The sequence below is a fragment of the Muscardinus avellanarius genome (genome assembly GCF_963383645.1).
Source record: "Muscardinus avellanarius genome assembly, chromosome: 15".
Taxonomy (NCBI): domain Eukaryota; kingdom Metazoa; phylum Chordata; class Mammalia; order Rodentia; family Gliridae; genus Muscardinus; species Muscardinus avellanarius.
This window is the reverse complement of record NC_137801.1, coordinates 65,337,509-65,481,687: the sequence shown is the minus strand read 5'-3', so window position 1 is coordinate 65,481,687 and position 144,179 is coordinate 65,337,509. Positions and strand designations below refer to the sequence as shown.

At 45.2% G+C, this 144,179-nt stretch overlaps 1 protein-coding gene across 1 annotated transcript; it reads left to right on the top strand.

The window, feature by feature from the left end:
- Positions 1-26,984: 26,984 nt before the first annotated feature.
- TGFA (transforming growth factor alpha) lies at positions 26,985-133,293 on the top strand (the record flags this gene model as incomplete). The annotated part of the gene is made up of 6 exons (XM_080711388.1): positions 26,985-27,024; positions 67,807-67,860; positions 118,937-119,054; positions 129,473-129,622; positions 132,307-132,416; positions 133,037-133,293. 6 exons carry the CDS (start codon positions 26,985-26,987, stop codon positions 133,291-133,293), a joined length of 729 nt encoding a protein of 242 aa, XP_080567514.1.
- Positions 133,294-144,179: the final 10,886 nt, after the last annotated feature.

Below are 144,179 nucleotides of genomic sequence, written 5' to 3'. Positions count from 1 at the left end.
TTGTGCAGGTTTATAGAAGTGAAGCCCGAGCAAGGGCTGAAGGGCATGAGCAGGCCAGGCCGGCGGCTGGCATTGGCAGAACACAGTGTGGCTGTGATATTCTGAGAGAATCACCTACGGGAAAACCAGTGGCCTCAGAGCTCAGTGTGTGGGCAATGTGAGTGATGGGCAGAAGGCTGGGGAAAGGAGAAAGGGAGGGAGAGGCAAGGTGGTGCTTGCTGGGTGAGAGCGCTTAGCAGGGCCCCTAGGCGCCCATCGCCACATGCTCCCTGTGACCATTAAAAACATCAAACTAGCCGGGTGTGGTGGCTAACGCTTGTAATCCCAGCATTCGGGAGGCTGAGACCGGAGGATTCACGGACAACCTCAGCTACTTAGTGAGGCCCTCTGCAACTCAGTGAGACCCGGTTTCAAAATAAAGAATAAAAAATAGGGCAGGGGGTGTAGCTCGGAGGTCAAGTGCCCCTGGGTTCCACCCCCAGACCCACAAAAAATAATAAATAAATAAACATCAAACTACCTGTGCCCTCCCAGGGTTTCTAATGACTGTCTTGTGGCTTCTCTTTAGACATGTCTAAAGATGCGCATAAAGTCTGGAAGTTCCCAAGAAGCCCCAGTTCTGTCTTTGATGGGAGTTTTTTGATTCCCATGAAAAATGCTACATCCACTGATCACAGGAAGGGGGTTACAAACTGTGCTTCCTGTCCAACTTTTATAGTTTGGAGATAGAGCCATCTGAAGATTGTAAACATTTGCTTGAAATCTGGTAGAAACAAATATATGTTGGTGGGGGCAACATAGATGTATAATATACACTCATACATATATGTGTTATGTGTATATACACACATATATATTTCCTTTCGTTGGCATAAATGCAGAGATAGATAGGGAAAGGATTGTTTCGTTTTCAAACTACATTAGGATAAAGGCCAATTTTATGCAGTTGAATCAAGATGCTTTATTTGGGAAGCAGCAGAATGAAGGATTCTAGGATACGAAGAAAGACTTCATGTGGGGACGCACTGGGCTGGGGAGGGTTCCTGGGTGCACCCATGTTCTACCACAGCACCTGTAAGCATCAGCTCCCAAACTGGGAAGTGATCTCATAATTTAAAGTGTCAACCACCTCTCTCTCTCTCTCTCTCTCTCTTTCTGTGTTTTGGAAAGCTGAATTTTCATTGCTGTCCTCTTTCAAGTTGGCTTCCAGCCTTAACAACATCCCAGAATGCTTATAAAGAATGCTACATTTGTCTATTAATTCATTTACAGTGTTACCTACATAGTAGCATCAGGGTTCCCTCAGCTGATATGGTATTTTTGTTTTGATCACAGGGCAACAGTATCCGTCACCCCAGCAGGAGGCAGGGCTAAGGGCAGAGTACAACCCTGACAGAGTACAACCCTGCATGTGCTCCTGTGATGGAATGAACACGGCCACAGCTGCGGATGAGATAACAGGAGTTGAGGTATCTTGCTATCATCTCCTTGAGAAATACCTTAGAGTGAAAGAGACTGGTCTGCTTAAACTAGATTTGTATTTCTCCCAGAAGTCATGGGTTCGGTAGCATTTATTACCTCAGAAGTCCTGGCACCCAATTCCTTACCCCCAGCCCAACCTGCACCCGCCATGTCCACATGCATAGCGAGATGGAAGGAGATAATGTGATCGAGTTGAGTGTTTGGTTTCAGGTGTTCACCTTTAAATAAAATGTAGACTCCAGAGTGCACAGGTTGGTAAGTCAAAGCAAGTTTGTGTAACTGTATCTTGTCATGAGGTTACAAATGGAAGACAAGGACCATGACTATCTCAGTTGGGTTGCACTACTCCCATGAACATAGCAAATGCAGCCAAATCGGAGGAGACTGGAATGTAGGCTTCTTCATGACCCAGTTGGATACTCAGGAGAAGTGGTTGACAAAGTAGTTAGTTTGAAACAACAGGATAGCTGGGTGTGGTGGGCGCACGCTTGTAATCCCAGCATTCAGGAGGCTGAGACTGGAAGATCGCGGTTCGCGGACAGCCTCAGCTACTTAGTGAGGCCCTCTGCAACTTAGTGGGATCCTGTTTTAAAATAAAGAATAAAAAAAAAATAGGGCAGGGGTGGATCTCAGAGGTGGAATGCCCCTGAGTTCCATCCCCAGACCCATACACAATAAAAGAAGTAGAATGCTCCTGCATTCTTCAATCTCAGAGAGAGAGAGAGAGAAAGAGAGAGAGAAGAAGAAGAAGAAGAAGAAGAAGAAGAAGGAGGAGGAGGAGGAGGAGGAGGAGGAGGAGGAGGAGGAGGAGGAGGAGGAGGAGAAGGAGAAAGAGGGAGAGAGGGAGGGAGAGAGTTTTGAAAAGAAAAATACTAAAGGTGTATTCAGAGACTATTTAGAACAGGGCAGAACAAGTTGAAGCTCTCTCAGTGTAAATAAATTCAGTCCATGTTCTACTAGAAATAAAACCAATAAACTGTGCATATAAAAATTTGCTTGACTGCAACAGAACGTAAAGAAGAAATGAACACAGCCAGTGACTATATTGAAAACATCATCAGCTTCACTAGCTCACAATGCAAATTCACCTTAGCCACATAGAGTGCCACTCGGAAGATAGAAAACGTTTACTTAAGTTTCCAGTGTCAGCGTGACCTCCAAGCCTGCCAAATTGTCTTTCGGGTCACTCTTAATTGCAAGCAGTGTTTGAGTTCAGGAAACCCTAGTCTGTTCCTTAATGCATGAACCTGGCATTATAATCCAGAGGCAGCAAGGCCGAGGCTGGAGACACCCCCAGGCTGGGCCGTCCTAACCACCATAGCCCACGGCAGGGCCTCTGACCCTCACCTTGACCCTTGTGGTTTTTGTTGTTTGGTTTTTGTTCTTTCATTTTTTTGTTTTGATTTTTCTTTAAAAGGAAGAGGCCTGAAACCAGCCCGGAAGCAATATTAGAATCCATGAATAGTATTAAAGTTTTTACTTTATTTCTTTGAGCCCAGATCCTGCATATGAATGACTTCTTCGAATGTTGTTCTTGATGATACCGCTTTAGCAAAAAACTGATCAGCAAAGCACTCATCTCACTTTAGTTGAAACCTAGATACAGATGCGCATGCACACGGTTAGCAGGTTGTGGTTGGAGTGATCTGTTACTTACAGCTAGCTGTGTGGTTGAAATGACCTCATCCTGAAGCTTCAATTACAGAGCTGACCATCCCTCCTCTCCCGCCGGCTTTCTGCACCCGTAGGACAAAATCCCTGCGCGTGAAGCCGAGAATCCTGTTTGATGAAGGTTCATGATGTAGACCTCCAGTCCACACTGGCACACCCAGCTCCTTGCTTGGCACCTTTTCTTAGAAATCTGCTAACTTAGCCATATTCCTTTCATTTTTTCCTGTGTCAGTAAGTGACATTTCCAACCTCCAACTGCTCAGACCAAAATTCTTTCTCTCTCATACAGCCGGCAGCCCATCCTGCCATCTCTATCATCCTGATGTATCCAGAATTCAACCCCTCCGTGATCACCAGCTCTATCAGTATTACCCTATGCCAGGTAACCGTCTCCTCCCACCTGGATCATTGCTGTGGCTTCTGCCTGGATATCCCTGTGTCCGTTACTGTGTCCTGCATTCTATTCTCAATGCCCCAGACAGAATGACCTTTTTCAACTATAATCAGGTCATGACATTTTTCTCCCTGAATCCCATCATCTCACTTGGATAGAAAGCACAGTCCCAATAGTAGCCCAGAGGGCCCTTCTCCACTGCTGCCTTCTGCTCCAGGGTCTGGGGTATGAATTCCAGATTTCCCAGCTGCTTGTACCCAGCCATGCCCCTGGGACGCAGTCTGGCCCAGGAGAGGTCTCCTGGTGTCTCCAGGCCCCCTTCTTACCCATTTCCCTGTCCTGGTATAAAAAGGATTCCTAGAAATATAGCAGACATTCTAGAAATTGTGAAATCAAAAATTTTAAATGTGAAACAGACACGTGTGTTAACTCACGCTTGTAATCCCACCATTTGGGAGGCTGAGACAGGAGGATTGTGGTTCGCAGACAGCCTCAGCTACTTAGGCCCTTTGCAACTCAGTGAGACCCTGTTTCAAAATAAAGAATAAAAAAATAGGGCTGGGGTGTAGCTTGGAGGTAGGATTTATATTGATATAAATAAATATTTATATTAATAAATCTAATTAATATTAATAAATAATTGACATTAATAAATAATATGTTAATATAAGTAGATAAGTAAAATGTGAAACACAGAGAATTAAAAGTGAAAAAGGGACCTGGCACACTAGTGACATCGTGGGTGGCGACAGCAGCCTGATCTGCCAACCTCTTGCTGCTTGCCACGTGAGCAAATGAAATTCACTGAATAGTACAACTGTCAAGAGGGTTTCTACTGCCAACCACCAAAAGCCTTCTGAAATTCCACAAATACATACACAGAACAGGTCAGCTAATCCCGGCTTTCTTGGGACTTGCTTGGTTTAAGCCCTTGAAGTCCTACTTTTTGGGCATTTGTTATTTGTAGGCAAAGCAGGAGGGATTGTGGCCATGGACCAGCACAGCATACCCTCAGAGACAAACGCCAGGGCTGCTCCTGCAGGCAGGCAGGCTGCCTTGAACAGGCACTGGTTTCTTTGGAGATTCACCTGTGTCATTGTGAAACATTGCCTCTACTGTTCCTAAGTCAAAGTGGTATGGTAGGTGACGCTGTGCAAGACAACTGTCACTGCGGAAAAAATGAGCTGAATGCTAGGCCCTGGTGCAGGACGCTGGTGCGCACAGAGATCTAAGCTTTAAACATCCACTGTGCTTGACTCCTTAAAATTGCTCCCAATAAAATTTGATTATGGTTTTTCCTGGAAGCAAGAGTCATATTCTACATTCAGAACGAAGAGCCAAGGATCTGGATTATATGAAACCCAAGCCAACTTTAAAGTATCATCGCTCTGTGTAGATACTGAAGACTGCAAGACAGAAATCAATGTAACGGGCATGATCCTCAGAGAAGAGGGTGTGATAGTGAAAAATTCTGAAAATATTAGTAGGGTATTCTGAGGATATTTGATACCTGGAGCAGACTAAAAAAAAAACACTCTCTGGTGTGCAATGAAATTATTTTTAGTAATAATCAAATTATAATTACAAAAAAGACAATAAAAATGTTCTTAGATTGAACTATCTATATAAAGATCATACTAGTAAAGTTACTTAAGATAAAATGTAATATAATGAAAAATAAATTAGTGCGTTTTCTAATAACATATTTTTATAGAAAAGAAAAAAATATATTTTTATTTGACACAAAATGGAATTACAAAACAATAATAATAATAGTTTATAGTCTTACTACTTGTGCAGATTTGTCACTGCCCTCATTAAAAATGATCTTTTCACATGCTCATGTTCATTGCATCCAGATTTATGGCCAGATTTATCACTCTGCCTTTGTTCATAGTTGAAAAAAGAACACATTTGATTAATTTTAATTTTAGACATTTTTGTCACCTGAAGCTCCAGACACACAGTTAGGAAAGTCTAAATAACAAAGATGGATTTGGTAGCAACTGTAATTTTAGAAACAAACATGCTGTCACTGAAATATCTTCCAGGAAATTCATCACAAATTTCAATCATTTTTATAAAAATGTGTGAGGTTTTTCTTCTTATGCAAAAATCATAGAAAATGGATGAATGATAGTTTCAAATTCTTGGTCATGATGTGGGCATTCAAACCCTGTCTTTTTAAGGTCTGATGGTGGTCACATGACCAAACTGAAACTAAGTTCTCAGCCTTTAGCCCTTAGATCAATTGCCTTTATTGTTTGTTGCAAATGATTTTATTTTGCTTAATTTTATTTTAAATTATTATTATTATTATTATCTTTCTACATGTTGATTAATGCTCTGCCACTGAACTACACCCTAAACCCTTAGAATAGAGGGTCTTGGGGATTGAACCCAAGGGCATTCTATCTCTGAGCTATACCCCCAGACCTATTTTATTTGTTATTTTGAAACAGAGTCTCACTAATTTGCAGAGTGCCTCACTAAGTAGCTGAGGCTGGCCATAAACCTGTGATCCTCTTGTCTCAACCTCTCAGGTACTGGGATTACAGGCATGTGCCACCATGTCCACCTGGCTACTTTTTCAATTTAGGACAGTGTAGCGCCACAGAATTGGAGACACTGAACTCTTTCAAAAGCACAACCAAGCCAGGTGTGATGACACGTGCTTGTAATCCCAGCATTTGGGAGGCCACAGACAGCCTCAGCTACTTAGTGAGGCCCTCTGTAACCATCCCCAGACCTGCAAATAAATAAATAAATAAATAAATAAATAAATAAATAAATAAATAGTACAACAAACCAAGTAATACTAAATGATTACAAACTTACTCTCCCAAAAACCTATGTAACTAAATTCATGTGTGACAGGCTGTTTACCTTGGAGGTCTCAGTTAATTTCCATAGAATGTAATTTCCCTAAGAGACAATGTTTATTGAAGGAAATGAAACAAAAGACCCGCTGATTTGAAACATATATTGTTAAAATTCAGCAAAGACTGCAACAACTGTTTAGAAGTTAGATAATTTTTTTTTTTTTTAGGAAAAAGTGTTTTAAACACTGACATTGTTTAGAATTGGTCTTTGGCCAGGCATGGTGGCTCACACTTGTAATTCCAGCATTTGGGAGGCTGAGATAGGAGGATCGCAGTTCAGGGACAGCCTCAGCTACTATTTAGTGAGGCCCTTTGCAACTCAGAGAGACCCTGTTTCAAAATTAAAAATAAAAAAAATAGGACTGGGAGTGTCTCTTGAAGGTAGAATGCCCCTGGTTTCCATCCCCAGTACTACACACACACACAAAAAAAAAAATTGGCCGTGTGTGTGCATTCTAAAGTAAGTTTATTATTAAAAAAACAACATTTTAAAAATTAGCCTTGAAATAAAGATTAGAGCTTCCCCCCTTTTCTCTCTCTCCCCCTTCCTCCCTTTCTCCCTTATTGGTCTTTTATTGGGTCATTTGTTGTATTTTCTTATTAGTTTTTTTTTACATTCTTTTACATTCTATATCCAAGTCTTTTCCAGTTATGTTCCATGAATATCTTCTCTCATTTTTCCCCTCACCCTCTTATTCTCTCTAGTATCTTTTGATAAATAGAAATAAATAAATTTATTTATTTATTTATTTTGCAGTATTGGGGATGGAACCCAAGGGCATGCCACCTCCAAGCTACACCCCCAGCCCTATTTTTTTTATTATTCTTTATTTTGAATCAGGGTCTCACTAAGTTGCAGAGGGCCTCACTGAGTATCTGAGGCTGTCTGCTAACCGTGATCCTCCTGTCTCAGCCTCCCAAATGCTGCGATTACAAGCGTGTGCCACCATACCCAGCTCAACAGAAATTCTTAATTTGAACAAAACCAATACCTATCATTATATGTACTTACATGCAATTTTACAATTATTTCTTTTGTGTCCTGATTAAAAAGCCACTGTATACTCCAGGGTCCCCATTCTGGCTACACCTGCTGTATGATAAGCCATCTCAGAACATAATAACTTAAAACAAGTCATTTTTAATATCTCATGCTTCTGTGGGCAAGCATTCAGGAAGGGCTTAGCTCTATGCTTGTGGGGTGTCTCGGACAATTGTACTTGGGTGATGGATGGGGCTGTAACATCCAGGAGCTATCACAGCTGGTGACTGGCCAAGCATTCAGTCTTCTTTTCATGTAGTCCTAGAGGCTCTTCATGTCACCTCTCCACATAGAGAGATATGTGAGCTTCCCCACAGCATACTGCCGGGCTGCTTATATGGTAGTTAAAATCTAAAAGAGTATTCTATCTAAGTATGGTGGCACACACCTGAAATACCAGTGCTTGGGAGGCTGAGACAAGAGGATTGCAGGTTTGTGGCCAGCTTCAGCAATTTAGCAAGACCTGTTTCAAAATAGAAAATAAGGCTGGAGATGTAGTTTAGAAGTAGAATGACCCTGGGCTCAATTCCTAGTAACACACACACACACACACACACACACACACACACACACACACAGAGTGAGTATCCCAGTAATACAAGTTGAAGCTACATTGTTGTTTATGACCTGCCTAGGAAGGTCATAAACACAAACCCATCTACATTTTTTTTAAGAATCAGACTCTTTTTATTAATAGGGCAATAATAGCAAAGTCACACTGTAGAAGAAAATGAGTGATTTGGACTGGAGATGAAATCCAATTTGGAGAGAATTGACATTTTAACATTATTATGTTTTAATCCATGAATATGGTATATTTCTTCATTTATTTTGGTCTTTAATGTTTTGGAGTTTTCAATGTAGAGTCTTAAAATCTTTTATTGGATTCATAAGTATTTGATTATTTTATCCTGTTGCATATAGTATTTTTTTTTTTTTGGTGGTGGTACTGGGGTTCCTGGAAGCCCTTCTACTTCCAGGCTACACTTCCAGACCTATTTTTATATTTTTATTTGGAAACAGGGTCTCCTAAGCCAGCACATGCGGCTGGCTTCGAACCTGCACGATCCTCCTGTCTCTGCCTCCCAAGCGTGGGGATTACAAGCATGCACCACCACGCCCGGCTTTTTGTTTCATTTAAAGTTATTGCTGGTACATAGAAAGTAATTAATCTCACATTCTGCATCTTTGCTAAAATCACATGTTCCTCCTCATTGCTTATACTTTCTATTTAACTTTTTTATATGTACACCCCATTTCAAACTTGCAATACAAGTTGACATGCTTAGATCCAGACTAATTTTCAGGTCCTAGCAGCATGGAGCTAACATAGATCCGTTCTACTGAGGCAGCACATTCCCCTTCCTGAATCTCTAATCGTCTGACCCACGGAGTCACCTGCAAAACTACAATTGATAGTGTGTGCTGTTATTAGGGATCTTCCTGTCCCCACCCTCGCCTGTAGTGTTTAGCTTGTAAAGGTTTCAGCTCCCAGGTTACAGTACAAAATTGCTGGTTCTCCTACCTCCCACCCTTCCTCCACATATACTCACACTTCCTGACCAGTTATTTCCTGGGAGGCGCCACTTCCAAACAGGGGTAGTATTAGCATCCCCCAAATTGGCACCTTCCTGACATAGTGGTACCTGCCCCGTGTTCTAGTTCATACAAACTTTGGATCTCTGTGTCTATAACAAAAAGCTGGGGCAACTGGCTTCCCACTGGTCTCTGTCTCAGGATGCAGAACCTGGGTAAGTCTGTACCAACCTGATGTGTCCCACCTTATCACACTTAACAGTGCCTCCAAGAGTCCGGTTAAACCATTGATTGGGGCCGGGCGTGGTAGCACACGCTTGTAATCCCCACGCTTGGGAGGCAGAGACAGAAGGATCGCGCAGGTTCGAAGCCAGCCGCGTGCTGGCTTAGGAGACCCTGTTTCCAAATAAAAAATGTAAATATAGATCTGGGAGTGTAGCCCAGAGGTAGAAGAGCTTCCAGGAACCCCAGTACCACCAATAAATAAATAAATAAATAAATAAATAAATAAATAAATAATAAATAACAAATAAATAAATAAACCATTGATTGGATCCAAGTTTTGGGTGTTGTTTTGAGTCCTTGTCTTTTTTATATATTCATAAATACCATATGAAAAGTTGATAGAAGAAAGACTGTCTGAGATACTTCTATCCAAATGGCATTTAAATCCAGAAGTCATTTATTTTGTGGCTATTATTATTATTATTATTATACTGGGGATGAAACCCATGGGCAGTCTACCTCCGAGCAACACCCCCAGCCCTATTTTTTAATTCTTTATTTTGAAACAGGGTCTCACTGAGTGGCCTCACTAAGTAGCCGAGGCTGTCCCTAAACTTGCGATCCTCCTGTCTCAGCCTCCCAGCTGGGATTATAAGCATGCGCCACCTTGCCCGGCTGGCTACTTATTTTAGAAATGTGTTAAGATCTGTTATTAGAGGAGAGGCAAAGTACCAGAAATTTGTGCTTGTTTTGGGTTGGTTAGAATGTCATAAAGAAATAGAATCCAAACACCAGGGGATGCTGTGATCTTGTCACCTAGTGAGATATCCCTGCAGGACTTGTTTCTCTACATGTATTCGGGGTCATTGCATTGGTTGATTCCAGTGTGAAGGGGCCTCCCTTCCTGTCTCTTCTCTCAACAAGTCACATTTGTTATCTTTTGGGAACGTTGCTAGTGTCTCTCTCATAGGCACCCCCCTCCCCTGTCCTGCTGGCAGATACCCACTCAGTTCATTCTCTGCAGAGTGAATGTTCCAGACTCACCTGCTGTCTTCTCGAGTCTCCTTCCTGTGTGTATTCTTGTAAAACTATTTGATCAGGCAGTTAAGTCTGGAAAATGAAAGAGAATGGAGTCACCTGGTAGAGAATGGAGTCACCTAGCAGAGAATGGAGTCACCTGGTAGAGCCACCAGAGAGGGTGAGCTCTTCATTAAGGTCCCTGACTCATGGGCCTTGGGGCTTACTCTTGGTTAAAACAACAACAACAACAAAAAAAATGCCTTTATGATTTCAGACTTGCAGGGCTGACATAGATTCCCCAAACACATGTAGGATGGTGGTGGTTCTGTGGTCTTGACCTCATTTGCTGGACCAAATCTGCAGAGAGGACCCCAAGTGACGTTCCCCTAGGGATTGTCCCCAGGTGGGAGGAGCAGGGGAGAGAAAGTGGTAGAGCCAATTTTACATTGTTTTGTATAGTATTTACTGATTCAGGAAACAAACACAAAATCCTTAATTAAATGACTTGGAAACTGAAGAAAAAAAAAACTTCCAACAAAAGGACTTGAAATTATTGGGAGATTTAAGGACTTCATTCAAAGATTACTTGTTCAGTCAATGAATATTTATTCTAGATTTTGTGCTAAACATATAAAATTCTGACAGAGAAAGGTAGACATAAAAATACAAACAACTTTCAAAGTCCTTATGTAATTGTGATTGTGGTGTGGGAATAATAGTTATGAATTCAGATGAAAGAAAAGGTCCTCTACTTTTTCCAAGGTCTAATTAAATTTAGCCTGAGAAGCCACTTTCCCAGTATGATGGAGTTCTCTCAAGGAATCACTGCCATCCTTGGGCTGATCATGTCTGGGGAAATAAAGTCAGGCCCTCTTCCTCAGACTGCATGGCTCCCACTCTGGCTGGTCTGTAGCCTGGCCCATATCCTGGTGGCCCATGCTTCAGGAGTCTCCACTCCCTCCCTTCATGTTTGGCCACAGTGGGCGTAGTGTCTGGACATCACAGCTGGCCATCTCAGGTCTTGCCACAGCAGGGAAGATGATGTGCTGTGGTCAGGCTCTCAGAACCTGCAACTTTCTCCTCTAAGCATGAACTCCATTGTTCTAACACCAACACTACCTTCCACTTCCAACCAGGAAGCCCACATCCTACTGGGGATCCTTCCTCTTAACACCCCAGGAAGCTTGCGATGCCAGGAGAGAGGTAGAAGGGCATCCATACCTACACCTTGGGATCAAACAAAACAGCCAGAGGCGGGGACAAAGGAAATATTCCTAGTGCCACCAGGGAACCCACAGGGCACCATCGGAGTTCACAGGTGACCCTGACAAAACCTGAGGAATCAAGAAGGCTGCGCAGAGGAAGTGGGGTTCAGGCTGAGTGCCGAAGGGAGAGTAGAAATTAACCAAGAAAGATCTAAATATGGTGCATGGAAGAGTGTAGGAGTGTGTATTTCTGAGAAAGTGAGAATGTGGTAAATGTGGGAAACTAATTATAAAGAAGACATCTTGACTGTGAGTATAGCTTAGTGACTTGGGCTGTCTCCATTGACTCCCATATTCTAGATGTTTCTTTGCTTCTTGGGAGTGCTAGAGACATTCCAAAGGGAACAGGTATTATTTATTAGTGCCCAGCCAAATTCTCTAAGAGCCAAGGAATTCAGAGAAGTCTTCCAAATTTGGGGGGCTTAGAATGATCTCCAGGAGTAAATCATTAAGCATGTTCCAGACTCCTCTTGGTTCTCACGATGAATTCTTTCAAATCATTCACCACCACCCTACATGTGAGAACATGTCTGGTGCGATTCCTGTGTGTGGTGATCTGTGCAGGTAGACCTCTCCCAAGGGAGGGCATGCTTGCCATTCTTGTCCTCTTAGTCACCAGCCTCTGCCCAGCTCCTCTTTAGCTTCTTTCAACTGTCATGCTGTTGAGCCATTTTTGAGAATGGTCCCGTGCTCTTCTTCCTCTTCCAAGTTTTTGTTTGTTTGTTTTGGGGTGTGTGTGTGTGTGTGTGTGTGTTTCAATACTGGGGATTGAATCCAAGGGCATTCTACCCCTGAGTTATGCCTCCAGTCCTATTGTTATTCTTTATTTTTTAAAAGGGGCTCACTAAGTTGTGGGGGGCCTCATAAGTAGCTGAGACTGGCTGTGAACCTGTGATCCTCCTGTCTCAGCCTCCCAGGTACTGGGATTACAAGCGTGCGTCACCATGCCTGGCTTGTTTTGTGTTTTTATTTGGCACTAGGGATAGAATGCAGGGGCATTCTACCTCTGAGCTACATTCCCAGCACTATTTTATTTATTTATTTATTTATTTATTTATTTAGCAGTACTAGGGGTGGAACCCAGGGGGATTTTACCTCCAAGCTACACCCCTAGCCCTGTTTTTTTCTTTATTTTGAAACAAGGTCTTACTAAGCTGTGGAGGGCCTCACTAAGTAGCTGAGGCTGGCCGAGACGCTGTGATCCTCCTGTCTCAGCCTCTCAAGTGCTGGGATTACAAGCATGTGCCACCACACCCGGCCCTAGCCCTGTTTTATTTTTGTTTTTGAAAACAGGGTCTTGCTAAGTTGCCAAGAGCCTAAGTTGACAAGGCTAGCCATGAACCTGTGATCCTCTTGTCTCAGCCTCCCAAGTACTAAGATGACAGGCATATACCACCACTCCTGGATCTTCCGAGTTTTTAAAAATAAGAAATAGGCAAAGTCAGATTTTTTTTCCACAGTCAAAACACAGAACAAATGGGAAACTTATAGTACTTAAGCTTTACAAGTTTGAGCCTTCACAAATAATGCAAACAAGTTTTACATTTTTAAAGGCCCTTCTGTGTAACTCCATCCTCTCTAACTTGGTCCATGCTCTCTCTTCATCCCCAATTATGCCAATTCCATTGTTACTTAAAAGAAAGAAGCCTTCCCACTCACTAACATAAACTACTCCTTAGCTTACTCCCTCCACTATCTAGCAAACCACAGAGGAGCTGGAGAGTAACGCTAGAAGCTCAGAACTGTGCAATTCATGGGGACCACTCAGTCCTTTCTAAGAATGTTTGCTAGTAGTTTTAGTCATTTGTGGCAATGACTTCTGCTGTGGGGAGAAGTCATTCCCTTCGTTATAGGGTAGGGAGCGCTTACAACAGCAGTCTGATCAGCTGAGATGACAAGGGGCCATCCAGAGAGGCTGGGAGGGTTTTGAGATCCGAGAGATGAGCGTCCCAGCAGGACCAGGTCTTTAGTTCTCCTTTGTCCTGGTGCTGGTGATGTCTTCTCCTGGAGAGCTGGCCCTATCGGACAGAAACGGACTTTGTGTTAGCGTGTGGCAGGTGTGATGGGAACTACAATTGTTTACTGAGCCCACTCCACACCACACCCTGGGTCAGGAGTTTGGAAGGCCGGTTTCCAATTTTTACTCTGATCTTAGACAGCTCATTTTCTCTGAGTTTCAGTTTTCACATCTATAAAGTGAGGATAACACTAGTAGCTTCTGTTCACAGGGTAGATGTGAGGACTTGATGTCCAAGTATTTGGGTTCTCTTTGTTAAGTGGTACCGGGAGAGGGAAACTTTGGTTATCTCCTTTTGTGTGAACCAACTTGTCCCATCCAGGGGAATTCCAATGTCCTGCCCAACTGGAGAAGCAGGTCACTTGGCCGACTCCTGTCTGGATGAGCAGGAGGCTGTGACAGCTGGCTGGCCAGATCTCCAGTGATATTCAAATTAAGGACTGGGCAGGCACATTTTTCTCAGATCTGGGGTACAGTTGCAGGGCATAGGTGAAGGCCATGTCAGGGCAGGAATTAGATTATGCTGAGTTATTTCCTACAGGGCTTGCCAACAGGCACCACCAAGTTTTACACAAATGCTCACATGAAAAAAAGAACTTAAAAACAGAAATCCAAGCCGGGCATGGTGGCACACACTTGTAATCTCAGTGCTTGGGAGGCTGAGACAGGAGGATCACAAGTTAGTGAGACTCTCATCAACCTAGTGAGACCCTATTTCAAAATAAAAATAAAATAGGACTGGGGTGTAGCTCAGAGGTAGAATGACCTTAGCTTCAATCCCCAGTACCACCATCCCCCCCCAAATAGAAATCCAGCAACCTGAGAGTAAGAAATAAAGTAGCAGAACACAAAAGCCCTCCCCAGGGTGTCTAGTTTCACTTGCTTTGATAGTTAGAGATACTATGGCAGTTACTTAAGAACAAGCCAACATCACACAAAGTCCCCATCCCAACAAACTGAACTTTGTCGGTCTTAGCCATACACAATCTTAGCCCCATCTTTACAAACTGGGCAACCCTGTAACTGCCTCTACCATGTGATAACAGCAGTTTAAGTCACTGCAGTGATGACAGCCACTAGGCTCTGAGTATTTCCCTATGGCGGGTTCTGACTTATAACTTTTAATTTTTTTAATTTTTAATTTTTTTTTTTTTGTGGTACTGGGGATGGAACCCAGGGGCATTCTACCTACGAGCTACACCCTCAGCCCTATTTTTTACTCTTTTATTTTGAAACAGGGTCTCACTGAGTTGCAAAAGGCCTCACTAAGTAGCTGAGGCTGGCTGCGTACCAGGATCCTCCTGTTTCAGCCTCCCAAATGCTGGGGTTACAAGTGTGTGCCTTTTTAACTCATATCATTTCATTTAATCTTCGTAGTGACTCTGCATGCTGGATATTATAATATCCCTCATTTTACAGGTAAGAAAATGGGTAATCTGAAATGTTCAGAAAGTTGTCCTTGGGCCATCCCTCGGTGCCAGAGCTAGGCTTTGAACCCTGACACCATGAAAGCCAATACGATGTGCACCATGCCACTGTGGTCTTCAAGGGCTCCTTCCCTATAGTCTCAGGCAGTCTGTCCTCGTCTTCTCTTTCTCTTTCTTCTTCTCCTCCTCTTCCTTCTCCTTCTTTTCCTCCTTTTTCTTTCTTACTGGAGCATTCTACCTCTGAAACATAACCCTAGCCCCTTTTACTTTTTACTTAGAAACAGGCCTAAGTTGCTGAGAGCTTCACCAAGTTGCAGAGGCTGGTCTTGAACTCGCACTCCTCCTGGTCAGGCAGTCCCTCAGTGTAGGACCACCTAGACTCTTATGGTTTACAGTCTATGTCTGATAAAACCTTCCTCCCTTTGTAGGTCTAGTTTACTAAGGGGTGGGGGTTGCGTATCTGAAAAGAAGGGAGTATTCCAATGCGTGGGAGGTTGGATGGAGGGGGGTATGTCCATGCTTTTGTGGGCACTTCAGCCTACAGCGAGCTTATTGCAAAAGGTCAAAGGTCACTTGGCCCAGCTGACCCAGGGACTGAGAACGCTTCATTTCCTGGAAAATGAATGGACGATTCAGGGGCCTAGTCAGTCGCTGCTCCATTAAGACATTGACCATTAAGACATAATCTAAAAAAAAAAAAAAAGATACACAAGGGAGGCTCTCTTAAATATCTAGTTTCATTGATTCTTATTCATGGAATATGCCAAAAAAAAATCTTTGACTCACTACAATATATTTATTTTTTTTAGTAAGAAACTGAAAAGAGGGATAACTCAAATGTTTTTGTTCTCTTTCTTTTTAACATTCTTAATCCAAAATCAACAGGAGAGCTCTGTTCTTTGTGTTGGACAGTGGCAGACACAGGGCCCTTGTTCAAGGAGCGAGCAGGACGGGCCCATCTCATACCCGGTGCACACTGACCGCCTGTGTCCAGGCAGGGAGGCGGCCGGCGGGCTCTGAGTCCTGCACGGCTGGGGCAGCGGCAGGGACAGCTGATGCCCAAGCAGTGTCTCCCCTGACCCCAAAAGAAGACAGAGCCTCCCAACGCTCTCTGCCTGCCACTGCCACCCACCAGCGGCCCTCGCTTCCTTTCCGGAGAACAATCAAACTACAAGAGTGAAATATATTCACTGTGAATTTTAAACATTTTTTATTGGTGAACTGTAACTGGACACGGTCGTGAGATCCACAGTGATAGCCATGCGTGCACGTGACAGTGTTTGGTCTGTTTCCTTCCATAAGCTTCCCCACGTTTCCTCTTTCCCACTCCTCCTCCCTCCCCGTATCTCTTTCCACTAGTCTACTGTTCTTTTCTTTCCTTTTTTCTCTTTTTGTGAAAAATGTAATATTTTCATAGACAAAGAATCACTCAATTTTACCACGCAGACATAAATAGAGAAACATTTTGGTACCTCTCTTTGCACCTATAATAACATATTTAGAGCCGGGCATGGTGGCGCACGCTTGTAATCCCCGCACTTGGGAGGCTGAGACAGGAGGATTGCGCGGGTTCGAAGCCAGCCTCAGCTACTTAGCGAGGCTCTCAGCAACTTAGTGAGACCCTGTTTCCAAATAAAATATATATATTTTTTAAAAAAGGTCTGGGAGGATAGCCTGGAGGTAGAAAGCCTCTGGGTTCCACCCCCAGAACCACCAAATAAATAAATAAATAAATAAATAAATATTTAGGAGGGAGGGATAACTTTGGGTTATATGGCATATTCTTCAAGGAAGTATTACAAATAATCACCACAATAGATTTCAGTTAAAGAATTAAATGCAACAGTTGTGAAGTACATATACATGGATAGTTTTGTGGGATGTTTTTGACCTGAGGTCTATCATAAGTCTACTAACGCTTTAAAATATGCTCAATTTGGTATATAGACAGAGACATGGCTATGGATATATAAACATAGATGGGACAGTTCATAGTTTTCATCAAAGTCCCCAAGACATATATGAGCCATAGAAGTGATCATTTAAGTTCATTTGGCTTGGGGGAAAATATCCAATATCGGAAACAGCATACCACACAGCTGGTAGGAATGTCTAAAGGGCTGTTTGGATGTGCGCATGTTAATATGAAGAACGTTATTGATCCTGATCTGACATAGGTATTCCTTACATCAGTGAAGTATCCTATGCCTCATTAACTAAGAACTTTTCCAGCCACTATAGAAATAATTTCACAATAGTTATTAGTTATCCTCAATGATGAAAAAATTAACACATTTTTACTTCCGTTTCCTATGTCACCACGTCCTCCCAGTTTCTATGATAATAATCTGGGTCTTTATTATTATTACTGTTTAATTCCAACTCTCTATATATTTCTTATTTTATTTATTTATTTATTTATTTATTTATTTATTTATTTTTGGTCGTACTGGGGTTCCTGGAAGCCCTTCTACCTCTGGATTACACTCCCAGACCTATTTTTACATTTTTATTTGGAAACAGGGTCTCCGGCTGGCTTTGAACCTGCGAGATCCCCCTGTCTCAGCCTCCCAAGCGTGGGGATTAAAAGCGCCACCACACCCAGCTATATATTTCTAATAATTCAAGAATTATGTCAGACACTTTGAACATGTAACTATATCACATAGAAAGAGAGTGTGATGGCTTGCTATCTCTAGTTAGTCTGGGAGGACCGTCCTGAGCCTTGCAGATCTCTGGGTCGCGCCGCAGGAGTGGAGGAGACCAGCATGGCGCTTGTAGCGGCTGGTTTCCACAGCTAAAATTTTAGATTATGTTTTCACATTAAGTTACTGGTGTTAAGAACTGGAGAATGGTATTCCAGGCCCTGAGACTTTCCGTAGCCTCGATTCTAAGCTGACATCGTGTGAGGCGGAGGAGTGCTGGGAGATGCGGGTGGTTGTTTGGGTTCCAGAAATTGTGGCCCTTCCAAGACAGGTCTGGTACCACCTGTGTTCAGAAGCTTCCAGCAACCTGTGCGGCCAGCCGGGAGCCAGCCCTGCCGTGCCTGCAGCAGGGCCAGCACCCATGTGCCCGGTGCCGCCAGCTGGCCGGCTCAGCTGTCACTGCCCACTCTGGATCAGTTGGGTATAGATGTATTTGTGAACTTAGAATAATTTATTTGGGTCAGTCCACAGAGAACTTTGTTGGAGTGATGAGTACAGGAGCCTAATTAAGAGAGATCTATTCCATTTAGGGCCCACTGGGTCACGGGAAGCTTTATTTATCATCAAGAACTTATGATACAAGGAAATAAGCTTAATAAGTTACTGATTTCTCAATAGTTGGAGTGTTGTGCTTTTTTTTTTTTTTCTTGGTGGTACTGGGGATGGAACCCTTCTACCTCTAGGCTACACTCCCAGGTATTTTTTATATTTTATTTGGAAACGGGCTTTTAAACCAGCGAGACTAGCTTTGAACCTGCGCAATGCTCCTGTCTCTGCCTCCCAAGCATGGGGGTTACAAGTGTGCGCTACCACGCCCGGCAGAGTGTTGTGCTTTTAAAACCCCAAACCAAGCCAGGCATGGTGGCGCATGATTGTAATCCCGGCATTAGGGAGGCTGAGACCATAGGATCGCAGTTCTCGGACAGCCTCAGTTACTTAGTGAGGCACGCGGTAACTTAGTGAAACCCTTTTCAAAATAAAGAATAAAGAATAAAGATAGGGTAGGGGGTGTAGCTTGGAAGTAGAATGCCCCTGGGTTCCATCACCACACCCACAAAATAAATATATAAATAGATCCCCAAACCTGAGCAGGGCGTGGTGGCACACGCTTGTAATCCCAGCATTTGGAGGCTAAGACAGAAGGATCATGGTTCACAGCCAGCCTCACCTACTTAGTGAGGCCCTTCGCAACTCAGTGAGATTCTGTTTCCAAATAATGAATAAAAATAGGGCTGGTGGTGTAGTTTGGAGGTAGAAGGCCCCTGGGTTCCATTCCCAGTACTGCAAGAAAAAACAAAACCAAAAAAACCTGCACATTGTTTCTGAAAAGCAAGCACGGGAGCATTTTAACTCTGAATGAGGCAAACCTTGTTTAGACACCATCTTTGAAGATAGGCTTCAGGGCCACTCTCAGCTCTGCCTTCGGCCTCGTCCCCAGGTGCACGTGTGTGTGTGTGTGTGTGTGTGTGTGTGTGTGTGTGTGTGTGTGTAGCTGTGTGCTCACAGGAGCGGGCTTTCTCTGCTGTAGCATCCTGAGAGCCCATGGGCACCCTTGGCCAGGACTTCCCCAGAGCACTGCTTAGAGCAGTTCCCCGAAGGCGGCCACAGGAAGGGAGAGACGCAGAACTAGAACGTCATGCCATCGGGTTTCCAGTGCGCTCTTGCAGTGAGGTCAGGCGGTGCACCTGAACCCTCCTGGAGGATCTGCTGCAACCATCATCTTTCTTCTTTCTTCATGCATTTGAAATGAGATGCAAAGACATTAGCATAGCATGTAAATATGGGCCTTTTAAAATGAAAACGTTACTGGACATGCTTTCAGCTCAGCAGCAGCTTAGCTATTTGTTCTTTTGTGTTGTCTTATCAAAGTTTAATGGAGACGCTTCGTAATTGGTGATGTGTTTGTACGTATATTGGAGTTTTAGAAAGATGGTAGTAAGTCAGTAAATTAAAAAAAAAATAAAAAGTAAGAAAGTGTGACAGGAAGCAGGTCCAGGCTGGCTCCGCAGCAATTCAATGCCAGGGCACTAGGTAGGCATCTCTCGGGTTCTTGGAACATGGATGCCACAGCTCTATATATCTTATCTCGTCCATGGGCCACCACCCCAAGGCAGGAAGAAAAGGAGGCTACCTCACTGCTTCTCTTTATTAAGAAGCAAGTACCCCCATCCCTGCAGAGCCTAACAAGACTCCCTGACGGTCCGCTGACCTGACTTAGTCATGTGCCCACCCCTACGCCAGTCATCAGCGATGGGCAAGGGATCCCTTGCCTCATCCTTCGAACCAAGGCATGCTGCCAGTGAGACAAAATTAGGATTCTGTTAGCAGGAAGGAAAATGTTTCTTTTGTTTACATAACAGGGAGTGCCATAATACACTCAAAATCTGGAATTAGGCTAAACATTAACATGTATGCGTGTGTGTGTGTGTGTGTGTGTGTGTGTGTTATACAGGGTACTGAACTCAGGGCATTCTACCTCTAAACTATACCCCCAGCCCTATTTTATTCTTTTATTTTGAAACAGGGTCTCACTGAGTTGTGGACTGCCTCACTAAGTTGCTGGGGCTGGCTGGGAACCTATAATCCTCCTGTTTCAGCCTCCTGAGTATTGGGATTCCAGGCATGTGCCACCACGCTTGGCTTTATTATTTATTTATTTATTTATTTATTTATTTATTTCATTGCAGTACTGGGGATGGAACCCAGGAGCATTCTACCTTCGAGATATACCCTCGGCCCTATTTTTTAGTCTTTATTTTGAAACAGTCTCACTGAGTTGCAAAGGGCCTCACTAAGTAGCTAAAGCTGTCCTTGAACTGCGATCCTCGCGAGGCTGGCTTTTATTTTTTATTTTGAAACAGGGTCTAAGTTGCTGATGGCCTTGCTAAGTTACCAAGAGTACTAAGTAGGCATGTCTCCGATTCTCTTGGCTTTCTCCTTGAACCTGCCTTCTTCCTGTTTCAGCCTCCCAAGTACTGGGATTGCAGGTGTGAGTCACCATGCTGGCTTGAATATTCATTTTTACTGTTTTCATTCTTCACTGACATTTCTTTTACATTACTGAATTTATTTATTGGGCTGGAACACTTTCTGTGGGCTATATTTTAGTTGGAGCAGTACCTGAATGGTTGACACTTTCATGGTTTCTTATCTGAAATAATTTGGTCAAAACAGAACTTTGCGTCACAATCATTTCTCTCAGAATCCCACGGACATTGCTTGGTTGTCTTTGGCGTTGATGTGGTGAGTGTCAATGTGATTGTTTTCCTTTGGAGGGTCCCTGATCCTTCTCTCTGCGTGGGTCCCTAAACAGAGGGTGCTTTACTAGTCTGTTGTTCAATCCTCAGCGTCTAACGCAACATCTGGAATAGAACAGGTTGCAGTGGACACGGGTGACGAAGGTAGAGGAAACCAATCACTGGAGCCCGCTGTCTGTGGCGACACCCGCGGGGAGCATCGCCTCCACCTCAAAGTGGTTCCCCTGGGTGTCGTCCGCACAGGTGCTGCCTGGGTGCTCTGTGGCCACACCCAGCCATGTTTACCCAGTGCCAAGCACCAAAGTGGAGTGCCTGCCAGGCTGGGATCCCTGCTCTGCCCACACCCCCTCCCTGGGCTTCAAGAGCAGTGTGCCCATCTCACTTTTCTGGGGTTCATTTTACCACTGGGTGCTGGAAAAGTCTCTCCCTCCAGAGGCTGTTCTTGTCTGTAAGGTGAATGAAACCTTCTCTCAAACTGGGCTCCTCTGCATGAAGTCTTACAGAAACTCCTGGATACGTCTGATGTGTGAGTGGAGTCCTTTTTTGGTTTTGAACAGGGACATCATTTCCTTGTTGTTTTCCTTCGGCTCTTCAATGGGCGTCCGGAAGGGAGGCGGGATGAGGTGTTCAGGGTAAGGGTTTGGAAGTCTGTGACAGAAGGGACATCTGTCCTTGCCCTTGCACAGGCTCCTAAGACCAGATGCTCTGCACCGTGGGAGGCACACCCACCTCCTCTGGTCACTAACCGTTCAAGTTAGGGGATGTGAGAACGACTTCTCTTTGGTCAGCTCTATTCTCTCTTCCTGAACTTCATGTTAAAAAATATTCTGAGCAGAGCTGGGAGTGGTGGCACATGCTTGTAATCCCAGCATTCGGGAGGCTGAGACCAGAGGATAGCAGTTCGCGGACAGCCTCAGCTTCTTAGTGAGGCCCTCCGCAACTTAGTGAGACCCTGTTTCAACATAAAGAATAAAAAAAAAAAAATAGGGCAGGGAATGTAGCTTGGAGGTCAAATGTCCCTGAGTTCCATCCCCAGACCCACAAAAAACAACAACAAAAAAAAAATATTCTGAGCAGGACATGATAGTACACACCTGTAATCCCAGTACTTAGGAGGCTGAGATAGGAGGATCACAGGCTTGAGGCCAGCCTCAGCAACTTAGTGAAACTCTGTTTCAAAATAAAGAATAAAAAGAGCTGGCAGAGCTGGGCATGGTGGCGCACGCTTGTAATCCCAGCATTCGGGAGGCTGAAAACTGGAGGATCGCGGTTTGCGTACAGCCTCAGCTACTTAGTGAGGCCCTCTGCAACTCAGTAAGACCCGGTTTCAAAATAAAGAATAAAAAATAGGGCAGGGGGTGTAGTTCGGAGGTCAAATGCCCCTGGGTTCCATCCCCAGACCCGCAATTAAAAAAAAAAAAAAAAGAGCTGGCTGTGTAGCTCAGAGGTAGATTGTCTGAGTTCGATCCCTAGTAACACACACACACACACACACACACACACACACACACACAGCCTTCTCTGTCTCTGGCCTCTCATTTTCCCCCTTTACTTCTTTGATTGGGGAGAATGTCTTGAGTTTATCAGGCAAGCTAGTCTATTGATGAAAATAAATGATTAAGTAAGACCCTTTGTAACTCCCTAAAGTTCTTTGGTTTCTCCTTCCTTGATTGATTGATTGATTGAGATTGATTGATTGATTCATTCATTCATTTTGGCATTGGTGATTGAACTCAGAATCCACAGGCACCTGCAGCTGGCTTGTCACTGGATCTGAGGCTGGTCTGCAGGAATTGCAGCTCCTCCGATGCTGTGACCCATGGCTGCGTACGCACAGAAATCTGGGTAAACGTGGAGCTAAACTTCGAACACCAGACCTCCACGGTTCTGAGCCACCCAGGGAAGGCTCTGGGGTTTGTGGCGCCACAAACCCGTGCACAAATGGATCAGGAAGGAGGAAGTGGCTGGTTACGGTGAAGAAGGTGCCCCTGTAAACGTGCCCTCTCTAGTATGTAGATGAAAGGAGAGGGAAGCTGACAGTGGGGTTTTACCAGCCTGGCAGAACATAACACAGATCTCTTGTTTGCACGGGCAGGACAGGCTGTACTGGCGTGTTAGAGAAAGGATTGCACCAAACTCGCAGGCAGCTGAAGCCCCTGTGTGCAAAGGCAAGCTCGGGTGTGTTCCTAGAGAGACAGTTCTGCATGCACACAGAAACGGCAGCCTCGGTGACCACTCAAGACAGGGCTAGCGTCCAGAGACGGAGCCTGACTCCCCACATAGCTTCCAGAGCTATGCTGGGATTCCAGCCCGCTCAGAGAGCAACGCATTCAGCACTGCTAAAATACAAAAATGTCACGCCATCCTTTAGGAAAAGGACTTCTTTGCTCTACGTTGTTTTTGATATTTTCCCCTCGTTCTTCTCATACCAAGAATAATAAATGAATTTACAGCTCTTGATTCTTGATTTACCTGCAAAACTCCCATCAAAAGGGAGACACGCAAGAAAAGAAACGGATGTGGAGATGATAAAATAAAGATGATGTAGGGACCTGGGAGGTCCACTGGGAGAGATTTTCTTTAATGGCTTTGTTGGTATCAAATACTGGGCTAAGCATAAAATAAATTCTTACACTTGATCCTCATGCCAACCCAATGAGTTAAGTATTATCCTTATTAGAAACGTGGAGCCGGGCGTGGTGGTGCACGCTTGTAATCCCAGCATTCGGGAGGCTGAGACAGGAGGATCGGGGTTCGCGGACAGCCTCAGCTACCTAGCGAGGCCCTCTGCAACTCAGTGAGACCCTGTTTCTAAATAAGGAATAAAAAATAGGGCTGGGGTGGAGCTCAGAGGTAGAACGCCCCTGGGTTCCATCTGCAGTACCGCAAAAAAAAAAAAAAAAGAAAGAAACGTGGAAACTGAGGCAGCAGAAAAGGAAATACATGAAACTTGGAACCTGTTCTTTTTGTTCAAGAGGAGACTCTGCTGCTTGTCTCTCTGTGAAAGTTACTAAACTCTTTCAGACCCATTGTTATCTTATAAAAGGGAGATAGGATCTATCTCCTAAGGTGCTTGTAAAAATTAAATGAGGGATATGAAATGCTGAACCCAAAGCATCGATGATTTATTTATTTTTATGATACTGGGAGTGGAACCCAGGGGCTTTTCTACCTCTGGACTACACTCCCAGACCTATTTTATACTTTATTTGGAAACAGGGCCTCACTAAGTTGCTGAGAGCCTCACTCAGTAGCTGAGGCTGGCTTCGAACCTGTGTGATCCTCCTGTCTTAGCCTCCTAAGCATGGGGATTACAAGCGTGCGCCACCACGCCTGGCTAAGCATCAATGATTTAAATATTGGACTTTGTCTTAGTTTTATGAGTAAGTGTTGAAAAAACAATTTGGTCCAGTTTATGCCCCCCCCAAATGATGTATAAATAAAAATGAAATAAACCAAAATCTAACCCCTGATTTTTCTGTTGGACAAGAATGAATTGAAAGGTTATAAAACCACAGATATGGCAGACAAATCTTGGGGAGAATTAATAATTTTCAAGCATTAGAATATAATATTTATTTATTTATTTATTTATTTATTTATTTATTTATTTATTTTTGGTGGTACTGGGGTTCTTGGAAGCCCTTCTACCTCCGGGCTACTCTCCCAGACCTATTTTTTCTTTTTGGAAACAGGGTCTCTTAAGCCAGCATGGCTGGCTTCGAACCTGCGCGATCCTCCTGTCTCTGCCTCCCAAGCGCGGGGATTACAAGCATGTGCCACCACGCCTGGCTATACTTTTATTTTTATTTTGAAACAGGGTCTCACTGAGTTGCAAAGGGCCTCACTAAGTAGCTGAGGCTGTCTGCGAACCTCCTAATGCTGGGTTTACAACTGTTGCCACCACATCCAGCTAGAATGTACTTTGAATAATTTTTTTTTCAGGTCTGAACCCCAGGGGCATTCGACCTCCAAGCTACACCCCCTGCCCTATTTTTTATTCTTCATTTTGAAACAGGGTCTCACTAAGTTGCAGAGGGCCTTACTAAGTAGCTGAGGCTGTCTGTGAACCACGATCCTCCAGTCTCAGCCTCTCGAATGCTGGGATTACAGGCATGAGCCACCATGCCCAGCTTGAGTAATTTATTTTTTATTTTTTATGTTTGGTGGTTGTAGTATTGGGGATTGAGCTTACAGGCATTCTACCTCTGAACTATTTTTTATTTTGAAACGTGGTCTCACTAAGTTGTGGAAGGCCTTGCTAAATTGCTAAGGCTGGCTGCAAACCTACGATCCTCCTGTCTCCGCCTCCCAAGTACTGAGATTACAGGTGTGGGCCACCTTTAGTTTGCAAAATGGAAAATTATCTCTTTATTAAAAAGATTTTCCAGCCCTTCAGGACACCAGGCCCCTGGCTCGATTCCACTGGTTCTTCTCCATCTGGGAATTATGTGTGGGCACTGGAGCAGAGGAGCCAAAACTCCCAGAGAGCTGGGCAGCCACTGAGCTTGACATGTTCCAGGAAGAAGCAAGGTGACAGGTCCACCTCCGGTCTAGAGCTGGGAGACTCCTGATTCCTTGCTTCCAGGAGCCAAGGCAGACTCTCTGGGGAGAGACACAGAAATCATGAGAACAGGTCAGGAATCAAGCTGAAGGAGATGGACCCCAGATGCTGTAGGGAGTCAGGAGGCACCTCTGCAGGGAACCCAGGAAAAAATGTACCCCAGAACTTATCATGAGACCCTCATGCTCCAATGCAAGTCACTAAGGGCTAAAGAACAACCAAGCGTCCTCTGACAAGTACATGAAGGGAACGGTTGACCAACACAAATTTACATCCTTCTCAAAATCTCCTTTTTTACACTTCCGACCCCAAATTGGGTACTTTCTACCCAAATGTTGAGACAAATGGCCTGGTGCCCCCTTTTTGAATCTAGGTCCCTCTTCTTCTTTGAAACAAGCTGGCAAAAGTCAACTCAGCCTCTGCCAAGCAGAAGAGCAGGAGAGTCCCTACGCCCATAACCAAGGAGAAGCTAGGCCGGAGAAGGGAGAAGACAGAGGTCAGCCTGTGAGTTCTATGACTGGTCCCTGACTCTGAGGTGTGCTGTCCTCTACGGACAGCCCCCAAGAAACCTGTGGGTCCAAATTTCTTTCCTTTGTTCCATCCACCTTCCAAATTCCAACACCAAGAACCAGCTACAAACCACAAATCCTGAAGGGGCCACTTAGGCGACTGCAGCCCAACTTCCCTCTCCCGGGTCACACTTGCTGCACGCTCCCGGGCTGATGCATCACTAGGCTCCCATTTCAGAGACAGAAATGTGTCTTCCTTTATCAGTGCCAGGTCGGGAGCGCAACGCCTCCCTCATCTTCACAGTGAGGATGGGGGCGCAGGCGAAAAACCTAGTTTCAACCAATCCTTGGTTTAATCACGGGAGGCACTCTCCTGGCGCCTGGTCTTGGCAGGCGCCGGGCCAGGCTCGCAGGTCCGGCTCCTGACTGTGTCTCTAGTCCTGGGTCGGTGAGAGGTCCCCGGCGCGGGCCTCTGCGCAGGTGACCCGGGCCTGGGCGGCTCCGCTCTGCCGCCTAGAGCCCAGAGGCCGCCACTGCGCCCAGGCGCCGGCCGGCCGATCGGCGACCGGGCACACGGGGCCGCGGGCGCAGGGCGCGGGCAGCCTGGGGGTGGCGTCTCCAGCCCGGCGCTTCCTGCCGTGCCCTTGGCCGGGGTGCCCGGCTCGCCCGGCCGGGCGCAGGGATCCCGGGGCGCCCCGCCCCGCCGCCGCGCCCCGCCCCGTCCCCACCCCCTGTGCCCTCCGGGGGGCTCCCCTCGGGGCCGGGGGTGGTCGGCGAGCCCGGGGAGGTGGCCGCAGCGGCTCCGCGTTTCCGCCCGGGGGCAGCGCTGCGGGCGAGTGCCCGCGGAGAGGCGCGCGGTCCTCCCTCCGCCCCAGCCGGGGGCCGGCCCTGCCTCGCCAGCGCCTTTTTCCCCCGCACCGCGGCGCCGCTCCGCCACTCGGGCCGCGCAGGGAGGGCAGGAGGCTGCAGCCCGCCCGCCGCCCGTACAATGGTCACCTCGGCTGGACAGCTCGCCCTGCTCGCGCTGGGTACGTACGCCCCGCGCCCCTTCCCCTGGGGGGCTCCGCGCTCGCCCGGGAGAGCGAGGGAGGCTAATGCTTTTCATGGGTGGGAGCCTGGGAGAGTCACTTAGGAATTACAAAGAGGGGCCGGGAGCACTCCGGCGCTCCCCGGGCAGGGGCCGCCCGGGCGGTGCGTGAGGACGCCCGGGGAGGGGAAGCGCAGTGTGGACGGCTTGAACTTTAATCCGCCGCGGCCGCTCACACTCATGCCCACACCCACCCGCTCACCTGGCCGCCTCCTAACCGGTCCTCGCCGGCGTCGATGGCCGCCTGGGAGCGGGGGGTGGGGGGGAGGCCGGCGTGCGAGCCCCCGGTGGCCTCTGCCGCTGCCCCTTAGCCCAGACGGACAGAAGTTCACCTTCTGCCTAGGCGCCCTCGGTCTTGCAACTTTAAGAGCTCTTGGGCTTTGGGGTAGGTTTTGGATTTTTGCGCGGATTAATCGTTCTTTTAATTAACTTCCCTGGGAGATGTGGTTTCAATGTCAGCCGAGGGCAGGAGCGAAGCCCTCGGCAGAGCGTTGCTAGCTTCCTTTGAGTTCGTTCTTGGAAAGGAACGGGGGTGGGGGAGGGGAAGCCAGACCCCCGCGCACCCCGGCGGGTCGCGCAGCGGGTGCGCTCCGCCGCCGCGAGGTTCCCCGCGTCCGTAAGTGGTCGGGGCGCAGCGTCACGTGCGGCGCAGCCGGCTCCTGCCCCTCGCGGTGCCTGGACTCTCTGGTATTGAGACAGCTGATTAGCAGCCCAGGTGTCCGGGTTCCTGCTGCAGCCTTCCGGTGGATTGTCGGTATCTCCGTCTCGCCCTGTAAAGCAAGGTGCTCTCGGTAGGGCCATTAAAGTCTGGGGAAAGCTTTGGAATCCGCCCCCCACCCGCCCGCCCCAAACGCCCAGAGCTGCAGCATCACCCAGTGCCATGTACAATTCCAGGGGGTTCAGGGACCCTCCTGCAATCCTGTCCCTGAAAAGCTGATTAAGAGTCGCAGCAGGAGACTCTAGAGGAAATTTTAGGGAGTCCGGGAAGCGGGTGAGCCAGAGTTGCATCCTCGCCTGAAGTTCACCAACAGGTGACATTATTATGGGCAGCTTTACCCCAAAACGACCTTCTGCATATATGTGTGTGGGGCTGATGATTGTTTTCATGTAAAAAAAAAAAAACTTAAAAAACAATGAAACATTACAGATACAGTGGAAGCCTCTTGGACAGATTCCCTGCCCTAGTGTTTCTTGCAAATAATAGTAGTAAGGGTGGCTAACACCGGGAAAGTGCTCAATCTGTGCCAGGCTCAGTTCTAATTTAATAACTCCTTGGGTTTTCATGCCAATTTTTTCCCATTTTATAGAGGAGGGGAGTAAAGCCCACAGTGTCCACAGTCAGTAGTTGGACCTTAAAGAGTGTGGGAGAAATATTGATATGAAAAATCACCTAGAGACAGATCTCGGGTCTGAGACTTTGCTTTAAGAAGAGATTACGCAGAACACCCTGGGCAGTTGATGTTCAATTGGTTTCCACTCAACGGCTAGGATCTCAAGGTGGTTATTCAGTGAAAATTAGAGGCACGTTTGAATCTAAGCAAATCTAAGGAAGTCTTTGAAAGTTTTCTGCCCTTAGCCCCAGCCCGGATCACAGTACACTCCTCCGTGAAGACCACATCCATCCATCACGTAATTTCGCTCTCTTGCCTAAGAGCGTTGCCTTCGGCTCCAGCTCTGTTTCCTTCCTTAAGGAAGAGATGTATAAACATAAAAGGATCAATCAATATGTAAAAGCTGGCTCATACAGTTCCCAAATGTGAGCAGTTGGAAAATGTAGGGGGGGGGGGATAAAAGCAGGAGTAATTTACACCAGTCAAGACTCTCTTTTATTTATATTTCTTTAAAGAAAATTCAGAGCTGTTCTGTGCGTTTACTAGAACTGCCTCCCACATGCATCTTTAATTTGCCACATTTCCTCCAAAGCTGCCTTCCTCTCTCGTTTTTTCTTAAATTAGCTAAAGGCAGTTCCAGGCGAATTGGGCAGTGTCCCAATCGCTGAGCAAGACCTAGAAAACCTTCTCACGGGTAGTCTTGAGAGGGAACTGGCCGTCAGGAGTCTGAGCTGATGCTTGATGACGGGGAGCCGCTGAATGCTTTGAGTGACAGAGTGGGAGACTGTTACCCACATAGCAACTTTGGAAACATCGCCCAGGTTTCCATGGTGGCTGCCCTCCCAAGTCGGGTTTCCATTGCCGGTAGACTTGGCACCTCGAGTTGTATACTACCTCCTCAGTGTCCAGGGATCAAGATGATCTTAGGCTAGGTACTTAGTTTTCTTATGCCTTGTTTTTCTCCTCTGTAAAATGGAGACGCTAAGAGGGCTAATAAATATATTTACCATACATACAATGGCACCTGGTATGTAGTAAGAGCTTAGTTAATCTTAACATCATCATCATTGTTGTTACTTGGAACCCCATAGAATTCCAGGTATCATTGCAGGTTATGTGAAGTCTGTGACCGGGAGAGTTTGTCCATTTTTACCTACCTCTCTCCCTACTCTTTACCCATCCTAAGCCAGAAAAATACCACCAAATCAATAAACCTGCCCTGGTGATTTCTGGTGAATAGTATTGAGTAGGTGACAGACTCAAGCAGGTTTAGGAAGTATTTTGAACAGATATAATGTGTGTGTGGCACTGGGGATGGGACACTTCTACCTCCGGGCTCCGTTCTACACTCCCAGACTTATTTTATTTTATTTTATTTTATTTTTTGGTGCTACTGGGGTTCCTGGAAGCCCTTCTACCTCCGGGCTACACTCTCAGACCTATTTTTACATTTTTATTTGGAAACAGGGTCTCCTAAGCCAGTGAGCTCGACTGGCTTCGAACCTGCACGATCCTCCTGTCTCTGCCTCCCAAGAGCGGGGATTACAAGCGTGCGCCACCACGCCCGGCCCCAGACCTATTTTATATTTTATTTGGAAACAGGGTCACTTGCACGATCCTCCTGTCTCCGCCTCCCAAGCGCGGAGATTACAAGCGTGTGCCACCATGCCCGGCATTGGTTAATTTTTTATGCAAAGCATTTGTATCTCATCTTTAATAATCACTTGTTTATGGAGGTGAGCACTAAGTTCCAGTTTTATCATCTGTAAACTAGGAATAATAAAACAGTAACCATGTCACAGGTTGTTGTTATAATCAAATGTGATGGTAAATGTGGAAGCCATTTATAAACTATAAAATAAAAGCTATACACAAAATAAAATTGATTTTATGATACAGAAGTGATTTTTGTTTTGTGAATTGAACCTGAGGGGAGGGGGATGTTCTACCTTTGAGCTATACCCCCAGCCCTTTTCTTGTTTCTTATTTTGAAGCAGGGTTTCAATAAGTTGCTGACACTGGCCTACAATCTGTGATTCTCTTGTCTCAGCCTCCCAAGTGCTGTGATCACAGGCATGTGTCACTGTGTGCGACAGAAATGGGGTTTATAACCCAGGTATAAACATTATTTTTCTAGCAGCACTCCTACACGAGGACTGGATGTCAACCAGAAGTATGTCATAGGATGTGACGGACGGAGGGGCAGAGGTGGAATAGGTCACCTTCCTTTTGGAAGCCAGGATTGAGGAATCATTGGGGCGACTGAAGTAAGACGTTTCTTTTCTCCATTACATGGACATGTCTTCTTTCTGAGTGGACAGTGGAAGTTTGCCTCCGACACATGTTTTCCAAACCGGGCAGTCATAATTAGGGAGTGCTCGCTCAGAACACGGGCTGTGAAGGTGTATAGGGAAGACTTCAAGACTGAATTTTCCTTATTTTCTTTTCCAAAATTTGGTTTCCTTGGGAGAAAGTGATCTTTTTGCAAAATCTCAATGTCCCCTGCAAGGGGGACTTTTCTTCTAGGAATAAATGATGCTTTATCTTACTGTTACTGTGGTAACATAGGAAAAAATAGACAATTTTTCCACTGGACCGATTTCCAAGAACCTTTTCAAAAATGTATTTTGAACAAGGTCCTAGTCTTGCTCAGCGTTGCTACTAATGAGGCCTGGATCAGCCCTAATGAGAATGGCTTGTACGCATTGAATTAGGCATGGTGTGCTTGGGTTCACACTCAAAGCTTTTAGTCTCTTCTACAGCGGTGTCCTTAAGTGAGAATCAACTGGAGGGCTGGTCAGCACAGGTTGCTGGGCCCCCACCCAGTGTTTCTGATTCCGTAGGTGGGAGAGCGTGCTTGCCCAGCAAGTTCCCAGGTGTGGCCTGTACGGCTGGTGGGAAGGAGGCGGGAGGGACACTTCCAGAACCAGCGCTCCTCAATCAACTGCTGTTGGGGAACCTTCTAGCTTAACCAATGGGTTTTTATCTAAAGTGTGATCTGACGTTTATAATGCTGCTGTGGATTTATGAGCCGTTATTAAAGGTGCTTCGAGGCCTTGTCCTGCCGACCAGGGAAGAATTAGAACTCTGGATGAGATCTCTTAATTGCTTACAATGTTCTTATACTTTATCCATGAAAGATGCGCGGTCCTGTGTTATTAAACTTCAGTTTAACAATGCTAATTGTATCATTCTTTCTTTTTTAACTCTTTTGAATTGCCCCAAATTGGCCATTGTTTTGCTGCAATTTCAGATATTTTTCATCACCTAATTTTAATGGACTTAATTCTATGCAAAAGAAATAATAGGTTTGTTATTATACATATTATACATATTCTTCCTTTTGCATAGAATTAAGTAGGATTTGAAGAGGATGGAGGGAATTTTTACAGTGGTTTGGGGTTCTGGTTTTTATTTTTATTTTATATTATTTTGGGTGTTGGAAATTGAACACAGCCCTGGGGGATAGAGCTATACACCCAGCCTTTTTTTTTATTTTGAAACAGGGTCATGCTAAGTAGCAGAGGCTGGCTTAGAACCTGCGATCCTCCTGTACTGGCATCCTCCCAAGTACTGGGATTATAGGCTTACACTGCCGTGCCCAGTTCAGGTTAGCTTTTTTATGTCCCCTATTAAATGGCAAATCTAAAAATCTTTCATAGTATCAAGAGAACCAGAAATCTAGACTACCAGAACTCTCTTGTAGGAATTCAAGCGCAAGGTACGTTCTCTTTGCACCTGCTCTTAAAAATCAAGGTCAATTATAAATTTGTTGTATTGAATATGACTTAAATAGTTGTTACTTACTGGAGCTTAGAAAGAGTTGGAAGTTTATTGGAGTTGTAGGTCTTTTTACTAGTGCTGTGTTTATCTTAAGACAGAGGAAATAACTTTCTTCGCATGGAGCCCCTCCCCTAGCCAGGTGGATTCTACTCTCTTTTGCATTTAACTTCTTGTTGTACTCTCACTGTGAAAGACTCTGTTTTCCTCACCTGAGTGAGCTCTTCAAATACTTGTGGATGGTTAGAATTTTCTTAAGAAGGGTTTGGACACAAAACTTCTTTATATAACAGACAGCCTGCTGCTGGTTGGCCTTTGTATTTATTTATTTATTTTTATTTATTTATTTATTTTTATTTGAGTCTTCCAATACATTCACTTTTCTGCCTGGGAAACCTGGTAGCAGTGTCCTGGTTCCTCCAGGTTTCGATTTGGATAAAGTTGGCTGGCGCTAGACCTCTCCTCTCTGCTACTTGAGGACTCATTCGTCTTGTCTTCATCCCTGCCTTGGGCACCTCTGAGCATGACCTCATGAGGCGTCTAGTGCAAGAGACCTCAAGTGGAGCCACCAGACACCGGACTGTGTTGTTAACATTAATCCCGAACACTCTTTATTATGGTAATCAAGGGTGGTTGCATATACAAATTCTTGCATCATCAATGCAACTGTCTTTAGAAGGTTGTTTTCTTGTGTTAAAAATAAGTATGACTTAATGCTTCTAAGTGTTAACATGTATTTTCTCTAGAATGTTTGAAAAATTAAGGAAGGCCTAAGAGAATTTTAATGACCTGCAATTCTGCCACAGAAAGATAATCATGATTACCATCTTTTTAGAAACTGATGAATGACTGGATAGGGAGATATTCTTTTAAAGTGTATATGAGCCCGGCATGGTGGTTTATGCTTGTAATCGCAATACTTAGGAGACTGAGAAGGATTGCAGGTTTGAGGCCAGCCTCAGCAACTTAGTGAGACCCTGTTTTAAAATAAAAGTAAAGAGTGGTGGTGCAAGTCAGTCGTGCAGTGCCCTTGGGTTCAATCTTGGGTGGTTCAGTACCACCCCAAACATTTATTTTTCTCATATTGATATTTTTAATAGTTCTAAGATCCATTTAGTTGATTCTCTTAGGTTTTCCAGGCAGATGGCGTGTACCTTTTAATCATGAGAATTTTGTCTCTTTCCTTTTAATATTCTTTTTTTTTTTTTTTTTTGCAGTACTTGGGTTGGAACCCAGGGGCATTCTACATCCAAGCTACACCCCATCCCTCTTTTTTATTCTTTATTTTGAAACAGGGTCTCACTGAGTTGCAAAGGGCTCACTAAGTAGTTGAGGCCATCCGAGAACCCCGATCCTGCTGTCGTAGCCTCCCAAATGCTGAGATTACAAACGTGCACCACCACGCCCCGCCTCCTTTTAATATTCTTATTTGTAATTATTTTTCTTATAGTGTGGACAAGAAATTTAAGAGCAATTTTAAGGCAGTAGATATTCTTTTATTCGTAGATTTACTGCTAATGTTCATGCATTTAACAGTTAATGAGCCTGACTTTTTGGTTTTATGTATATGTGTATATGGATACGCATTATTTTTACAATGTTAAAATATGTTTACTTATCTTGCCTGGCGTGGTGGCACAGGCTTATAATCCCTGCGCTTGAGAGGCGGAGACAGGAGGATCGCGCACATTTGAAGCCAGCCTCACTGGCTTAAGAGACCCTATTTCCAAATAAAAATATAAAAATTGGTATGGGAGTGTAGCCCGGAGGTAGAATGTTTCCAGGAACCCCAGTACCACCAAAAAAAAAAAAAAGATATCTATCTCTATCTATAGATAGAGATAGATATAGATATATACTTATCTTCATAGTTTACTAAGATTTAATATTTCATTTCATTAGTTTTTCAAGCAGAAGGAGATAATGTTCAAAATGTTTTAAAGATATTTATTGACTCAGTTATGTTAGAGCCATCTTTAAATTCTTGAAATAAGTACTTTTTGAATATGTGGTATTTTCTGTATATACTGCTAGATTTGACCCATTGTTTGGGACCTTTTTGTTTGTGCAGTGTTTGTTCTCTATTTTAGGTTTTAATGTTAGCATTATGTCAGCTTTATAAAATAAACTTTAAAATATCCCCCCCTTTTTTTACTCTGGTAATTGAAATATAAAAACCAATGGTTTTGTGGAGGCTTTAAAGAAACAACTTATAAAGCTTCAGTACCTGGACCTTTTAAAATGCTGTGTTATTCAGCTCTCTGTTGCTATGACAAAATACATGAAATAAACCTAAGCCGGGTGTGGTGGCACACACCTGTAATCCCAGCCTTTGGGAGGCCGAGACAGTAGGGTCACAGGTTCAAGGTCAACCTCAGAAACTTAGCAAGACCCTATTTCAAACTAAAAAAGGATTGAGGGTGTATCTTGGAGATAGAATGCCCTGGGGTTCAATCCCCAATACCAAAAATAATGTAAATAAACAGCCTATAGAGGAGGAAAGATTTACTTTGGTGCTCAGTTTTAGAGACCTTATTCATGATCCATTGCTTTTGGACCTGTGCAAGGCAAAAAGACATCACAGCAGGGCACACAGGGTAGTGCAAAGACACTATACTCACAGCAGTGGGGAAGCAGAGGGAGCCTGCTTTTATAACAGAGTCCCTCCTCTCAAAACCAGTAGGCCAAGGATCTAGAAATGGATGGATCCATCCACAAGACCAGAGCCCTTAGGATCCCATCGCCTCTCAATGGCCCTGGCTTTTAACACTGCTGCCTGGGCACCAAGTCTCCGACACAGGAGCCTTAGGGGACATCTCAGATCCAAAACTGTAAATGGTTGGTCCAAGTTTTCTATTTATTGACTCCGTTTTGATAATTGTAACTTTTCCTCAAAAATCTCTTCATCTTAAACTTTCTCACATTTTAGCATGGATTCATAATCTTTTAGTTTAAATTTTTCTTTTGCATCTGTGGCCCCAGTTAATGTGATTTAACAAAATAAAATCAGTACCAAACCACCCCCTCCCCAAATAAGGTTTGTTTTCCTTGATGGTGTTTAGGGTGAAAGTGATTGTAAATCATAAAACAAAATTCAGGGGAAAGTTTCACAATTCATATGGTTCCCATCGCCCTGGATAAGTAACTTTAGTTTGTTTGCATAACAAATATACCAACATTGGTATAGTAATACCAGCTCCGGTTTGGAGAGGATGTAACATTGTGAGTTTTAGCAAGTGTTGCTAAGCAGCATCCTGATTTTCTACTTAAACTTTAAAAAGCTTAGAAACCTCCCCAAATACTATGTGTCCATTTGATTGTACTGTTGCACTACCAGCGTCTGTGTGAGAGGCTTTAAAAAAAATTGTTTGATTGGTTTTATTTATTTCTTTTGCTTTTGAGATCAGTCTTTCTAGGTAAAACTATTAGATGCTTAAAGAGAGACCGTATCTGTGGCTTGGGCCCCTTTGGGCCTTTAATCAGAGTTTGAATGAGGTCAGTCAACAATCGTCCTGGTGCAGAGGACAGATGATGTGTCTTCGCTGTTCTTTCGTCATCTCTTGCCAGGTCTGAGGCATTCTCTGTGTAATTACCGTACCTCCAAGAGGCACAGGAGATTACCTGGCTAAGTGGTGCATGTAATGGGGTGGAACAAAAGCAGCAGAAGCTGATAAATGAGGGGTTTGCAATTACACACTCTGCTCCCTTCTCTCTGCCAAGCCTTGGCAACCAACAGGGAAAACACATATTTAGGAGACTTTGCTGGGTGGAGAAAAGTGCTGAAAACCTGTAACTCTGACCACGGCAGTGGCCCTAGGAATTGGCATATGGATTGTGGCAGACATGACCTGCTCATCTGATTTGTCACGAAGCTCAGCTGGAAACTCCGGGCTTGATCCCTCCTCACCTCGCAAAGGTTTTTGGGTTGTAAATAGTTTTGCATCACCGGGCCAGTTTGCATGCTGTACACACAGACAGACTGAAACAATGACAGATGTTTTTTGCACATAGCAGACTTGGGTGTTATAATTAGGGTTTCAGGGATGACTCACAGGGCCCTGAACTGGATTGAAAGCAAGCCTGGGGCCTGGGCATTTTTTAGGGATGTGAGGTCAACTTATAGACCACACAGATGAGGAATCCTTCTGGATTTGGACTCTCTGAATGAACCTCATCTGCCACCCCCTGCTCTCTAAAGAGACCCCCCAAACAAGCACATGCCTTCTGCCAGCCACAGAGCAGGCCACTCCATGTCTTTAGAACTTGCAAACATTCTGGTTGCCACCTCTCCAGATGGGCCATTCAGCTCCTTTCTCTACAAGCTTGGGTTAAGTCCCACTCATTCCTTTTCCAGAAGGAAACAGAGACCAGAATCTACAAACAAGAGAATCTAAAAAACATCCCCAAATCCAACTCACCAGAGATATTTTCTTACCAGGTTTAGCTACCGGCTATCCTGCCAGCCCTTTTTCTGGGCATAGATACAGGTATTTGTATATTCACATTTTTCCTCTTAAAATGGCATTTGGTAGATTCTGTTTTAAAATCTGCTTTTTGCCCTCTGTACCTAGGAACAATATTTTTAGGGAAAACAAATTTAAATTTATCTGTAACCTTTTTTTTTTTTTTTTTTGTAATGGAACCAGGGATGGAACCCAGGGGCATTCTACCTCCGAGCTACACCCTCAGCCCTATTTTTTATTCTTTATTTTGAAACAAGTTCTCACTAAGTTGCATATGGCCTCACTAAGTAGCCGAGGCTGACCATGAACCACAATCCTCCTGTCTCAGCCTTCCAAGTACAGAGATTACAAGCGTGCGCCACCACGCCCGGCTAACCTCTTTTTAAGGTCATAATATATTCTATTATATAGCTCTATATAGTTATAGTTATATAGTTATCTGTTCCTTATTGATGGAGATGTAGATTGCTTTAAACTTTTAAATATTCAAGCCTAAAATGAAAATTTTTGCAACTAAATCATTTCTAGCACATTGAAATAATTGTCTATGGACAAGTCCCCAGAAAATGACTAAGTCAAAAGGCTCACGCCTTTTCTTTTTAATATGCTTTGGCAACCTACTTTCCAGAAAATCTGTGCAAAAATTTTGATCACCTGTATGTGAATGCCCTTTCATCATCAAACTTGCCTATGATGAATATTATAATTTTCTAGACTGTATAAAATCACATCAGATTGTCTTAATTTATATTTCATTGGTTTTTAGTAAGATTAAGTGCTTTTTCATTTTTGAGTACTTCAGTTTATTTTTTTTTGTGAGTTACCTATTTGTGTCCTTAGACCATGTTTTTTGGATAGGTTATTCCCTTATTGATTTGTAAGCAGTTTTTAAAATATGCATCAAACCACCTTCTCATTTGCCCTTTAAATTCATATGTGCTGTGTTTGGGCTTGCAGAAGTGTGGGTTTTGGTTTTTAACTTTTTTTGTGTGTGTGGTACTGGGGTTCCTGGAAACCCTTCTACCTCCGGGTTACACTCCCAGACCGATTTTATATTTTTATTTGGAAACAGGGTCTCTTAAGCCAGCAAGGCTGGCTATGAACCAGCGCGATCCTCCTGTCTCCGCCTCCCAAGCGCGGGGACTTGATATTTTCAATGTCCCCTTCTCAAATGGAAGTACTGTGGAGAATGCCATGCCATGTGTGGAATCATAGGTCAGACCTGGCACATCTCTCTGGAACTTGAATTAATCAAAAAATCAAAAAGAAACTTAATTGTGAGTCCTAACATTGTTTTCTGTATTAAGATAAGCTTAGATATGTTCATGAATAGGATGCAAGACTAAAATATCAAAATTAATTTCTAGGATAAAACATAAGGCTCCAGATAAACTGTGATTTTTTTCCTCATTGAGTTACTATAGACTATGCTCTCAGAATCTAGAGGAATAGGCATAAAATCCCTGTCTTTGACATTTTGAGGAGTTTGGTGGAAATTTTTGGGAAATACCATCTCATATGGATGACTATTTTTTACTTAGCATAGAGCAAAACAGTGACAAAAATAACTTCATCATTCTTCTGTTTGCTTTGTATTTAATTTGTTCCCATTCTAGTTCCCTAAAGTGGATGCTTAGATTGGTTTTAGATCTTCTTTTGTGATATATTTATTTAGTGCTATACCTATCCCTCAACATATTGCCTTTGCTGCACCCTGCAAATTTCAATACGTTATATTTTCATTTATATTTAATTCAAACATCTCTAACTTCTCTTGAGATTCTTTCAGTGACCCATGCGTTATTTAGAAATCTGTTGTTTAGGGAATAGATCCACCATATGATCCAGCTCTACCACTCCTGGGTATCTTTCCAAAGGGGTTGAATTCAGAGAAATACAGCAACATATGCATACCTATGTTCATAGCAGCACAATTCGTAATAGCCAAAAATGGAACCAACCCAGACCACCATCAACAGATGAATGGATAGCAAAACTTTGGGAAATACACACAATGGAATTCTATTCAGCCATAAAGCAGAACAAAATTATATCATTTGCAAGAAGATGGAAAGTCCTGGAGAACATTATGTTAAGTGAGATCAGCCAAGCACAGAAGGAGAAGGGACATATGTTTCCTCTAATATGCCCAAACTAGGGAATACAGAGGATACCAATGGGACTCCAGATAATGGAGGGGAGATATCAGCAAAGTTTGAATGGAAAGATAGGAGAGGAGGAAGGCTGATCTTGATTAACGAGAGTCTACATCCGAATATGTGTAAAATTATGAATAAGACATGGTTAACCTGGACAACCATTGGTGGGAGGGGGGAAGGGAAAATGGGGGCGGGGGGGAGAGGGCACCAACTATAGTTTAAATGTATACCATTTATGTTCAATAAAAAAATTTGTTTAAAAAAAAGAAAAGGAAGATGGCGACGGAGGAAAGCGGCACTTACAAGTCCCGCTAACAATCCAACTCTACTACCACAAAACCAGCGCCTTTCAGAGCCAGAAAACACCACCAGCAAAGAAATAAAAACGGTAACTACAAGGGACAGAGAAAAAGGGCTGGAAAAACAAGACACCAGAAAAAAACCAGCCCGAAGTGCCGCGCCCGCGCGGCGCTGAGCGGCCAGAGCCGCAGCGCGGATTGGGGGGAGCCGCAGAGTGGAGCGGCCTGCCGCGTCGCGGAACCGCCAGAGCGGCCGGAGTGGCCAGACCCGCGGTGCAGAGCAGCCGAAGCCGCGGTTCAGAGCAGCCGAGTAGAGCGGCCAGAACAGCCAAGCGGAGTGGCCAGAACAGCCGGAGCAGCCAGAGCCGCAGCGCGGATTGCCTGGAGCGGCCGCGCGGAGTGGCCAGAGCCGCGGAGTGGAGCGGCTGGAGCAGCCGGAGCGGAGCGGCCAGAACAGCTGAGCGGAGCGGCCAGAGCAGCCAAGCAGAGCGGCCAGAACAGCCGGAGCGGAGCGGCCAGAACAGTCGGAGCAGCCAGAGCCGCGTTGCGGAACGGCCGGAGCGGCCGGAGTGGCCAGACCCGCGGTGCAGAGCAGCCAGAGCCGGGCGCAGAGCGGCCGGAGCGGAGCGGCCTACATCTCCCCTAACAGCACCAGGCTCCAGAGAGGAGGGAGACTCAAAACAGAGCTCAAATCCAGAGAGGAGGTACTTTGGCCTCGCGGCCTAGGACGCAGAAGCAGCGTCTTACTGCTGGCGGCAGTGGTGAGTTCACCGGACGGCCCTAGACCAATCCATTCAACCAGCCACCAGGAGCCTGAGAGGAGCGGTTGACAGCGAGCTGAGGTGAGCAGGTGCTGAACAGCCGGGCGGCAGTCAGCAGTTTTGTTGGTGCAGGGAACATCTAAAGCTCCCAAGGGCCGAGCACAGCACAACTGGCAGGGACTCAGAGCGGAGTTCAAAACCAGAGAAGAAATACGCCGCATCACGGCCAAGGGCGTGGCAGTGGTGCCATATTGCCAGTGGCGGCAGCAGCGAATCCACCAAGTTCACTACAGCTCCATCAGCGCACTCAATAACCGTGAGTCAAATTGTGACCCCTAGGGAAAAAATCCCAGTACTGCGCTCCCAGGGACTTGCGCAGATAGTCTCCCTGGGTCGGAGATTTTAGCAGTGCAGCCCAGGGGGGGAGTGGCAGTGGCAGAGATATCATACCATAGTCACAACTCCCCACTGGAGAACGCCCAACTTGGCACTCCCCACGGTCTAAGCAGCCTTGATTGACTCCCTGGGTCTGAGACTTTGTGATACAAACCAGTTAAGGAGTAGTGGTGACTGAGATACCACAGACACGAGATCCAGAGCATCTTAAGTGAACTCGTAGTGACTCGGGGAAGAACCCAGAGAAGGCACAAACTTCCAAAATCATGGGAAAGAGAAATAACAATGGAGCAGTGAATGCCAACAACCCCACAACATCAGAATCTGATAACACAGAAATCCAAAGATCTCTAGAAGATCAAATTAGGAAAATAACTTTAGAAATAATAGAGGACTTTCGAAAAGAATTTAGAGAGAGTCAAAAAGAGATAAAGGATGCAATTAATGAAGTAAAGGCCTCAATCCAAAGTATAAACAACAGATTAGACCACATGGAGAATAGAATCTCGCTCCTTGAAGATGATCATTCTAAAAATGAACGCATAGTTTCTAATTTAGAAAAAAAAACCCGACAGCAGGAATCTGACATTGAAGAAATATGGGCCCATTTCAAGAGAGCTAACCTAAGAATAATTGGAATAGAGGAGGGAAAAGAAGGTGAAACCAAAGGGATCAACAATCTCTTCAAGGAAGTAATAGCAGAAAATTTTCCAAACATAGAGCAAGAGGTCGATACACAGATCCAGGAAACTTATAGAACTCCCTTTAGACAGGATCAGAGAAGAGGATCCCCACGCCACATAATTGTCAAAATGACTAATGTGGAAGCCAAGGAGAGAATCTTAAAGGCAACAAAAACAAAAGGCCACGTGACATACAGAGGCAAACCAATTAGAATCACTCCAGACTTCCCAAACCAAGTTATGAAAGCCAGAAGGGCTTGGAGTAACATATTCCAAACTCTGAAAGAACACAACTTCCAGCCAAAAATTTCCTACCCAGCAAAACTATCCATCAAATTAGATGGGGAAATAAGAAGCTTCCATGACAAACAGCAACTGAAGGAATTTATGTCTTCAAAACCAGCGCTAGAGAAAATACTCAAGGAGATTAACTGCAAAGAGGAAATGGGTAATACACGCCAGAACCAAAGAAACAAGAATTCCCATCCAGCAGACAACTAAGCAAAGAAGAATAAACAGTATCTTAAACAGAAATAAGATCTTAACATGTTGGGAATTAAAAATTATCTCTCTATAATCACACTTAATGTAAACGGCCTCAACTCCCCAATAAAAAGACATAAAGTGGCAAAATGGATTAAAAGCCAGAATCCATCCATCTGCTGCTTACAAGAAACACACCTTACAAGTAAAGATAGGAACAAACTCAAGGTAAAGGGCTGGAGCAAGGTAATCCATGCTAATGGTACTCGAAGACAAGCAGGAGTAGCAACTATGATATCAGACAAGTTAGACTTCAAACCCAAACTTATTAGAAGAGACAAAGAAGGTCACATCTTACTGGTAAAAGGAATAGTCCAGCAAGAGGAAATAACAATAATCAACATCTATGCCCCAAACATAGGGGCAGCTACTTTCATAAATCAAACTCTTTGTGATATGAAGTCACACATAAATCCCAACACAATAATACTGGGAGACTTCAACACACCTCTCACAATACTAGACCGATCTTCCAGACAAAGGGTCAGTAAAGATGTCTCAGAACTAAAGAACACCATTAACCAAATGGACCTGTTGGACTCATATAGAATATTTCACCCAACTACAGCAGAGTTTACATTTTTCTCAGCTGCTCATGGAACCTTCTCCAAAATAGATCACATCCTGGGACACAAAATGAGCACTAGCAAATTTAAAAAATGTTACATACTTCCCTGTGTCATTTCAGACCATAATGGAATAAAACTAGAAATCAACTATAAGAAGACTCAGAGAAACAACATAAACATGTGGAGACTGAACACCACACTTCTGAATGAAGAATGGGTCATAGAAGATGTAAGAGGTGAAATCAAGAAATTTCTAGAAACAAATGAAAATAAAGAAACAACATATCAAAACCTCTGGGACACTTTGAAGGCAGTATTAAGAGGAAAATTTATAGCACTGAGTGCTCACATAAGAAAAACAGAAAATCTTCAAATAAATAGCCTTATGACACACCTCAAAGCCCTTGAAAAGCAGGAACAATTGAACCCCAAAGCCAGCAGAAGACGGGAAATTATTAAAATTAGAGCAGAAATTAACGAAATAGAGAATAAAAAAACAATACAGAAAATCAACAAAACTAAAAGCTGGTTTCTTGAAAAAATTAACAAGATTGATAAACCATTAGCCAACCTAACTAAAAAAAAGAGAGAATCAACCCAAATTATGAAGATAAGGGATGAAAAAGGAGACATTACTACTGACAGCGTAGAAATCCAGAGGATTATCAGAAACTACTTTGAAAAACTATACTCCAACAAAATGGAAAACCTGGAGGAAATCGACAACTTCCTAGATAAATACAACCTTCCTAAACTGAGTCAAGAAGATATAGAACACTTAAACCAACCAATAACAATTAAAGAGATTGAAACAGCAATAAAGAGCTTACCATCAAAGAAAAGCCCAGGACCAGATGGTTTCCCAAGTGAATTCTATAAAACCTTTATAGGAGAACTAATCCCAATACTACTCAAACTATTTCGGGAAATAGAAAAAACCGGGACTCTCCCAAATACATTCTATGAAGCCAACATCACACTAATACCCAAACCGAATAAAGACAGTTCAAGGAAGGAAAACTACAGGCCTATATCTCTGATGAACTTGGATGCAAAACTATTAAACAAAATACTAGCAACACGCATTCAAAACCACATCAAGAAAATCATTCACCATGACCAGGTAGGGTTCATCCCAGGGATGCAAGGCTGGTTCAATATACGAAAATCAATCCATGTAATTCATCATATAAACAGAATCAAAGACAAAAACCACATGATCATCTCAATAGATGCTGAAAAAGCATTTGATAAAATTCAACATCCATTTATGATAAAAACACTGCAGAGAATTGGAATAGAAGGAACATATCTCAACATTATTAAGGCAATCTACAATAAGCCCACTGCCAACATCATATTAAATGGGGAAAAACTTCAAGAATTCCCCCTAAAAACTGGAACGAGACAAGGATGTCCACTATCACCACTTCTCTTCAATATAGTACTAGAGACTCTAGCCAGAGCAATAAGGCAAGAAAAGGAAATCAAAGGAGTACAAATAGGAAAAGAAGAACTCAAGCTTTCACTATTTGCAGATGACATGATACTATACTTAGAAAACCCAACAAACTCAACCAAAAGGCTTATAGAACTGATCAACAAATTCAGCAAGGTATCTGGATACAAAATCAATCTTAAAAAATCAGAAGCTTTCCTGTACACCAACCATAAATCCACTGAAAAAGAAATTCAGAAAACACTTCCACTCAGGATCTCCCACAAAAAAATAAAATACCTAGGAATAAACTTGACCAAGGAGGTAAAAGATCTCTACAAAGAAAATTATAAAACACTGAAAAAAGAAATCGAAGAAGATCTTAGAAGATGGAAAGACCTTCCATGTTCATGGATTGGCAGAATAAATATTATTAAAATGGCCATACTCCCAAAACTGATCTACAGATTTAATGCAATGCCCATTAAACTACCAAGATCATTCCTCACAGACATAGAAAAATCAGTCCTTAAATTTATCTGGAATAACAAAAAGCCCAGAATAGCCAAGGTAGTTCTCAGCAACAAAAACCACGCAGGAGGAATCACAATACCTGACTTTAAACTATACTACAAAGCCATTGTAATAAAAACAGCATGGTACTGGCAAAAGAACAGATATATAGACCAATGGAGCAGAATAGAAGACCCAGAAACAAGTCCACACACTTTCAGCCAATTGATTTTTGACAAAGGGGCCAAAAACATACACTGGAAAAAAGATAGCCTCTTTAACAAATGGTGTTGGCAAAACTGGTTAACCATATGCAGAAAATTGGATGTTAATCCCACTTTTTCACCCTGTACAAAAGTCAACTCACGATGGATCAAAGACTTGGAAATTAAACCAGAGACTTTGAAGCTCCTTGAAGAGGGCATAGGTCCAACACTACAACACATAGGCACAGACAAACATTTCCTCAACAAGACCCCAAAAGCACAACAAATTAAAAGGAGAATCAATACATGGGATTGCATGAAACTGAAGAGCTTCTGTTCAGCAAAGGAAACTATCAAGATTCTCAATCGAGAGCCAACAGAATGGGAGAAGATTTTTGCCACCTACACCACTGATAGAGGACTAATATCTAGAATATACAGAGAACTCAAGAAACTCAACACTAAGAAAACAAAACATCCAATAACAAAATGGGCAAATGAACTAAATAGACACTTCACAAAAGAAGAAATTCAAATGGCCAATAAATGCATGAAAAAATGCTCAACATCACTGGCAATCAGAGAGATGCAAATCAAAACTACCCTGAGATTTCACCTAACTCCAACTAGAATGGCCATCATTCAAAACACAAACAACAACAGATGCTGGCGAGGATGTGGAGAAGTGGGAACTCTAAGACATTGTTGGTGGGATTGCAAATTAGTGCAACCACTTTGGAAAACAGTATGGAGAATCCTCAGAAGAATGGGAACAAATCTACCATTTGATCCAGCAATACCACTGTTGGGTATCTACCCAAAAGAAAAGAAACCAAACTATCAAACTAATGCATGTGTATCTATGTTCATAGCTGCACAATTCACCATAGCCAAACTATGGAACCAGCCAAGATGTCCATCAACAGATGAATGGATTACAAAACTGTGGGATATGTACACAATGGAATTTTACTCAGCCATCAAAAAAAACTCAATTACATCATTTTCAGGGAAATGGATGGAGCTGGAGGACATTATGCTAAGTGAGATTAGTCAGGCACAAAAAATAAGAAATCAGATGCTTTCCCTAATATGTGAGAGTTAGGGAGAAATGGGTCATAGGAGGAACTCTTGGAAGAGCATCAGTAACTTTTAACTCTGTTTACATTGTCTTTGGATATACAATATTTTTTTATTTTTTAAGGGAGTTTATTTACCCTTTTGTTGCCTGTGCCATTGAAATCATATCCAAGAAATCACTTCCAATTTCAATGTTGTGAGGTTTTATGACCCAGATTTTCTTCTAAAAGCTGATAGTATTAAGATTTATATTTAGGTCCTTTATCTATTTTGAGTTAATATTTGTATATGTGTTAGGTAAGGGTCCAATTTTATTATTTTTCATTTATTATTATTTTTCAACAATATTTAGTTAAAAGACTAGTATTTCCTCCACCAAAAGTTCATGGAAACCTTGTCAAAAATAACTTGACAATGTATGGAAGAATTTATCTCTAGGCTTTTATTTAGCTCCAATGGTTTATATATCTGCCTTTAGAACAGTACTACACTGTTTCAATTATTGTAGCTTTATATGGTTTGAAATCAGAAAATATACATCTTCTAGCTTTGTTCTTCTTTGAGACTGTTTTGGGTATCTAGAGCCCATATTCCATATCAGGATAGATTTTTTTTCTGAAAAATAAATAAATAAATGTATGATAGTTTCACCTAAAAAAAAAAAGAAAAAAAATATTCTCTGGTAAGAAAGAAAGCAAAAAGAAATATTAAAATATTATCTTTAAGTCATCAAAAGTTTGGTACCAGACAAATGAAACTGTTATGTGAGATTATCAATGTTAATATTGTATAAATTGCTATAATACTAGATGTCAACCACTAAGCCAAGCGTGGGAAGGAGGGATGGGGAGGGAATGGGGTGGGGATCGGGTAGGGGCTAACTGGGCGATGTGTGCATGTATGTCTACAAAAGTATCTTATTTATACCACTATGATGTATGAATACATTGCACCAATAAAAAATAAATTAAAAAAAAAAAAACAAAAAAAACAAAAAAAAAAAAAAAAAAAAAAAAAAAAAAAGAAAAGATATCTGTTGTTTAATCTCCAGTATTTGGGGGGAGTTCGAGCTATCTTTCTATTATTGATTTCTAGTTCAATTTCATTGTGTCAACAGTTAAATGATTTTTACTTTTTTAAATTTGTGAAGATGTGTTTTATGGTTCAGAGATATGTTCTACCTTGGTGAACATTCCATGGAAGCTTGAGGGGAATGTGAATTCGATGGTTGGATGACATCCTCTATAGACGTTCTTTATATCCAGTTAATTGACAGCATTGTTGAGTTCAACTGTGTCTTTACTGATTTCTGCCTGCCAGATGTGATCATTTCTGATAGGGGTGTTAAAATCTCTACCTATCAGAGAATTCATCTATTTCCCTTTGTAGTTCTATTACTTTTTTGCCTCATGGATTTCGGCCCCGTTGTTAAGAGCATGTACACATTAAGGATTGTGTGAGGTCATCATCCTTTAATGATTCAAAAGCTATGTCATAGTCTATCAGTGTCTGAAAGTCTTCACTCATAAACCATTTATTCCATGATTACCTGTGAATAGGAAGTTCCAGTAAGTTGATTGTTCCTGACTTAAACAGAACTTTTTTTTTCTTTTTGTGATACTGAGAATAGAACCCAGAGGCATTCTACCTCTGAGTTACAACCACAGCCCTAGTTTATTTAAACAGAACTCTGTTCTATTCCGACTTTCTTTGTGAAGGAAAAAGAAGAATAAAGGGCATTTCTCCAATTTCCTGGACTAATGCTCTTTTAGGGTCAAGATAGGGAGACCTTCTATTGAGGCCATGATTTCAAATAAGTTCTTTTTTGAATCTCTGTTGTGGAACCAACTAACTGACTGGTTACGCATCAGTGAACTACTTGAAAGTTAAGAGATTTACACTTAGGAAAACAACATCAATTCATTATGTAATGTGAACTTATTTTCTTGTCAAGGGCCTCTTTTCCCATACTGGGCAATGAGGAAAAATAAACATCCCAGTCCTTTCAACTAACTTGTATATTTTTAATTTCAGATAAAAGACAGGTGGTTTTCTTTTAACAGTAAGAACAGGGTATGTGAAATACCACAGCTGTCATTCCTTGTAGGATGTATCTAAGTAATCAATCTTTGTGAACCATATTTAATGTAACACTTGCTTCTCAATTTACCCAGAGTGGTTATTCTGTTTACTTAATGCCTATTATAGAGCCAATGAGATGAATCACAAAAATAATATGTCATCCCAAAGTGAGGGATGCTATTTATTTATTTAGGTTGTTTGATGGGGTGTTCACTTCAGTAGACATATGAGCATGTCAGATACTCTGCTGGATCTGGTGATATTAATGCAAAGAGACCAACCCCTTACCCTTAGCCCCTGAATTTCTCCTAGACAGAGGCAGAAGCAGACACAGTATTTTTTTTTTATGAAAGGTCATGTGATATGCAAGAGGGACCCAAAAGAAGTGGTCCTGGTATAACAGAACAAGGGTTCCTTTGGTAGATAATGCCCAACACTTAGAAAGGCATGAGCACACAGTAAGTTTCTTAAGCTTCTTGTGTGATGTGCAAATCCCTGTAACCCATATAGCAGTTTGATGTTATAGAGTGAGTATCCTAATTTCATAGATGAGGAAGCTGGGGCACAAAGATGTTAGGTAAGTTGTCCAAGTTCCCACAGCCGGTGAATGGCAGAATCAGGATTCACATCCAGGGCCCCTGCCTGCAGTCCTAGCCACCCCGCCATTCTGACTCTGTTTCGGCCTAGGAGGGCTGTGCACGCTGAGCTGTCTGGAGTTTTTCATGTGTGGGAGTGTCATTGTGTGGCAGACACAGGGCTGTATGTAATGAGGCTTGCAGACAGCCGCTCCCCTACATATTTACCATATTGAGAATAATCCCCACGCAGATCCTTGCCATGCTGTCTCAAAAGCAAAACCACTACTTCCCAATGCCATGGAATACCAGAAAGGAAGCAGCATGGTCCGAGAGCTGTTTTCCTCCTTCAGTGGAGCTCAGAGGTCAGATGGCAGATAATCACTTGGGGCCTGTTACATGACATATTTTATCGTGACCAGGGAGCTTATAATAAATTCGTTAAGGGGGAGCCCATTTGCATTTCTGCCACACATTTTTTAAAAAGGTGCTTGTTTTAATGGGTGATCTCTTCTATTGGGTCTCTCCCCTAATGGGTAAATGCCCGGAGGTCTCAGAGCATGTGACCTGCAGCCTCTGAGGCGCTCTGCGGGGGCGAGAGCCCCACCCCCACCCCCAGCCAAGGTTCACCCCAAATAACAGCGAAGACAGAGCAGTCTTTAACACTCTTAAACTTGCGCGTTTAGTTCTTCACAGCCCAACTAAAGATAGAACCGACATTAGCACATTTGTTAATACCTGCCTCACTTTTAGACTCTTGGCCCCCAACTTTAGCGATGAGATGCACCCACAGAAAGCACAGGCATTTCTCTTGACTTGATAGAGAGCAGACAAGAGCAAAAGAGCATCTGAAGTCTCACTTGTCTGTAGGAACATCGTTCTAATGGCCGTGTTTATTTTAATTGGGTCTCAGTGAGTTCCTGAGGGCTTCGCTAAGTTGCTGAGGCTGACCTTGAACCTGAGATCCTCCTGTCTCAGTCCCCCAGGTACTGGGATTACAGGCATTTGCTGCCTCAACTAGTTTAGAAGCATTTTTATATTTTTATTTTATTTTTTTAAAGGAGTTTTTAAAAAGACAGAAATACAGAAGACAGTCACAGCCCCATGCCATTCAGGAGTGCCGGGGGGGGGGGGTGTTTCAACCAAAATCACCATCAGAAGCATTTTTAATGGCATTTGTGCCTCTGAATAGATACTTCAGTATCTGATTAGAGACCAGATCCCTAAATGTTATAGAGAAGGGCCACGTGGTGGACATTCTACAAATTTTTGTTAAAGGTGTTTTATTTCTTCAGAGGAGAGCAAGAGTTGTACACATTGGCAAAGCATGTATTACACACGAGCCAGAGTGAGTTGGGTCTCTTAATAAATGAACTGAGAAATGTGGGCATTAAAAATCCGTATCTTAGTTAAAGGATCTTTTATTGGATGATCCTTTTTTAGAACAAGCACCGTCTTCCTTTCATTTGTTTGCAAATCTTAATCATTCACATTAGCTGGGTTTGGTGGCACACACTTGTAATCCCAGCATTCCGGAGGCTGAGTCAGGAGGATCCAAGTTCTCGGACAGCCTCAGCTACTTAGTGAGGCCCTTTGCAACTTATTGAGACCCTGTTTCAAAATAAAGAATAAAAAATAGGGCTGGGGGTATAGCTCAGGGATAGAATGCCCCTGGGTTCCATCCCCAGTACTGGAAAAAAAAAATCATTCACATCTCTGGTTTGCTTAAAGTAGTATGCATCTACTTCAGAGGCAAGACAAATAAACAACAAAAAAGTTGACTCTCTTTGCACAGACTCTCCTATGCACACAGCCCATTCTGCTGGTCCATGGGGGAGGAAGAGGTGATGTTCTCTGGAGCCAGAAACTCAACTGTCTCCTGGGATTTAAACACATAGACAGCTCCCTATAAAAATACTCTTGCTTTCAGAGGAGAGGGCCTCCCTATAAAAATACTCTTGCTTTCAGAGCAGAGGGCCTCCCTCCTTGTATTTCCACAGGTGTTTTACGCCTTGCATTATGGGCTCCTCGGGTCTTCCTTTGGGGTCTCTTCATCTCTGATGACCTGCTCTCTAACACTTCTTCCTTGTCTGGTTGATGCATTTAGTTGTAACATTCAGCAGGAGAGGGGTTAAGGTTTACCCTTTGGGAACAGAACAGTCCCTTTGAGTTGAAAATTTTCACTTCCTGTCATTGAACCCAAGGATGACAATCTGTGCGAAGCTAATGAATGGTTAACTAGAAAGAGCTGGGGAAATAAGCCTGACTTCGCAAGAGGAGAGGAAATCACCACCATGCCTCAGCATTCACGGAGGAGTTCCTCCCTTCCACAAGCAGGGCCAGCACTTTCTAGCTGGTTTTGGTGCCTCTGTGGGAGGAACCGCCTGCAGAGGGGGAGGATTCTGCTCCAAGTGGGGGTCTCTTCTTAGGTCAAGGATGGAGGTGGGCTGCGAGAGGACTCAGACAGCTTATCTCAGCTCCCAGCCTTGAGAATTGATCTGCATGGGGGTTATGTTTTTTTGTTTTATCCCAGAAAACAGGATCTGAACTGCATCTTCCCTTGCACCTACTTCCTTGAACAAGGCCGGCACCCACTGCCCCTGGGAATGGGGGGTCAGGCTGGCGGGGAACTGGTCCTCATGGTCGTGGTCTACTTCCTCAAGGTGGTTCTGGCTCAGCTGAGGATGCCCCTGGAGGCTGTGACATCTGACTTCACTGGGAGCAGAGCAGGAGTGGATGAGTGGCCTCCCTGTTGGGCCCTGAAGATAGTCACAAACTTTTGTAGAAAAGCATGTGTAGGCTCCCAGATCGTTAGAAATCACGAAAGCAGTCAGGGCTGTGTGGGACTGCCTAGCCAAGTGCCGCCCTTGGTTTCCTTCATCTCAGCTTCTTGCATAGATGGCTCATGCAGCGTTTTCACCTGGCTGTCTATCACCTGATGTACTGTTTTTGGAGGCTTCACAGGGAGGAATTTTCCAAAACTCTGGGGCTTCATTTATATAGAAACGTTGGGTTTGGGGAGATGGACAAATCAGTGTGAATAGCTATTGATATCCTTTCCTACTGTCTATCTTATGTTAGAGAGAAAAAGAATCCCCCAGTCATTTCATATGCATATCAACAGGTGCTTCTGGGTGACCTTTTGCTCTACTGATGATAATTCTATTTGGGTACGAGAGGTGGTGTGTGCACACATGTATGTGTTTCATCTGGAGGTTTCATTTCCTACTTGGTGGACTTTATCTCAGCTTCCCTCTCGTGCCTGTTTTTACCTACTGCAGTAATGTTCTATGGCTGACCTAATTATGTTTTTATTGATGACACATAATTTACCCCCAGAGTCTCTCTTCTCATCCACTTTTCTTTCTTCCCCTCTCTGTCTCTCATTCCCAGAACGTTATTGGCAAAAGAAGCAGATTTTTTTTTTAGCAGAAATAGTTTCATATCTGGGAAATAGTTTCCCACTATTATAAGTGGGAAATAATTTCATCTCCAGGGCCAATTTTAATCATGTGGAAGTGGCTGCTTAGAAGGAATTGGTGGGTGCCTTTAAGTTCAGTGGTAGATAATGCTGGGATTAATTAATAATGTCTGCTGTGGGTTCTGTACAGAGGTGTTGGCATGTGTGTCATCTATTTGCATTCCTGCCTGAGATGATGAGCCATTTTTCTTAAGAATGAAAAAAAAGATAGGTTTCCAAAAAGTGAAGATGTCCTTATTTATGTGGCTTCTATTTCAGGCCTTTTTATTATTATTTTTAAAAAGTGCTTGGGCGTTTAAAAGGTGGTCTGAAAACCTAATGTCATAGCCATGTAGAAGTACTACTGAACCCTTTTAGACAAGATCAGCGTCCCAGCAAGACAAGGAGGCTGTGAAGGTGTGGACCGGTATATCCTGTCATCCCTCACGACCTCCATGGCATTTTCCTCCCCTCAAAGTAAGAAGCAGGACCGAGTACAGACTATGCTGGAACACGGATCTCTGCATTGATGTTTAAATCTGCCGATCTTGGGCCCTCATTGAGTTATTAGCAGTAGTGTTCTAGTTGCCTCCTAGTTAGGAGCACAGACTTCTACCTCTTTTAGGGGGAAGAACTCCTTTCCCGAGAGGGTATGTGATCTGTCATAGTGCTGCAGCCCCGGCCTTCTCAGCATCATTATACTACATCAGTGGGGAATATCACCCAATAAGTTCTCTTCCATAGACACTGTGGGGGACATAAAGGAAAATTCTAGGCTGTGCCCTTGAGGGGGTGCTGCAGAGGCCATGCACTAGACCCCAGGAGCCACCGAGCATCATCCTGTGCCTTGGTCATAGGTCCACACTGAGCCTAGTTGCTCCACCCCTACTGGGTCCTCCCCCTCTGAGCCTGTGACACTGCAGGCCAGGCCTCGGGTGGCAGCGCCAGGCGCAGTGCTGAGCAGCATGAGGTACAAGCTTCCAGAAAGCCTTGGGCGCGGCCTTTTTTCTTGGTCTGGAGGCTAACTCGTCTGGGTGTTTTATGTGTGTCTCGAGATAAGCCTCACTTTTTCATAGACTGGGACTTCCAGTTTCTTCCCGCCTGAGGATGGCTAGGGACAAAGCCTTTGTTCAAGTTGGTAGCATCCTGAAGTATCTCAGGAGTAGTAGGCAAACTTTGGAAGGGACTGCTTTTTGCCCCTTACAGGAACTGCCTGGCAGGTGTGGCTTGAAAGGAGCTGAATTCATTCAGCAAGCATGTATTGAGAACTGTTTCTATGTGTCAGATGCTGTTCTGGACACTGAGGATACAGTGAAGCAGAAGACACTCCCGCTTGGTCCCAAGGAGGCAGAAAATAAATAAATGTAGAATCAAACATTGGTTTGTGTCTGGCAGTGCTTTGAAAAGAGAGAAAGCTGAGAGGAGTTGTGCCATTTGCTCTGGACCTTGTTCTGGGTTTTTCAGAGGAGAAAACTGGACACTTAAAAAGCCCACCATACTCTCTGGGTCCTCTTCTGTGTGAAGTGTAAGAAGGGGCAGCAAGAGGAGGGGGAAGAGGTCCAGCAGCCGTGGCTTCATCTATGACGAAGGCCCTGTCTGCTTCCCTCCTGGGATCCCCTCTCTCCTATGTAGCTGGAGAGCCAAGAAGTGGGCTTAGCCACCCTCTGCTCACTCTAGCCTTCTGCCTCAGTCCCAAGCACACTGACAACAGTTAAAAACCATGCCGATAACTTCAGCCGAGAAGGAACAGGCCTCAGGTGCATTGTTTTAGGTGAGAAATCACACCAGCAAGGCCAACTGCCCTGAAACCCGGGTACTAGATGTTCTTGGTTATCCTGACTGTGCCCTTCAGCCTCCCTATTGGAAGTCTTCTCCTCTCTCCCTTCATCCCCCTTCCTGCTTTTCCCATGGCCCATTTCTGCTGGGATTGTGGTTTTCCTCTATTCTTCTCCTCTGACAGGCTCTCAGTTTGTGAGTGAGGCTTGGGGCTCGGGGTGGCCCAGCCCAGGGAGGTTAGCCACTGGCCAAGACCGGCCATTGCTTCTCCCTGGGAGCCACCATCAGTAGACAGCTGTGGAACTCAATCTTCCGATGCAGCCCACCACAGATGAGAGGTAACTGCGCTCTTACCCACTAAGATCTTGGCCAGGTGGAGTTCTTACTGATGGCCAAGCAGGCGTCTGTCTGTCTATCTTCACACTTAGCCAAGTCAGCAGAGCAGTGGTGGCCGAGAGCCGTGGTGCCCCTGGAAGGCTCGGGGTCTGCAGCTGGGCAGCGGCTCCTCTGCATTTCCAGAAAAGCCCAACGCAAGCTGCTCTGCCTTCCTAGGAGCAAGACATTTTCCTTGAACACAGGGAGTCCATGTGACCAGATAGTCCAGAATGTGGGGAGAAATAGTTCACCTCACATTGTTGTCGCCAGCTGTTTCTGTTATTGGTTTTACACTAGTAGAGTATTGTTTAGAGCAGTTTCAAGTTTAAAGAAAAATTGAGCAGAAAAGCACCAAGTTCCCATACGCGTCCTTACCCCACCCCCACACTATTTCCCTAAATACTAACATCTTGAATTGCTGTGTTATGTTTGTTAAGCCAATACTGGCACATTATTATTATCCTAAGTTAATATTATTTAACTTAAATTTGACATCAACCAAGGTCCCTAGTTTTCATTAGGGTACACACTGTTGTTGTAGATTATATGAGTCTAGACAGATTTCTAATGACCATTACAGTCCACCATTAGAGTCATAAAAAAAAATCCCCTGCCCTTCCCACCATGGTTCCCTCCCTCTTTGACCTCCTAGGCCCCTGGCAGCACTATTCTTTTTACTATCACTACGCATTTGCCTTTTCCAGAATGTCATATTGTTGAAATCACAGCAGATTTCCTTTTCCAGATTAGCTTCTTTCCTTTCTTGGACCTTATGCATTTAAGGTTCCTGTTTCTTTTATCAGTGAATATACCACGGTTTTGTTATCTACTCCTCTACTGAGGGATGTCTTGGTTGTGTCCATCCAGATTTGGGCAATTATGACTACAGCTGCTTTTAAACATTCACATATGGGTTTTTCTATGGACATTACTTTTCATCTCTTTTGGATAAATACCAAGCACTACTGCTGGACCGTATAAGAGGATGTATAGTTTTATAAGAAACTGTCTTCTAAGATGGCACTTCATCAGTTGGTTTTGATTCCAAAGCCAACTGCTTCACTTATTCTGAATAGGAATATTCTGAGACCCTTTCCACTGTGCTCTTTTCTGGGGCTTCAGGGTGGAGTGCCACCATCTTCATCCTTCTTCCCCTGGTCCTCCCATTTTCCTGCAGCTGAGCCTTCCCAGCAGAAAACATCCTCATCCCCCACTCCTTTTCCCCTTTGGTTCCTTGCTGCGGTCCTTCCCCCAACAAAGGCCACAGTGGTAAATATGGACAGGGCAAGAGCAGGCTTGGTTGGAGCTCTCTCCACCGTCTTCCCGGAGGAGAGCTGCGGCGTCTTCCCACACATAACATATGATTGCAACTAGATTTTTCTTTTCCCTTATAATGCTTTAGGACACTACCAAAAGGCATGTGAGGTTCTCCGTCTCCAAACCGCGTGTGGACAGCATGCCTCATTCCTTACTGGTTTGTCTCCAGAGTCAACAAGCGAGACTCTTCCCCCATGACTGAGCGTCCATGGCCAGCTTTGCTGCATGTGACCTTAAGAACCCATGGTGGATGGGGAAAACTCTTCAGGGCCCTAAAATGGGGCAATGGGCCGGGAGAAAGTCGAATGTCTCACCCTGTGTTCTCTGCCTCGGGCTTCTGAGTCTCCTCGAGACCCCCAACTATAGAACTCTGGGGTGGTTTTGTTTATGGCTGGTCAGCATTGTTCTTTGATAGCTGAACCTTGTGTTGTGAATATAAATGTGTTAGGTTAGTAAAGAGACAGGCACAGATAGAGGGACATAAGGACAGAGGGAAGAACTGTCAGGGGAGCAGCGTCCCGATTAAATGAGGGCAGGGTGGGTTCCCAGGGTCCACTGAGAGCTTCCCCAGACCATTTGCAAGGCTCTCTTGGGTGGCCATGCCAGTCCATGTAACTGCCAGCCAGTTCCATTTCCCCTGAGTTTTGGGCACCTCTGCCCAGGTGCAGCTGGAGCCCAAGTGGCCTGTGCTTGAAGGGACTTTACCTGCTGGGGTCCTCGAAGTCCCAACAGGGAGCCCATCAGCATCTGAAGCAGGAGGACAGAGTCCTGCACAATAGAGAAATTTAGCATTCCTGGCCCCACCCATTAAGTACCAGGAGTGCCCCCTAGTTGTTGTAACTACTGAAAAATGACCCTGCAGCTACCCAGGTGTCCCTGGACTGGCACAGCACAGGGGCGGGGGGGGGCAAGCTCTGGGTGAGGGGTGGTCTCCCAGCCCTGCCCTACTCCCAGACCTTCAACAGCTGGGTCCTGAACTCTTCACCCAAGCCTCTGTCACCTCCTCCCTGCTCTTCTTCTCCCCCACTTCAGCTCCCTCTCATCTGAGACCCCAGGAAGAGAACTTAGACATTTTTCCAGTCTGTAGTGTAATATGGGCTGAGACGTGCCGCACTATAAGAACTCAAGGGTATTTCCCCCTAAACTCATGAAAATTTGTAGCGCTGGGGAATCATTTCCTTCTCGATTTGACCTTGCTTCTTAATCACCCACCCTTATCTGGTCAAGACAGCTCTCCTGGTGATAAGCTTTGGCACAGTCCCCTCCCCCAAGCTGTCCCCACACCCAGGCTGATACTGCGTTGATCTGAGCCTCTGCCAAGTCACACTGGTATTTATGTTGGCCCAAACTCCAAGCCTTGCAATGCCGTCTACACATTGGTTCCGGGGTGTCCTGGGTATTGTGGAGCAGTGGGAAGGGATGAGTTTGTCATTTACATGCAGGAAATGGAACAGAGTTCAGGGATCGCAGACTTTTCTCTCCTCCCACTCTTACCCTACTTCCAAGCTGCGGGCCGCGAAGGTGTCTATACAGAGCCTTGCCACGGTTCAAGGGTGCACCTCGCTTGGTTGGGGATACTCAGAGGTTGACTCTGCTAGTCTGAGGTTTATACCAGCATAACTACTGCTGGTGTGGGCCCACAGGAAAGTGAGATGCTGCCAGTGGGCTACACTAATGGAATGGGGGCTTGTGGCATCCCCGTGGACTCCTGCAGAGCTGGAATTTGGTTCTTCTCTGTTTAGCTAGTCCATGCCTCTGAGCGCCTGGGCCCTGCAGGCAGAGCCATGGGGTCTTCCCTTCGGTCCCCAGCCTTGTCTCTGGCCCACTCTCCCAGCCCTTCTCCTCCCTCCCTTCGGGACTCTGAAAGTCAAGTCTAGCTTCCAGGTCACCTGGAGGCTCAGGTCGCCGTGTCGTCGGCTGGAGCAGGTTTTCAGGGCACCTCATCTTGGCACAGCATCTCTGCCATCTTGTTGCTCAGCCATGGGAGGGCCTGCTGGTGACTCAGCAGCTGGGGAACTCCAGGCACCCCAAGAAGGTGATACTCGCCCCATTGCCCTGCAGTTCCAGGAACTTGGATGGGGGAGCCAGCAGGAACAGGCCCCGAGGAAGAGGAAGTTTGACTCAGTACCCAGCCCTGGTCCAGGCCTTTGATAAGCTTCACCTCTGTGGAAGAGACCTGCTCCCTCCTGGCCAAAAAGGGTGTGGCAAAAATCTGCCCGGGTAGGAGAGGGCACAGGGCCTTCCTCCTCCCCAGGAGTCCCGATTAGCAAATTGATTCTTAGCCAAAGTGTGTTTCCCCTCTGCTGTTGGTTCTTTATAGGAGGGTCCTCTCAGACCAGCAGGTCAGTGGGTGGCCTTGTCCTCTCAGGCTCTGAAGTGGGTAAGAGGTTGGGACAGCAGAGGAAGATGTCCTTGTAACAGTGCAAGGTGTCACGTTGCACCAGGACAGTGCCAGTCTCCTCCTGTGGGTCTCTGTGGCTTTATTGGTTGGGGGATGTAGCTTAAAAGTAGAATGTCCCTGGGTTCAATCCCCAGACACACACACACACACACACACACACACACACACACACACACACACTTTTAACTTGCCATCAAACTGCATGGTGATATTGCAGGACATTTATAATGGAGTCAATGTAATGTTTTTCAAGAAATAGATTATTTTTCATAGGAAGAGTACACTATAGAAGTTGTGTGAGAAGTCCTAGGGATTGAAGCCAGGGGTACTCTGCCACTGAGCTACATCCCCAGTCCTTTTTTCTGATTAATTTTTATCGCTGCATTATAACTATACATCATATGGGATTCACGGTGATTTGTACACACACAAAGCAGTTGAATCAATTTAATTCCCTAGTGCCTCTCCTTTTCGTCCCTTCCTTCCTTCTCCTAATTCCTTCCTCTGTTCTTCTGGGCTCTAGAGAAGGGACTTTCAGTTCCTCCCTCTTTCTTCAGCACCTAGAACAGGGTCTGCCATGTCCTAGGTGCTCAGTAATGACAGGATGAAGGTAAAGCTTCAGGCGCGCTCCATCTTCACGGAAACCAGAAGGACTATAACCTAGAGCTGCCAGAAGAAAGGAGTGTGAGAAAAGAATTCTTGGGGAGCCTCTGGTTTCCCTGGGCCCCATCTGTGCACTCACTGCTCGCCGGCACCCCCCGCTGTCCCTTCAATTGGTGACTACTTAGAGAAATTCAGTTCAACCTAACAGAGCAGAAGGAGAGACCGAAAAGATGTGAAAACTTCCAACCACAAGGCAGAGTAAAATAAGAACCGCTCTGAGGCTTTGAGAGGTGAATTTGATCCCCATGGGTCAAGAAGGGGATGTGCCAAGTCGAGAGATCAGCATTTCAAAAATAATTTTGACAGACAATAATAATTTGTGGAATACAATGTGATGCTTTGATACATGTGTCCATGGTGGCATGACCAGATGGGGGTGATTAATATATCCATCAGGTTAAACATCTGAGACCAGCATAATATTAATAGTAATAACCATCCGTAATAGCAGCTGCCATGATATTTATTATGTGTCATTCAATATACTACAGGTTTCTCATGTATTCCTCGTTTATTCTTTTACAACAATCTTGTACAGAAGATGGATACCTTCTTCTATCCTTTTATAACAAAGGAAACCAAGGCTTGGGCAGGTAAATAAAAGTTAAAGACTAGAGCCAAGATCTGAGCGGTGGGAGCCCTGGGCTTGGAGCTGGATGAGCACCGAGCTGGGTGGGGACCGCCTGGGTGCAGCAGGGGGCAGGGCAGGTCTACATGTGCCTAACTGGGGCGGCGGGGGCGGGGGGGGGGGTTAGATGGAAGTAGGATCTGAGACCAGTATGTACTTTCAATCTCTGCCTCGGCCTCTGCACTGGGCTCTGTCTCTGGACTGGCTTGTGAGCTGTGCGGAGCACATGGGGAATTGGAAGGAAAGGAGTGAGAGGGTCCAGGGAGCCCACTCTGGCAGCAGAGGAAGCTAAAAAGGCTGTTGGCAGGAGAACCAATGGAGACTCTCGTGCTGGCCCAGGGAGAGATGCCGGACATGGATAGGGTGAACATCCACAGAGGCCGGGTGTACAGGACTTGGACTGGACTGGGTCAGTGAGGGAGGAGCTGACAGTGGCCGCTGGGTCCTCAGCCCCTCCCAGAACCCAGGAGGAGAGAGAGGAGAGGAGTGTATTTTAAACATGTGGCGAGGCTCAGGCCTGGGCCGAGTGGTGGGGCTGGAGATGTTCTTGGGGTGCAGAAGTAGGGGGAGTCTCTATGGGAATTAGGAGCAGTGCAGTGCCTCGGGGGGTGGGGGTGGCAGAGGTGACGCCAGCAGCCCGCCCTGGCCTGCCTTTGTTGTAGTGTGGAAGACTTGATTTCTCTTTGATAGTATAGATACTGTTGCTCAGACATCGTGAAGGCAAGTCACCGATGTCAGATATTTTTCATTTTATTTTATTTTATTTTTTTGCAGTGCTTGGAATGGAACCCAGGGGCATTATACCTCCAAGCTACACTCCCAGTGCTATTTTTTAGCCTTTTTAAAATTTTTTTCAAACAGAGTCTTACTGAGTTGCAAAGGGCCTCGCTAAGTGGCTGAGACTGTCCGCAAACCATGATCCTTTGGTCTCAGCCTCCCAAATGCTGGGATTACAAGCGTGCGCCACCATGCCCGGCTTTGAGATTTTTTTAAAAAATTTTCTCATGAACCAGGCATGGTGGCACATGCCTGTAATTCCATTATTTGTGAGGCTGAGATAGGAGGATTGCAGGTTCAAGGTCAGCCTCAAGAACTTAGTAAGACCCTCTTTCAAAATAAAGAGTAAAAAGAGCTAGGGTTGTAGCTTGGAGGTAGAATGCCCCTGGGTTCAATCCCTAGTATTAAAAAAAATTGCTCATAGTAGGTAGATACTCAATAAATATTTTATTAATAAACATAAGTAAATAGCAGTTTTTAGAACTCCAAAAGAGCCGGGCGTGGTGGCGCACGCTTGTAATCCCCGCTCTTGGGAGGCGGAGACAGGAGGATCGCGCAGGTTCGAAGCCAGCCACGCTGGCTTAAGAGACCCTGTTTCCAAATAAAAATATAAAAAAATAGGTCTGGGAGTGTAGCCCGGGGGCAGAAGGGTTTCCAGGAACCCCAGTGCCACAAAAATTAAAAAAACAGAACCCCAAAAGGTATACTGTTCCAAGGTCATTACCCTAGAGCATCAGGGGCCTGTGCCCCTTTGTTGAAGTCCTCTTTGTGTCAGAGGGAGGGCAGGGAGGGAGGACCATGACCACCTCCTCGTCTTGAACTTCTTGGAGGTGACAATGAAACCAGCCAAGGAGAAAAACTGGGACAAAGTACCAGCACCCACCATGGCTAGCAGCACTCACAACGGCCCAAGGACTTCCCATTTCTCCATCCTGTGCAGCCCTGTGAGGGGCTGCTCTCCTCATTCTACAGATGGACACAGAGGCGCCCCAAGGTTAGATCACGTAGCCAAGCTCACACCTAAGAAGTGGCAGAGCAGGATTTGAACCCAAGTCTGGTGGCAGAGCTCCTGTCTGCCCTGCCATGTCAAACCCAAGTCAGAACTAAAAACTGGTAGTGATTTGTGGTGAGATCCCCCCTCTGCCCATTTCTCCTGCCTCCCTGATCTTGAAGGTTCATTCTGAACAATTTCATTTTTCCAATTCTGAGATATTTTTAGATGGATACAGAAAATTCCTGGGGGCTTTCAGATAATGCTGGCCTATTTTCTGTGTTAGCACAATTGCAAGGTATTGCCTGAGGCTCAGGTTTGGCTTTTCTGCTTATGGCCACACCAGGGGTCCCCTAGGAAGGGCAGCTCAGTGTCCTAAGATCATGACCCTCATTGGCTGTAACTTTTGACTGTGTTAGCAAGACAACCTGAAGTTTGCATTGAAAATGTGAAAATGGGAAGTACCCTTTAAGATCTCATAGATCTTGGGATTATTGGTATAAACACCCAAGCTAAGCCAGGTGTTGGGCACATGCCTGTAATCACAGTACTTGGGAGGCTGAGACAGGAGAATTGCAGATATGAGGACCGCCTCAGCAATCAAACAAGGCTCTCCACAAGTTAGTGAGACCCTCCTAATAAAATAGGCCTTTGGATGGAGCTCAGAGGTGGAATACCCCTGTTCAGTCCTCAGTTGCACACACACACACACACACACACACACACACACTGCCTAAACTAAGTCGGAAAACAAAGAGCATACTCTAATTGAGACAATGTACACATAGCCATCATTTGCCTCTATCCAGGTGAGAAAAAGAGGATGTCATCTTTTCTTTCTTTCTTTTTTTTTTTGCGGGCCTGAAGATGGAACCCAGGGGCATTTGACCTCCGCGCTACACCCTGCCCTATTTTTTATTCTTTATTTGGAAACAGGGTCTCACTAAGTTGCAGAGAGCCTCACTGAGTAGCTGAGGCTGTCCGCGAACCACAATCCTCCAGTCTCAGCCTCCCGAATGCTGGGATTACAAGCGTGCGCCACCACGCCCGGCTGTATGTCATCCTTTCTAGTCGACCCGTGTTCTTTGGCTGGACTTCAGGAGTACACTGAAGCAAAATGGGACCAGCTGGGCCCTGTAACACATCTGACACTTACAAACTGGGGGGCCCTGGGCAAGTTACTTAACTCCCCACACCTCCACTTTCTTACCTCTAAAGTGAAACATAATAAAAGTTGACCATCTCTAGTCCAAAAACCTAAAATCCCAAATGCTCCAAAATCTGAAACATTTTTTCCTTCTTTTTTCTTTTTTTCTTTCTGATACTGGAGATTTTATTTTATGTTGAGACAGAGTTGCCCAGGTTGGCCTTGCACTTGCCATCCCCCTGCGTCAGCCTCCTGAGTCACAGGGATTATAGGCACAACCACCATGCTGGGTAAGAACTGAAACTTTTGGAGCACTGAGATGATGTCACAAATAGATTACACACCTGACATCACACAACAGGTCGCCATCAAAAGCGGGCCTACTAGAAATACTACATATGAATTTTGTGTTTAGACTTGGGTCTTCTCAAGATATCTCAATATGCATAGACAAATACTCCAAAATCTGGGGAAAAAAATCTGAAATCCAAAATACTTTTGGTCCCCAGCATTTTGGAGGAGGGATGCTCAGCCTGTTTAGTGCCTACTTCGTGCTTCACGCGTTAAATGAGAGGATGCGGGGTTCATAGTAAGCGTTCGAGCAAATGTTGCAGCTCCTGCTCCTAATCATGACATCAGTCATAATGATAATCTCACAACTGAATGTGAGGTGAGGCCTCCAGAGACCCTTCAGGCTCCCTCTGTCCCCCTGCCCCCGGTGCAGAAATGTCTTCCTGGTTTCCTTGCATGCTGACGTAGTTACGTTTGAGAACAGGTGTCAGGACCTACCTGGTTGGTGGGGGTTTGTAACTAAGAGCTGCCCCGCCCAGCGCCACCGGATTCTTGGCCGTTTGCAGCGGGACCTGCCACCTGAAACACAGCCTAGCCTTCTCAGATGGTTTCTCCATCAGCCTCTCTTCCTGGCCCACAGGGTCCAACCTGTGTTTTGGAATAGTACTCCCAAGGCTGGGACTGAGACAGGAAGAGCCCTCTGTCCCATGGGCCCATCTGCCCTAGGTGATTCATTCCCGTGTCACATATTTCTAAACTCCTCTCCTCACCATCCCCAGAGTTTTCCTAATCCTGTCTGGCCAGTTCCTCTACAGATTCCTCTGCAGTTTTACCTGATTCCTCTGGAACCCGTGTGTGTGTGCTGGCATCACTGGGAACAGAGCCAGAAATGAGCTGCCACCTGTTCCCAGGAGAGAGAGAAAGCACGGTTGTTCCTCAGTGAGGATGCCGCGTGGCTGCGTCTGTCCCAGTCTTCCAGATGGTCCCAGGGGCTCCTGGTACCTCTGTCCACCTGCGTCTTTCATTGGCCATATCTGCACTGCAGCACACTTCCTTCTTTTTAATATATTCTTGCCCTAAAGTCAGTATTTTCACCTGGATATCAACCTCTTAGATTTTAAAACTATTGATCAAACTGTACACTGGGACAAGTTTTACTATGCAGGTAAAATCCTGCAATGTTTGCCGATGAAACTTAAGTGTTGGGATATAAATTGTAAGGGAAAAAGATGCCTTGAACCTGTATTGGCAGGACTTGGGTTCTCTGTGGCCCTGCGTTGAGATGCAGGATTCCCACCCTCTAGGTACCACCCCCCACCTCCCAAGCTGTTGCTCATGACCCCCCGCCCAAGCACAGTAGAAGAGGAAGGAGACTGGCAGCCCCTGACAGTCCTTCTGCCCTACTCTCTAGCCCAGCTGCCGCTCCTTTGCCCTGTACCACTCTTCACCCAAAGGCCTTTCCTTGCCACGTCCTGGGAGCCCAGAGTCCTGCACCCCAAGGAAACTGCTGCAACCTCCCTCCAGCCTCCCCATACCTCTCAGAGCCTCGCCCTTCACCCAGAAAGCCCGGCTTAGGAACCGAGTGCTCGTGAGACATTGAACTCTTGATAGTCTAGAGGAACCCATGATGGTCCGGTGGAGTAGGAAGGAACCTGGAAGCAAAAATTAGCTACAGCAGAGGCCAGAGCAGGACACGGTCACCTCTGCCGGGTGGCCACCAAGTGGTGGGTAGTTGAGGACAGAGGGTATCCCATACCACAGACACACTCTGGGTCCCAGACCAGAGTTGCCAGTCCCATGCAGGAGCAAACAGCTATTGTGGGGCTTCCAGCCTTGGAGACGTGGGTGCCCAGCCCCTCTCCCTGGCTCTTTCTACTGGCATATCCGGGGTGACCCAGTGCCGTGAACCCCCAGAGTTGCTGGCTGGCGGCTCTCACTGCATCGTTTCTGTTGGAAGCTTTTGTCTGAGTTCCAAAAAGCTGGATTCTAGCATGGCAACCCTTGTCCTGCCTCCAAGGCAGGCCCGGGTCCTGGCGGCTGGGGGTGGGGATCAGGTTTTCATAAAGGTTTTCTTCTGTTATGTGTGGTTTTCCCCTCAACACCACCGCCTTCTTTTTCTGTTTGAAGTTTTTGGGATTTCCCACTGTAGAGCTCTGTCAACAGAAACGGGATGCTAGCGGGAGCAGCTAAAGGACGATTCCTGCCCCAGAGGGGAGCTGGCTGGGTGGCCCCCAAGCCCGCCTTCCCTTCCTGCCAGCTGATGGCAAGCAGATTTGAAACTCGGGAGAGACCTGTGGCCGCAGCCACCAGGCCTACATCTGACTGTGTCTCCCAAAGCCACGGTCTCTTTCTAAGACCTGTGGACTCTCCTGCTCATGAGCCGTGGAGCAGGCCAAGACCACGTTTTCCTAGAGGGCTTCACATGGCCCAGCTTTCCAAACACAGCTATTCAGCCAGAGTCCTGGACACCTGGGCTTAAGTGGATCCGGCAACCCCTCAGCAGGCCTTGCTCAGAGGTGCGGAGAATTTGGTAGGAGTGGGAAAATCTCAACGGGCAATGGTTGTGGCTTCCAAAAGAGAGAACAGAAGCCTCAACTGCCATCCCATTAAATCTGTCTTTTGAGATTGTGGGAGCTGAGGGTTGGGGACTCATAGCCGATAAATGCACACCTGCCAGTGTTTCCTGGCAGGCTGTGGAGTGGTGATTAAACACTCCCTTGGGCACGACCATGGGATACACTTGAGTTTGAATTGGGCTGCAATAGCTTGGGCAAATATCTTAGTTTCTGTAAGCCTCAGTTTCCTCTGAACAACTGGGTGTTTTCACGAGCTGGACGAGGGAGCAGAGAGGCTGAAAGGTGCCGAGGTCGTGGGTTAATTATGAGAACAAGGGAAATACATGCTGGGGCCCTGGGAAGAGGGAGGCGCGGTATGCCTAGCCCAGGGCCCTTCTAGGGAGCTCACTGTGCGGTGAGAAGAAAGCAGAGGCCCTGCTCTCCTTCAGAAGCCCCCCGCTGAGGCTGTGCATGAATCAGGACCGCAGAGGGAGGGCAGGACATGGAGAAGCTCTTTTCCATAGGAACACAAAGACATAGAAGGAGCTATTCTCATATTGTTCAGATTACAAGTAAAAAGTCAGTGGCTTTCATCTGTGGGGCATGGTAGCTTTGCAAACTTTAACCAGTTCGCACAATACCTTTGTGAGTTTGGCAGCTGAGAGCTTACCAGTGAGGAGCAGAGAGGGGAAAGCCAGTGGCCCCGAGGGAGCTGGTGTCTGTGCGGCTGAGGCCCACGTGGAGCCCGGGAGCTGTGCCGCATCTACCTAGACTGACGGGGTGCAGGCATGAGGATCGTTCATTAGCTCAGGGACAGTTGGTGAAAGGCTGGTCACACTGCCCTCTGAGAGCTATGCATGGCATCTCCCCTGCCACCCTTTGACAGGATGACGGGTCACTGGCTGACTTGAGCCCAGTCAGAACGTGACTGTTCCCAGCTCATGTGTGCAGCCACCAAGACCCTTCCTGGCTGCGGCAGGAATGTCTTGCTAGAACACTTGGCGTGTGCAGTCCAGATTTACCCTTTGAAATGTGTCTCTTCCAAAATTAGAGTCTGTGGGGCCTCCAGAAAGAACTGCACAAGAAAGGCATGTGATTTTACTCATTTTTCTTTCCTAACCCCTTTGCCTCACCCAATTCCAGCCCAAATATCTGGTATAGGACTCTGTGGCAGTGTTTGGAAAGCCCAGGCCTGGCCCCAGTACTAAAAGCAACAAGAAGCACTCATGTTTCTCATTTGGAAGGCTGGAAGCACAGTTGTGAGTGGGGTGCTCTATCTGTTCCAAGCATGTTTTCCTCTGGGAGCCAGGACCCCTGTGGCCACTCTCTGAGTGAAGAGAGACAGGAGCCCGCTCTGTTGGCCTGGTGGGGGGGGTCACACTGACCCTGTGCGATGGAGGAGGAGCAGACAGGATGGTTCTTGCTTTCTGTGTTGACTTGCTGCCCCTGCCTGGGGCCCCTCTGTGTGGCCACTGGGGCATCTTTCTGCATTTCAATTTTAAGAAGCTAATTTATGCTGATTGCAGAACTCAGAAGAGGTTCCCTTTTCATTGGAATTTTACTGCTCTGTTTCCAGGAACCTCTGGCACTATAATATGAGGGCACAGAAGGTCATCTGTTGGTGGTGGTGGGGGTCACGCACAGCCCCATACTCACACTGGCTCTGAGCATGAGGTTCGGAGCTCTGCAGTTGCGGTCTTGACGTCTGTAGGGTTTCTTCTTAGGATCTGTGTCTCATGAGGGAAGTCCAGCAGTACGACAGGATGTGCGCTGAATGGCTTGGGTGTGGCTCAGTGATGAAGTGCTTGCCTCACATGCTGAGGCCCTGGGTTCAAACCCCAGCGCTGTAAACACACAGAGTCAGTTGCATTGAACGCTTCCAGCCTTGGTTCCGATGGTCCTGCCTGCAGCCATCTCCTGACCCTCTGGGTGGGTCGTTGTTCCTGATGCACTCTGCCCCTGGCCACACAAAACCCTAGGGTTAGGTGCAAGTACCCCATGACATTGTGGGGCAGAGCATGGTGACAGATGCCATCGTCTGGGCTGGCAGCTCGGGGGCATGTTCAGTGGGCAATTAAAAAGGGGCAGTGTCTCTGCTTCCCTTGCTCCAGTACCCAGTACATTCTGGCATGGAGGACACACTGCCCTGGGGCATCACCCATCCACCTTGTCCCTGGGGAGAAGAGGCACTGTCTAGACTTCCCCACCCCTGGTCACAGTGGTCTAGCTGCTGCCTGGAGGGAAAATCTGGCAGTTCCTAGGTCCCTTGTACATTTTCACACTTTGCCACTGCAGCCCCTGTGTACTTTGAGGAGCTGTAATCACCCTGCAAGTACCCTTGTGCCCAGACAAGAGGCACACACAGCAAACCCAAAGCCATGAGACACGCAGCCAAGAGGGCATTGTTAACATCGCTGCATCCTATGCTGAAAAGTGACAAAAAGCCAGGCGTGGTGGCGCATGCTTGTAATCCCCGCACTTGGGAGGCAGAGACAGGAGGATCGCGCAGGTTCGAAGCCAGCCGCGCGCGCTGGCTTAGGAGACCCTGTTTCCAAGTAAAAAAAAAATGTAAAAATAGGTCTGGGAGTGTAGCCCGGAGGTCGAAGGGCTTCCAGGAACCCCAGTACCACCAAAAAAAAAAAAAAAGAAAGAAAGAAAGAAAAAAAGAAAAGTGACAAAAAAAAGTAACATCTCTTAAATATACTTTGAGAGTGGGAAAATGTGTATAAGGTATTTTAAACAACAAAAACAGCCGGGTGTGGTGGCGCACCCTTATAATCCCAGCATTTAGGAGGTGGAGACCAGAGAATCATGGTTCATGGACAGCCTCAGCTACTTAGCGAGGCTTTTTGCAACTCAGTGAGACCCTGTTTCAAAAAATAAAGAATAATAGCCAGGCGTGGTGGCGCACGCTTGTAATCCCCGCGCTTGGGAGGCAGAGACAGGAGGATTGCACAGGTTCGAAGCCAGCTGTGCACGCTGGCTTAGGAGACCCTGTTTCCAAATAAAAATGTAAAAATAGGTCTAGGAGTGTAGCCCGGGGGTAGAAGGGCTTCCAGGAACCCCAATACCAAAAATAAATAAATAAATAAAAATAAGTAAATAAATAAAATAAAGAATAAAAAAAGGCTGGGGATGTAGCACGGAAGTAGAATGCCTCTGGGTTCTATCCCTAGTACCACCAAAAAAAAAAAAAAAAAAAAAAAAACACCTCTAGAGGTAGAAAAAGACAAAGAGGCTAGGGCAGAAAGGAAACTGGTGACATCTTAGTGTTTCCTGTGGGTGCTTTTCAAACAAGGAGTCCCATGTTTTCATTTGACTCTGAGCCTCACAAAGGAGTCCTGTATGCTCACCCCTTGGTAAAAACACCCCACCTGTCTTTGCCCTCCAGAGGGCCTGTCCCCTGGTCCCCGCTGAAGCCGCTTGCCGAGCTGAGCGACACTCACTTCTGTTTCCCTCCGCAGGGATCGTGTTGGCTGTGTGCCAAGCCCTGGAGAACAGCACGTCCCCTCTGAGCGGTGAGTCGAGTCTCTCCGGGGTGCAGATGGGTGTGGTGTGCCGAAGGTCCTGGCCACCATGGGCCTGAGCCTTCGTGGCAGAGCCTCCCTGCTGGGCTTCTGCCCACGCGCACCTGCCTGTCCCCAGTCCTCCTTGACCTCCCTTCCCCTGTCCCCGCAGGCAGAGGAGAGCCCAGGCAGCCTTCACTGCAGGAGCTGGGCCTGCTCGCTGAGCCAGCCTGCTCCTGTCTCTTTGTAGCTGTCCCCACAGCCACCACGGCCCGGTGTGCTGGAGATGGCATCTGAGAGCTCCTTTTCCAGTTCACGTAACAATGAGATTCCTGAGCCCCTTGACCCCTTCATGGTCATTTGTGCTTGGTTTTCTGGTCTATGTTTTTTGGAATGCTAGTTTCCTTTTTTTTTCATTTTAAGAAATTCTAGGTCAGCCTTTTGGGGAACTGGGGAATCGTGGGTGTCAAAGTCCTCACTGTCACAGCACGAGGCTGATTACGGCTTGTTGCTGACGGCTTTTGTTTGTGTGCGTTGATACTTTTACATGATTAGTACTGATGATTGTGATTTCTGCTTTTTCGACTCGGGTTGGGAATATGCATTTTTTCATGTTGCTGGAAAGTGCTGAAATCAATCCTTTTAAACTGTCCCAGTGTTCCCTTAAAATGTGGGATTTAATTATGCATCGCCATTGGATACTGGTGACGTCTCTAGTTTTTTACATTACGATCCTGCCTCTTCCTGCTTAGAAGCTTTTCCTTCGTTTGGATTCTTTTCTCAGGATACATCTCCAGGAACAGGAATACATATATTTATGACTTTTGATAAGAACTGTCAAATAGGTTTCCAAGTGAACCATGCTGATCTGTACCAGCAATGCGTGAGCATGTGGTTTCACTATTCCCCTGTTCACATGGGGTATGTTTCCCTGACTTCTGCTGCATCTGCTACTCAGTAGCCCCCTGCTGTGTCTCCCTAGTAACTTCAGGGAGGAAGTGTATTTCTTATGCATTCATCAGTTCTGTAACTAACTGCACAGCATCCCTAGTACCTTGCTCTCTGTCCTTTCTAGACCTTTCTTCCATACCCACTGGAGGTGATGCTGCCCATCCTACTGGGTACCACCACTTCTGTGCCCCACAGCCCTCCCTTGGCACAGTTATCTTTGATGCAGTTGAACCCCTAAGGTGTCTAAACTACTTGGTGACCCACGATTACCCAGAATATCTCTCTTCCTTTGTTGGAGCTGGAGGTGGCAGGAGGGAGTTAGTGTGTCTGTCCCAAAGCCGTGCTTCTTCTAGAGAACAGGATCAACTAGAGTTTCCATGAAACAGTTCTCTCACTTTTGAATTACCTCCCATACCACAAAGGGCTCCAGTGTGCACGTATGGGGAGATGGGAGGAGAACTTAGTGACTACTAAGCTGTTCTCAGAATCTCCCCAAAACCCTTCCTAGGATACATCTACTCCAGGTACATCTTCAGCCCCTTCTACAGATAGACCAGGTGATCTGCCCAAACACTAGAACGTATGGCTAGCACAGCGGCACTGACATTCTGATATCATTTGATAGGTTGGCACATTCCTGAATGAGAACAGTGGAGCCAGAGAGCTATAGGAATAGTCAGAGGAAGCCTGGCCATTACCCAGGAGCATCACGGAGAGGAAACCACCAATTCCATGCGCCAGTCAAGGCTGATCCCGTGTGGCTCCCTTGCACTTGGGGAGAAAATCCATGATGTTATTTCTTGACGGTTGCCCTTGGTCTTTCTTGTTGAGATTTCCTTTTATCCTGTCTCTTAGACCCCCAACTCTGGAGGATAACAGATACCAGAGGCATAGGAACCCAGACTACCATCAGCAAATGTTTCCCAGACACTTACTTTGAATGGGACAGGGGCTGGGGGTGAGGGCCCTGGTACTGGGCCCACATGGTCTCAGTCTTTTAAAGTCCCTGGGCAAACTATTCATCAGGTTTCTGTTTGGATTCGCTGCCTCGGCTGTTGGACTTAACCCAGGAATGGCCTGTTAGACCCTTCACGGGACCACTCCGGTGGATTAGTAGAGAGGACGTGCAGAGCTGTGTTGGAGGGGAGCATAAAGCTGCCTTTGGGTTCTTGGAAGTAGAAACGCCACAGTGATCAGCTGGTGATGCTGTTGTAGACCCAGGATGGGGACGTGGTAACGTCAGCCTCTGCATCACAGCTTCTGCATCTGAGGAGTCAACCAACAGCAGGCCAAACATATTGGGGGAAAATTGCATCTGTACCGAACACACACAAGCTTTTTTACTCCCTAAACAATACAGTATAACACCTATTTACGTAACATTTACATTGTGTTAGGTATTATAAATAATTCGCTAATTATTTTTAGAGTATGCAGGAGGATGTGTGTAGGCTGTATACTAACTAATACTATGCCATTTTATACAAGGAATTGAACATCTGTGGATTTTATATCTGCAGGGTTGGGGAATGTCCTAGGACCAATCCCCCAGGGACACCAAGTAATGACTATTGAATTCTCTTGGAACTAGATACTACTTTATATTCAGGTTTTAACACTCTATTAGGTAGAACCCTATACAAAGAAGCAGGGTATCTCTTCCTTCCCTCCAGGAGCCTACCCTACAAGCAAGTGGAGAACCTGGGAACAGAGCATCATAAAGATATGGTGGGCCAGGCATGGTGGCGCCTACCTGTAATCCTAATACTTGGGAGGCTGAGACAAGAGGATTTCAGGTTCCAGGACAGCCTCAGCAATGTAGTGAGAGCATCAGCATCCTAGCAAGACCCTGTTTCAAAACAAAAAATTTAAAAAAAGGGCTGGAGGTGGAGTGGGTGTAGCTCAGAGGTAGAATGTCCCTGGGTGTTCAATCCTCAGTACTACCAAAAAAATAAAAAAGCAACCTCAGCTGATCCCTTAATGCATGATTTTAGAAATAATTGCTTTGGGAGTGAAATTAATAGTCGTGTTTGAAACAGAAAAATTTTATTCAGCTGATTGTCAGTTTGTAAAATAGAGAGAAACATCAGCTGGAGGCAGGGCGAGGGTGGTAGTATCCACAACTTAGAACATCTGTCACACCCTCCCAAGGAAGGAGTTATGACCTATCTTCAAACGGCGCCTTTTAATGCCCCTTCAAAGGGACAGAATGCACCCTGGTTAAGAAGTTGTTGGGTGGCTGCTTGCTTAACCCTCAGAAATGTTGCACAGTTCCCAGGCTGCCCATCTGGTTCTCATATTTTCATGAGACTCGCTCTAATGACCAAGGGGGCGTGGCGAGGGCCTGGCTCCGGCGCCTGGGAGCCAAGGCCTCCCTCTGCCATCTCCCTCTGCTGTCTGAACTTCTCCTTTCCCTTGTCTGCATCTGATGATGCCCACCTGGAACCTGGGCCTGTTTGAGGGCTTGCTTAATTCAGTGTCTAAGAGACTTTTCAGAGATGATAAAAGAACATGGAAAAGTCACAATGGGGAGGGGGGTTATTCATGGGAAATGTCACCGTCATCTGTTTCCTTGGGAGACGATAGTGAGGTCTCAGCAGGGACCCTAGGCTTGAATATGTTGGATGGCCAGTTTAGGTTGGGGGTGCCTAGGGAAAGGAGAACAAATAATAGGGGAAAATCTTTGAAGGCTTTACTTGTTTGGAAAACAGGTAGAACGCGAGCCAGCCTGCAAACAAGGGATCTGCGCATTGCTCATCTCAGCTAACAAAAGCTTTTCAGAACTGCAGATTGCTTCCCCGTTCCTTTGTCTAGAGTTTTCCCACGTGGAGCTGAAGTCATTCTAAAATTAGAAGGCTCACGTGTTCGACCCAGGTACATGGTTCACCTGTTCCAAAGATGTGTCTGTAACACAAGAGACTTGGTGTGTCTCGGTTTGGGGATAAGCCACACACACCTGTGTGTGCTTGCTTTAGTGACTGCTGAGGGGAGCGGTAGGGTGGAATGAGATCCGTCCTTGATTCTCCGGGGTGTATCCATGTCATGCACTTCTTTTTGCAAAGGAAATTGTGCTGAGTCGTTTGCTTTTGGGGGGAGTAGGCAGAACATGGAATATGGAAAAGGAGGATTCTAAATAAAGCCCTTAAATCTTCCCGAAACCCAGTTCCTCACCAATAAAGTGAAGGAATGGGATTGAGTTAGTGCTTTCCATACTGTGAGTTTCAAAATCACCTAATTGGGGCACGACCAACTTTTTTTTTTTTAATCGAATTGCTTCGACTAGAGATATTCAGAGCGCATCACCTGGAAGAAGAGTGGTTGCTGTTTCATGATATCCTTGCTTTAGTTATTAATAGGTTCGTATATCAGCATCATTTTACTTGCATGAATTGCTTCCTTCATGCTCTTGAGATCTGATTCCTTTGTAAGTCCTTAGACACTGTGGGATAAGTGCCTTCCCCGACATGCTCGCCCGTAGCCGTTCATGGTTGTCTCGTCCATCCCTGACTTGACAGCAGTTCTTTTAATGTAACTCATCTGCATGGAGTCTTTCCAAAACACTCAACTTATAGAAACAACAGCTCTTTCCTTATGCACGGATATTTCATTAATTTACGTAATAGGTAATTAAATTACGTCAATACAGTAATGAGTATGACTGACATAAACAGGTTTGAGAACAAACACAAGTAACCTCTTAGTGAATATATATAACCCTAACTAGTAAGGAGAGAAATAGACTGGTGAGCTAGAGTAGCCAACTACCCGCATTGATCCGGGTGTATCAGCAAAAGAGCAGAGAGCATGAGATTAGGTGAGTGGGGGGCTTGTTTTGGGAGAGCCCACTTAAGAGAGCATTTACCATCTTTGAAAGAAGCAATGCATCCAGGCGAGGTGGCCATGCTTGTAATCCCAGTACTTGGGAGGCTGAGACCGGAGGATCGCAGGTTTCCTGCCAGCCTCAGAAACTTAGCGAGGCCCTCTACAGCTTAGTGAGACCCTGTTTCAAAACAATAAAATAGGGCTGGGGTTGTAGCTCAGAGGTAGAATGCCCCTGGGTTCAGTCCCCAGTACCACACACACACACACACACAAAAAAAAAAAAAAAAAAAAGAAGTTAAAAAAAAGAACAAAATACATGTGACAAAACTCATGAATTTTTAAAAATCTAGGCTTATAGAAGCCTTGCTGTTCTTCTACCATTCAGTTTTCTACATTTATTTAGCACACATTTGGCAAGAACTGCTTCAGACCGGGCATTGTGCTCTGCCCTGGAGATACACTTGATAATTAAATATGTCATTAGCGGGTCAGGGAGGAAAGCATTGATTTTGACATCTCAAAGGTAAATCATAAACATGGACAAAGCCATGACCTACCACCATGGATTTCTTTTAGGAAAAGAACTTGCACCATACTCTGAGCTGCACGCCATTCATTTTCTTTGCTCAGCTGGGTGCTGGGCTGCTTTCCATCCAGTGGGTCCCTCTATCTGTGAAGCTGTATCTCCACCAGGCACACGCGTGGTAAGAACAGAACCTGACCACACATCTGCCTGGTAAAGGGGGCTTCTTGTAAGGAGCCAGCCCTCAGAGACCCCCAGGCAGTGCTGAGCAGCCCGGTCCCAGGTGACCCCAGGGGCTTCAGCGACAGCAGATTGTAGTCACTGCTGCATAGAAAATAATTCTAATACCAATGATTTCCACCTGGAGGAGGTGAAGAGCGGTGTTTCTACTCCAGACTCTAGTCCTTTGGATTTTTCAGTCAACATAAATTTAGTTAGCATTTACTATGCTCCAGTTCCTGATCAAAATGAAGGCCCTGTTCTCTTCAGGGAAGGATATATAATACATTTTAATCTATTGAACTGGCATATTGTTGAAAATGGCAGTACTGAATGTGAGCAGGTAATGTGAGATAGTGACTTGTATTGCCAATGGGTGTGGTTACTGACTGAGCATTAATGGGGAACTTAATTGCTTATTAGTACTAAGCAAGAACTTTAACACGGTACATGTCCTATGACCCAACAATTGCACTCTTAGAGATCTATTTAAAAAATAATGTGATGTTAGTGTTATCCAATAGAGTGAAAAGGAATTGTTTTAGACGTCAGCAAAAAGGAAATAGGTATGGAAACAGGCAGATAGATGAGCTACTCGGTAGCTCGTTTAAAAATGTGTTGAGAATTGCAGCCACCCTCAGCTACTTAGTGAGGCCCTCCAAAACTTAGTAAGACCTTGTTTCAAAATAAAGAATAAAAAACAGGACTGAAAGTACAGCTTGAGGTAGAATGCCTGAGTTCAATCCCCAGTACCTCAAAAATAAAATAATGTTGATAAGCTGGGTGTGGTGGCCCATGCTTATAATCCCAGTACTCGGGAGGCTAGACAGGAGGACCACAGGTTCACAGCCAGCCTCAGCTACTTAGCAAGGCCCTTTGCAACTTAGTGAGACTGTTTCAAACTTTAAAAAATGAATAAAATGAAATAGGACTGAGGATGTAGCTCGCTCAGAGGTGGAACGCCCCTTTGTTCAATCCCCAGCACCACACATAAAATTGTATTGATTAAAAAATGTTGAATGATATGAAAAATACACGTAATATACATATAAAAAGTACATAAAATAACTCAAAGTTATAAACTTTACGAAGATGCGAAAGCATACCACACAGCATTCTGGGTTTTTGTTTGCTTGTATCAGTACAGTATTTAATAAATTATATGCAATATTTAGCATTTTATTATGAAATAGGTTTTGCATTCAATGATTTTTCTTAGTGTTCAATCCTGGAAATCACAGCCCAGTCCTCTTATCAGGTGTGATGCAAGGTGATTTCCCACACCTGACCATTTTATCACCGGGTTGCATTGACTAAAATGTTTCTTGAAGACCCAAACACATGAGGAGACATGATCAGAGGAGGTACGCTGAAGGACCTGGACTCTGCCCGCACACAGGTGCCACCCACCTGGGCTGAGCTCAGCAGGAGCGTCTTCCCTTCCCCAGGCTTGCAAAGAGTTCCTTCTTAGAGACTACTTCTCATCCTGACTTCGAGGGGCTTGGAACATGATGATCAGGCCTGTCTGGCGCAATAGGCCTGGGAAGATATTTTTGCGTTATCAAAAGCAGAAGATGTCAGATTTTTCTAAGAAATCTGCCACAAAAGAATTTTCCTGGTGTTCAGACTATGACAAGCTATGGCATGCTTTTCTACAATTCTGGCATCTTCTATAAAATTCTATGTCCAGCAGTCTTTCCAATGGATAGCCTGTTGGGTAAAAGCCAGCACAGTGAAGGGCTAGAGCCCTGAGTGCACCTGGCCTCGTGACCCCCAGGCTCTGGCTGGCATTGCGGGCAGTGTTCCAGCTTAACCTGGGCCAGTACTTCCCAGTCTTTTTCAGAATAAAGACCCCTTTTTTTTTAACACTAAGAGTGTGAAGCCCTGCAAATAATAGTTGCACCTTTAGTATTGTTATATTAAATTTATTAATATACCTAACAGCCAAACCTGCTAGAACTCAGTAACACTTTTACGTGATTTTGTGTCTTATCAATTGTAATAGGATTCACTTACTAATAATATGAACAAACACATGGGCCATTCATTATGTGCTGGACACTGATCTGTACACCATCATTTAATTCCTACAATTTAAAGAAGGTATTATTATTATTATTATTATTATTATTATTGTAGTACTAGGAATGGAACCCAGGGGGATTCTACCTCCAAGCTACACCCCCAGCCTGATTTTTTATTTTTTATTTTGAAACAAGTTGTGGAGGGCCTCACTGAGTAGCTGAGGCTGGCTGAGAATTGCAATCCTCCTGTATCAGCCTCCCAAGTACTGGGATTATAAGCATGCACCACCATGCCTGGCTAAGAAGGTACCATTATTTAACCCATCTTTTTTTTTCTTTTTTTTTTTGGGGGGGGGGGGCTGGGGATGGAACCCAGAGGCATTTGACCTCTGAGCTATAGCCCCTGTCCTATTTTTTATTCTTTAGTTTGAAACTGGGCCTGAGTTTCAGAGGGCCTCACTAAGTAGCTGAGGCTATCTGCAAACCACGATCCTCCGGTCTCAGCCTCCCAAATGCTGGGATTACAAGCGTGCACCACCACGCCCAGCTCTATAACCCAGCTTACCACTGGCAAAACTAGGGCACAGAGAAGTTAAGTAACTTGCCCAGGGCTACATAGTTAGAAGCAAAAGAGATGGAGCTGGTACACACCTGTAATTCTAGTATTTGAGAGGCTGAGAAAGGAGGATCACAGGATTGAAGCCAGCACATGGTAATGTAGAAAGATCCTGTTTCAAAATAAAATAGGGTTGGGGGATAGCTCAGAGGTAGAATGCCTCTGGATTCAATCCTCAGTAAAACACACACACACACACACACACACACACACACACATACACACACACACCAGAAGTGGGATTTGAACCTAGGTAATTAGCTGAAGAGTTTTAAGCCCTTCACTGCTTTGTTTAAAAAAAAAAAATATGCACATGTTGCCAGGCGTGATGGCGCACGCTTGTAATCCCCACGCTTGGGAGGTGGAGACAAGGATCGCGCAGGTTTGAAACCAGCCTCGCGGGCTTAAGAGACCCTGTTTCCAAATAAAAATATAAAAAATAGGTGTCTGGGAGTGTAGCCCAGAGGTAGAAGGGTTTCCAGGAACCCCAGTACTACCAAAAATAAACAAATAAATAAATAAATAAAAAATAAATAAATAAAATGCACATGTCTCATTCAGACCACAGATAGTATTAAGGGGAGATTTACAGTTCGCATTAAATGACTCAGTGACTCCCCATTTTACCCCTTCTTCAAGACATATTGGAACTTCTTTCTTGGGTTTTTAATCTTACATTCTATTAAGACTTAGCTATATATCTCTAAGTGACATGTATGTGCATGTGTATAATTAGGCACACATGCACACATGTGCCTGTCTGTGTGTGCACATGTATGTTTATCAAAAGATTTATCTAATTTTACCCTTGCTCTTATCACGAAACCGTGGAATCCTCCTTTACATGCTTATTCTTTCATTCCTCAAAAATTGCCTCAGACCGGGCGTGGTGGCGCACGCTTGTAATCCCCGCGCTTGGGAGGCTGAGACAGGAGGATTGCGCAGGTTCGAAGCCAGCCTCAGCTACTTAGTGAGGCCCTCTGCAACTCAGCGAGACTCTGTTTCAAAATAAAGAATAAAAGCCGGGTATGGTGGCGCACACTTGTAATCCCCGCGCTTGGGAGGCTGAGACAGGAGGATCGCACAGGTTCGAAGCCAGCCTCAGCTACTGAGTAAGGCTCTCAGCAACTTAGTGAGACCCTGTTTCCAAATAAAATATAAAATAAGGTCTGGGAGTATAGCCCGGAGGTAGAAAAGCCCCTGGGTTCCACCCCCAGCACCACCAAAAAACAAAAAACAAAAAACAAAAAAAACCTGCCTCAGCTGCAGTGGTGGCTTTTGTTCTGAGGGCCAGGATTCTTCTTCCCGCGTTTCTATACAGATCTGAATCTCCTTCCTGATCCACCATAATGGCTTTGTGAGGAGGTTTAGAAACACCAGGGTGACTTACAGAACAGAGTCACAGAGTCAGCGGGCCCAACAGTGTGGCCCTCCCGCTCTTGGCGCTGCCACGTCCGTCTCTGTTGTCGGGCGCCGGAGCTGGACACGCAGCAGAGGCGGCGTCTAGTCAGAGCCTCTTATGCTTTGTTTCAGTCTCACTTCTCATCGCAGGTGAGGGAGTCACACCTGTGCTTTTTAACTTTGGCTCCAAAATAAGGTGGTTCAACCATAAAAATCATAAATACTTGATAGCACTGCGGTGGAGTCCGGAATTGGGCAGCCTCGGTTCCACCCCTCACTGTGTTTCTTAGGGACCGTGACCTTGGGCTGTTATCCACTCAGTACCTCGGTTTCTCCGTCCATAAGGTAGAGAATACAGAACCTACCTCGTAAGGCGGTTCTGAGAATTAGATGAGATGATACATGCCAAGTGTTTAGCATCAGGCCAGGTGCATAGTAAATCCTATGTGTTTGTTATATAAGTATTTTCATTTAGATTTACAGAAATAATGAAAGTGAGGAAACAATAACATACCTGTAAAAGATGGTGTCTATAAAACCAAGATGGCCTGAGCCAGTTGGCAGGGATTGGACGAGAGTTTCATATCATAAGGACCTGGATGGGGTAAATCACAGAGCTTAGTGGAAGGAGCAGCCGCTGGATGTTCTAATGGGTCAGAGGCGGCCCCGCCCTGCCTCTGGGCCAGGGGTGTATGGGGCCCACTATTCTAGATGCCAAAATTGAACTTTAGTTTTAGAATCATGGTCCCAAAGCAGAGGAAACGCAATCTTCCCTGTCGGTGGTAGTGATGGGAGATGTGGGATGTTGGGGTCCAAAAAGATTCAGGGGGAACAAGAAAGATTGAAGCCCGAGGGATGCCATGCAGAAGCCGGAGGGGGGAGACAGAGGCAGGTCTCCGCTTCCACGAAGGTGCCGGGCACCGGTCACAGGCCTGAGCATCGAGGTGGAAACGGTAGGATTCCTTTGTTAAGCAGGTCACATTCTCAAACACACACTCTTTCTCTCTCTGCTGTTGGAACCACAAACAGGTCATTCGGGCTTGTGTACAGGTTCGGTGAGAGGGCGAGGGTAAATCCCTAAGGATTTATAGTGATTTGTGTGGGAAAAGTTCATCCTCGTTTTTCTTTTGATACTGATGCTGTAAGACTGGAAGTGGGAGTACAAGGTAGAAACGTAGAGAGAAAATAATTAGCTTGTTAAATGGAAAGTATACTTAATTGAGGAACTAGAGCTACTGGGATTAAATTTGTAACCATCAAGGGGACAACAGAGAAGAAACTGACATCTTTTTAAAAGAGGAAAAGATGCTTCTTTCGGAAATAGGATATTATATTTAAACAGGATATTATATGAAGAGCTCTTTGCCCCAGTTGCAGTGAACTTTTTTCTTTTTCTTTTTCTTTTTCTTTTTTTTTTTTTTTTTTCAGTACTGGGATGGAAACCAGGGGCATTCTACCTCCGAGCTATACCCCAGCCCTATTTTTTATTCTTCATTTTGAAACAGGGTCTCACTGAGTTGTAAGGGGCCTCACTAAGTAGCTGAGGCTGTCCGCAAACCGTGAACCTCCTGTCTCTGCCTCCCGGCTGCTGGATTACAAGTGAGCACCGCTACGCCCGGCTGTTTTTTCTAATATACTATTATTGGTGCATTGAACTTCTACATCACAGGGAGAGTGCTGTGGACAACCATGCACACAGCACTGGTGTGTTTCAGTCTGGATCCCACCCCACTCCTTCCCCTTCCCGTACATTGAAGTTGGTATTATAACTTTGTGTGTGTACATAGGATCATTTGAGCTGTGCCTTCATCCATGCTTCTCCCCGCACTGCCTCCCGTGAACCCCCTCCACTGCCCCACTGGAGTCTCTCCTGCTTTATCTGAAGTCCCTTTGTTTACCTGGTTTCTCTCTGGCTTAGTATTTTATGACTGAATGTGAGAGCTGGCTGCAGAGGGCTGTGCTGGGCATTGGAGCTGGACGAGGGACAGCCCTGGCCCTTGGGGTCTTTTAGGTGGTGGACAGGAGGAGTGGAGCCACAAACCATTACCTGAATTCAGTGGCTGCCACCGGAGTCAGGAGCAAGTTGGTTTTAAGATGGGCTGGATGCATTCTGTCCTCTGCCTAAGGGAACTGAGGAAGACCCCCTGGAAGAGCAATTTTTAAAAATCTAATAACATTTTTAATATTTTTAATTAACAAGTAAAAATTGGCTGAGCGTGCTGGTGCATGCTCGTAATCATAGTACTTGGGAGGCTGAGGCAGAAAGATATATTGCAGGTTCGCGGCCACCCTCAGCTACTCAGTGAGGCCCTTCACAACTTAGTGAGGCCCTGTTTCAAATTAAAGAATAAAAAATAGGGCTGGGACTGTAGCGTGGAGGTAGAATACCCCTGGATTCAATCCCCAGTACCATAAAACAAAACAAAACAAACGGAAAAGAACAAGAACATTGTATATGTTTATGATGCAAAGCGTGATGCTTTAATATATGTGTGCACTGTGGAACGGCTAACTCAAGCCAACTGACATACACATGCTTAAGACCCTCATCTCACACCTCACTAAATTAATTAAAGCCTTAAATGTAAGATCTAAAAGTCTAAAACTACTAGAAGAAAACAGAAGAAAAACTTCACAACATTGGTCCAGGCAAGTACTTTTTTTTTTTTTTTCCAAAAGCACAAGCAATGAAATTGAAGACCAAAAGGATTATATCAAACTAAAAAGCTTCTACACAGCCAAGGAAACAATCCACAGAGTGAAGAGACAACCCGCAGAATGGGAGAAAATGTTTGCAAATCGTGCACCTAATACGTGGTTACGTGGACATCTACAAAAGGGGTTTCCATGTAGGAAACTCAAATAACCGAACAGTGCAAATGTCTAGAGGGGTGGAGAGCCCATTTGGCTCAGGATTCTGCAGCCTGGAAAGGGAAGGGAAGAAGCCAAGCAGGCTTTTTCCCCACTGGTCACATTCAGGTTAAAATGATCAACTTTGGTGAAGAGCACTGGTCCTGCAGGCCCCAAAGAGTTGCTCTTGTAAAAAGTAGTCCTTACTAGCCGATGTGGTGGTGCACGCTTGTAATCCCAGCATTTAGGAGGCTGAGACAGTAGGATCGTGGTTCGTGGACAGCCTCAGCTACTTAATGAGGCCCTTTGCAACTCAGTGAGACCCTGTTTCAAAATAAAGAATAAAAAAGTTGGGCTTGGGGTGTAGCTCAGAGGTAGAATACCCCTGGGTTCCATCCCCAGTTACCACACACACACACAAAAAGTAGCCCTTACTAAGCCCAAAGAATTCTCCAAAGGTACATTTCTACCATGAATTCTTCATGTTGAATTATTTTTTTAAAACTTAGACTAAGTAGCAAAACTTTATGGAATTTGTTTATTTTTGCTATTGGAGTTGAACCCAGGGGCATTCTATCTCTGAGCTATACCTCCAGTCCTCTCTCCTTTAAATATATTTTAAATATATATATATATATATATATATATATATATATATATATATACTTTTTTTTCCAGTCCTGAGGATCAAACCCAGAGGCATTCTACCTCCAAGCTACATCCACAGCCCTATTTTTTTATTCTTTATTTTGAAACACGGTCTCACTGAATTGCAAAGGACCTCACTAAGTAGTTGAGGCTGACTTCAAACTGCGATCCTCCTGTCTACGCTTCCCAAATGCTGGGATTACAAGCATGCACCACCATGCCCAGCCTCCTTTTAAAATTTTTTATATGGGGTCTTGTTAAGTTGTAGCAAAACTTTAAGGATGACTGTATCCCCTGAACCAGGGTGTTGTTTGGGTAGAAGGCTTTGACAATACCAGTATCTGAAAAATATCAGTGAATTTCTATTGCCATTCAAAAGCTGGCATGATTAAACATCTGGCCCAGGGAGGATGGTCAGTGAATGTTTAGTTTTTTTTGTTTTTTTTTTTGTTTTTGGGGGGGTTTTTTGTGTGTGTATGTGGTACTGGGGTTCCTGGAAGCCCTTCTACCTCCGGGCTGCACTCCCAGACCTATTTTATATTTTTATTTAGAAACAGGGTCTCCTAAGCCAGCGCGCGCGGCTGGCTTCGAACCTGCGCGATCCTCCTGTCTCCGCCTCCCAAGCGCGGGGATTACAAGCGTGCGCCACCACGCCCGGCTGAATGTTTAGTTTTTAAGTTAAAGAGTTCCTGATGCCCAGGCCACTTCCATGTGTCCTCTATAAAAAGATTACATCTTGAGAAGTCTCTGGGGTCATCTGGAGTAGTGCCATCCATGCAAGGCCATCAAATGCTTGACAAGTGACTAGTCCAAATTGAGATGTATTGACAATATGCAGTATATGCCAAAATTTTTAAACTTAATATGTTAGAAAATTAATACCTTATGAATAAATGGTTTATATTGGCAATTTGTTGAAATATCATGATGTTTTACTATATTGGATTAAATAAGATATATAATTCTAATCATTCTAGTTCTCTGGGTCCGGGGATGGGGCCCAGGCATCAGCACACTCTGAATCTCTCCAGAGAACTGTAGTGTGAAGCCAGAGTTGGAAACCCCAGGTGTGGGGAGAGAGTGAGGATCGTGAACTCCTGACTCCTATACAGACCAAGTCTGGGTTTACGTAACTGTCAAAGCCAACGAATGGGAAAAGACCTGTCAACTACAGTATTGAGCAAACACCAGCCATTATGTTCTGGCAGGTGTGGACTTTCATACAGTCTGGGTCCGTGTGCACTCCTGACAGGCCTCCCACACTCACAGCCAGGGGAGGACATCAGTGTCCTCAGACGCTGCACCTACCCACTATTTTTTTTTTTTCAGTACTGGGATTGAACCCAAGGTCATTCTACTTCTGAGCTACAACCTCAGCCCTATTTTTTTATTCTTTATTTTGAAACAGGGTCTCGCTGAGTTGCAGAAAGCCTCACTAAGTAGCTGAGGCTGTCCACAAACCACTATCCTCCTGTCTCAGCCTCCCAAATGCTGGGATTATTACTTGCCCACTTTTATAGTGAGCACGTGGCTGGTTCATTCTCCCTCTCCCTGCCTCCACTTGGTGATAAAGAAGAGAAAGACTGGGAGCCTGGACCCTGGATTTCCTTGTCTTGATTTTTCTCTCCCCAGCCTATTCCCAACCCTTCGCCTAGGGCTTTCACTCTGCCTCCCGCTTGCGCAGGCCCTGTTCCACCTAAAGCCTGTGTTTCACACCTCTGGTCCCAAAAGCCCCCACGTGGCACTCCAGGCCCACGCCAGGAAAGGTGGTGAGTGCCTTGGTGCCGGGGGAGCCCCACGCCTGTCTGATGTTGGCTTGACCTGCAAAGGCAGCCCATGTTCTCAGCAAGTTAGACCATCATGGAGAGGCTGGAGAGGCAGTTGAGGTCACGCGGGCAGCACTCTCGGCCCCCCCCCTTGACAATATTCATTTCTTGTGAATTATGAGTGGAACTAAATGATTTGGGGACAAGCTCTTGGAGTGCTACTTCTATGTGAGCTAGAAGTTTTCTCCTAAGTCAGTTTTCATTGGTTACAGAAAGTACCCTATTGGCTTTCTTCCACTGGCAGAGCTAAATTTTAATACTGGACTAAGCTGCTTTTAATTATTTTTCTGTTTGTGTCTAATAATGTTCAAGGCAGAACTCTCCAAAATTACCTTATGGTAAATAAATATCATTGCCATTTAGGAAAATACATATTCGTGCATTTGTTCTGAATTGACTTTTTAAAGTGATGGAAAGGAGCCAGATGTGGTGGTGCAGTCCTGTAATCCCAGAGTTGGGAGACTGAGACAGGAGGATTGCAGGTTCTTGGCCAGCCTCAGCAAACTTAGTGAGGCTCTTAGCAAATTAGCAAGACCCTGTTTCAAAATAAAAAAATAATTAAAAATAAAAAATAGATCTGAGGAGGTAGGTCAAAGGTAGAATGCCCCTGGATTCAATCCCCAGTAACACACACACACACACACACACACACACACACACACACACACCTTATTATTTTGTGCACAGTGTTAGGTCTGATATAAATGCTGAGATTCACTTAATTGAACAGATGCTTCACAATCTTAAAATAAGCCTCCTAAGGTAAGATGTCTGGTATGCTTTGTTTGCAAACGAGATTGCTAAACACGTATGCAAGCTTCTAGTATAAATGGCAAACCCTTGCAGGATCTCCCATGTCAGTATCAAGTACAAAAAATGCCTGTGATAGGAACGTGCTCTCAGAATAAAAACCCAAGAACAAGTGCGCGCTCTCGCTCTCTCTCTCTCTCTCTCTCGCTCTCTCTCTCTCTCTCCCCCCTTCCTCCTCCCTCCCCCTTTCCCCTTCTCTGCCCTGTCTCTCCCTGCTCTCCCTGTCTCTCTCTGCCCAGAATGCTCTTTCTGCCGGTTTTTCCCTGGCTGACCCATTTGGATCTCAGAGGGGCCTCTCCATCTCAGACGAGCCCCCGTGCTCGGCAGTCTCCCGCAGTAGCTCTCCGGCACAGCTGTGTGCATTTCCTTTGTGACCCTCAGTACGGTCCGCAGTGATGTCATTCGTCTCCTTATCATTTGCCTGCTTCTCGTTACATTTAGATTCTTTGATGGCAGCAACCTTGTCTGTCTCATTTTAATGTCCAGCATGGAGCTGGTTACATAGAAGGCACTTGACATTTTGCTGAATGAGGGAAGGAAGGAAGGGAGGGAGGGAGGGAGACTGAGTACCGTCCCAAGGCCTTTACCTCAGGGAAATGAATGAATGGAACTGGAGCATATTGTGCTAAAAGAGATTAGTCAGTCACAAAAAGGAAAAAATCGGATGCTCTCCCTAATATGCGGAAGCCAGGGAGAAAATGGGTCATAGGAGGAACCCTAGATGAAGAAGGCAAAATGACCTGAGGGAAGGAGAGGAAAATTCCCTAATGTACATGATGTATGTTCACAAACATTAAAGCCAATCACTAAGCTGAACATGGGAAGGAGGAAGGGGAAAGGGGACGGGGTGAGAATTGGGGAAGGGCTAAATGAGTGATGTGTGCATGTATGCTCTACCATCTTGCACCCCATTGAGATGCATGGCTACAGTATACCAATAAAATAAAAAATTTTAAACATAACACTCTCTGTTGACGCATGGGGAACCTGCAGCCCGGGGGGTTTCAGTGACTTGCCCAAGAACGGTGTTAGTAGATGAGAGAGATAAGATGTAATCTGAGGTCTGTCTGCTCCAGACTCAAGTGTGAGGTTATGGTTCATTCTTAAGTTTTTGCTTTTTTCTATATACCCATGGATATTTTGCTAAGAAGTATTTTTGGTTGATTTTTCTGCAGCCCAATCTTTTTGTCCGTGCCTTTGAAGTAGGTCCTTTTCTCTGCCAAAGAGCTTGGTGGTAACAAGGAAGCGTCCCAATAGTAGCATATTTTGGAGGGATCTGGAGAGATCTTTCTGAGTATGAGGATTATGGATTTATAGGGAAACAATAAAATAATTGTGGCAGCAATCGTAAGGCAGGGGCAAGCTCCAAGCAACATCAGTGATGGTCAGGTGCCAGCACCTCCTTCCCCTAGTTGCAGGAACTTCAAGGTCTGTACGTGTGGGTGCAGCACAGAGCTGCAGCGTTGCTGAGGTCCTGGCAGCAGCCAGTCCACACGGTGCTCAGTATACTCACGTTGAAAGGAGATAAATCACTTTTTTTTACACAAATGATATGGTTATATTCTAGCAAAACACGTACACACACACCCCACCAAATGCCTATTAGGAATATAAAGAGTATTCAGTAGGAGCAAGTAAGAAAATGGTCAGTAGTTTTCCTATAAGTCATCAATAACCAATTAAAAATATCCTAATTATGTGAGAGAATGGGGAATTGCTGTTCAGTGGATATAAAGTACCATGAAAGGGTTCTAGTGATCTGTTGTTAACATTGTGCTTATGGTTATCATTACTGTATTGGCTATTTAAAAATGGGAGATGCAAAAAAAATCTCAAATAACAACAATCACAGTAACAAAATATATAATGGAGAGGATTGCCTTCAAAGGGTTTTAAAATATAGACTGCATAGGAATGAGCTTTAAAAGATGTGCTCAGAATCTATTCAAAGAATACCACAGATCCTTCCATTTAAGGTAACTGATCAGCTGGATGAAGAGACCTGTGTCTCAATAGGAAAGCACATTGTGATAAAACTGTTCCTCCTGTTATTACTTTCAAAGTCTAAGGCAGTTCTCTGTATTCTTTCCATAGGCTCAGGATGGGTAACAAAGAACCAACTTCACTAAACAATTTGCAAGTTCACCTTTAATAATAAGGTACTTTGGAGGGTGAGACAGGAGGATCAGCAATGTTGCAAGACTGTCAGCAACCTAGTGAGATCCTATTTTTACACACACACAAAATAAAGAAAATAGCCGGGCGTGGTGGCGCATGCTTGTAATCCCCGCACTTGGGAGGCAGAGACAGGAGGATCATGCAGGTTCAAAGCCAGCCGCGAGGGCTTAAGAGACCCTGTTTCCAAATAAAAATATAAAAAATAGGTCTGGGAGTATAGCCCAGAGGTAGGAGGGCTCCCAGGAACCATAGTACTACAATAATAATAATAATAATAATTAATAATAATAATAATAATAAATTAAAAGGACTGGGGGTATAGCTTGGAGGTAGATTGCTCATGGATTCAATCCCCAGTACCACAAAAAAGTGAAAATAAGAAGGAAAGAAAAGAAAATATTGATTATAAATATGGGAGGTGAACCATCAGATATGAATAAACATTAAGAAACTGACATAATTAAAACATTGTGGCACTGGCACAAGAAAAGATACATTCATGAGCCAGCATGGAAAGCTCCAAAAAAAGACCTAATGACACATAAGTTAACATGTAATAAAAGTCATTTTACATCCATAGGGAAAGAGTCAATCATGATCACAAATTATTCTGAGCTGATAAGATAAACATTTAAAAATATACAAATTTTTATCTAAAACAATGACATTCTAAAATAAGTTGTAGTTGATTCTAATATTTATTATTAATACTCAGGTAATTTGCATCAGGGAAATGCAATTAATACTCAGGTAATTTGCAATATAGGAAAACTTTTTAAATCAGAACAGTGACATGTTATGTCGATGATCTGACAGAAGCTATAAAGGAAAACAGATACATAAAGATTATAAACTTCTGAACATCACCAAAAAACACTATAGAAGAAGCCACTATAGAAAGAAAATCCATAGACAATATTTGGCAAATTTGAATCATAAAGAACATTTATGTCCTTTATATATAAACTGCTTTTACAAACAACAAAAATTTAACATACCAATAAGAAAGTGAATTAATTAATTAATTAATTAATTATTGGTGGTACTAGGGTTCCTGGAAGCCCTTCTACCTCCGGGCTACACTCCCAGACCTATTTTATTTTTATTTGGAAACAGGGTCTCTTAAGCCAGCGCAGCTGGCTTTGAACCTGCGTGATCCTCCTGTTTCCACCTCCCAAGCACAGGGATTATAAGCATGCACCACCACGCCCGGCTGAATAAATTATTTAAATAAGCAAGTCATAAAAGAACAACTAACTACACGTGGCCAATATAGAAAAAATATCCAGTCTTGCCAGTCATCAAAGATATGAAAATTAACCCGAGAGATCATTTTCATTGATCATGTTAACAAAGATAAAAATAAGCTTTGGTTTACATAGTAGATAAAGTTGGAGACTTGTCTTGTTGGGTGTGTGCGAATTGTTACTACTTTTATGAGAGCCAGTTGGTAATACTCGTCATAAGGCTATAAAATAAACCCTGTTTACAAGTTGACCCAGAAATACCACTTCTAAGAATTTATCCTAAGGAAATAAGCATGGGTGTATTTGCGCAAAGACTTAGGCGTGATAGCATTGATGGCAATAAGATATTTATCAAAAACCTCCAAGTACTGAGATGAAAAGAGGCACTGGAGAAGGTTTTAGGTGGCCTTGGAATGGAGAGGAGGGCTATGTCCATATTACCCAGGCCACACAGAACATGTTGTGCCCAAGTGCCTGACTGAAGGCTGACTGAGACATACATGTAAATGGTAGTGATGCCTTTGGTGAAAACTTGTTTTGAGGTGGGTTTTTTTTTTTTTCATTTTGATGGAAATTCTTCAGGTTTGCATCTTTCAAGTTACTTAGAGTTTGGAGTCAAATTCATCATTTACAGCTTTGGCATCGCACACCTGGTTGGGTTTGTGGAGTATTAGGCGGACAGCGCCTTGTGCTTGAATTTCTGACTTCTGTTGGCTCGTGGGTTATGATCACCCAAACAAATGTATGGCTTTCTTTTTCCTGTTTCTTTACCCAATTTTGAATTTGGGGAGGACCATCAAAGTGAAAACTTTTTTTTTATTTTAGACAACAAACATAACTAAACATACTGAGGGAAATTAATTTTGTTCAGTATAGTGGGCTAAATAATGGTCCCCCAAATATCTACCCCCTAGTCCCCAGAAACTGAATATTTTACCTTACATGGCAGAAGAGATTCTGCAGATGTGGTTAAGGTAAGGACTTTGGAAACAAGAATACCCTGGATGGGTGGGCCCACTGTAATCACCTTATTTGAGGAAGGAGAGAGTGTCACAGTCATTGTAGGTGATGCAATGAGGTTAGCAAACAGGCAGCTCAAGCCAAAGAATTGAGGCGGCCTCTAGAAGCTGAAAAAGGCAAGAAGAAAATTCTCCTCTACAGCTTCCAGAAAGAACCAGGCCTGATGGTGATGCCACCTTGTTCTAGCACCTCCAAACTTATTTCACATCTGACTCTGACTGTAAGATAATGATACATTTGTGTGGTTTTAAGACACGAAAGTGATAATTTGTTATCACAGCAATGGAAGACTAATACATTTGGAAAAGTTTGGAAAATCAAGTTTGAACCTGAGTTGTAGTTACACATCGGTTGGTGGTTGGTCCTAATGTAATCCATCCTCTCTCTCTCTCTCTCTCTCTCTCTCTCTCTCTCTCTCCCTCCCTCCCTCCCTCCCTCTCCCTCTCCCTCTCCCTCTCCCTCTCCCTCTCCCTCTTTCTCTCTCTCACTTTCATCATCCCTGTGGTTCCTTCTGGCTCTGAAGTTCTGTTCCTCCTTCAGCATTTGTTTACCATTATTAGATACATCATTGTTATGACACTGATAAGTCTGGGTGGGACAGGTGAGTAGATTTGAGTTTATTTGTTTGGGGAGCTTGCTACACTATTGTTAGCATTTTCCTTTTAGGGATGTGTGAGTAGTGTGTTTGCCTGTGGAGGAGCCTGGGACGTTTCAGTGAAGGCTGAAGGCTGTAGAGGCAGATAAAGGCGTACAGGGAGGTAAGGTGACATCAGCACCATGGCAGGATGATGCCAAAGTGAACCCAAACTGGGCATGTAGGTCTTTGTTTCCCAGAGTGGTCTTATATCTTCCTAGAAATGGTTCCTAGAAGATACTTCCTACTCAGACTCCTACCAAATCACTACAAAGTTCACACATATAGAACATGAAGTCTGAGACTCTAACATCACAGCAAGGCCAGACCGTGCAGTGGTCCAGGTCTCCGTAATCACGTGCTCAAAAAAGAGGCTTGGGCCGGGCGTGGTGGCGCACACTTGTAATCCCTGCGCTTGGGAGGTAGAGACAGGAGGATCGCGCAGGTTCAAAGCCAGCCGCGCTGGCGTAAGTGGCCCTGTTTCAAAAATATAAAAATGGGTCTGGGAGTGTAGCCCTGAGGTAGAAGGGCTTCCAGGAACCCCAGTACCACCACCAAAAAAAAAAAGAGGCTTGCTGAAAAGTGGGCCTTTTCCCACCTTCTTTCTGGCCCACATTAATCAGTAAATGTTATTGGAGGAAACAGAAACAATGGTGAGAATTTTCACTTGATACTAGAGTGGATGGCATGTTTAATAACTTGGAATGTGAACACTTTGGGGATTGTATCATGTGCATTCTTTCTGCGACATGTAAGCACAAGAACTATAATCAGTATTCACCATTTGAATTTGAATATATTAAAGATGTACAAATGTGTGTTCATACCTATAAGGAATCAGGGCTACCTTTTAAAATGAAAGCCACTCTTACAACCTTTGGACAAATTGCTGTAGAATTCAGCATTCACACTAGAAGGAAAGTTGTTTTTTTTTTAGCAATAACATGAAAGGCACCTTTGTTTTTCAGAGCACGTTTGGAGCCTAGTCGGTGATTAAGAAACATGCAAAGGGTGATATGGTTGCAGCACGTTGTCCCAACATATGGAAAGATTGTAGAGTGGGACCTGGGTTTTGAAGTTAAAGTTGAAAATATAGAACCCCCCCCTAATTTACACAAATTCAGTTATCAAAAGGGGCATCAAGGCACATCAAGGTAAACAAGACCTTTTACAGTACGAGAGGAGAAATATATGGGCTTGAATACCCAGACAGCCCTGGGTTCCTGACCTAGCTCTGGCCCCAGCCAGTAGGGCCACCTTGGGCAAGTCAATTGACATGTCTGATTCTGTTTCCTTGTCTATTAAATGAGAAAATAATCCTTATTTGTCTAGTGATGGTAAAAAATAGGGTGATGACTGACACATGCCAGTCACACATCTTGTATACACCTGAGCTCAAGGGATGTACAGGCCAGCTGAGAAGATGCCAGGGCCATACTTCACTGACCATGCTCCAAGACAGAGCCCATTAATCATACTCTAGAACTCTCTCCCCTCAGCCCCTCCTTGGCCAGGGGTAGAGAAGGAAACGCCACATTCAAGTACCTCTTAAGGTGTCATTGTGGGACTGCAGAGTAGCTCAAATGATGTGAGACAAGCTCTCTCTTCTCCTTTCACGGCCCCTTGTGGTGTCAGGTGTGAAGGTTTTGCCTATTGCCCCATTTCCCCTCCTCTTTGCCCCGTGATGTCTTCCTTTTTTCTCTTGCTGGTATCGCCATCAACTGGAGTGTGACTACCAGCCTCGCCCAGGTCTAAGGTGCTGGAAAGGGAACACAGCTTGCTCGAGGTCTCCTCTTCTGCAGCATCTAGCAAGTTTGTCTGCACAGAGAAAGAGCTCGGTTAATATTTGGTGGGGGTGTAGAAGTGGAGGCCCCACCCACAGGATGCTGGGCAGCTCACTTACTGGCTTTAATTCGCTTTCTCCATGCCTCGTGGACTGGTGTCCTGGGAATCCCCAAGGAACAAGGGTGGGAGACCAACAGAGCAATGGAGCTTTCTGCATGACTATATGTGAGTCTTGCCTTAGGGGGCCAGAGGGAAACAAAGAGGGCCTTCACACATCAGAGGAGAGCCTTCCTAACAGGGAAGGGAGTGCCGCTCGTCATGTGCAAGAGACCCTTCATGCCACTGTGCCCAGGGAGAAGGCCTGGGCCGCCTAGGTGTCCTGTCTCAGCGGCTGCAACATTAGCGCAAATGTCCTTTTATAGCTTGCCTATGAGTTGAAAGCAAAATGAGGCAGGAAATTAGAGAGAGATTGAGTCGGAGACCCTTGATTATATGCTGAAAGATTCGGACATGATGTTGGGCACAGGTTAAGAGGGAGACTTGTCACAGTGTACACTTCTATACTTTTTGAATTTTCAAAAAAAGAGAAATGAACATTGTTTTTAAAATAAGCTTTCAATAGACCAGTTCATAGTCCAAGAAGACTTGGGCTTTGTTGGAGCCATCTTGAGTGAAGTGTATTTTCTTTGCCTATGCATGGTGGAAGTGACCTTCCTTCATTGGGCCAAGCTGGAGAGTTTGGTTTGGGCCAAGATGGTTGTCGGCCTCCCTCCCTCCCTCTACTGATCCTGCCCACCTCTCAAGACCTCCTGGTGTCTCTACCCCAACATAGGTTTGTCCTGGGGGCTCCTTTCTGACCCTTGGCTGCTAATAGCCTGAACGTAGCTCCATCCACAGTCCTAGGTCACTGTCCTCAGCTTTATTCTCAGCCAACCCGCTGGGTTTCTGCTGGGCCATAGGCACAAACAAAACCACATGCAGGTCCATGGGGTTGGAAACTCCTTGCTGCCTCTGGGCTTGGAATACAGATTCCCGATGTGCTATCCGCTGCCAGTTCCCACTGCATATGGTCATATCATATGTGAGCTCTTAGATGATTGGGGAAACTTCAGCCAGGGTATATTCTGCTGAACTGATTTTGTGAATGTCTTGAATTCAGAGGAAAGGCACTAACTGACGCACGGACATACGTGCACATTGTTTTATTGTTGTTGTTTGCAAAATCCAGGAGCAGATAAACACGCAAGGTGCAGGAAGCACCATGGGCCAAGACGTGTCTGAGGCTGAAGTCCTGCCTCGGTGGCTGCAGCATTAGGGCAAATGTCCTTTCACAGCTCACCTATGAGTTGAAAGCAAAATGAGGCAGGAAGTTAGAGAGAGACCGATTCATAGACCCTTGATTATTTACTCAACATGATGCTGAAAGACATTTGTGTTTTTTGGAAGTTCTATCCCCTGGCAGTGAAATAAAACCTCCTTTCTGAGCTAGAAAGATTGATGTCCAACTACATTAAAGGAGCGTGTGAGTAAAAGGAAACTCTGTACTCTACAAGTGAACACAAGAGCTTCCACTATGTTTATAGACCCCTCGTGCAAAGTGCATTATCAGACCGAAATTTGCAATGCAAAAATAAAATTGTGTGATAAAAATCAAAGCACAAAAACATACAGGTTTTTAAAATTTATCATAAGGTGGGGGAAAAAAGTGGGAGCAAGGAAATGTAATCTTTAAACTCCACTGAAGAGTGCAATCCAGTGTTTTTATTTCTCTCTTCTTAAGCACATCGTTTATTGACACTCTTGGACAAGACACATCAAATCCATGCGACGTTCCATTTATTCTTGAAGAATTTTGCTGTAGTTGTTTGCAAAGCTTTGTATGATTCTTCTCCTAGTCCAGGAAGAAATCTCTCGGTTTTTTTTCTTTTACTCCATCTCTTAAGTATACCATACCAGTGGCTCTCAAACTTTGCTGCATATTAAACTCATCCAGAGGATTTTGTTAACCCATTGTCCTGGCTGCACCCCAAAGCAATTAAGTCATTATCTTTGGGCATGGGGGTGGACTCAGGTACCAGTACTTTTCCACAGTGATGCCAGTGCGCAGCCGAGACTGAGGCGGTGTGCTGGGCAGTGTGTCGCAAACGCGACACGCGCAGCGCTGCTCACCCAGGGCTGGTTAAGGTGCAGGAGCAAATTCAGCCACTCTAGGGTGGGACCCAGCACTCTGCATTTCTAACCAGCGCCTGGACGGCACCAAGTCTGCTCTTCCAAGGGCCACATGAGACCCTCGACTATAGAAGAAAGCACCTATCTAGGCACTAGGTTGGAGACCCAGTGGTTCGAATCTGCCACGCAGGTTCTGGCTTGTCCCTCAGCTGCTGTTCCCTGTTTATAAACAAACAGCAAAGCCACAGAAGCCTTATCAACCTTTTCCTGTAAGGTGTTTTTGGTTTTTTGTTCATAAGCCCCAAAGGAAAGCCACTCTTTCTCAGATGTCACTGGCGGTTTTCTCATCCCCCAGAACAGCCATGGTGGAGGAATGGGGTCCTTCTGCCTCGTGTGGGTGGCACAGGGTAGACACACAGTGTTTCTCTGCCCGCTGGCTCCCTGCTTCTGGGAACATTCCCAGGCAGCCCGAGAAGCCCAGGTCTCGTGCTCTGTCCAGTGGGGAGGAGAGATTTTGGTAAACACAGCGTGGGAAGAGGAATGAAATGGGCAGAGAATGAGGTTACGGAATGGGTGTGTGAAATGCCAGGTTGCGCGAGGCCAGGGTGCCTCGGAGCAGCATTCCAACGCCCACCTCTCTTGAACAGCTGGTGGGAGAAGGCACTCACCTGCGGGGAGCCTCTGCCCTTGGCTGCAGAGCCGGCTGCTTCTCCCAGGGAGCAGGCAGGCAGCACTGAGTAAGCAGGAGACTTGTCAGCCTCCCCAGAGGGCAGCTTTGCATGCATGGGACCTGTGCTGAAGGGCAGCTCCCGCCATGCCTCCTGCCCGCCCGCCTGGCCCTTCCCAGAAGCTGTCACCTGGGCCAGGGACATCCCTTCACTCTATAGCTCCCATGCCCCTTCATTTCCTGGGAAAGCTCTAAGTCGAGGCCAGGACCCCTGAGTTAATTTACCCAGATTGTTTGATAATCCTTTGGGCCAAGGAAATCTTAGGCCTGGGCTGGGCTTTCTTGACTAAGTCCGTGCTGTCTTGTGTGGGTGGGGTCTGTAGAACTGCCTCCCAAGATGTTGCTAAATAAAGAACCATGAAAATGTGTTTCCACCCATTGTCCTTCATTGCTACTCTCCGGCCATGAGCCACCGTCACCGTGGCGCATGCTCTCCAGTCCTGTCCCACGGAAGCCGCCGCCCCTCGGGCCTGCCTCTCAGGATCATGCAGCCATTCTGCATGGGGAGAATGATGCCACGTATTTACTGTGTCTTTCAAGATCTCACATCTCCAGGTCTTCTCAGCCTAAACTAGTCACACGTAGACAACTCCCCTTCACTCTGTACTCCTTCCTCACCTAAGTATTCTATTATTAATAGATATAAACTTGGAAATTTTTTAGTGGCACTGGGGTTCCTAGGAACCCTTTTATCTCTGGGCTACATTCCCATACCTATTTTATATTTTTATTTGGAAATAGGGTCTCTCAAGCCAGCGCAGCTGGCTTCGAACTTGTGCGATCCTCCTGCCTCTGCCTCCCAAGCATGGGGATTACAAGCGTGCACCAACACACTCATAAACTTTGAATTTTGATGGGGATAGATCTTCCTCAAAGGACTGGCCCAACCACTAGTTCCTTTTTGCTACAATCAAAATTTTTTAAGTGTGTGTGTGTGTGTGTGTGTGTGTGTGTGTGTGTGTTACTGGAGATTGAACATGAGGGTCATTCTACCTCAGAACCACAACCCCATCACTATTTTATTTTTTATTTTGAAACAAGGTCTAAGTTGCCGAGGGTTTCACTAAGTTGATTAGGCTGGCCTCGAACCTGTGACCCTCCTGTCTCAGCCTTCCAAGTATTGGGATTACAGGTGTTTACCCCCATGCCCTGTGAAAATCAGAATTTTAATCTGAAAAGAACCTCAGCCATGTAGACCAAAGCCCTCATTTAAAGAGAAATAAACAGACCCAGGGAAGGGAGTGACTTAGTTCAAGTCATCACAAGTGGGTGTGATGGAGCCACCCCGAGGAACAGGCCTTTACCGTGCCATTCTTCCAGCCCAGGTCCATCCTTCCAGGCTCGGTGAACAGTCCTGCAGCCAGTGTCATGGCTGGAAGCCTCTTTGGATTCTATCAGGAATGGCCAACAGGAAGCCAAGAGCATGATACAGAAATAACGAATCCAGCATTGGTGGTTGTGTGCAGGACTTCCATGCAACAGAGTCGTGAATGAACAGAGAAGCATAGCACATTTGTGACTAGGAAAACTCCATATTAGAAATGGGCCCATTAGCTCTGGTTTATAACGTCAGTCCCCACAAGATTTGGACATGGGATAGGGAACTTGTAAATGGTTCTAGGGTTCATCTGAAAAAAAAAAAAAAACAGGTGAGAATGTTCAAATTGTTTTTAAAAAACGAGGGGTGGAGGCAAGGGAGAATGATAAACTGTCAGATATGAAGTCACATTACAAGATTAGAATAAATAAATGGTTTAGTACTGGTGCTGATAGACAATCTCAATGGAAGCAAGCAGAAAAACCAGAAAGCAAGTTCTTAATGTACAATAAAAGTAGCATTTCAAATTAATAAGGAAATTAATTATTCAGTAAATGGTGTTGGTATAATTGGTTGGCTGTTTAGAAAATTAATAATGTATGCATTATTACACTAAATCATAGATGATTTAGAATTAAACATAAACAATTGGATAGTAAAAGGAAACACAGGTAAATATTTACATAATCTTAAGGAAGAGAAGGCCTCTAATTAGAAGGCCAGGATGACTTCTGCATAAACACAATGAAGACATAAACCACAAATTACTTGTAGTACATAGCAGGATACAGAGTTGTTATTGATATTTTAAAGAGGGCTTACAAATAAGCAAGAACACATCAACAGAAAAATAGACAAAAGATGCAAATACTAATTAACCAAAGTTGGAATGCAAATGCTAATAATCATATAAAAATTCTACATCATAAGTAATCAAAATACTATTAACATAAGAGATTCCAGCCAGGTCTGGTAGCACATGCTTGTAATCCCAGTGCTTGGGAAGCTGAAACTTAAGAATCACAGGTTCAAGGACAGTCTCAGCAATTTAGCAAGATTATCAGGCTGGGCATGGAGCACATGCTTGTAATCCCAGTGCTTGGGAGGCTGAGACAGGAGGATCGCGCAGGTTTGAAGCCAGCCTCAACTACTTAGTGAGGCTCTCAGCAACTTAGTGAGGCCCTGTTTCCAAATAAAGTATAAAATAGATCTGGGAGTATAGCCCGGAGGTAGAAAAGCCCCTGGGTTCCACCCTCAGTACCACAAAAAAAAAAAAGATTTTCAACAACCTAGAGAGAACATTTTATATATATTTATATATACATATATGTGTGTGCACGCATGTATATATGTGTATATATGTGTGTGTGTATATATGTGTGTGTATACACACATACTTAATGTATGTATACAGATACTATATACACATATACATGTATATGAGATTCCCATATACCTCCATAAAACTGGCAAAGAGAGAAATGAAAGATAAGATTCAGTGTTGGAAGGGATATGAAGAACCACATCTCTTCCTTAGGGGAGTGTAAATTATTACAAATGTCCTGGAATGCAGCTTGACAGTATGTCTCAGAAGTCTTAGAAATGAGTGTTTGTTCATCATCACACTAATTCTTCTGCCAAGAAAGTCATCATAGATGTGCAGGAGCAAAAATCTGTGTAGATGGATGCTCAGTTCCAGGTACTGTCATTGTGAGATACAGGGAAGCTTCAGCACAGCACAGCAGTGGAAAACTTTAGCCACTGAAATTTCCCATAGAGTGTAATACTTAGTAAGCTGGGGACCTGTTCACAAGAGTGTCTTTTCTTCTCTGTTGGGGACACAGTAGAGTGCAGGATAAAGACATATATCTCAAAGTGTAAACAGAGAATGATAAAGTATCATATGATTTGGATTTTTTTTCTTGCTTGTGTTTTTCTGTCCTCTCAAGTTTTCTACCTTGAACAAATGTTGATTTTGTGATTTCAAAAGTAATTAAAAAACAAGAAATAAAGGCAGAGAGATGCAGTTTTAAGAATGCATGTGGAGTCAGGCATGGTGGCGCACACTTGTAATCCCAGCATTCGGGAGGCTGAGACAGGAGGATCGCGGTTTGCAGACAGCCTCAGCTACTTAGTGAGGCTCTCTGCAACTCAGTGAGACCTGCTTTCAAGATAAAGAATAAAAAAATAGGGCTAGGGGCATAGCTTGGAGGTAGAATGCCCCTGGGTTCCATCCCCAATACCACACACACACAAAAAAAGAACACAGGTGGAATATGCTTACATATTTTTGGGAGAAAACATCCATGGTTGTGGCTGGGGTCTTGTACCACCAAGTGGAGTATATCCAAGTGGAGTATATCCTAGAGGTATCCAGAGAAGGATCAAAGAAAGAAAGATATCTACCTGTATTCCATGTGTCTTCCTTCCCTTAAGGGCCACAACAGAACCCATCAGAAAGTTCATTGTCTCAACATCTGGTTTACAGAGGGCATTTTTGCTTCATTGGTTAGAGACAAAATATAGATCCATTTCATGATCAGGAACTATCTCACAAGTGGGAATATATGGAACAGATCCATGCTAGTGAACAGTGGAAAGCAATGGCTTACTGACTTGGCAGACTAGGAAAAATATATTTAGAGCACATTAATTAAGATAATTACTGTGTGTGATTTTTTTTACCTTTTTTTTTTTTTTTTTTTTTGGTGGTACTGAGGGTGGAACCCAGAGGCTTTCTACCTCCAGGCTATACTCTCAGACCCATTTTATATTTTATTTGGAAACAGGATCTCACTAAGTTGCTGAAAGCCTCACTAAGTAGCTGAGGCTGGCTTCGAACCTGTGCGATCCTCTTGTCTCAGCCTCCCAAGTATGGGATTACAAGCGTGTGCCACCACGCCCAGCTACTGTGTGTGATTTTGCCTTTCAAATACCATCCCCTCGACAACTGGGAGTGTATAGGGAATCCTGAGTCTCCAGTCCTGGACGTTGGCAATGCGGTTGTGCACTGTGACTTCCTGTAGAAGGGTATGGTGTTGCCCCTAATGTGGCTTATTAGTTTGGTATCTGGTCTTGCTTGATTGTCCATCAGAGACATAATGGAAGCAGAGGCCACTCAAATGGTGGTGTTGCCTTCCTAACCATGATGCATCAGACAACATTATATTCCAAAGTGTCAACAGGGGTTATCTGTGGATGCTGGGCTTTCAATTGTTTTGCGCTAGAATCTTTATGGGCCATCTGGCCCATAAGGATTTCAACAAGAGATGGACCATTATCCTACAAAGGCAAGGAAGTAAATACATGTTTGTCTAAAGAGCCACAATGCGGATTAATGTATCTTTGAACAGCAATTTGAGAGAAAGATGAAGACACAAAATTTGTAATGCTGCATGACATGAAGAGATTGGCAAGTATAGTTTGAAAATTAAGCATCACTTGGTCTTCAGTCATGATATTAGATTTATTTCTTAATTTCACAAAGCTAAAGGTTGTTAGGTTATGTTTGGCAGTTTGGGGAGGGCAAGGTCGAGTTACGGAAAAAAGGTGGGAATGTTACAGAACACAGCACTGCTACTGAATACCCACGGCTTCAGATAACTTGAGACTTAAGGCTCACTTTGGGTACAGTGAAGAAATTAAACCTGAAATTTTAATTTCAACATCTGCATCAGGGGTTTGTTAAGGAAATATGTTTGAAGCTGAAGCAAATTGATGGTTCCAGTGAGTTGAACTGGTCATTCCATGATCCTATGGCTTCGGGGAGTTAGTGAGAGAAACAGCACCATGGGAGGAGTGCGCCTTGTTCTGAATACACATCAACTAGGATGCTGTGTTCGTGGCAGTCAGCCTTGGCTAATATGAACAAGAACAACCTTGTTGGCTTGGGGGAGCTCACAGAATCAATAGGCAAGCTGGAGACTTGCATTTAGAAATGAATAGTAGCCAGGTGGTTCCGGGGAGCCAGGAATTATGGATTCCATCTCAGAAGAGAAACTGCTCAGCATGCCAGTAGTAATGTGTGGACTCCATTTACCTGATCTCTTTTTCTTCTCAAGATCCATGTACTAAGGAAAGAGGTAATAAAGGAAATAAGGCATTTGATCAAGGTGGTAAGCCAGTGTGAGCCTGCAAGGGAATATGTAATGCCCTAAAAGAGAATCTTTAGGATCAAATGCCTTATTTCCTTTAATATCATGGATCAATTTTATGGATAGTTTTATCCAAGTAATTAATACTAACCTGGATCCTGATTACAAAGTAGTCATAAAGGTAGCATGTGATTTGACAGTAAACTTCAGATTGGTACATTTGGGGGGAATCTCAGCATGCCACAAATTGAAGACCTGAAAAATTGTTCACACACCCATTAGTTGTGGTATTACGCAGAACATAGAGAAGACAACAGGGACCCCTGCTTCTTTGAGTCTTGGGCTAGAAAGGCTGGCAATTTGGTTGTTAGTGTGCTATTTTTAATTTTGTAGCAGGGAAAGTAGGCAGCAGTAGGCATAGTTCAAGAAAGCAGAGTCTCCAAAAATTCAGAAGAAAACTAGATATGATCCCATTAGTAGTAGTCTAGGGAAAAAAAATAAGACCTGGGGTGGCTGGGAGGCTCCTAATGTCTCTGAGTTTCGAGCTAGAGGTACATGTGAGGGAGGAGGAGGGACATTTGAAGAACCCAAGCACAGCCACAGAAGGAATTCTCCTGTACACTACTATGAAGTTATGCTGAGATCAAAAGAAGGTCCTGTCCCAAGAGGTGACAAAGAATGGATAAAAGGGCGCTTTGTGGAGGGAATAAGCGTGCTTGTGCCCCCTCAGTAGCAGGTGTTACTCTGGGTGTTGGCGGGTATTTATAGGAATGTCAGGGAAACTGAAGAACAGTGGGAACCCAGGCTTATCCACACGGCTATTGACCACATAAAGGGCTTTCTAAAGCTGTCCAGAGAACCGATAGATTTTAAAAAAAGGAAAAAATAAGTCCATTCTTTGGGACAGGTAGAATAAAGTTAGTGCAAGACCGGGAAAAGACTACTACTGACTACAGTTTATTTTTATACTTTCTGTCAACATGAAACAAACAATAAATAACAGAGGCTGAGCAAGAATAATTGTAAAACACTACCTAAGGCTATAATTGAGTTTACGTGCCAGGGGCACAGATGAATTATGCTCCAGGGTACAGAGGGAACTTGCAACAGCGATTGTTTCATCCTTGCTGGTGAGTTTTAAGAAATAGTGGCATATGTAAAAATGGCTCCAAAAGTAGAAAAGGACAAATATGTTTCTGACTTTAAATATGTAAAAAATGGCTGAAGATTCTTTGGAAAATAGATTTTAAAAAAAAAACTTAGTACACCCAGGAGAATTCTAGACCAAATTATTATAGCAGATAGAAAAGGAAAACCTGGGCCTTTGAACGAATCCATCAAAAAAAGAGTTACAGAAGACTCACTTGTTTTGTTTTGTCAGTATTATAGGAAATACAATTTGATTTCAGCAAGGTGCTTGACAAAATAAGATTATCCTGTTGAACAAAGTGGATAAATGTGAATTAAAAGAATTCAGCTTTGGCTAATAGGTGAGATAGAACAGTAAGTGACCTTATGTGAATGGATCCCCTACATGGGCTCACCCATGGGCTGTGGGGGAAAGCAGGACGTTTTTAGGCAGGACATCCTCAGAAGACATCACTGGTGTATTATTATGATCTGGAGGAGGTTTCTAGGGTCTGGCGGTGGGATTGATCCTCCTTTCCTGTAGAGAATTTTATGAACAAATTAAAGAAAGACATGTAAGGAAAATCGAGAGGTGACACAATGTCCAAAATGATGGCTAGTGTTAGAATAAAGATGGAGAGAAAGGACTGAGCTAAAATGATAAATCAAAAATAGCCAGCCAGCCAGCCAAGTTAAGTCGATCAATGACATATTTAATAGTACTTAGGTTAAGAATAATGATTTAATTAGGAAGGATATGAATCCAAGTTCAATAGTTTAAGTGAACAATAAGTCAGAGGCCTTAGTGGACTCTGAACTCATGTAATCCAACAGCATCCTGGGACTGCTAACAAAGTTGGTGGAGACTGAAGTTATATTAGTGGAGAGATCAGGTCAGAGGAGATGACCTTCCTATTGTCCTCTGTTCTCAGCGCTCAGAACTTGAGAGCAAGGGCTCTAGGGTTCCACTGCCTGTTTCTGGATTTCCCTCTCTCTTTTAACTGTATGCCTTTGGGCACAACCCTACACCTCCCTAAGCTTGTATTACTCCTTTGTAAAATGGGCAGAATAATAGAACCTATGTCCCAAGACTTGTAGAAGAATCAACTTAGATGCTGTGTGTGAAACCTCAGCCACCTCGGGCATTCTGTAAATGTTTCTATTGCTGTAGTCATTGTTATTCTGTATTGGACTATTTTAAGTCAATTTGTCCTGAGGTTAAAAAGCTTACAGCCTTTCTCACTTAACGATCATTTACAGGAATTCAGAGCAAGTATTAATTGTTTATTGTCTTGTAACAAAGTACCCCCAAATTTAGCAGCTTGGATCAATAAACATTTATTATCTCCATGGGTTCTATGAGTTCAGGAGTTGCTTTACCTGAGAGGTTCTGGCTCAAGGTATCCTTGAGGCTCCTGTCAAAACATCAGCTGGGCTGCACTGTCCTCCGGAGGCCTTAACGGGTCTGCAGGACAGCTCTCTCTCTCACATAGCTGTTGGCTGGGGACTCCAGTCTCGCCACATGGACCTTCTCACTGACCATCCTGATAGTGCAGCAACCCGCTACCCCCAGAGAGAACTATTCAGGAGTACAAAAGGACTATGACTCGGAGAAGCCACTAGGAGGGCAAATGAAAGCCAGGCATGATGTAATTGCACATGTCTGTAATCCCAGGACTTGAAAGGCTGAGACACGAGAATCACAGGCTCGAGATCAGCCTCAGTAACTTAGCAAGACTGTCAGCAACCTAGTGAGACCCTGTTTCAAAATTAAAAATAAATAAATAAATAAATAAAGGGCTAGGAGAGTATAACTTAGAGGTGGAATGTCCCTGGGTTCAGACCCAAGTATCAAAAAATAAAAAAGTCAAATTACCCTGCTGTTTCAGCCAGGCATGGTGGCGCACGCTTGTAATCCCTGCGCTTGGGAGGCTGAGACAGGAGGATCTCGCAGGTTCGAAGGCAGCCTCCATTGGCTTAAGAGACCCTGTTTCCAAATTTAAAAAATATATAAAATAAGTAAGGCTCAGGTCTGGGAGGGTAGCCCGGAGGTAGAAGGCCTCTGGGTTCCATCCCCAGTACCACTAAAACAAAACAAAACAAAACAAAATTATCCTGCTGTTTCTGGGATCTCCTAACATTTCCCTTTTTAAGAACAAAGTTCCAAAGTGATTGAATTATATTAGCCTGAGGGAGAAGGGGTAAAAGTCTGTTAAATCAGAAATTCCCAACCATTTTTTTTTTTTAATGAGGCAAAGAGTTTAGATCACAGAAGGGACGGTTGGCTCCAGGTTTTCTCAGGAGGAATCCTGGCAGACCATGAAGAAGGGATGAGGTTGCAGCTCTGGGGGATACTGGCCCAGTAAGGCTCAGGCATCCCTGCGGAAACCAAACCACTGTGAACACACAGCAATGTGTGCTAACATTCTGCTGGGGATTCCCACAGGGGAACTGAGGGCACTCATCTTTCAAATAGCCTCCTGGGGAAACTGTCAGTGCCGCTGAGGTAATGAGGCACCGTTACATCCGTCATCCTATGTGCACAGGATACAGGAAATGTCTGTAAGAAAACGAAGACTATACCACTTTTCCTCTCTTCCCCAATGTGCCCTTGGACACTGATTAAAATGAGTGATATGCCAGGCCTAGTGACTATCATCCCTAGTACTTGGGAGGCTGAGACAGGAAGACACAGCTTTGAGACAGCCTTAGAAACTTAGCAAGACTCTCAACAACCTAGTGAGATCCTGTTTCAAAATAGGGTTGGGAGTTTAGCCCAGAGGTAGATTGTCTCTGGATTTCATCTCTAGTACAATAAAATAAGATAAAATCAGAAATGAATGATCAGTGAAATATGAAACTAGTTCTAAACTTCTATTAGTACTAGAAGCTCTGTGGGATTTCTGCCAGTGCGTGTGCCCACGGGAACCATCCCAGAAACTACTCCTTTGGGAGACACGGGGCTTTGTCAGGAGCAGAACCGCACCAACTACCCAACCTCAAAAGGCCAAGGTATGGGTGTGGGCCCAGGCCATCTGTGTCCTACCAGTGCCTTAAGAAACGACACAGGGCCACAGCAAGTGCCGGACTCAGTTTGTTGTCATGCCTGGCAAGGCATGGATGCCTGGCGAACACAGGGAGGAAAGGCAGAATACCTTCTGGCCCAAAGATAAAAACTCTGTTGAAGTACCTGTTGTTTCCTGTTTCTACCAGATTTCTTAGATATTTGGGTTTGGGTTTGGGTACTGGGGATTGAACTCAGGGACATTCTACCTCTGAGATACACCCCCTAACCCCTTGCATTTTTTTATTTTGAAACAGGGTCTCACTAGATTGCTGACAGTTTTGCTAAATTGCTGAGGCTGGTCTCGAACCTGCGGTCCTCCTGTCTCAGCCTTCCAAGTACTGGGATTTGCAGACATGTGCCACTACACCTGGTTTTTCTTAGATATTTGAAGGTGATACAATTAAACTTGCCCTTTTCTATCTCTATCTGGGCCCCAAATATTGAATATGTTCACACAGTTCCTAATGAAACCCACTTTTACTCTCCATGATACTACACAAAGTAAATCTTCCTCAACTCAGATGATAATAAAGAAAATGGCCACATGAGATTCAGTATATGAGAATATTTGTGAGGAATTTCCATGACTGTCTCTACTCTTCAGCAGCAAAGATGTTGGGTCGGTCATCTCTAATTGGTGTCTTTTTTCTTTTTATGGGTGCATTGTAGTCATACATCTTAATGCAGTATCAAATGGTAGAGGCATACATGTACACATCACTCATGTAGCCCTTACCCAGGTCCCACCCCACTCCCTCCCTCCGCCCTCCTTCCCATGTTTGGCTTAGTGATTAACTTTGATATGCTTGTTAATGTATACCATGTACCTTAGGGAATTTCCCTCTTCTCCCCCCACCCCCCTCAGTTAGGTCCCCTTATTTGCTCATTTATAGTTTCTTCTTCGTCGTCTAGAGTTCCTCTTATGACCCATTTTCTCCCTTGTTTCCGCATAATTGGAAGAGCATCTGATTTCTTTCCCTTTTGTGACCAACTAATCTCACATAGCATACTGTTTTCCAGTTCCATACATTTCCCTGCAAATGACGTAATTTTGTTCTCCTTTATGGTCTAATTGGTGTCTTAAAGACTAAAGTTGACATTGCATCTTTGAAACAAGAAATAGCTACAGAAGATAAAATAAAATATATGGGGAAGAGTTTTGAATCTATAGTGTCCAAATGAGCAACAGATTGTATATTACAATAAATCAAAGGAGGTGAAATTTCTTTTAATGAGCTGAGAAATTTTTCTAGGACTCTAAAGGAAACAAAGATGAAAATAATTTTTTAAAAATCTGGAAAACAGAAATATGGGAATCCAGTATACAGATAGTTCCAAAAGAAGAAAATAAAACAAAGGCTGACACAGTCATCAAAGAAGTAAAGACAGTCTTCTGAAGCTGAGATAGATTTGTCCTTGAGATTAAAAATATTAACCTCAGTGTAATTAAAAAAATCATTGGTGCGTTGTAACTCTACAATTCTGGATTCATTGTGACATATTCATACATGTAATAAAATTCCATCAGTTTCACTCCAGTACCTCCCCTCTCCCTCCCTGTGAGCCCTTCCTCTACCCTCCTCTGTTCCCTTCAATTTTCAGGTTCCTTTTTATCACACTTTTCTCCCTAGATTCCACATATGAGAGAAAATATAAGAGCCTTTGCTTTCTGAGTCTGGTGTATTTCACTTAGCATAGCACTCTCCAGTTCTCCCTTTTCATGCAAAGGTTGTAGTTTTGTTGTTGTTCTTGCAGCTGAGTAGAACCCCATCGTGTGTATATGCCACACTTGCCTTATCCATTCATCTGTTGACGGACACCTGAGCTCGTGCCGTATCTTGCATGTATGACTGTAGTATGCTGACTTTAGTTCTCTTGTATAAATATCCAGGAGTGTGATAGCTGGGTCATATGGTGGTTCCATTTCTAGTCTTTAACCTCAATGTAATTTAACTTGTTTTTATTACAGAGAAAAAGGTCTTAGAATCATCAAGGTGAAAATAAAAGATTGATCTGCAGTAAACTAGCTTCAGGGTTCTCATCAACTACAAGCCAGAAGTCAGTGGGGTGAAGCCTATGGGCTCTGTAGATCCTGACCCAACTTGCCATTTATATGCAAAGACGAGTGTGGATGAGGGTGCTGATGAGCTCAGACAAATAATGTTCCATTGTGCAGCCATGCCTCTTGGGCCCTTCCCGGAAAAGACATTCAAAGATCCTCTCCAGCTAGATAACAGCTAGCTCAAGATAAAAATCCCCCAAATGGGGAAAGTGTGATTTAAAAAAATGATAATATAGCCCAGTGACAGTGTGTCAATTTAGTTATACTAGTACAGATGTCAAAATAATTATTCAAATAGAAGTTCCATATAAAAATAACGTAATAGGGATATGAAAGTAGACTGTAGTCACAAAACCTGATAACTAGGGACAAACAAAAGGAGGAAGAAAAAGTATGCTAAATATTTAATCTAATTGAACAACAGACTTTATTAGTAATTAGAGAAAATACATTTTTAAAAATGTAAAGATAACCATCAGTATATTAGAAGGAGATTACATATATTTTTAACCACTACAGGTAAAAAGTGATCAAAGAAACAAAATTCCTTTGGCAAAGGACAAAAAAAAACTATGAAAACTACCAGACGAAAAAAATAAGTATTTGTAAAATGTCCTGTAGAAGCAGTGGTTATTTCTCCATGAAAAGATGGCAAACTAATGGAGGGGAAATATCAGCAAAGTTTGAATGGAAAGATAGGAGAGGAGGAAGGCTGATCTTGATTAATGAGGGTCTACATCTGAATATGTGTAAAATTATGAATAAGACATGGTTAACCTGGACAACCATTGGTGGGAGGGGGGAAGGGAAAACGGGGGCGGGGGGGAGAGGGCACCAAATATAGTTTAAATGTATACTATTTATGTTCAATAAAAAATTGTTAAAAGAAAAAAAAGATGGCAAGCAATTTTCCTACTTAGAACTTTTGTGTTTTCTAAAATTTCAACAATGTACATGTGTTGCTTTTTTTAAGAAGTATAAAACCCTGCATTTCATAAAATTATATATAACTAAAGGGCAGATGAAAGCTCTCAATAGGAATGAGATATTGGGGTGGGGGTGTTTGTGTGTGTGTGTGTGTGTGTGTGTGTGTGTGTGTGTGTGTGTGTCCATTGTCTTGATTGGAGATTTTGCTACCAATGACATACAAGCTTGGGGCATTTCAGAGAAACTACGAAGCCCCTGTTCTGTGGTCCTCCTCCTTCTAGTGCTTTCCTGCCTGGGTGGTATCTGTCCAAAGGCTTTGAGAACCTTGTAAACTCACATCAGCAAACCGATGCACCCTGCTGCTTTCTTTCTGTTTTGTTCTTAGACAGCTGAAGGGGCCACCTTTACTCCATCAGCACTGAGCTCAGTTGCAAAGCCGATCTCATAAACAGGGCAAGGACAGGTCCCTCATGGCCCCTTCCCCAAGACCACTGGCTCCTCTCTAGAGGTCCATGAGAATGGAGAATAGACAGAAACGACCTTAAGATGAGGGCCAAGGATTTCAAAAAGACTTCCAAGCAAGCTCCAGTGACCTGTTTGTAAGTGTAGGGCATGTTGATTTGGGACGAGGTTCCCAGAAGAGACAATGGAGAAGGGGAGGAAAAGAAAGAAATTATTATGAAGATTCTTCTCTCGTTCAAAGTCCACTAACCAACCCCCCATACTGTTGAGGCTTCAGGCCTGGCGTTAGAGGAACACTCCCCAAGGAATCGCATCAGCTCTTGTCAGAGTCTGTGCCTGATCCTGCATACTTCTTTCCCTGTGTGTTCAAAGAGCCAGGCTCCTCCCTCCTCTGTGGCCATGGAGGGTTCTCTCTGCTCAGCCAGCAACTGGGGAAGCAGAGTGGGAGATCCACCTGGGAGGTTTTTATGGACTAAACCTGAAAGTGAGAGTGACTACTTCTGTTTAGACTCATTACCCATAACCTGGTCACAACTGTACAGGAGGCTGGGAAATGTAGTCTGTGTGCCCAGGAGGGAAAGGGGCCAGTGTGTGGGGGAACTCATGGGAGTCCCTGGCCCAGACTTTATTCTTCTATTTCTTACTTCCTCCAGACAGCAGTTTCTAGGCTGAGCTCTTTCAGTGAAGAAACTGACATGAGCATTGTGGTTGGTAGTGGAGCAGATCCAGTGGGCTGCACTCATTCTGGGGTTTCTTGCTGTTTGTAGTGGAGTGTGTGAGGTTTCTGCCCCTAGACACCAAGCCTGATGTCAGCTCTTACCAAACATCTCTCATCTGAGCATCTTCTGTCTTCTCTAAGTAATTACAGTCTGCCTTGGACATCTGTGGGTTCCACATCCTCAGAGTCAACCAAGCTTTGGTTAAAAACATTTGGGGGGAAAATCCATATGTAGTGAACATGTGCAGACTTTTTTCCTTGTTATTATTCCCTAAGCAATATAGTATATCAACTAGTTACATAGCATTTTTATTAGGTATTATAAGTAGATGTGATCTAATGTATATAGGAGGATGTGAATAGGTTATAAGCAAATAGTTTACCACTTTATATAAGTTACTTTTGAGCATCTAAGGGTTTTGGCATCCCAGGGTTTCCTGGAGCTAACCCCTAGTTGATGTCAGGAGACTGCTGTGTTTTGAGTCTCCTCTTTATCCCCATTTAATGATAGAACACAAGATGATAACATGATTTTTCTTGTGTGGATTCAAATCAAGGCTTCTAAAGTCCAGTCTTCAATAACACATTTCTTTATGTAAAATATTAAAAAATTATTTAAGCCGGGTGTGGTGGCGCAAGCTTGTAATTCTAGCATTCAGGAGATAGAGACTGGAGGATTGCGGTTCGTGGACAGCTTCAGCTACTTAGTGAGGTCCTTTGCAACTCCGTGAGACCCTGTTTCAAAAGTAAAAAGATCAGTGCCGGGCATAGTGGCGCACACTTGTAATCCCCACGCTTGGGAGGCGGAGACAGGAGGATCTCACAGGTTCAAAGCCAGCTTTGCTGGCTTAAGAGATCCTGTTTCCAAATAAAAAATATATAAAAATAGGTCTGGGAGTGTAGCCCGGAGGTAGAAGGGTTTCCAGGAACCCCAGTACCACCAAAAAATAAATGAATAAAATAAAAAGATAAAAAATATAGGGCTGGGGTGTAGCTCGAATGCCCTTGGGTTCTATCCCCAGTACCACAAAAAATTGTTTTAATTATTTAAGCTGTGTTTACGATCTTGCAGAATTTGAAGTCAAATATTCTTTGTTTTTAAACTCTAACATGTTCATTTTATGAAACCTGGAAAATTATAAAAGAGAAAATAATTACCCCAAATCCCACCACTCTCAACATCACAGTGTCTTCCTTCTTAATCTCAATGGAAGTCCTTTTAATCTAAAGGCAACCAAAAATCACCATGTTTTTGTCAGAAGACAAAAACTGACCCAATTCTACTTTTTTTTTTGTTTCTGTTTTTGTTTTTGTTTTGTAGTGCTGGGGGATTGTAGGGGCCCTCTACCTCCAAGCTATACATCAAGCCCTATTTATTTTTTACTTGGAAATGGGATCTCACAAAGTTGCTGAGCTGAAGCTGTTCTTGAGTCTGCAATTCTCCTGTCTCTGCTTCCCAAGTACTTAGATTACAGGCATGTGCCACCACCATGCCCAGCTGGCTCACTCCTACATTTTTAAGGCAGAGCCTTACCTTAAATTTAACCTCTGTATGCCTCAGTTTCCCCTAGTTAGAATGAAGAGTATCTTCCAAATGAAAAAATTGTCGAGAGTTCTGAGAACATAAAATGTTCTAAAAAAAAAAAAAAATCCTCGTAGTGTTTACAGTCCTTCTCAATGTGAGGTTTTGAAGGGATTTCAGTTCAAAGACTGAACAAGAGGAAGTCTCTTTTTCCTAAGGGTAGACCGAGGGCTTCCTGCCAATCACTTTACCTAACAATTTTGATATTTATAAAGAGAATAGAGACATACAGAGACAGCAAAGGCAGCTAGCCCTGGGCTCTAACGGGGCTGTTCTTCGAACAAAACCCAAACAGAATTCCACCTCCAGCAGGACACCTCTAGTTCCCAGAGCCCTTCAGGTTCTGGCTCAAAGCCAGTGATGAAAGCCAAACATAGGTAAATCCTTGTTTACTTTGTGAATGGAAGTTGAAAATGGAATAGTTTCAAAATGCCGGTTGACACCTTAGAAGAGGTAAGTAGAATAAGGGGCTTTCTGGATGGCAGATATGAAAGAAGTGATCTGTCTCTTTGAAATCAAATAATGAAAATGTTTAAAAAGAGAGAGGAAGTTGAGCTTCCATCTTCAAAGCGAAGTCATGACCCACAGGAACAGCCTAGAGATTAGAGAACAGGGACCCAGGAAACAAGAAGAGTTTAGTGGGGGAAGGAGCATCGTCCACTGTATGCCCCTTCTGCTTCCATCCTACTTACTTTTTTATTCTGAGTACTGGGGATTGAACCCAGAGATATACTACCTCTGAGCTACACACCCAGCCCTATTTTATTTTGAAACAGTCTTGCTAAATTGCCAAGGTTGGCCTTGAATTTATGATTCTCTTGTCTTGGCCTCGCCAGCATTGAGATTGTGTGCTGAGGTGTGTGCTGACTTCCATCTCATTTTAATCCACAATCTAGAATTCAAGTTGAAATGAAAAAAAGAAAAAAAAACTAAGATTAATTCTTATCATATTAGGATTTAGCAAAAAGCAACCTTGCAGCAATGTTTTCATTTCTCCACATCTGCAATGGAAAAAAAAAAAAAAACTTAAATAGAATGCAGGTTGGCAGGCAACTTGGGGAGCCTCTCCTGCCTTCTGCCTCTCTGTGCCCTTTCAGGGAGGAGGTGATGGTTGTGGCTGGGGTTGGGGTGCAGGAAGTAGCCAAGTTGAAATACGTATATTGTGCATCTCTACACGGATACAGACAGACTGCTTTCAGACTGTAGTCCACATGATTTCATTGAGGTTTTATTTTAGACTCTTAAAACCTCTTGCTCATTAAGGCCATTTCCCTTGGGACTCTTAGCCCTTTTAATTCTAAAATACCCCTGAGGATTTCATGGTAATCTCTGGTTCATTTGTTCTCCAAATGAAAGAGTTGTCAGGACTGTGGAAGGTGCCTGTGAAGGATTTCTTACCCCTCTGTACCCACACAGAAGCAGCAGTGTGGTGTGTTAGAAAAAGTGAGAGCTTTAGAGAAACCAGTCATGAGCTCAGCTTTCAACTCTTGCCACTGAGCAAATTTAATCACCCTCTGCTTTGCTTTCCTCATCGGATGGTAATGGCCTCCTCCAGGGGATTGAACAGCATTCTCTCTATGAATGCTTACTGTTTGCAACATTCTCTCTGCACCATGCATGCAGCAACCAGTTTATTAATAATAATTGTCATCATCATCATAGTCTGACCTCAGAAAGTCCACAGTGGGTTAAAACTCTAAGACCAGGTACTTTAGCTGGAGTAGTAACCTGGCAAAACATTTCTGTCTTCATGCTATCTGACTTTATTGTCCTTCTTTGAGTAGAAAAAAAGCACAAAGGGCTGCAAACTTTGCTTTTGCCTTCAAAATATGCAGGAGCAGAATGTGCCCAACTGGCCCAATACCACTGGTAACTTTCTATTTATCTGTTTTCCCGATGCATGCATATACACACATAGATTTTGTGTTATTAGTAAACCGTATCTTTGTAGGAAAGTAGAGAATAGATTGTCTGCTTCCTTACTAATACCTTTCTTCTAGTGGTTCCATCACATTGAAATGGGGTGTCTCCTCTTAGAGGGTTCTTTTCCAGTAGATTTTGACAAATGAAGTCCAAGGGCTAGTGAAAGATATAGAAATATGAAAGTTTATTTTAAGTCAGGGAAAGACAGACGACAAAGCAGCTTCCCCCCAGCAAGGGTTGGGGCGGGGGCCGTCCTGGAAAGAGAGTAACTTAACCTGAGCTCTTGGGAAGTAGGCCTTACTGAGGGTTTCTATCTGCCTTTTTATGATTGGTCAGAATTGGGTTGTGGGGAGCCAATGACTTTTGCACAATTTTGCCTCTTAATTTGGGCTGACCAAGGCTCTGATTTCCTGGCGCCCATCAGTCTCGCGCTCACTTTTCTGTTTACTCCCCTTCAACCTCACAAAAAGAAGATACAGATGGCCTTTTTCTTCCTCCCCAGGTTTTCTGCTCTGCCTCAACATCCAATGGGCTTTCTTAAAATATACTTTTACTGGTGCATCGTAGTCTCACATTATAATAAGTTCAGAGTGGGAGGAACATACATACACACCGCACTTGGTAAGCTCTCTCCTGTTCCCTGGTACTGAGATTGGCATTGATAATTTCATATACGTACGTAACTTTAACGGAAGTATGTTCTTCATTAATTCTCCCTCCCCACCACTGCCACTGCTGTCCCCTGGGCCCCCTCACTGCTCCACTGGGTTTCTCATCCTTTACCTAAAGTCCCTTTTGTATCCAAATTACTCCCTAGCTTTCGTACATGAGAGAAAGCAGGAATGATGAGAAGAGACTGAGCTGGCTCAGTTGTTCGCCTAGGTCCCCCCAGCATCTTACCAAGCATCTTGAGCTGCCAAAGCAATTCAGGAGTCCATCTAGCCCTGCCTGGAGCCAGAGGCTCCGGGTCTCTTGGGTGTGAGTGGATGTAGCCCAGAGAGTCAGTCTCACGTTCCTGCTTAGTGGAAGATGGGTGGTCTCTCATGCATCAGCCCCAGCCCACACCTGGTTGCTCCTCAGTTAACCATCACCTGTGGACAGGTAGAAAACTCCTTTGCATCCATTCATATTCTTCAGCCACTGCTCCCTGTGGGAATGAGAAGCTCCATATATATATAGTTCTCCACTCTTCCCCAGTTAAAGTAATACTCCGTCTTGTTTTGTCTAAGAGTGTCCCTTTCTGATGACTAGATACCGCTTAGCGACTTCAGAGTCCCCTTTTCCCTGCCCCGAAGCATTTGTATATTTGATCGTCTGGCTCCTCGGCGTTTGTCTTCCCGAACTTGAACAGTGTCCAACTTCTTATAGCTCTTTATTTTCATCAAGTCAGAGGACACTGAGATAAAACTCCAGTTCTGGTACTTTCTAGCCAATTGCCATCAGCAAGGTTATCTAAGCGTGAATTTCTCCACCTAAAAAAATAGAGTCTGGCGGGGCCTCTGGGTCAAGACGGAAGGCCCGCGGGACCTGAAGTGTGGGCTGCTGAAGGCCAGAAGCCACGGTGGCCTCCGTGGCTATTCATACGTTTTCTTCAGGGCAAATGATGTGAGAGTTGGTACATCAGTGGGGGAAGACGAACATGGAAGCAAATACTATGAGAACCAGAAGGAATTGTTTGGCCATCCCTGATGGGTTATCTGTGCTGCTGGAAAGAATGGCAAAAACACATTCTGGGGTTTGGATGGAAACCCCAGAATGGATGGAAGTCTGGTACCTCCAGAATGGTCCCCTTGGCTTTGCTGTATGATGGCCCTCCAACAACAAAACCACCTACTGCTCATAAATTTATGTGGACAAAGTATAAATTCAGTGTGAGCGGCACTCCAGAGCAGTGTGTGCCTTATTCCACCACCAGAAAGAAGATTCGGGAATGGGTCCTACCTCCAACACCTTACAAGTAAAGATGATGAAAACCAGTTTCATTCTGTGGAATACAGAGCTTTGAGGTCACTGTACTAGTGCCCACCATTAACTTCATTATAATTGTTTGATTTTAAAAAAAAAAAAGGAACCTAGCTGGGCGTGCTGGCGTACGCTTGTAATCCCAGCATTCAGGAGGCTGAGACCTGAGGATTGCAGTTAGCGGACAGCCTCAGCTACTTAGTGAGGCCCTCTGTAACTCAGTGAGACCCTGTTTCAAAATAAAGAACAAAAAAATAGGGCAGAGGGTGTAGCTCAGAGGTAGAATGCCCCTGGGTTCCATCCCCAAACCCGCAAAAAAATAAAATAAAATAAAAAAGGAACCTAATAATGCTTACCCTATAGAGTGGTTTTAAGATTTAGTAAAATAATATGTGATATCCCTGCCCTTAAGTAGAGGTGGAGAGTGTGGGAAGGGTTTTAAAATCAGGGGAAGATAAAAAAAATCAAATATGATCAAAGTTGTCCAGTATTGGAAAAGATTGGTGAAGATTAGTAAATCTGTGTTAAGAGACTGTGTTACAGGAAAAACAGATTATCTCTTTGAGTCTAAGAGTTCACTCAATAAACTGACAATCTTGGAACTGCTAGGAGGTAATAGTGATTTAAAAAAAAAATGGCTGTCATCTCCCACTACCCAGCTCATCAAACAGAACGGCAGAAGGGATTGCAGCACTGTCGTATTGTCATTTAATAAGTATAACTTGAGTATAAAGGTACTTCTCCCTTTTGTTGCTTAACTGTGATGAATGCTCCTTCTCTCTGAAATGATGGTACCATGAAGCCAAACTCTGTTTTACATCTGTTTACTTGAGATGCTCACTGCTCTTGTCTGTAGGAGTGCGTGGGCTTTGTGATTATATCCATCTCATCTCCACCACACTCACTCCCCTGAAACAGTGAGATTGAGCTCCCCTACTCAGCAGTGCTTGACTTGTGGTAACTGGTATCTTGGTAGAAAATGGGATGTGTGTATGCTTCCTTATCAATACCTTTCTTTTGAACTTGGCTCCAAAGATGCTGACTTCTTACTGATGCCACAAACATGAGTGGATCACTTTCCTGTGCTCTGCTGGCTTCTGCTGCTCCTCTGGGAGCCCCCTGTGCTCCCCCTGCAGGAGCTGGCCCCCTGATTATCTTCCTCTCTTTGGTAAAGGCCAGCAGCATTGCCATGCTACAGGCTGGTGGTACCCTTCCTCTTTAGGGTCATTTATAAGGATTATTCTCACCAACCTCCAAACGCCAAGGGGACAGAGCTCACCAGTGTCTACTGGACAGGTGCCTTTGTTCCATACTACTCACCTCAGTCCTGGCACAGCCTTCTTCCCCGGGGCTAACCATGCAGGTCACCTGTTGCCTCCCAAGCTTGGAGTCCCATCCCCATAACTGGGCCTGCCGCCATCTTGAAGTGAGCCTCCCCTTCCCAGGACTGAGCCCAGGCCTTCGGTGACTCTGGCCTGGCCTCAGGGTAAAATGCAGGCCCCGGCACCTGCCAAGTCCCCGGTGCATCTCAGATTTATACCCTCCCTTAACTTCGCTGGGACTCCTGTCTTCCCTGAATGAATCCACGGCCTTCTCTCCCACTCAATCAAGAGACATTAGCCGACTTCGCCATTCACTGTAGCGTCTGAAAATATTTGGTCCCAGGTTGCAAACCTTGGCTCAGAGTTCCTACTTAAAAGCCAGACATCATTATGAACTGGTCAGAAAGTTAGCCATGATATTTGAGGAAGTAATGAAGCGTCTATAAATGATGTAAGCTTTGCAATGGGCAAGCATGCTCATGGCTTTTGACATCTGGGAAGAGAGTGAAGAGCCCCTGCCTCACAGCCCCCACCGATCAGCTCTGCAGAAAGTCCAATTAGGGCTGCTTTGGGGTGGGGTGACTGTGTTCAGTGGTGTGGCTGCTGCTCCCCGGGGAGCAAGGGAATCGGAAGGCGCGGTCCAGACGTGTCTCCCTGGCTCTTCTAAACTGGAGACGCCCCTCCTGTGAATTGAATCTGGGATTTCCTTGCCCCTTGATTGCTATTCCAGACCCTCTTCCTATGAGTGAGGCTGAGCTCCAGGCCTTATTAGTGTGTCTGTGGTCTCTGGGCAAAGCCCTCACAGCCCCCCAAGGAGCAGTGGTGTCTGCAAGATGTGTATTTGGTTCCCACGTGGGAGGGGCCCCTCGTAAATTTCATGACATCAGGAACTGAGCAGCTTTGAAGTTCCAGCTGCTGGTGAGCTTGCAATAGGAAGGCCGGTCCAAGGAACATTTGCTTTTCCTATCAGTGGGCTGCTAATCAGATGCGGTGCCTGGAGGAGCCGACCTAGCACTCCTGGGCAGGGCTGCCCTGCCCTGCACCTGAAGGGGAGGCCTTTGATGGACATTCTACCCGCCCATCGTTCCTACCTGCTTGTGTTGGCATGTGCGGGCCTTTCTTTCTTTTGCTTGATATTTTCTTGAGTTTTCAGGAAAAAAATTAAAGAGAAAGAAGAGGGAACAAAGAGAAAAATGGAGAGAGAAGAAAAAGAGAAAGACACAGACACTGAGTCATTCTTGGGGAAGGTGTTAGGAAACCGGGGTTTCCTTGTAAAGCTTATTTTCATATAATAACTAGAGTCAGCCGGGCGTGGTGGCGCACGCCTGTAATCCCAGCATTTGGGAGGCTGAGACAGGAGAATCACAGTTTGAGGACAGCCTCAGCTATTACTTAGTGAGGCCCTTTGCAACTCAGTGAGACCCTGTTTCAAAATAAAGAATAAAAAATAGGGCAGGGGGTGTAGCTCAGAGGTAGAATGCCCCTGGGTTCCATCCCCAGTGTCACAATAAATAAATAAATAACTAGAGTCAGTTCTATCCTCTAATGATGGTGCCCAAAGTTCCTGGTCAAATCCTTCCCCCAGGGGTGCTCCTGGCACTCAGAAAGTGCTAAGTAAATGGTAAGCCACTTCCAACCCCAAACCAACTTCACCGTTCCTCCAAGCTGCTTTCCTTCAGAACGTCAATAGCAAGAGTCCTATTGGCTGATCATGCTGGGGAAGAGGGGTGTCCTTTGCTGATTCTGGTGGTATCTAAGATAAACATCTTTATAAGAACAACAATTCCCCTCCCCACTTGCTTCATGCGTCACACTTTGCACAGGTATATTAGTCTGTGGCCTGCTGCTATAACAAAGTGCCTGAGGCTGGATACTTTATAAAGAAAAGAGGTTTGCTTAGCTCACAATTCTGGAGTATGGTTCTGACATCTGCTCAGCTCTGGTGAGGGCCTTCTGGCTGTATCAAAACAAGGTTATCTGGTAGGAATACATGTGAGAGAGAAAGATCAGATGGCAAGACAGGAAGCCAGAGGGACTTGGGAGCCAGAACGGCTCTTTTATTACACCCACCTATGTGGGAAAAGCAGAGGTCCCCAAGGAATGTCATTCATCCCTTGTAAGGGCAGTAATCCCAATGACCTATTGACCTTCTACTTGGCCCCATCTGTTCAAAGCTCCATCACCACCCCCTGACATTACCACACTAGGGCCCAAGACTCTGGCACGTGAACCTCTGGGGTACACACTCAAGCCATATCCAAATGGCAGCAACAAGGCTTTTGTAAAAGACTTTAGCTCACGAGCCCCAACGCTACCCTCTGTCTATGGCAGCTGTCCCTCTGCACTGCTGTGTGGTCTGTCCCTCTGGTCCACTTCTCAAGTGCAGATCACATCCCTATTATAAAACCTATGACGAGCTTCAAAGCTGTTGCCATGCCAGTGGAAACAGGACCCATTGTACACAGACCCATCTCACCATGTACACATTAAACTTGTGCCGGTTGGGCCAGGACCACACCTGTGCAAACTGTCGAGCTAACTGCTCCTTTTTGAAATGTTTTTTATTATCCTGGGAGAAACCCATACAAGAAGATATAGAGTAAACATACACGTGTGTTCAGTTGCACTTACATGATTCTTGCCAAGCAGTGGGTTAAAGATGGGTTTTCCCTAGGATAACTTTTCATAGAGATTTGTATTTGTGTGTGTGGGGGAAGGGGTCCTGGGGATAGGACCCAGGGGCCCCTACCTCCAGGCTACACCCCCGACCTATTTTGTATTTTATTTGGAAACAGGGTCTCACTAAGTTGCTGAGAGCCTCACTCAAAGGACCCTTTGAGGTCCCCTGCCACTTTGTTTCCCAGGGGCTGTTGGGGTCCTTCCTTGCCCACGTCTAGCATTGGCATGCATGGAAACCACCTGCAGGGCAAATGTTACTGTAGAGCCATTCTATCTCAATAAACCTGACTTTTAAAAAATCACAGAGAGCTTGAAAGACATATTCCCAGGCTTCACCCCAAAAATCCTGATTCAGCAGGCCTGGAGAATGGCCCATGGCTTCTAACAAGCTCCGAGGCAGGCCACCGACGGCCCTTGGAAGAGCCCTGCTCCAGCCCTGACAAGGGATTTCCTCTAGCTGCTTGGAAGTGGTTATTTAAATGGATTTTTGTGGAGCTCATCGAAACCCTTTTTAACATCTAAATCAAATTAGATCCCCTGGTCTCTATTCCTTTTCCACGGTCTCTCCACATTTGCCCCTTGAAGAGCTCAGCACAAAGAACCCAGTGCTGCAAACTGCAGGGAGCCTTCCTGCCTTGATTCAGCGTGTCCAGAGTCCACTGTAGCCCTGTGCGCGCGCAGGACGTCAGCCGCGAGGCCATGGAACCGCAGCAGTCCTGGGGCCAACAGCTCCCCCCGGCCTTGGCCTTCTTGCTTGTCCTCATGTGTGATGGTAACTAGGGAATGACAGGGACATTTTAACTATTACACTTCTTCAGATTTCTAGAGGATGCTGTATTGTAGGGGTCGTACCACACACGGGGATTCATGTCAACAAGGGTAACAGGAGAGCTGATGGCTGAGTGAAGGACCTAACAGGTGTTTCTTCTTTGAGCCTCAGAGCCACCTGGAAGAGGTGACCCCACCTGCGGATGCAGAAAGCAGCTGGGAGAGTCAGGGGCTTCACTCAGGTGACACAGGCACAGAGCAGACCCAGGCCTCTCTGACTCCACCACCCCACTCCTGCCTTCCACGGCAAGGTTTCTCCTGTGTTGTCAGCCCCCGCTTTTCCCACTGGAATTAGGGGATTTCTAAAATCGTGGCGCTGCTAGAAGCAATTCATGAACAGAAAGCAACGTGCGTCTCACAGTTAGTGGTGTTCTAAAATCTCCCACTATAAAGTATCCTGCCTTTTCTCAGAGAGCAAGTGTTCCGATATCCTACACTTCCCCAAAATCTAAGTGGGAAAGACTCACTTTCCAAATGCCCTAAACACAAGCATGAGCGCTCGGACCTGTGGGAAACCCATCCACTGTGCAGTGCCCTTGTGAGGGAGCTGCCCACCGAGCCCCAAGGCCCGTGTCTGGTGTGCTGTACGTGACCGTCATCCTGGTCTGGTTGACTGTTCTTGTCCCTGTCTGAAAGCCAGGGCCGGAAGTCCCAAGAGGTGTGGTGCCCGGTTGCAAGGAGGCCCCAGCTCCTCCCGCAGGCCCCTCCTGCCTTCTGACACTGTACTGTTCTGCATGGATCCCTTCTTTAATAATCTCTAGCCTCACAGCTGAGCGAAGCCTGGCAACCCCTTACTGTCCTTCCCAGACTCCTTCAGGTCTGTTTCATTCAGGTTCTCCCGCTCAAATCATACTATAGAGACCACATTGGAGAGCTATTAATTTCCTTTACCTTGTATCATGAACATCCTTTCGCATCCTTACCTGTTCTGCCTGTGCATTGATTTAATGATCATAGGCTCACTTGTACCTTTCTTCTGGTGTCTTGCTTTGAAAACAGATTTTGACGAAGGTTATCTTTTTCTAAAACGATGGCTGTCACTTGGCAAAAATGAAATTAGGTGGTGCTTGGGTTGAAATAATGGAATCGCTCTGATATCTTTGAATTACATTGAATCTTTTGGTGAGAGGGTTTGTTGTCTACCAACCAAACCAAACCAAAAGGCAAACGATGGAGCAGTGGTCCTGCTCCAGGAATAGTTTTAAAATGTGGGATTCTTGGCCAGGTGTGGCGGCACAGGCTTTTAATCCCTACGCTTGGAAGGCTGAGACAGGAGGATCGCACAAGTTCGAAGACAGCCTCAGATACTTAGTAAGGCTCTCAGCAACTTAGTGAGACCCTGTTTCCAAATAAAGTATAAAATAGGTCTGGGAGTATATAGCCTAGAGTTTGAAAACCTCTGGGTTCCACCCCCAGTACCACCAAAAAAAAAAAAAAATGTGGGATTTTGAGGCACTGCCCAGCCAGAAGGGGCTCAACCTCCCTTAACTGGTGGGGCGGGGACCATGGCAACGTAAGTACCAGAGGTGTCCAGCTCTGAGCTCGGTGTCTCTTCTCTCCCCACAGACCCGCCCGTGGCCGCCGCAGTGGTGTCGCATTTTAACGACTGTCCCGATTCCCACACTCAGTTCTGCTTTCATGGAACCTGCAGGTTTTTGGTGCAGGAGGACAAGCCAGCATGCATGTAAGTGTCCCCTAATCTCCTGCATCCCTGCACTCCAGCATCTTTAGTCCAGCCAATGAAATAAGCCAGGAATGCACACAGAGTTAGTGTACATGTGGTCACAGAGCAGGAGCAATGTGTAAATAAAGCTGCGTACCATGCCGGGTGGCTTCCAAACTGGTTGAACATCAGCCGTTTGGGGGCAGCAAAAAGTACTGCTGAGCCGCACCCTGGCCTTCTGAATCCGTATCGCCAGGAGTGGGACTCGAGAATCGCATTAGTGAGGAGCCACCGGCGACAGCCAGATAGAGGGGAAGAGGGACTCGAGGAAAGCCTCCCCGGACAGTGCGATTGAGCAGTGAGACTACAGGTCAGCAAGGTCACCGCCGGGGGCTTGACCAGCAAGAGCATCGCATCTCCAGACGTTGTCAAATGTCCCCTGGGCACTAAAGTCATTCACCACTTCAGAAGCAATGTTCCATTATGAAATTGATGTTTTTATAGGTAAAAAAAAAAAAAATGAATGTAACTCAGCAACTTCATATGGCCCAAACTGATAGTACCATAAATAATGCTAAATGTTCATTTAAAAACCATCATTGAAGCCGGGCGTGGTGGCACACGCTTGTAATCCCAGCATTCGGGAGGCTGAGACAGGAGGATCGCAGTTCGCGGACAGCCTCAGCTGCTTAGTGAGGCCCTCTGCAACTCAGTGAGACCCTGTTTCAAAGTAAAGAATAAAAAATAGGGCAGGGGATGTAGCTTGGAGGTCAAATGCCTCTGAGTTCCATCCTCAGACCCACATGCGCACACACAAAAAAAAACAGCATTGATTGAGCTTTCGTTTCGTGACAGGTGCTATTTTGAAGCAGGATCCGTGTGCTCACACACCTAATCCTCAGAATGACTCCCTGAGTTATGTGCAGAGAGGTTGTGCCCAGGTCATATAGCAGAGCTTGGACTCGCTGGCTCCTAAAGCTGAGCTCTCGGGCCTGGTGTGTAAGGGTATTAGATGCACTAGGCCAGGAGGGACTGGGCACCAGGACAGCCTGGCGCGGGTGGCAGTGTTGGGAGGGCTTTCTTCATCCTAGGCTCAGCAGCGTGTGTCAGGGGAGGCATGCTGGCCATCTTCCTCTTGGGAATATTTGCAATACTAAGAAACTCTCCCAGATGAGAGCGCTTCCCCTCCCCCCTCTCCAGTAAACACAGAGCACAATGATGTTGATGGTAGTAGACACTGTCATTACTCATGATTATCATTTGTATTAAAATGCACATTAGGGGCCCCTGAGGGACCGGTAGGATTGTTTTTATTAGTACTTAGGTCACTGTGGAAAAACACTGGCTCAGAGGGAGTTTGACGACTCAGCCATGTATCTGGAAGCCTCCCAGAACAGCAGGGGGGCGCTCCCGCCAAGCACTGCCTGCTCAGAGTCCAGCAGGGCCTCAGCCTGCTGCAGGCTGTGTGTTGGGAGGATCCTCTTCAGAAGCACAGAGCTTATCTTCACCATGTTCTGGTCAGAAGTGGGCCAGAAGCTCAGGCTTTGCTCTTCAGGGGCCTCCCCCACCAGATCAGGGGCTGCTGTGAACATTCAGAGAGCTGGCAGCCTGGAGCCTTGACCATCAGACCAGACAAGCACTAATGCCTCTGTGGCTGAGGCCCCCAGAAGCTTCTGAGAGCTGCAGGTGGCTGGCTGCCCTCCTGTCCTCCCCAGGACGGGTCCCACGGCCTACTCTTGGCTCAAGGCAGGTAACTGTCCATCTCACTCACATACCCTGACATACTGGTACTCAGGATGACTGGCAATCCCTCTGCCTGCTGGATCTTGGCAGCCCAGGGCAGTGTTTAGCCCATTCGCATGTGCTATGTGGCAGTAGGTGATGTTCTATGTTGTTCTTTGGGGCCTTTAATTACTTGTCAATGCATTAAAAGCCAGGTTCCACCTTTCCCTGCAGATGGTCAACTTCTCTTGAATAAGAAGAAAGGCAGAGCTGGGGCTCAGCTGCACCCACCCCACCCAGGCTTTCCCTTTCCAGCTCTCTTGCTGATGCACCCCAACACCACAGCGGAATGTTGGACCCCAACATCTGTACCCACTCGGCTTCCCTCAGTCACCTGCAGGCCCTGAGGGCTGCGGGTATTCAGTCCCCAGATGGAATCATCTGAATTCAGACTCCTCCAGCTCTGGCTGGAGCAGGGATATGGAGGGGCAGAGAGTGACAGCCACCCTACCTGCACAGTGCTCTAAGGGTGCCTAGCCCAGAAGGCCACACCCTGAGCCCTGGTGTGGGCTCCCTTACCACCCAACAGGACCACACCTTATACCTTCTTGTATTTATAGTACCTAGAAGAATGTTCTAACTGCTTAATACCCACTAGACCAGAAACTCTGAGTCCATGCAGAGAAAGCCAGAACATTCTGTCTCTGCTCTTAAGAAACGCCCCAGCTTTGGGAGGCTGACACACACAACATTCTAGTCAATAAAACTGACATCCTTTAAGGTATGGCCCCATCTGTCATGGCCTTATAAAGAACCCGCTGGGAGCCAAGATCAGTCTCAAAAGAGGGAAGTCTTTCTAAATACTGCCCTTATTGGACTCTGTCTTCCACGAGAACAACAGTCTTTACGTTTTCAGAAAACTTAAAATGACAGATCGCACTATAAGATGAGAAAGGGGAAGGGGGTTAAAAGGAGTAACTAGTCGAACTAGTGACCAAAGGCTGTGAAAATCACCCTCAAACGTGTATCCTTCTGCTGAGTCCCAGATTGTTCACCTGCACATTCCTGGCTCCTTGTATAAAAGATCTTCACGCAGACCCAAGCACATCCTCAGTTGAGCAGAGAATGTGCAAAGACAGTATAAAGCTATAGGATCGGGCGGCTACGCACTTCCCCCAAGGCAGATTCCTCAAACTGTTGGGCTGCTGCCTGCAGAATTCAGACAAAGGGAAGCCGCTGAAGGAAGCCACCCGGTGACAGTCTTAAAGGACTCTTGTGGCCACAACACATTTGAGGCCTCTCACCTGTCCCAAATGCTCCAGCGACAGAACTGCTTGATGGCTTTCCTACAGTGACGTGTGAACACAGATTGCTGCCAGCCAAGGAAAACACTGCAGTGAGTTCTGAACAAACACCCAGAGAGATGCCACCACCATCATGTAAGAGCAGGCTGCTCACGGCCGTGCCAGGCCTCCCGGGAGATCGGAGCCACTCTGTGTAGACCTCCATCATCTCACCCAGCAGAAGGGCAGGGGCTGATTAATATAGCATCCCTCCCAGCTGCAGACCTGGAGAAAGCGCAGGGTCCTGTCCTTTCCCCCACCTCCTCCTGAAGCAGAGAGTGAGAGTTACAACCGGGCAGGACACCGCAGTCACAGGCTTGGATTTGAAGGTCAGACAGACCCGAATTAAAATCCAGCTGAGTCTCTCATCCCACTGACTTGGCCCCATTAAGCCTCAGCTTTGTGTACAAAACGAGGATGCTAATACTTCATCGGTTTGGAATGAGGACTTAGTAACGATAGGCGTAGAAAGAAATTGCTACCCAAGACAGTGGCCACTAGACCTGCAGAGCTATTTAAACAATTTGATTAGGATTTGGTTTCTCAGTCACACTGGACACATTTTAAGCACTCAACACCTCGAGGCGATTAGTGGCTGCTGCATTAGACGACTGCTGTCATTGCGGGGAAAGCTCTGCGAGACAGCACAACACATCCAAGCCCATTCCCAGCACAGCATGACACCGTCACTGCTGTTGCAGCTGCCATGGGCACCAGTGCGTCAGCACCGCTGTAACCATCACCACACCTCAGGACATTCTGAGGTCCTGCTGAAGAGTAGGAAATAGGGTAGATCTCTCCCGTAAGAAAGACCCTTGGGAAGCCCAGACTGCAGCCTGACTTGCCCGGGATGAGGAGACTGTGGTACTTGGCAAATCGGGCTCTTAGGAGGCCAGGAGTGGGTAAGCCTGATACACATGCCATTGGACATAGTGTACCCAGCCTGTGTACCCTACCCCAGCCCTAGGGGACTTCTCCATGTGCAAAGCAAGCTGATATAAAGCACATTTCTAAAATTATTTCAACTTAATCCTGGACTCTCGTATTCAAGACTTTATCTTGGGGCCCATGCCAAAATCAGGGTACTAGTCACTGCATGTGAAGATAACATATCTTACCAGGTATGGTGGTGCTTGCCTGTAATCTCAGTACTTGAGATGCTAAGACCGGAGGATCACAGGTTCAAGGCCAGCCTCAGCAACCTAGCAAGATCCTGTTTCAAAATCCAGAAACAAGCCGGGAGTGGTGGCTCACACTTGTAATCCCCACGTTTGGGAGGCTGAAACAAGAGGATCACAGTTCAAAGACAGCCTCAGCTACTTAGTGAGGCGCTCTGCAACTCAGTGAGACCCTGTTTCAAAGTAAAAGAATAAAAAATAAGACTGGAGGTGCAGCTCGGAGGTAGAATGCCCCTGGGTTCCATCCCCAATACCAAAAAAAAAAAAAAATCCACACACATACATACATGAAATAGGGATGGGGTATAGCTCAGAGGTAGAATGCCTCTGGGTTCAACCATATATGTATGTATATGGTTATATATATATATATACACACACACATACATATATATATCAAGACTCTTAAAAATGTCCCCATCATCCTTCTATTGACATTTATAGTGTTTATATAGATCTTTCTTTCTGTCGGATCCTATTTATTACACTTTGCTAGATACTAATTCACTTAATGTTCATAACTATAAAGTCCATCCTATTGCTATTACATTGTAAAGATGCAGAATCTGACACAAAAGTAACTTGCCCAAGGTCACACAGGCAAGAGTGGGGGTAGGGCTTTGAACCCATGACAGTTTGGCTGCCGTCTGTCCCATGTTGTACCTACCATGGGGACCCATTCCTGGGGACGTAATCTCAAATGCAAACAAAGATGTGTGCACAAAGTTATTGGTGCACCTGGTAGTAGTTACGATATCACAGCTGAAGATAGTCTAAATTGTAAGAATTTGGTGAAGCAAACTACAGTATGTAAATTACTATGGAACCCTTTCAAATAACTTTTGCAGAGTTTGGTTACATCGCAAAATGATGAAAGATGTCAGGTAAAAAAATTTATAAAAGACTGTTTTCAAAAACTAAAAAAATTAAAAAACTAATGAGCCGGTTACAGTGGCACACACTTGTAATCCCAGTACTTGAGGAGTTGAGGCAGGAGGATCACAGGTTCGAGGCCAACCCTCAGCAACTTAGTGAAACCATGTTTCAAAATAAAAATTAAAAAATGGACCTGGGGGTGTAGCTAAGAAATAGAACACCTCTTGGTTCAATCCCTACAGAAAAATAAAAGTAAATCCAAAGTAAAAAATAACCCAGGTGTTGTGGTGCACCCTTGTAATCCTAGGGTTTGGGATTTGAGAGAGGAGGATTGCAGGTTCAAGGACAGCCTCAACAAGTAGTGAGACTTTCATGAACCTAGTGAGACCCTGTTTCAAAATTAAAATAAAATAGGGCTGGGGGTGAAGCTCAAAAGTAGAATGCCCCTGGGTTCAATTCCTAATACCACAAAAATATATATTTTAAAAAACTATAAAGAAACAGCATGGAAGGACTGCCATTTCAGGTTGAGGCATAACAGTATGGGCTTTCTTTGTTTTCTTTTAAGAAAAAAGCTTTTAAGAACACAGCTCTACGTGCATTATCATATGCACGTAGGTGAAGCAGGGGCTTAGGGAAGACCCAAAAGCTCTCAGCAGAGGAGATAGAAAGGCATTTCATAGGTAGTTTAATTCTTCATGTTAAAACGAAGAGGCCCAAGGCCGGGCGTGGTGGCGCGCGCTTGTAATCCCAGCATTCAGGAGACTGAGACCAGAGGATCTCGGTTCGCAAACAGCCTCAGCTACTTAGTGAGACCCTGTTTCAAAAATAAAAGAATAAACAATAGGACAGAGGTTGTAGCTCAGAGGTCGAATCCCTCTGGGTTCCATCCCCAGACCTGCAAAGAAAGAAAATAAATAAATAAAAAAGGAGAGGCCCACAGCCACCATGTTTGCTCTGAAGAAAACCACCAATCTTCAGACTTAATTAACATTGAAAAGGAAAAGCCTCCCAGGATCCCCCTTTTTTTATCCCCAGCCCAGATGGCTCCTGCTGCACCTCAGACACACTCCTGGTCTCCCTCACTCGTTCATGCGCCCAGTCACCCGTCTGGCCATTTCCCATCCCAGAAAAGCTCCCGAGCCCTCCAAGGCTACCCTCTTCCCTTTCTTTTTCCTGCTTTTCTTGCCTTTTTTCTCCTATTGTGGGAAGACAACCTGAATGTGGTCCCGGAGCCTTGTTTTCAGAATTACAAAGACAAAACGGCACCCCAGATGACAAGATGACAAGTGGCCATCAGTGTTCTTCACACCCACTCATTGGGAACTGGAGAGTCTAATGATTTGAGGAAACATTGTCACACATCTCTCATTCCCCTCTGTGATAAAACAGCTCCCGTTTTGTTCAGATTTCTTAAATGGGATGCAACACTTCCCATTTCTCTAGCATCTGATATGAGGGGGCCTGTATTAGAGCCACCACCCTTGGCAAATGCCGAGGGAGAGGAAGGGAGAAGAGGAGGGGCCTGGCAGAGTCTGAACTTGGAGGTTCTGGATTCCCTGCACTGAGTTGGTGTTCTGCCTCGGTGGCTCCCAAGCCTCGGTGCATTCCACGATCACGTGGGGACCGCGACCAGTGGGATGAGCGTCTCCAGGGCCGCGGCCTCGGCTCTGGCATTCTCCCAAGCTTTCGAGGTGAATCTCGTGTGCAGCCAGGTGAGATGATGCTTCACCCTCCAAGTGCGACTTGTGCCTAAAATAATCGGCATAATTAAGTCTAATATTAGAAGCTTGGGAAATGTTTTTTAAAGGATGTGAGCAAACCCTTTTTCTTTCTCCTGAAAAGCAGAGCATGTTGTAGAACCAGGCCCTGCCCTGCAGGCGCAAGCAGGTGGGGAGAGGAGAGGTAGGCATGGTCCTGCAGGGGTTCAGAGGAGGAGAGGGTAGGGAGAGCTATGGGAGGAGGGATGGAACAGACAGACAGATGAGTGACTGGGGAATGAATGAGTATATAAATTACCAAGTTTGGGAGAATGTGGTCTTTGAGGTGGATTCTGAAGAGGAGAGTGAGGAAGATTATTCCAGCCCAAGAAGACAGCAGGAGTTGACACGGGCCGGTGGAGGGCAGCCCTTCATGCATTCTCTACGAGGTTCCCTGTGTGTATCTAGCACTGAGCCCATGGGGGAGAGGGTCCTGTAGAGAGGGGGCACCAGTCATCTCATAGAGGAAGTCCACAACTCAGATGGCCCCTTGAAAAGGAAGAGAGGCATCTGGGTATGAGATGAAAACTTGCCGTCTTCTTCAGACACTGATAGCTGCGGTGTCTGCACACTGCCTGAGCCAATCACTGACCGCCTCCGAGTCTGGTCCACCAGTACTCTCTCCCCAGCAGGAAAGGCCGTGGCCTATGGGGTGAGCTTTTTCTCACATCTGCCTTTGCATAGTTTTATTAAAATTCAAACAGAAGCACAGCCTGAGCCGGGCGTGGTGGTGCACGCTTGTAATCCCAGCATTCGGGAGGCTGAGACCGGAGGATCGCGATTCGCAGACAGCCTCAGCTACTTAGTGAGGCCCTCTGCAACTCAGTGAGACCTGGTTTCAAAATAAAGAATAAAAAATTGGGCAGGGGGGTGTAGCTTGGAGGTCAAATGCCTCTGGGTTCAATCCCCAAACCCACACACACACAAAAAAAAAGGAAAAAGCACAGCCTTTCCCATCCCCGACTGCCCCGAGAGGCCATGTGCTTAGATTGTGGGATCCTGACCCCTTTAAGAGAAGTCTTCTCACTAGAGATCCCCCTGCCTTCCACTTGGTTCTCCAGTGTCCAGGGCCTGCGCTCTCCTCTCTTGATAAGCCCTATCTTCACCCTCCCGGGCCTGTTCTTTCCTAGGCAAGAATCCTCAATAGGCCACACTTTTAAATAATTAAAATTAATTTTAAATAGCCCATCTTCCCACCTGAGAGTCTGACTCTTGGCCAAGCTCAGTGCTACCCAGTCACCACCCACTGAGGAAGTCCAGACCTCCACCCCTGCTGTGCACCCCATCCCCCCTTTCATGGGGGTCTCCGATAAAGGACCCCAAAGGCACTCTCTTTGTCTTGAGATGGCCCACGTTCTCCCTTGAATATGTATTCCCCCATTTCATAAATAAACTTCTGTCTTTGTCTTTGAGAAAAAAAAATTGCAGGGCATTTTCCAGCCTAGCTTGCCCTCCTCGGCTTCCTTATTTATTGCAAACCCTTTGCACCTTGCTCAACTACAACTACCAAATTTTTTTTAACCTTTCAAGGTCAGAGACAAGAGGGAGCAGGCAGGGAGGACCAAGTAAACTACAATATGATATGAGACAACAGTGCACCAATACAAGGGCATTATAAAGAATTGGATTAAAAATTAGATGTGACGAAGAGCTTACTCTGACTCGCTCAGCCCCATCTCTGTCCAGCACGTAAGCAAAGCCACCTGGAGCAGAAGAGCCCCAGACAATCAGCAAGCCCAGCTACAAACTCCTTAGTCCCCAGCAAGGCAGGCGCAAGGAAGGCAAAGAAGGCAAATGACCTGTTTCTCGTAAGGATTTAATAAAAAAAAACATATGTTAAACATAAAACAACAAAAGAACAAGGGCCTGAATTTAAATTTAACAACTCCCTTTAAGTAAGGTTCAGAAAGCTTGTGTCCCCTGAAACCCCAGGCTGTAGCCTTCAGCAGAAACCTTTCTAGTATCTCCCGTTGGCCATAAATTTTAACCTCATACAATACCTATTTCTTCAACATTCAAATGTTTACATTTTTGTTAACGTCGGACAGAATCCATGCTCCAGGAAAACACACCATGTCTACCTTCTAAGTACCTTTTTGGCATCCAGGTCCTGGCAGCTCAGATCTAGGGAAATCACAAGAGTAACAACCCTGGGGCCAGCCTAGGACAATGGCAGGTGCCCCAAGACCATTAATCCCCTTATGGTTTCTCTTGTTCTTCAGAGACCTTTTAATTTACAAGTAAAGTTTACAGACTAGCTAATCAAAAGGTAGACTCTTAAAAAAAATGTTTAGCTACCATTGCATATCTTGGGAAGAAGAAAGCAGAACTTTAAATCCAGCGTGTGACCTGGGGCCGCCCCTTGAGGAAGTCCCCTCTGGGAAGGAAGCTCTCCCACCTGAGAAGGTGGTGACCTAATCCTCACGAACAATAAAAGGGGCCAGCGTGTAAGCTACGTCTCTTCAACTGAGAAGAAGCCTACGCTTGGGGGTGACAAGGTGCCTGTAAAAGAAAATGCCCATTTCCTTATGGCTGGGGCTCATCCTGGAGAACCATCTGGTGAGAACCACTTGTGCATGGCAAGAAGCTGTCACTGTCATGATCAAAGCCAGAGAAGCCCAGAAACACAATCCTACCACTTGTGTTGGTGATACACGCACCAACACACACATGGGCTACATGCACATTCATACATGACCTTGCTGGTGCCCGTACTAATCCTATAGTAGAGGGAGGCCACATACTGTTGGTCATGAGGACACCAGAGCTCCCAGATTTGTGACCCCCCTTGTTTTTACAGTGATCAGTTAGTGGTGCTAGCAACACACACACACACACACACACACACACACACACTACTTCAGGATAGTCTCTGTGTACTGGGTCACTCAGGAAGTACTAAACTTGATGAAGATAAGTAGTTGTGGTAGCACTTGCTTGTAATCCCAGTACTTGGGAGGCTGAGACTGGAGGATCACCAGATCATGACCAGCCTCAGCAACTTAGGCCCTATTCAACTTAGTGGAACCCTGTTTAAAACTAAAAAATAAAACAGGGCTGGAGGTATAGCTTGGAGGTAGAATGCCCCTAGGTTCAATCCCCAGTACCCCCCAAAAAAATTTTTTGATTAAAATAAAAAAGCTCAGCATAGGAAAGGGGAGGGGAGGTATACAGAGGGAGATGTACCAAGTGGCGTGTGCACCACTTTGGATCTCACTGTGATGTATAATTACATTGCACCAATAAAAGTGTTTTAAAAAGCCAAGCATAGCCTCTGTCTCCAGTTTGGTTTAGCATGTTTTCTTTCTTATCAGAAATCCTAAATATTCACATTTGGTTCTTAAATAACCTGGATTTGTATAAACTACCAAAACAAAGTCTTTGTCACAAACATAATCAGGAGATACCCCGGCAATACCGAGTGTCTGGGGCAGGAAAGAGGAGTCATTTTTCTGACACCATTGGTGGCTGGAGGGGCCTCCTTGGAGCTTTTCCTATGGGTTCTGGGTCCCTCCCTCCCTGAGCACTGGAGGGGGCACTGATCATCCTTTCTTCCCCAGCTGCCATTCTGGGTATGTGGGCGCGCGCTGTGAGCATGCGGACCTCCTGGCCGTGGTGGCCGCCAGCCAAAAGAAGCAGGCCATCACCGCGTTGGTGGTGGTCTCCATCGTGGCCCTGGCCATCCTCATCATCACCTGTGTGCTGATACAGTGAGTATTTGCTGCCCCGAGGTCGGGTCCCCTGCCCTACCACATCATAGGGCCACCTTAGCACAGCTGACAGCAGCAATGCTCAGAGGAACTTGAATGGCTCTTGGCACAGAGTGGTGGCCAAGCCATGTAAGGCCTGGAGTATCTGTCTTCAGTGGGGCCCCCTTCTGTGCACTGCTAGAAGCCAGTGTCAAATCCAAGGCCTGCTTCCCCGCCGCTGTGGGGCTTGGAGCCTGGGGCAGGTGCTCAGAACTGGAGGCAGCTCCTGGTCTCCTTTGGGAAGTAGCAGAAGTGCTTTCTCTCTGCAGAAGGCACTTGACACACTCCAAAGTCACATCAAAGGCCTCTGTTGCTACCATTAGAACTGGACCGCCAGGTTCTACACAACCTTCCCCTTTCCCACCGCTCTCTCTGCATCCTCTAAATCCAGTTTTAGGAAGCTGTTCTGAGCCTTAAACCCAGAAAGACCCTTTTCAGGAGTGCCTTAGCTCCATTTGCTTTCCATGATCTCCCAAGTGGACTGCTCTGCAGAGCCAGGGACCCTGGGAATGCAGTGGCATCTGCTCAGCACCCGGCACAGTACGTTCCCTGGAAATATCTGAACCCTAAGTCCAAGAGTGAAGGGTCAGGATTCATATGTAATTGGATGCCGGCTATGGTGGCACACACCTGTAATCCCTTTCCTTGGGAAGCTGAGACAGGAAGATCACAGATTCAAAGCCAGCCTCTGCAATTTAGTGAGACCCTCCACAACCTAGTGAGACCTTGTTTCAAAATACAATATGAAATAAGGCTGGGGGTGCTGCTCAGAGGTAGAGTGCCCGAGGTTTAATCCCTGGTAACACACACACACACACACACACACACACACACACACACACACACACAATTGGATACGCAACAGGAATTGACAGGTGGGTCAGAGGCTGCCGTTTTACTGGTGGTGGAAACGGTAAGCAGGCGCCAGAGCGGTAAGGCTGGAGGAGGCGGCTGCAGCTGCGCGTGAATGCAGGAAGCTGACTTTGGCCCTCCGCGTTGCTTGGGTCTCATTCAGACAAATAAGAGACTCTGTCCTGTCGGTTTGTTGACACAGGGACATTTGAAGCACAAGTCCCAGGTTCTGGCAATAAATGAAGTGCCCTGGAAAAGCACATTTGTAGAGTGTGGACAAGAAGTGCTGACTTGGGTGGGGCAATGCCCTTACTTCCCATGGCTGGCTAGCTGGGTGTGCGCACCTATCACTGCGGGGGTCCCATGTTTACAGCCAAGAAGGTCCCAGATCCTTAGGAACAAGATTGGGGGCCCACATGAACCTCCCCAAAGGGGAGACGATCAAGATGCCTGGGTGGCATCTCTTATTCCGTCTCGGTCTCACCTCTCCTCTTTCCCTTCCCAGCCTGCCCCAACCAGAAACTAAGTGTCTGCCTTCCCAAGGCTGCTGATTGCCTAGGCATGGGGCTCTGCAGGGTCCATGTTGAGCCCAGCTCTTCTCATGTTGGGACCAGCTCCTCCCGGGAGACCTTGATCCCATTGCCCTGGGACCCCCTAACTGGCAGGTGACCAGGGCAAGCCTGCCTGGCCAGCTGGCTGCAAGAAGACACTGTTGTTGGATATGGAATCAAGGCCTTTAGATCCTTCCAACAAGGGCTGAGCTGATCCCAGCCGAGACCACAGCTCAGGAGGGTCCCACGCGCCAGCAGACAGCTCTGGCCTCTCATTTTCCATTAGTGGCATAAGCAGTTTAGGCAGGAAGGTCTCAGAGGCCTTTCTCAGCATTTCTGCCCAGAAATTCAAGGGCTTGGTAACTTTCCCAGCTTCATACTCCAGGGCAGGGCAGAGAGAAAGCTGGAGTGGGGATCATCAGAAAGGCATCACAACAGCCTCTTCCACCATCTGTCTTTGGGCTCCCATGAGCTTGTAAACATCCCCCAGCCACGGTCTGCAGAGGCAATGGATTATATACACACTGAGGTTAGACTGAGCAGGAATGAAGCCCTGCCTGGTAGCTCAGGGGAATCGGCTGGTCAGTGGTCAGTGGTCAGCACCTCTAAGTAATTCATGTCTGTCCCTTTGGAATCCCTGGTTCTTTCCATGCTAACTCTGAAAATTTCTCATGCCTTCCCACAAAGGAATAACCCTTATCCTTCCAGACTCCCAGGTAACATAGGTTTACAAAGAGTTTGGATTTTCTAAAACTAGAGAATTTTAGTCCTCAAAGACTCAAAGCCATTGAGCCCATGACTCATTCTCTCCTTCTTTCCATGGGTCAACTCTGCCCATCCAAGTTTCCTGCTTTGCTCCTGGCAGTGTCCAATGAATGACCTCGCCCTGAGTCCTCGCAGCCCTGCCAGCCCGAGGGCCTGCTTGGCCCTAATCCTGATGGCCGCTCTGAGGCTGTCACTATACTTGTGGCGTTTATGGAGAAAGTGGGAGGATGGTCAGTCCCCTCTGGCAGTGAGGAAAGCTAAAGCCAGGTGGCCCTGTTGAGTCCAGAGCAGAGATGCAGAGATGGTGCAGGTATTTGGGACAATCAATAGGTACTTTTGCTGTTGGCCAGCATCTGCTCCAGAGATTACCACTCTGCAAGGACCTTACTCCCTAGGATGCCTCTGCCTCTAGGGAACCCCATGGGCAGACTGGTTGAGAGCCTTGAAAGCTGACTCAAGCTGTCTGTGTCTTTGCAGCTGCTGTCAGGTCCGAAAACACTGTGAGTGGTGCCGCGCCCTCATCTGCCGGCACGAGAAGCCCAGCGCCCTCCTGAAGGGAAGGACTGCTTGCTGCCACTCAGAAACAGGTAAAGGGCCTCTGCGCAGAGGGAAGAGCCTTTTCTCCCTTAAGAGGCACTACTGGGCAGAGAAATGACCACCTTCTCCAAGTGGAGGCAGAAGTTTCAGAAGGGTGAAACAGGAAGAGTAGAGAAAAAGGGAGGCTGTTTTATTCTACCAAGTTAAGTTTGGTTCATTCTAAAGTATGTTTGACTTCGAAGGGAGCTCTTTTTATCCTTGTTGCATCACAGATCCCATTTTCTTCTTGAAAGATGTTGTAGCTGAGCATGGTGGCATATGCTTGTAATTCCATTACTTGGGAGGCTGAGACAGGAGGGTCGCAGGTTCAAAGCTAGCCTCAGTAATTTAGTGAGGTCCTCTGGAACTTAGGGAGACCCTGTTTCCAAATAAGAAATAAAAATTGGGTGGGGGTATAACTCAGAAGTGGAATGGCTCTGGGTTCAATCCCTGATACCTCCCCCCTCAAAATTAAAAGATGTTATACAAACTTGACATAAACATGTATCACAGTGTATTCCAAACTGTAGACACTCAACAGATATTTGCTCTTTTCTCCTTTCTCATTGATCAACTCAGACCATCCAGGTTTGGCCTATAAAAGATCTCTAAGAATGCTTTAAACTTTTAGATCCAGAGATCTTAATGTTTCATATTTTCACCAACATTTATGAAGAAGATCGGGCTTCTCGATGTATAGCCAAACTAGCAGCTCAAGAGCCCAAATCTGAGCATCACTGCCCTGGGCTCCAAAGTCAAATAGTTCTTTTACCCAGGCAGGCCCTGAAAAGTCTTGTCCACATCAGCAAGCTAGCGCAGGATGCTGTGTGGTCCAAGGGATTCTGTATCTCGGCCAACATTCTCACGGATATCATTCAAGACAACTGACCACCCAACTTAGAGGAAGGAAGATTTATTTGCTCACAGTTTCTTTGGAGATCTCGGAGTTTCGGTCCCATAGGTTAGACGGAGGGTATATCTACCTTCTCACCTCCCTTTTTTTCTGCTACAACGCATTTCACATTCAGTCAGCCTTCCCTCTGGGGTTGATAGCACAATGTCAGAAGTTGCTGGCCCTGAGGTTGAAACAGCAGAATTGGGATCAGCTTAACTTCCCCAAGAGAACCTGGTGACACTGGATAATGCCATCTTCAAGTCTCTGGCCCAAACTTGTTTACCCAACATGGCTAGGGTCTGGCCCATGGTACTTAACCTGTGTTTCCTTCCTACCAGTGGTCTGAAGAGCCCAGAGGAGGAGTTTGGCCAGGTGGACAGCAGCAGCATGATCAAAAAAGGCTTCGGGGCAGGGACACCTGGGACTTGCTGGAGGACCTTGCCTGCTTGCCTGCAATCACCTGCACGGCCTTTTGTAGGCCTTCAAAACTTTATCTGCTGGGGGTTGTTCAGTGTGCCCTAAAGAAATATGTGGACCACAACTTAAAGTCTGGTCAAACAAGAACCACAAAGGAGTGGTCTTTCTGTTTACCGGCATCAGGTGTGTGCAGTGGTCTCCTGCCAGGCATGGATTCCGGACTGTATTTTCTTACTGGGCCACCACCCCACGGTAGAATCCTGCATAATACTGGAGATTCTGTAGTCACTACTGTTTTCTCTCATCTGCTTATTGGCATAGAAAGTGAAGGAAAAACAGTTCATTGTTACATGAAGACAAGTCAAGTAGAAGCTGAGTCCTCAGACCACGAGACCCTCGGCCAGCCTGACGCCTTCCATGGACACATGATGCTGAAGACCTTCCTGAGCTGTCACCGCCTTTGAAGATCATTTCTTATTTATTAGATGGATAATGATTTTATTTTTAATTTCTTAAGTCAATGGGAAAAGCATAAAGCCCTTTGGACTTCTACATTAATGATATATGTGTTGGTGGCTGATAAACTATAGACTGACTAGAAATGTCTGATAACTTTGAGACAGCTAAGGCTTAATAGAACCTCCCAGATGCAGTGCAGATGGAACCAGAGGATGGGGTTCCAAAAGGAGCAAAAGCCAGGTCTCAGAGCTCAGACATCTAAGACATCAAGAAGGTAAATGCCCAGCTACATTCTGGAGAAAAAGGTCAGAAAATCCCAGAGTGTGGCTCTGCCCCCTCTACTGAGAGAGGACAGAAGGGCCTCTTGTAAACACAACACATACTCTACTGTTTGGTGATTAAACACCAAGGCATTAAGCTGTAGGCATTTCAGGCCAAATCCATGAAATGGGACCAGTCCTTTATTTTCCATATTGTTGCTTAGTTGGTGTGTTGCTTTATTTTTAAAAGAAGAAATTTGACTTTCCTATTTATTTTCAAGCATTAGGAGAAATATTCCAGTGTTATTTTTCTTTTCCTCTCCATGTGGGATGCTGGTTTTCATTAACAAAAAAATAATAACAGGCCTCTTGTTTTCCCCGCAAGAGGAGGCAAAGTCCTTCTCCTAAGCACTTGACACGTTCTGACCCCCTGGACCTCCTCTGGGAAGCAGCGGGTCCCTTCAGATCAACAGTGGGGAACTCAGCCCTCGGGATCACCAATGAAATTTGAAAACAAAAGCGAGATATATGAACTCTTTACCGAGGAAGCTATTCCCTAATAGTTAAAAAGTGAAAGCTACCCACCTATCAGCCCTTCAGTGCAGCTGACTTATCACATCATGAAAGGAACACTGAGCATGTCAAGCTGACTTGAAGTTTCTGCTGGAAAGTTTTGTGTACTTCGTCCCTCACCCTTCTCTTCCTCAGTCTATTTCTATGATTTTTTTTTCCTTTTTACTATTGGGGCAACAATCTGACCCATATTTTACATTTGATGTTCTCACTTAATGATGTCACCTCTGAGCACTAAATGCAGAATTTGGATCTGTTCTGAGCTGGCCCCCTAACAGTGTAGATGACAGAGCGCAGATATCTACATTACTAAAGAAAAAAGGTTCAAGTTTGCATTCCTTGGGCCAGTCCTACAGCAGCACATGTGTGTAGCTTCCCAATCAGTGGATACTGGCTTTTAGACTTCAGTTTGCACTTGGCTTCCTCCTTCCGCCCTCCTGAGAGTCTGAGATCCTGGCTCAGAGAGAACAATGAATCCGTGAGGAGCATCACCTGCTTCTAACTTTAGTTCACGTTTTTACTTTAGAACGGCCTTTTCTAGTCTGTTGGAGGCTCTTGGAGGTCTAGTTGCTTTTAAAGAGTATGAACACACGTGAAAATGTTTTGCAGGTCTCTCTGCACCTAGTAGCTGGAAGGATCGCTGTCTAACCTAAAGATGGGATTGGTAATTGGCATCCAAGAGACTCTGCAGAGGTGCAGGAAGATGAGGCTAGATGGTGGGGGACGGTGGTGGGCGCAGAGGTTCCCTACTGGGACCTCAGATTTAATGTCTGACGGTGCAGCTCTCAGGTTCAGCCAGTTACAGCTGCTGGTGCCCCTTCCCTGTGCCTGTACATCCATGGAGCGATAGGGCCCAAGTGTCTGCCCTGCCCCACACACCCAGAAGTGCCTTCCAAGCCGGTCCCTTGTAAACCAGCGGGTCTGAAAATTGTTGGGAGCTGAAGCTGGGTGAAGCAGGGCAGTGGGCTGGTTGTCCTTGCCCCAGGATAGGACAGCCTTGTGTCTTGGGTGCTTTCTTGTTTAGAAATTAGCTGACAAGCATTGGATTCCTGTGCCATTTCATGGCAAGTGACAGGCCTTTGGTTAGCTATAAAAATGCTCTTTTTATGGCAAAAATGCATCCTTCAAGCTGTCTTTGCAGAATCTCTATTTCCTTTGCCCTTCAGAAAGCCAAGTACTTATTTTGAATAGGGAACCACTTCAGAGGCCTGACCCGGTAAGCGGCCATACACCTGCCAGGGGGGACACAGCTGTTTGCAATGCTCAGGAGACCGTAAAAAGCCCCCATTAAGAAAATGAATTTTTTAAAAGGCCTCCAGACCTTTTTGGAGCCTGGATTTTCCCACCGCTTTACAGGCTGTGACTTTAAACATACTGGCAGGAAACATTTTCTACATGGAAAGATACATGGTGGCCAATGCCAATCAGGAAGACAGGGCTCCAGCTGGACACGTGTGCAACCAAGCAAGGGGCGAGCTGGTCATGTGGCCCAGCAAGGTGGGCACAATGGCTCTGTTTCCCGAGAAAGGAGGAAGAGGTGGGCTTGCTGCTCCTCCACATACACCAGTGAAGGAAGAGAATCTGCGGTTCTGGAGCCTCTTAGGATGGCAGGTTCTTTGCAGGTATAGAAAACAGTTGGTGTCTCCCAGGGCTTGTGGGCCACCAACTGATTTTCTAGGCAGTTCGACAGGGATGGACCAAGATGCTCTAAGACTGCTCAGGAGGCCCTTAGGAGATTCCAGGTTTTCATCTCTTCCAACCTGCTCAGCTGAGAAGGGAGGGAATTATTAAAAAGCCAAGACCAAGGGGGCAACACAGAAACATGGCACACATGTTTGTTTTTAATGTTCTAAAAATATGTGCTCTCTCTAGCCATTGAGCTTACCAGGTTGTCTGAAAGACACACACACACACACACACACAGAGTACTGAAAACAACCTTCTTTCTAATAACTTACTGAAATGTTGAACTGTTATCTTTATAATAACAAACCCGATGCTTTTTTTTATAGAATTCATTACTCTGACTTCTGTATATGTTGCACTGAAAAGGTTAATATTTAATGTTTTAATTTATTTTGTGTGATAAGTTAATTTTGATTTCTGTAATATGTTAATGTGATTAGCAGCTCTTTTCCTTAATATCTGAAATATACTTAAAGAGTAGTGAGCACTAGAAGACGCAGCTGTGTTTTTCAGGAGTGCGCGTTGCCGTTGAGTTGTACTGGACCTTGTTTGGAGGATGAAGGAATGAACACTTTTTCCTAAATCACGCCTGGAGTATTTCTTTAGCCTGATGAGGATATGACTGAAGTAAATGCAACGTGAATGAGAAAAAAAGTAGATGATCATTTGCAAAACTTAGGAACCCTAAAAATTTTTTTTTTATACTGGGGATTGAACCCAGGGGCATTCTACCTCTGAGCTACATCACCAGCCCTATTTATTTTTTATTTGGAAACAGGGGTCACTAAATTGTAAAAGGCTTTGCTAAGTCACTGAGGCTGTCCTTGAGCCTGTGATCCTCCAATGTCAGCCTCCCAAGTACTGGGATTACAGGCATGAACCACCATGCCCAGCCAGGAACCCTAAATTTGGCCATAGTTACCCATGGCAGCCTGAAGAAACCAAGTTTTCTGAAGCTCTTCCCAATATACAAATGTTCACTATGTACTCAACAATGCTAACTAGTATGGAAGAAAGTAGATGATACACAATCCCTGCCCTAAAGGAATTAAAATCTGGATGGGAAGAGACTGATACGCGGAAAACAATTCTAGACTGTTTCTTGACAAAATTCAAATAAACTATGATTTTTCTTTTTTGTGTGTGTGGTACTGGGGATGGAACCCAGGGCTTTCTACCTTCCAGACCATCCTCTCAGACCTTATATTTTATTTGGAAATAGGGTCTCACTAAGCAGCTGAGAGCCTCACTAAGGTAGCTGAGGCTGGCTTTGAACCTGTGCGATCCTCCTGTCTCAGCCTCCCAAGTGCGGAGATTACTAGCGTGCACCACCACACCCAGTAGAAACTATGAAATTTTAAGATAGAGACTATGTGTTAACAGCTGTGAATCTCAAAGCATTGTCCTAGATCGGCACCACTGGTATTACCTGGGAACTTGTTAAATGCACATCTCTGGGTCCCAGACCAGACTAAACTAAACTGTAGGGGTGTCCCACTCCGCCCTCCCGGTGATTCTGATACATGCTTAAATTTGAGAACCCCTGGGCTGTAGGACTCCATGAAGGAACAAATTTTAGTGTGGGGCTATGTTTTTAGAAAACGCTATCTAGATAGAGCCTTTGTAGAGAAGATGCAAACAGTTTAGCCCTTGAGGTTTAAACTAATATCCATCAGAATGAGATGGCTGCTTTTATTTGGACCTTTTGTGCTTAGCCTGGTAAAAGGGACAATCAGGCCCATCTCTCCTTGTACCCCCACCTACTCCGTCCCGCATGGCCCCGTCTCTAACTGTAAGTAATTATTCTAAAACTGTCAATCCAGTTCCTGTAAGCCGTGGCAAAACCTCTAAACTGTTCCCTGATCTTTGGGCCTCACGCGTGCGGCGGAGGAGCAGTTCACAGAGCATCAGCACAGGGTGACGCAGTCACAGAATGGCGTGAAACCTTGGTCCCCAGAGAAGGTTTAAGCTCTTTGCAGTGCCGAACAAGCATGTGGAGCCCTGTATGCAAGCACTGGAGGGCTAAAGGCAAGACTAACTTGCAGAAAGATGGGAACCCGGGAGACTTTGTCCCAGGTTCCCAGGTCTGCCTCTATCCCTCCTTAAAGCATTTACCTGCATCTTTTTTTTTTTTTTTTTTTTTTTTTTTTTTTTTTTTTTTTGGTGGTACTGGGGTTCTTGGAAACCCTTCTACTTCCCAGCTACACTCCCAGACACCTATTTTTTATATTTTTATTTGGAAACAGGGTCTCTTAAGCCAGCAAGGCAGCCCCGAGGTCTCTGCCATAGCCTTTTACCTCAAAAAATAGGAAGTAACTTGCCCATTTCACAAAAGCTGGGCCTGGCAACGCCTGCTTTGCTACAGTAGTGTCTGTTCTCTCAGATCAACAAGGAATTTGAATATGTGGAAGTCATCTTTTAAAATCTGTCCACCTGCCGGGCGTGGTGGCATATGCTTGTAATCCCCGTGCTTGGGAGGCGAAGACAGGAGGATTGTGCAGGTTAGAAGCCAGTATCGCTGGCTTAGGAGACCCTGTTTCCAAATTAAAAAATATATAAAAAATAGGGCTGGGAGTGTAGCCCAGAGGTAGAAGGGCTTCCAGGAACCCCAGTACCACCAAAATATAATAAATAAAATAAAAATAAAATCTGCCCACCTAATTTTAAATCACCTAATTTTAAAATTAGGTGATTCTAATCCAATCCCTCTTGCCCTTAGACATGCACCATACCCCGGGGAGCAGGTAGCATGGAAAGGTATGATTCCAGGGCTCAGAGTGCCCGGTACCCACCTTGGTCCAGCCCAAGTCTGTATACTCCTTAATATCCCGCAGGCGTTGTCTCTGAGAGACGTGGGGGCTTGGGCCTCCTTTCAAGTGGCATCACGAAAGCCGAGGAATGAGAAAACTCAGGCAGTGCCACACAGCTGGTGTTTACAGTCATGTACAAAGTGGACGGTGGCTTTTCAGGAGCCAAATTTTGCACTTGGGAATAAAAATAAATAAATGCCAAAATGGAAACAGGTGCTATGCACCAACACTGGTTTCAGAGGAAGCTGCAGGCCTGGTGCACAGCTACATGAGCCCTGGGCTCAGATAAGCTGCTCAAGGGACCCACCTATACAACTAACTCAGGGTTTAGCTTCACCTGCTGGTCTGTCCTGCATGGTGCAGGGAGGGGTTTGAGATCCCAGGAGGACTGGGCTGTGAGGTGCCAGCAGCCATACCCCCTCCTTGCAGCACAACTCTACCAGCCTCTGTAAAAAGAGCCCCCAGCCAGGGTGCAGGGCTTCTGGGTACCTGTAGGGAGAAGAGGCCGGCAGGCCAAGTCCCAGGGCATGGATACAGCACTGCTTCTTGCTGGTTTCATTACCCTGGGCCTGACTGTACTCTCTGAGCCCCCAATGCCTATTAAGTTCCCATCTATTTAGCTCAGAGAATTGTTGAAAAAACAAACAACAAAAAGAAAAAAAGCTCCTATAAGCACAGCCACTTTCTTTTTTGTTGTTATTTTTTGTTTGGTTGGTTGGTTGGTTGTTTCTTGGTTTTTGTTGTTGTTGTTGTTGTTGTCGTTGTTTTGCGGTACTGGGGATGGAACCCAGGGGCATTTGACCTCTGAGCTACACCCTCAGCCGTATTTTTTATTCTTTATTTTGAAACAGGGTCTCACAGAGTTGCAAAGGGCCTCACTAAGTAGTGATCCTTCTGTCTCAGCCTCAGACGTGTGCCACCACACCTGGCCACCTCTTTCTTATTATAAAAAGACCCACTGTGATCCTAAATGACATTGTATATTGTCCAACTCCAGTGTGGCCCCACCCCCCTACCCTCCAGTGCCCTCCACTTCAAGGAAAAGAAAGACAAAGGGAGGAGGGGGCTCAGGAGAAATATTTCCATGGAGCCAGTGACAGATGTGGCCAATCCAGAGGGTGATGATCCCAGGATATCAACCTTAAAAGGTCACAAGGACCCAGAAGAAGGAGGAAAACTGCGCTCAGAGGGAGGCAGGCCTCGAGGTGCAGGACCAGGAGACACAGGCTGATCTCAGTCCTGTAGAAGAGCCCTCTCCTGACCCTAGCAATGCTCTGGGCTGGTATGCGAGCACAGGCCCAGGGGGTCCCCTGGTGAGCTGGAACAGCAGAGAACCTGGGGGCTGGCCGCCTCCAGCACCTCTCTACCATCTCCTGCCTTTGAGTCCATCCCCAGAGCACCAAACCTCTCCTCCCAGTGTCCTTCTAGAATAGTCCTTCCAAGCCCAGGTTTGGGCCTCCATCTGCCCCTTGGCCTGGGGGTCTTATGACCTCCCAGAGCTACCCAGTGATGGAGAAGGAACACAGGCACTGCACCCTCCTTCCTTCTCTTCCGCTGACCTCAGACCTGGGGCTTAACAGAGCGAGGAGGGCCCCGTGCAGCCTGAATGGCTCCCCTGGGTGCTGAGATGCCCTGGTTATTTCCCTTTCTGGATCCACGTTCTCTGCCCATGCAGGGAGCCTGACCCCCATGGACGGCGTCCCCAAGGCTCCCCTGCCTTCAGCTTCAGCCAATAGAGAGATGCGGGGTATGGCACATCACCCTCATCCCTTCCTGGCTCCGTGCTGCCTCTGGGAGTAAATCGCCCCAACACCCAGCTCTGGCCAGCCTCACCCAACTTCCTAACACCACCCCTCCACTTCTCCCTTCAGGCCTAGGGATGAAAAACACCAAAACCCCAGGTGAGCAGGCCATCTGAATTAGTGCCGCTGCTTCGTGAATGCAGGAAAACCCGTGACTGTGTCTCACTCCGGAGTTGGGGGCAGACCTGGTGATCAGCTGCCGGGCACAGACCCCTTCCGGAGGGAAAGGTCACTTCTCAGTTCCAGCCTGTGCTGAATACCCAGCACAGGGGCCAAATTGACAATTTTTCCTTACAAAGAAACAGGATATCTGGACTTTTACATAAAATGCCTTCATTTCTTTCTTTTTTTTTTTTTTGTGGTACTAGGGTTCCTGGAAGCCCATCTACCTCTGGGCTATACTCCCAGACCTATTTTATATTCTTTTTTTATTTTTGGAAACAGGGTCTCTTAAGCCAGCGCGCTGGCTTCGAACCCGTGTGATCCTCCTGTCTCCGCCTCCCAAGCGCAGGGATTACAAGCGTGCGCCACCACGCCCGGCAAATACCTTCATTTCTAAATGGGGCTCAAATGTATAAACGACTCAGTAGCCCTGGCAAAATCTGTCTGTAGGTCGCCATCTGCCTGCAGCCTCCACCCTCAAGCTGTCGGCTCAGCAGCCTCTGCCAGGCCCTTTTGTATCTCTCCACCATAGAAAAGGTTAGGAATGGCCTTTTCTGCTTCTATGCCCTAGCAAATTTCTGTTCCTTTAAGGATAGGCTCATACCTCACTTTCTCTCTGAAGCCTTCCCTGAGTGCTCAGGAGGAGATAACACACCCTCCCAAGACTCACAAAGCTCTTCCTGCTCTCCCTTTAAATGCACACCTCACTAGGCAGCACTGTTTGCTCCTCCCTGGGCCGTCCTATGCCCAGTCCAGCCTGTGCCCAGCACTGTGAGCCCCTTACAATCAAGAACCTCTGCCCTGTGTATCTTTCCATCCCAAGCAAGGTTCTGCTGTCTGAGGCATGGTAGGTAGGGCAGTAACATTTTGTTGGGCTGAAAAATTGGCTCTGTTGGGCTTTGTTTGGACTAGCGCCTGTCTCTCAAAGCAGGAGAGCAATGGCAAGAGGGATCACTGAATTTTATGGAGCCATATTCTTGGGACTTGGTATTGGCTGCCACGAGTGGAAACCTCAAAGATCACGTGGGTTTTCTCAATCCTCCCTGGTTCCCTCTTGACCCTAAAGAGCTTTGTTTCTCAGCAGAAATACACTGCAAGTTCCTATCAGTGAGGGGCAGCCTAGAAATTCTGTCACAGCCTAGGTTAATTTACCAGAAATTTTTTGAATATACTTTTTATTGGTGCATTGTTGACAGGAAATTTTAACCCCTTTACCATTCTACTCTCCATGTTCGTTTCTGTAAAAAAAAAATGGCTGACTTTTTGGAGAATTTCAGTTTTCCTAACTCTATTTATCTGCTTAGTCCACACCCTAAAAAACTTTCTCCAGAAAATGACCAGGCTCTGAGTCCTGTATGCTTCTTATGACGAGATGTGAGAAGGTTATACACAGATAGAAAAAAGGAGGAAAAGGGGGGGCTCCTCCTAAAGCTTTAGTGTACATGATTCCCTTACTGGTTTCTATAATTTTTTTATTTGATGGTACAGAGGTTGAGCCCACAAGTGTTCTACCTCTGCGCTATGCCCCCAGCCCTATTTTTTTTTTTTTTTTTTTTTTTTTTGGCAGTTGCTGAAGGCCTTGCTAAACTGCTGAGGCCGGTCTCGAGCCTCCTGTCTCAGCCTCCCAAGTACTGGTATTATAAGTATGGGCCACCACACCTGGAAATTTCCATAAATTTTAATCTGTTCTCTTGACAGGGCTCAAATCAAAACAGACCGTGATAATATAATCCTATAGCACTTGAAACAGAATATCTACTTAGTGTTGGGAATAGGCCGTACAGTGAGATAGAAGGGACCCAGTATGACTCTTCTTCATAATGCCAAACTTCTACATTTGTCTACTTTAAAATTTAATTTTCCTCAAAGTCAAGGTCTGAGATAAAATCCTGAAGACAATTCATCTATTTTGGAGGAAGAAGTGAGGACCAAGAAGAGACAGAGAATGAGGGGAAAACCACAGAGAAGCTTCTTACTGAACAAAATTAGAGCTAAACCCTACTGAGCACCTATCGAAGAAATAGGTAGAAAGCTACTTTCAAACTGAGCCTCCAAAGATCAGAAGACAGCCAGGCATCAACTCCCATCACCCAAGAACTGGGAAGGAATTTCCATAGCATTACCAATTCCCCATCCCCACCACACACACACACACACACACACACACACACACACACACGCACACTTATCTTAGGGGTCTGGTATGTGATGCTAATAGCACAAAAAGGTTTTCATTTTTCTCTCCTTCATCCTCTACATTTTTATGTATTGCTACCTTCAACTGGAACAGAACTGTATCTCAAGCATTCTGTAGCCTTCTTCCACCTATTTAAGGATCTGTGGATTTAAAGGCCTCTCAACCAAATACGATTGGCAGCTCTCTACAGGATTTAATTGTGGCCACATCCAAGCCTTACTCCTTCAGTGCATACCCAGGTGTATCCTGGCTTATTTCCATTCTGAGAAAGTGCAAATGATGTAACTCTGGCAAAGGCATGTTAGACATCCGCTTCCACTGCTAGGGTTTCAGAGTTGCGCTTTGAGAGGCCATAAACACCCTCAAAAGCACTTGGTCTGTAACCAGGGTGTTTTCTTGAATGGCTATTTAAAATATTGGCATAGGCATTGAGATGTATAACAACAATGCACCAATAAAAATAAATAAATAAAAAGTTTTAAAAATAAAAATAAACAATAAATATATTGACAT